The sequence below is a fragment of the Pleurodeles waltl genome, chromosome 5 (assembly GCF_031143425.1).
Source record: "Pleurodeles waltl isolate 20211129_DDA chromosome 5, aPleWal1.hap1.20221129, whole genome shotgun sequence".
Lineage (NCBI taxonomy): Eukaryota > Metazoa > Chordata > Amphibia > Caudata > Salamandridae > Pleurodeles > Pleurodeles waltl.
Window position 1 is genome coordinate 11,800,004 of NC_090444.1, and position 144,179 is coordinate 11,944,182.

At 48.5% G+C, this 144,179-nt stretch overlaps 1 protein-coding gene across 4 annotated transcripts; it reads left to right on the forward strand.

The window, feature by feature from the left end:
• Positions 1–27,073: 27,073 nt before the first annotated feature.
• On the forward strand, positions 27,074–85,313 carry LOC138295261 (zinc finger protein 420-like). Of its 4 annotated transcripts, none has more exons than XM_069233456.1 (2): positions 27,074–27,264; positions 78,381–85,313. In XM_069233456.1, exon 2 carries the CDS (start codon positions 78,797–78,799, stop codon positions 80,345–80,347), a length of 1,551 nt encoding a protein of 516 aa, XP_069089557.1. In that variant the 5' UTR covers positions 27,074–27,264; positions 78,381–78,796; the 3' UTR covers positions 80,348–85,313. The 4 variants fall into 4 exon arrangements, with proteins under 4 accessions (XP_069089557.1, XP_069089556.1, XP_069089555.1 ...); XM_069233455.1 differs by lacking the exon at positions 27,074–27,264 and adding an exon at positions 27,568–27,953; XM_069233454.1 differs by lacking the exon at positions 27,074–27,264 and adding an exon at positions 27,616–27,637 and having other exon boundaries at positions 78,381–85,312.
• Positions 85,314–144,179: the final 58,866 nt, after the last annotated feature.

Genomic DNA, 144,179 nt, shown 5'->3' on the forward strand with positions numbered 1-144,179 from the left:
CCAAAAGTGGGGGCCGTGGCCGGAGGGGGCGGGCAACTCCACTAAGCTGGAGTGCCCTGCTGGGCTGTGACAAAGGGGTGAGCCTTTGAGGCTCACCGCCAGGTGTCACAGCTCCTGCCTGGGGGAGGTGTTAGCATCTCCACCCAGTGCAGGCTTTGTTACTGGCCTCAGAGTGACAAAGGCACTCTCCCCATGGGGCCAGCAACATGTCTCTAGTGTGGCAGGCTGCTGGAACTAGTCAGCCTACACAGACAGTCGGTTAAGTTTCAGGGGGCACCTCTAAGGTGCCCTCTGGGGTGTATTTTGCAATAAAATGTACACTGGCATCAGTGTGCATTTATTGTGCTGAGAAGTTTGATACCAAACTTCCCAGTTTTCAGTGTAGCCATTATGGTGCTGTGGAGTTCGTGTTTGACAGACTCCCAGACCATATACTCTTATGGCTACCCTGCACTTACAATGTCTAAGGTTTTGTTTAGACACTGTAGGGGTACCATGCTCATGCACTGGTACCCTCACCTATGGTATAGTGCACCCTGCCTTAGGGCTGTAAGGCCTGCTAGAGGGGTGTCTTACCTATACTGCATAGGCAGTGAGAGGCTGGCATGGCACCCTGAGGGGAGTGCCATGTCGACTTACTCGTTTTGTCCTCACTAGCACACACAAGCTGGCAAGCAGTGTGTCTGTGCTGAGTGAGAGGTCTCCAGGGTGGCATAAGACATGCTGCAGCCCTTAGAGACCTTCCTTGGCATCAGGGCCCTTGGTACTAGAAGTACCAGTTACAAGGGACTTATCTGGATGCCAGGGTCTGCCAATTGTGGATACAAAAGTACAGGTTAGGGAAAGAACACTGGTGCTGGGGCCTGGTTAGCAGGCCTCAGCACACTTTCAATTGTAAACATAGCATCAGCAAAGGCAAAAAGTCAGGGGGCAACCATGCCAAGGAGGCATTTCCTTACACAACCCCCCCCCAAACGAAAGAGGATGAGACTAACCTTTCCCAAGAGAGTCTTCATTTTCTAAGTGGAAGAACCTGGAAAGGCCATCTGCATTGGCATGGGCAGTCCCAGGTCTGTGTTCCACTATAAAGTCCATTCCCTGTAGGGAGATGGACCACCTCAACAGTTTAGGATTTTCACCTTTCATTTGCATCAGCCATTTGAGAGGTCTGTGGTCAGTTTGAACTAGGAAGTGAGTCCCAAAGAGGTATGGTCTCAGCTTCTTCAGGGACCAAACCACAGCAAAGGCCTCCCTCTCAATGGCACTCCAACGCTGCTCCCTGGGGAGTAACCTCCTGCTAATGAAAGCAACAGGCTGGTCAAGGCCATCATCATTTGTTTGGGACAAAACTGCCCCTATCCCATGTTCAGAGGCATCTGTCTGCACAATGAACTGCTTAGAATAATCTGGAGCTTTTAGAACTGGTGCTGAGCACATTGCTTGTTTCAGGGTGTCAAAGGCCTGTTGGCATTCCACAGTCCAGTTCACTTTCTTGGGCATTTTCTTGGAGGTGAGTTCAGTGAGGGCTGTCACAATGGATCCATATCCCTTCACAAACCTCCTGTAATACCCAGTCAAGCCAAGGAATGCCCTGACTTGAGTCTGGGTTTTTGGAGCTACCCAGTCCAGAATAGTCTGGATCTTGGGTTGGAGTGGCTGAACTTGGCCTCCACCTACAAGGTGGCCCAAGTAAACCACAGTTCCCTGCCCTATCTGGCATTTGGATGCCTTGATAGAGAGGCCTGCAGATTGCAGAGCCTTCAAAACCTTCTTCAGGTGGACCAGGTGATCCTGCCAGGTGGAGCTAAAGACAGCAATATCATCAAGATAAGCTGTGCTAAAGGACTCCAAGCCAGCAAGGACTTGATTCACCAACCTTTGGAAGGTGGCAGGGGCATTCTTTAAACCAAAGGGCATAACAGTAAACTGATAATGCCCATCAGGTGTGGAGAATGCTGTTTTCTCTTTTGCTCCAGGTGCCATTTTTATTTGCCAGTACCCTGCTGTCAAGTCAAAGGTACTTAAGAATTTGGCAGCACCTAATTTATCTATGAGCTCATCAGCTCTAGGAATTGGATGAGCATCTGTCTTGGTGACAGAATTGAGCCCTCTGTAGTCCACACAAAACCTCATCTCTTTCTTTCCATCTTTGGTGTGAGGTTTGGGGACTAAGACCACTGGGCTAGCCCAGGGGCTGTCAGAGCGCTCAATTACTCCCAATTCCAGCATCTTGTGGACTTCCACCTTGATGCTTTCCTTAACATGGTCAGACTGTCTAAAAATTTTGTTTTTGACAGGCATGCTGTCTCCTGTGTCCACATCATGGGTACACAGGTGTGTCTGACCAGGGGTTAGGGAGAAGAGTTCAGGAAACTGTTGTAGGACTCTCCTACAATCAGCTTGCTGTTGGCCAGAGAGGGTGTCTGAGTAGATCACTCCATCTACTGAGCCATCTTTTGGGTCTGATGACAGAAGATCAGGGAGAGGTTCACTCTCTGCCTCCTGATCCTCATCTGTTACCATCAACAGATTTACATCAGCCCTGTCATGGAAGAGCTTAAGGCGGTTCACATGGATCACCCTCTTGGGGCTCCTGCTTGTGCCCAGGTCCACCAAGTAGGTGACCTGACTCTTCCTTTCTAGCACTGGGTAAGGGCCACTCCATTTGTCCTGGAGTGCCCTGGGAGCCACGGGCTCCAGAACCCAGACTTTCTGCCCTGGTTGGAACTCAACCATTGCAGCCTTTTGGTCATACCAAAACTTCTGGAGCTGTTGGCTGGCCTCAAGGTTTTTGGTTGCCTTTTCCATGTACTCTGCCATTCTAGAGCGAAGGCCAAGTACATAGTCCACTATGTCTTGTTTAGGCTCATGAAGAGGTCTCTCCCAGCCTTCTTTAACAAGAGCAAGTGGTCCCCTTACAGGGTGGCCAAACAGAAGTTCAAAGGGTGAGAATCCTACTCCCTTCTGTGGCACCTCTCTGTAAGCAAAAAGCAGACATGGCAAGAGGACATCCCATCTCCTTTTGAGTTTTTCTGGGAGCCCCATGATCATGCCTTTTAATGTCTTGTTGAATCTCTCAACTAAGCCCTTAGTTTGTGGATGGTATGGTGTAGTGAATTTGTAAGTCACTCCACACTCATTCCACATGTGTTTTAGGTATGCTGACATGAAGTTGGTACCTCTGTCAGACACCACCTCCTTAGGGAAACCCACTCTGGTAAAGATACCAATGAGGGCCTTGGCTACTGCAGGGGCAGTAGTCGACCTAAGGGGAATAGCTTCAGGATACCTAGTAGCATGATCCACTACTACTAGGATGTTCATATTTCCTGAGGCTGTGGGAGGTTCTAGTGGACTAACTATGTCCACTCCCACTCTTTCAAAGGGGACCCCCACCACTGGAAGTGGAATGAGGGGGGCCTTTGGGTGCCCACCTGTCTTACCACTGGATTGACAGGTGGGGCAGGAGAGGCAAAACTCCTTAACCTTCTGGGACATATTGGGCCAGTAGAAGTGGTTGACTAACCTCTCCCACGTCTTGGTTTGTCCCAAATGCCCAGCAAGGGGAATATCATGGGCTAAGGTCAGAATAAACTCTCTGAACGACTGAGGCACTACCACTCTCCTAGTGGCACCAGGTTTGGGGTCTCTGGCCTCAGTGTACAGGAGTCCATCTTCCCAATAGACCCTATGTGTTCCATTTTTCTTGCCCTTGGACTCTTCAGCAGCTTGCTGCCTAAGGCCTTCAAGAGAGGGACAGGTTTCTTGTCCCTTACACAGCTCCTCCCTTGAGGGTCCCCCTGGGCCTAAGAGCTCAACCTGATAAGGTTCAAGTTCCAAAGGCTCAGTTCCCTCAGAGGGCAGAACTTCTTCCTGAGAAGAGAGGTTCCCTTTTTCTGACTGTGTTGCAGTTGGTTTCCCAACTGACTTTCCTTTTCTCTTGGTAGGCTGGGCCATTTTTCCAGACTCCAGCTCTACTTTTTCACCCTGTGCCTTGCATTGTGCTCTTGTTTTTACACACACCAGTTCAGGGATACCCAGCATGGCTGCATGGGTCTTTAGCTCTACCTCAGCCCATGCTGAGGACTCCAGGTCATTTCCAAGCAGACAGTCTACTGGGATGTTTGAGGAGACCACCACCTGTTTCAGGCCATTGACCCCTCCCCATTCTAAAGTTACCATTGCCATGGGATGTGCTTTAGTTTGATTGTCAGCATTGGTGACTGTATAAGTTTTCCCAGTCAGGTATTGGCCAGGGGAAACCAGTTTCTCTGTCACCATGGTGACACTGGCACCTGTATCCCTCAGGCCCTCTACACTTGTCCCATTAATAAAGAGCTGCTGCCTGTATTTTTGCATGTTAGGGGGCCAGGCAGCTAGTGTGGCTAAATCCACCCCACCCTCAGAGACTAGAGTATCTTCAGTGTGGACCCTGATTTGCTCTGGGCACACTGTTGATCCCACTTGGAGACTAGCCATTCCAGTGTTACCTGGATTGGAGTTTGGAGTGGAACTTTTCTTGGGACAGGCCTTGTCTCCAGTTTGGTGTCCAGACTGACTACAGTTTCGACACCAGGCCTTTTTGGGATCAAAGTTTTTACCCTTGTACCCAGGATTGTTTTGTGAAGAGGCTCTGGGCCCACCCTCCTGTGCAGGTTTTTGGGGGCCTGTAGAAGACTCTTGACTATTTTTATTTTTGGCTGTCTCACCACCTTTCCCCTGGGGAGGTTTTGTGACCCCTTTCTTTTGGTCACCCCCAGTGGAAGTTTTGGACACCCTAGTCTTGACCCAATGGTCCGCCTTCTTTCCCAATTCTTGGGGAGAAATTGGTCCTAGGTCTACCAGATGCTGATGCAGTTTATCATTGAAACAATTACTTAACAGGTGTTCTTTCACAAATAAATTGTACAGCCCATCATAATTACTTACACCACTGCCTTGAATCCAACCATCTAGTGTTTTTACTGAGTAGTCTACAAAGTCAACCCAGGTCTGGCTCGAGGATTTTTGAGCCCCCCTGAATCTAATCCTATACTCCTCAGTGGAGAATCCAAAGCCCTCAATCAGGGTACCCTTCATGAGGTCATAAGATTCTGCATCTTTTCCAGAGAGTGTGAGGAGTCTATCCCTACACTTTCCTGTGAACATTTCCCAAAGGAGAGCACCCCAGTGAGATTTGTTCACTTTTCTGGTTACACAAGCCCTCTCAAAAGCTGTGAACCATTTGGTGATGTCATCACCATCTTCATATTTAGTTACAATCCCTTTAGGGATTTTCAACATGTCAGGAGAATCTCTGACCCTATTTATGTTGCTGCCACCATTGATGGGTCCTAGGCCCATCTCTTGTCTTTCCCTCTCTATGGCTAGGATCTGTCTTTCCAAAGCCAATCTTTTGGCCATCCTAGCTAACTGGATGTCCTCTTCACTGGAGTTATCCTCAGTGATTTCAGAGGTGTTGGTCTCTCCTGTGAGGGAACCAGCATCTCTGACTATTATTTTTGGAGTCAGGGTTTGAGAGACCCTGTTCTCCCTAGATAGGACTGGTAGGGGGGAATTGTCCTCCAAGTCACTATCCTCTTCCTCTGAGTTGCCACCCTCAGAGGGGTTGGCCTTTTCAAACTCTGCCAAAAGCTCCTGGAGCTGTATTTTGGTAGGTTTGGGGCCCATTGTTATTTTCTTTATTTTACAGAGTGACCTTAGCTCCCTCATCTTAAGATGGAGGTAAGGTGTGGTGTCGAGTTCCACCACAGTCACATCTGTGCTAGACATTTGCTTCTAAAAGTTGGAATACTTTTTAAGAATCTACAACTAGTTCTAGAATCTAATTCAAACTTTTACAAACTTTTAAACTCTAAAAGAAATGCTAACAGGGACTAACACAAGGCCCTAGCAGGACTTTAAAGAATTTAGAAAACTTTTCAAATTGCAAAAATCAATTTCTAATGACAATTTTGGAATTTGTCGTGTGATCAGGTATTGGCTGAGTAGTCCAGCAAATGCAAAGTCTTGTACCCCACCGCTGATCCACCAATGTAGGAAGTTGGCCCTGTATGTGCTATTTCAAAGTAAGGAATAGCATGCACAGAGTCCAAGGGTTCCCCTTAGAGGTAAAATAGTGGTAAAAATAGATAATACTAATGCTCTATTTTGTGGTAGTGTGGTCGAGCAGTAGGCTTATCCAAGGAGTAGTGTTAAGCATTTGTTGTACATACACATAGACAATAAATGAGGTACACACACTCAGAGACAAATCCAGCCAATAAGTTTTGTATAGAAAAATATCTTTTCTTAGTTTATTTTAAGAACCACAGGTTCAAATTTAACATGTAATATCTTGTTTGAAAGGTATTGCAGGTAAGTACATTAGGAACTTTGAATCATTTCAATTGCATGTATACTTTTCAAGTTATTCACAAATAGCTACTTTAAAAGTGGACACAGTGCAATTTTCACAGTTCCTGGGGGAGGTAAGTTTTTGTTAGTTTTACCAGGTAAGTAAGACACTTACAGGGTTCAGTTCTTGGTCCAAAGTAGCCCACCGTTGGGGGTTCAGAGCAACCCCAAAATCACCACACCAGCAGCTCAGGGCCGGTCAGGTGTAGAGTTCAAAGTGGTGCCCAAAACGCATAGGCTAGAATGGAGAGAAGGGGGTGCCCCGGTTCCGGTCTGCTTGCAGGTAAGTACCCGCGTCTTCGGAGGGCAGACCAGGGGGGTTTTTGTAGGGCACCGGGGGGGACACAAGCCCACACAGAAATTTCACCCTCAGCAGCGCGGGGCGGCCGGGTGCAGTGTAGAAACAAGCGTCGGGTTCGCAATGTTAGTCTATGAGAGATCAACGGATCTCTTCAGCGCTGCAGGCAGGCAAGGGGGGGCTTCCTCGGGGAAACCTCCACTTGGGCAAGGGAGAGGGACTCCTGGGGGTCACTTCTCCAGTGAAAGTCCGGTCCTTCAGGTCCTGGGGGCTGCGGGTGCAGGGTCCTTTCCAGGCGTCGGGACTTAGGTTTCAGAGAGTCGCGGTCAGGGGAAGCCTCGGGATTCCCTCTGCAGGCGGCGCTGTGGGGGCTCAGGGGGGACAGGTTTTGGTACTCACAGTCGGAGAGTAGTCCGGGGGTCCTCCCTGAGGTGTTGGTTCTCCACCAGCCGAGTCGGGGTCGCCGGGTGCAGTGTTGCAAGTCTCACGCTTCTTGCGGGGAGTTGCAGGGTTCTTTAAAGCTGCTCCTTGAAACAAAGTTGCAGTCTTTTTGGAGCAGGTCCGCTGTCCTCGGGAGTTTCTTGTCGTCGTCGAAGCAGGGCAGTCCTCAGAGGATTCAGAGGTCGCTGGTCCCTTTGGAAGGCGTCGCTGGAGCAGAGTTCTTTGGAAGGCAGGAGACAGGCCGGTGAGTTTCTGGAGCCAAGGCAGTTGTTGTCTTCTGGTCTTCCTCTGCAGGGGTTTTCAGCTGGGCAGTCCTTCTTCTTGTTGTTGCAGGAATCTAATTTTCTAGGGTTCAGGGTAGCCCTTAAATACTAAATTTAAGGGCGTGTTTAGGTCTGGGGGGTTAGTAGCCAATGGCTACTAGCCCTGAGGGTGGGTACACCCTCTTTGTGCCTCCTCCCGAGGGGAGGGGGTCACAATCCTAACCCTATTGGGGGAATCCTCCATCTGCAAGATGGAGGATTTCTAAAAGTTAGAGTCACCTCAGCTCAGGACACCTTAGGGGCTGTCCTGACTGGCCAGTGACTCCTCCTTGTTGCTTTCTTTGTTCCCTCCAGCCTTGCCGCCAAAAGTGGGGGCCGTGGCCGGAGGGGGCGGGCAACTCCACTAAGCTGGAGTGCCCTGCTGGGCTGTGACAAAGGGGTGAGCCTTTGAGGCTCACCGCCAGGTGTCACAGCTCCTGCCTGGGGGAGGTGTTAGCATCTCCACCCAGTGCAGGCTTTGTTACTGGCCTCAGAGTGACAAAGGCACTCTCCCCATGGGGCCAGCAACATGTCTCTAGTGTGGCAGGCTGCTGGAACTAGTCAGCCTACACAGACAGTCGGTTAAGTTTCAGGGGGCACCTCTAAGGTGCCCTCTGGGGTGTATTTTGCAATAAAATGTACACTGGCATCAGTGTGCATTTATTGTGCTGAGAAGTTTGATACCAAACTTCCCAGTTTTCAGTGTAGCCATTATGGTGCTGTGGAGTTCGTGTTTGACAGACTCCCAGACCATATACTCTTATGGCTACCCTGCACTTACAATGTCTAAGGTTTTGTTTAGACACTGTAGGGGTACCATGCTCATGCACTGGTACCCTCACCTATGGTATAGTGCACCCTGCCTTAGGGCTGTAAGGCCTGCTAGAGGGGTGTCTTACCTATACTGCATAGGCAGTGAGAGGCTGGCATGGCACCCTGAGGGGAGTGCCATGTCGACTTACTCGTTTTGTCCTCACTAGCACACACAAGCTGGCAAGCAGTGTGTCTGTGCTGAGTGAGAGGTCTCCAGGGTGGCATAAGACATGCTGCAGCCCTTAGAGACCTTCCTTGGCATCAGGGCCCTTGGTACTAGAAGTACCAGTTACAAGGGACTTATCTGGATGCCAGGGTCTGCCAATTGTGGATACAAAAGTACAGGTTAGGGAAAGAACACTGGTGCTGGGGCCTGGTTAGCAGGCCTCAGCACACTTTCAATTGTAAACATAGCATCAGCAAAGGCAAAAAGTCAGGGGGCAACCATGCCAAGGAGGCATTTCCTTACACAACCCCCCCCCAAACGAAAGAGGATGAGACTAACCTTTCCCAAGAGAGTCTTCATTTTCTAAGTGGAAGAACCTGGAAAGGCCATCTGCATTGGCATGGGCAGTCCCAGGTCTGTGTTCCACTATAAAGTCCATTCCCTGTAGGGAGATGGACCACCTCAACAGTTTAGGATTTTCACCTTTCATTTGCATCAGCCATTTGAGAGGTCTGTGGTCAGTTTGAACTAGGAAGTGAGTCCCAAAGAGGTATGGTCTCAGCTTCTTCAGGGACCAAACCACAGCAAAGGCCTCCCTCTCAATGGCACTCCAACGCTGCTCCCTGGGGAGTAACCTCCTGCTAATGAAAGCAACAGGCTGGTCAAGGCCATCATCATTTGTTTGGGACAAAACTGCCCCTATCCCATGTTCAGAGGCATCTGTCTGCACAATGAACTGCTTAGAATAATCTGGAGCTTTTAGAACTGGTGCTGAGCACATTGCTTGTTTCAGGGTGTCAAAGGCCTGTTGGCATTCCACAGTCCAGTTCACTTTCTTGGGCATTTTCTTGGAGGTGAGTTCAGTGAGGGCTGTCACAATGGATCCATATCCCTTCACAAACCTCCTGTAATACCCAGTCAAGCCAAGGAATGCCCTGACTTGAGTCTGGGTTTTTGGAGCTACCCAGTCCAGAATAGTCTGGATCTTGGGTTGGAGTGGCTGAACTTGGCCTCCACCTACAAGGTGGCCCAAGTAAACCACAGTTCCCTGCCCTATCTGGCATTTGGATGCCTTGATAGAGAGGCCTGCAGATTGCAGAGCCTTCAAAACCTTCTTCAGGTGGACCAGGTGATCCTGCCAGGTGGAGCTAAAGACAGCAATATCATCAAGATAAGCTGTGCTAAAGGACTCCAAGCCAGCAAGGACTTGATTCACCAACCTTTGGAAGGTGGCAGGGGCATTCTTTAAACCAAAGGGCATAACAGTAAACTGATAATGCCCATCAGGTGTGGAGAATGCTGTTTTCTCTTTTGCTCCAGGTGCCATTTTTATTTGCCAGTACCCTGCTGTCAAGTCAAAGGTACTTAAGAATTTGGCAGCACCTAATTTATCTATGAGCTCATCAGCTCTAGGAATTGGATGAGCATCTGTCTTGGTGACAGAATTGAGCCCTCTGTAGTCCACACAAAACCTCATCTCTTTCTTTCCATCTTTGGTGTGAGGTTTGGGGACTAAGACCACTGGGCTAGCCCAGGGGCTGTCAGAGCGCTCAATTACTCCCAATTCCAGCATCTTGTGGACTTCCACCTTGATGCTTTCCTTAACATGGTCAGACTGTCTAAAAATTTTGTTTTTGACAGGCATGCTGTCTCCTGTGTCCACATCATGGGTACACAGGTGTGTCTGACCAGGGGTTAGGGAGAAGAGTTCAGGAAACTGTTGTAGGACTCTCCTACAATCAGCTTGCTGTTGGCCAGAGAGGGTGTCTGAGTAGATCACTCCATCTACTGAGCCATCTTTTGGGACTGATGACAGAAGATCAGGGAGAGGTTCACTCTCTGCCTCCTGATCCTCATCTGTTACCATCAACAGATTTACATCAGCCCTGTCATGGAAGAGCTTAAGGCGGTTCACATGGATCACCCTCTTGGGGCTCCTGCTTGTGCCCAGGTCCACGAAGTAGGTGACCTGACTCTTCCTTTCTAGCACTGGGTAAGGGCCACTCCATTTGTCCTGGAGTGCCCTGGGAGCCACAGGCTCCATAACCCAGACTTTCTGCCCTGGTTGGAACTCAACCATTGCAGCCTTTTGGTCATACCAAAACTTCTGGAGCTGTTGGCTGGCCTCAAGGTTTTTGGTTGCCTTTTCCATGTACTCTGCCATTCTAGAGCGAAGGCCAAGTACATAGTCCACTATGTCTTGTTTAGGCTCATGAAGAGGTCTCTCCCAGCCTTCTTTAACAAGAGCAAGTGGTCCCCTTACAGGGTGGCCAAACAGAAGTTCAAAGGGTGAGAATCCTACTCCCTTCTGTGGCACCTCTCTGTAAGCAAAAAGCAGACATGGCAAGAGGACATCCCATCTCCTTTTGAGTTTTTCTGGGAGCCCCATGATCATGCCTTTTAATGTCTTGTTGAATCTCTCAACTAAGCCATTAGTTTGTGGATGGTATGGTGTAGTGAATTTGTAAGTCACTCCACACTCATTCCACATGTGTTTTAGGTATGCTGACATGAAGTTGGTACCTCTGTCAGACACCACCTCCTTAGGGAAACCCACTCTGGTAAAGATACCAATGAGGGCCTTGGCTACTGCAGGGGCAGTAGTCGACCTAAGGGGAATAGCTTCAGGATACCTAGTAGCATGATCCACTACTACTAGGATGTACATATTTCCTGAGGCTGTGGGAGGTTCTAGTGGACCAACTATGTCCACTCCCACTCTTTCAAAGGGGACCCCCACCACTGGAAGTGGAATGAGGGGGGCCTTTGGGTGCCCACCTGTCTTACCACTGGATTGACAGGTGGGGCAGGAGAGGCAAAACTCCTTAACCTTCTGGGACATATTGGGCCAGTAGAAGTGGTTGACTAACCTCTCCCACGTCTTGGTTTGTCCCAAATGCCCAGCAAGGGGAATATCATGGGCTAAGGTCAGAATAAACTCTCTGAACGACTGAGGCACTACCACTCTCCTAGTGGCACCAGGTTTGGGGTCTCTGGCCTCAGTGTACAGGAGTCCATCTTCCCAATAGACCCTATGTGTTCCATTTTTCTTGCCCTTGGACTCTTCAGCAGCTTGCTGCCTAAGGCCTTCAAGAGAGGGACAGGTTTCTTGTCCCTTACACAGCTCCTCCCTTGAGGGTCCCCCTGGGCCTAAGAGCTCAACCTGATAAGGTTCAAGTTCCAAAGGCTCAGTTCCCTCAGAGGGCAGAACTTCTTCCTGAGAAGAGAGGTTCCCTTTTTCTGACTGTGTTGCAGTTGGTTTCCCAACTGACTTTCCTTTTCTCTTGGTAGGCTGGGCCATTTTTCCAGACTCCAGCTCTACTTTTTCACCCTGTGCCTTGCATTGTGCTCTTGTTTTTACACACACCAGTTCAGGGATACCCAGCATGGCTGCATGGGTCTTTAGCTCTACCTCAGCCCATGCTGAGGACTCCAGGTCATTTCCAAGCAGACAGTCTACTGGGATGTTTGAGGAGACCACCACCTGTTTCAGGCCATTGACCCCTCCCCATTCTAAAGTTACCATTGCCATGGGATGTGCTTTAGTTTGATTGTCAGCATTGGTGACTGTATAAGTTTTCCCAGTCAGGTATTGGCCAGGGGAAACCAGTTTCTCTGTCACCATGGTGACACTGGCACCTGTATCCCTCAGGCCCTCTACACTTGTCCCATTAATAAAGAGCTGCTGCCTGTATTTTTGCATGTTAGGGGGCCAGGCAGCTAGTGTGGCTAAATCCACCCCACCCTCAGAGACTAGAGTAGCTTCAGTGTGGACCCTGATTTGCTCTGGGCACACTGTTGATCCCACTTGGAGACTAGCCATTCCAGTGTTACCTGGATTGGAGTTTGGAGTGGAACTTTTCTTGGGACAGGCCTTGTCTCCAGTTTGGTGTCCAGACTGACTACAGTTTCGACACCAGGCCTTTTTGGGATCAAAGTTTTTACCCTTGTACCCAGGATTGTTTTGTGAAGAGGCTCTGGGCCCACCCTCCTGTGCAGGTTTTTGGGGGCCTGTAGAAGACTCTTGACTATTTTTATTTTTGGCTGTCTCACCACCTTTCCCCTGGGGAGGTTTTGTGACCCCTTTCTTTTGGTCACCCCCAGTGGAAGTTTTGGACACCCTAGTCTTGACCCAATGGTCCGCCTTCTTTCCCAATTCTTGGGGAGAAATTGGTCCTAGGTCTACCAGATGCTGATGCAGTTTATCATTGAAACAATTACTTAACAGGTGTTCTTTCACAAATAAATTGTACAGCCCATCATAATTACTTACACCACTGCCTTGAATCCAACCATCTAGTGTTTTTACTGAGTAGTCTACAAAGTCAACCCAGGTCTGGCTCGAGGATTTTTGAGCCCCCCTGAATCTAATCCTATACTCCTCAGTGGAGAATCCAAAGCCCTCAATCAGGGTACCCTTCATGAGGTCATAAGATTCTGCATCTTTTCCAGAGAGTGTGAGGAGTCTATCCCTACACTTTCCTGTGAACATTTCCCAAAGGAGAGCACCCCAGTGAGATTTGTTCACTTTTCTGGTTACACAAGCCCTCTCAAAAGCTGTGAACCATTTGGTGATGTCATCACCATCTTCATATTTAGTTACAATCCCTTTAGGGATTTTCAACATGTCAGGAGAATCTCTGACCCTATTTATGTTGCTGCCACCATTGATGGGTCCTAGGCCCATCTCTTGTCTTTCCCTCTCTATGGCTAGGATCTGTCTTTCCAAAGCCAATCTTTTGGCCATCCTAGCTAACTGGATGTCCTCTTCACTGGAGTTATCCTCAGTGATTTCAGAGGTGTTGGTCTCTCCTGTGAGGGAACCAGCATCTCTGACTATTATTTTTGGAGTCAGGGTTTGAGAGACCCTGTTCTCCCTAGATAGGACTGGTAGGGGGGAATTGTCCTCCAAGTCACTATCCTCTTCCTCTGAGTTGCCACCCTCAGAGGGGTTGGCCTTTTCAAACTCTGCCAAAAGCTCCTGGAGCTGTATTTTGGTAGGTTTGGGGCCCATTGTTATTTTCTTTATTTTACAGAGTGACCTTAGCTCCCTCATCTTAAGATGGAGATAAGGTGTGGTGTCGAGTTCCACCACAGTCACATCTGTGCTAGACATTTTGCTTCTAAAAGTTGGAATACTTTTTAAGAATCTACAACTAGTTCTAGAATCTAATTCAAACTTTTACAAACTTTTAAACTCTAAAAGAAATGCTAACAGGGACTAACACAAGGCCCTAGCAGGACTTTAAAGAATTTAGAAAACTTTTCAAATTGCAAAAATCAATTTCTAATGACAATTTTGGAATTTGTCGTGTGATCAGGTATTGGCTGAGTAGTCCAGCAAATGCAAAGTCTTGTACCCCACCGCTGATCCACCAATGTAGGAAGTTGGCCCTGTATGTGCTATTTCAAAGTAAGGAATAGCATGCACAGAGTCCAAGGGTTCCCCTTAGAGGTAAAATAGTGGTAAAAATAGATAATACTAATGCTCTATTTTGTGGTAGTGTGGTCGAGCAGTAGGCTTATCCAAGGAGTAGTGTTAAGCATTTGTTGTACATACACATAGACAATAAATGAGGTACACACACTCAGAGACAAATCCAGCCAATAAGTTTTGTATAGAAAAATATCTTTTCTTAGTTTATTTTAAGAACCACAGGTTCAAATTTAACATGTAATATCTTGTTTGAAAGGTATTGCAGGTAAGTACATTAGGAACTTTGAATCATTTCAATTGCATGTATACTTTTCAAGTTATTCACAAATAGCTACTTTAAAAGTGGACACACTGCAATTTTCACAGTTCCTGGGGGAGGTAAGTTTTTGTTAGTTTTACCAGGTAAGTAAGACACTTACAGGGTTCAGTTCTTGGTCCAAAGTAGCCCACCGTTGGGGGTTCAGAGCAACCCCAAAGTCACCACACCAGCAGCTCAGGGCCGGTCAGGTGTAGAGTTCAAAGTGGTGCCCAAAACGCATAGGCTAGAATGGAGAGAAGGGGGTGCCCCGGTTCCGGTCTGCTTGCAGGTAAGTACCCGCGTCTTCGGAGGGCAGACCAGGGGGGTTTTTGTAGGGCACCGGGGGGGACACAAGCCCACACAGAAATTTCACCCTCAGCAGCGCGGGGGCGGCCGGGTGCAGTGTAGAAACAAGCGTCGGGTTCGCAATGTTAGTCTATGAGAGATCAACGGATCTCTTCAGCGCTGCAGGCAGGCAAGGGGGGGCTTCCTCGGGGAAACCTCCACTTGGGCAAGGGAGAGGGACTCCTGGGGGTCACTTCTCCAGTGAAAGTCCGGTCCTTCAGGTCCTGGGGGCTGCGGGTGCAGGGTCCTTTCCAGGCGTCGGGACTTAGGTTTCAGAGAGTTGCGGTCAGGGGAAACCTCGGGATTCCCTCTGCAGGCGGCGCTGTGGGGGCTCAGGGGGGACAGGTTTTGGTACTCACAGTCGGAGAGTAGTCCGGGGGTCCTCCCTGAGGTGTTGGTTCTCCACCAGCCGAGTCGGGGTCGCCGGGTGCAGTGTTGCAAGTCTCACGCTTCTTGCGGGGAGTTGCAGGGTTCTTTAAAGCTGCTCCTTGAAACAAAGTTGCAGTCTTTTTGGAGCAGGTCCGCTGTCCTCGGGAGTTTCTTGTCGTCGTCGAAGCAGGGCAGTCCTCAGAGGATTCAGAGGTCGCTGGTCCCTTTGGAAGGCGTCGCTGGAGCAGAGTTCTTTGGAAGGCAGGAGACAGGCCGGTGAGTTTCTGGAGCCAAGGCAGTTGTTGTCTTCTGGTCTTCCTCTGCAGGGGTTTTCAGCTGGGCAGTCCTTCTTCTTGTTGTTGCAGGAATCTAATTTTCTAGGGTTCAGGGTAGCCCTTAAATACTAAATTTAAGGGCGTGTTTAGGTCTGGGGGGTTAGTAGCCAATGGCTACTAGCCCTGAGGGTGGGTACACCCTCTTTGTGCCTCCTCCCGAGGGGAGGGGGTCACAATCCTAACCCTATTGGGGGAATCCTCCATCTGCAAGATGGAGGATTTCTAAAAGTTAGAGTCACCTCAGCTCAGGACACCTTAGGGGCTGTCCTGACTGGCCAGTGACTCCTCCTTGTTGCTTTCTTTGTTCCCTCCAGCCTTGCCGCCAAAAGTGGGGGCCGTGGCCGGAGGGGGCGGGCAACTCCACTAAGCTGGAGTGCCCTGCTGGGCTGTGACAAAGGGGTGAGCCTTTGAGGCTCACCGCCAGGTGTCACAGCTCCTGCCTGGGGGAGGTGTTAGCATCTCCACCCAGTGCAGGCTTTGTTACTGGCCTCAGAGTGACAAAGGCACTCTCCCCATGGGGCCAGCAACATGTCTCTAGTGTGGCAGGCTGCTGGAACTAGTCAGCCTACACAGACAGTCGGTTAAGTTTCAGGGGGCACCTCTAAGGTGCCCTCTGGGGTGTATTTTGCAATAAAATGTACACTGGCATCAGTGTGCATTTATTGTGCTGAGAAGTTTGATACCAAACTTCCCAGTTTTCAGTGTAGCCATTATGGTGCTGTGGAGTTCGTGTTTGACAGACTCCCAGACCATATACTCTTATGGCTACCCTGCACTTACAATGTCTAAGGTTTTGTTTAGACACTGTAGGGGTACCATGCTCATGCACTGGTACCCTCACCTATGGTATAGTGCACCCTGCCTTAGGGCTGTAAGGCCTGCTAGAGGGGTGTCTTACCTATACTGCATAGGCAGTGAAAGGCTGGCATGGCACCCTGAGGGGAGTGCCATGTCGACTTACTCGTTTTGTCCTCACTAGCACACACAAGCTGGCAAGCAGTGTGTCTGTGCTGAGTGAGAGGTCTCCAGGGTGGCATAAGACATGCTGCAGCCCTTAGAGACCTTCCTTGGCATCAGGGCCCTTGGTACTAGAAGTACCAGTTACAAGGGACTTATCTGGATGTCAGGGTCTGCCAATTGTGGATACAAAAGTACAGGTTAGGGAAAGAACACTGGTGCTGGGGCCTGGTTAGCAGGCCTCAGCACACTTTCAATTGTAAACATAGCATCAGCAAAGGCAAAAAGTCAGGGGGCAACCATGCCAAGGAGGCATTTCCTTACACAACCCCCCCCCAAACGAAAGAGGATGAGACTAACCTTTCCCAAGAGAGTCTTCATTTTCTAAGTGGAAGAACCTGGAAAGGCCATCTGCATTGGCATGGGCAGTCCCAGGTCTGTGTTCCACTATAAAGTCCATTCCCTGTAGGGAGATGGACCACCTCAACAGTTTAGGATTTTCACCTTTCATTTGCATCAGCCATTTGAGAGGTCTGTGGTCAGTTTGAACTAGGAAGTGAGTCCCAAAGAGGTATGGTCTCAGCTTCTTCAGGGACCAAACCACAGCAAAGGCCTCCCTCTCAATGGCACTCCAACGCTGCTCCCTGGGGAGTAACCTCCTGCTAATGAAAGCAACAGGCTGGTCAAGGCCATCATCATTTGTTTGGGACAAAACTGCCCCTATCCCATGTTCAGAGGCATCTGTCTGCACAATGAACTGCTTAGAATAATCTGGAGCTTTTAGAACTGGTGCTGAGCACATTGCTTGTTTCAGGGTGTCAAAGGCCTGTTGGCATTCCACAGTCCAGTTCACTTTCTTGGGCATTTTCTTGGAGGTGAGTTCAGTGAGGGCTGTCACAATGGATCCATATCCCTTCACAAACCTCCTGTAATACCCAGTCAAGCCAAGGAATGCCCTGACTTGAGTCTGGGTTTTTGGAGCTACCCAGTCCAGAATAGTCTGGATCTTGGGTTGGAGTGGCTGAACTTGGCCTCCACCTACAAGGTGGCCCAAGTAAACCACAGTTCCCTGCCCTATCTGGCATTTGGATGCCTTGATAGAGAGGCCTGCAGATTGCAGAGCCTTCAAAACCTTCTTCAGGTGGACCAGGTGATCCTGCCAGGTGGAGCTAAAGACAGCAATATCATCAAGATAAGCTGTGCTAAAGGACTCCAAGCCAGCAAGGACTTGATTCACCAACCTTTGGAAGGTGGCAGGGGCATTCTTTAAACCAAAGGGCATAACAGTAAACTGATAATGCCCATCAGGTGTGGAGAATGCTGTTTTCTCTTTTGCTCCAGGTGCCATTTTTATTTGCCAGTACCCTGCTGTCAAGTCAAAGGTACTTAAGAATTTGGCAGCACCTAATTTATCTATGAGCTCATCAGCTCTAGGAATTGGATGAGCATCTGTCTTGGTGACAGAATTGAGCCCTCTGTAGTCCACACAAAACCTCATCTCTTTCTTTCCATCTTTGGTGTGAGGTTTGGGGACTAAGACCACTGGGCTAGCCCAGGGGCTGTCAGAGCGCTCAATTACTCCCAATTCCAGCATCTTGTGGACTTCCACCTTGATGCTTTCCTTAACATGGTCAGACTGTCTAAAAAATTTGTTTTTGACAGGCATGCTGTCTCCTGTGTCCACATCATGGGTACACAGGTGTGTCTGACCAGGGGTTAGGGAGAAGAGTTCAGGAAACTGTTGTAGGACTCTCCTACAATCAGCTTGCTGTTGGCCAGAGAGGGTGTCTGAGTAGATCACTCCATCTACTGAGCCATCTTTTGGGTCTGATGACAGAAGATCAGGGAGAGGTTCACTCTCTGCCTCCTGATCCTCATCTGTTACCATCAACAGATTTACATCAGCCCTGTCATGGAAGAGCTTAAGGCGGTTCACATGGATCACCCTCTTGGGGCTCCTGCTTGTGCCCAGGTCCACCAAGTAGGTGACCTGACTCTTCCTTTCTAGCACTGGGTAAGGGCCACTCCATTTGTCCTGGAGTGCCCTGGGAGCCACGGGCTCCAGAACCCAGACTTTCTGCCCTGGTTGGAACTCAACCATTGCAGCCTTTTGGTCATACCAAAACTTCTGGAGCTGTTGGCTGGCCTCAAGGTTTTTGGTTGCCTTTTCCATGTACTCTGCCATTCTAGAGCGAAGGCCAAGTACATAGTCCACTATGTCTTGTTTAGGCTCATGAAGAGGTCTCTCCCAGCCTTCTTTAACAAGAGCAAGTGGTCCCCTTACAGGGTGGCCAAACAGAAGTTCAAAGGGTGAGAATCCTACTCCCTTCTGTGGCACCTCTCTGTAAGCAAAAAGCAGACATGGCAAGAGGACATCCCATCTCCTTTTGAGTTTTTCTGGGAGCCCCATGATCATGCCTTTTAATGTCTTGTTGAATCTCTCAACTAAGCCATTAGTTTGTGGATGGTATGGTGTAGTGAATTTGTAAGTCACTCCACACTCATTCCACATGTGTTTTAGGTATGCTGACATGAAGTTGGTACCTCTGTCAGACACCACCTCCTTAGGGAAACCCACTCTGGTAAAGATACCAATGAGGGCCTTGGCTACTGCAGGGGCAGTAGTCGACCTAAGGGGAATAGCTTCAGGATACCTAGTAGCATGATCCACTACTACTAGGATGTACATATTTCCTGAGGCTGTGGGAGGTTCTAGTGGACCAACTATGTCCACTCCCACTCTTTCAAAGGGGACCCCCACCACTGGAAGTGGAATGAGGGGGGCCTTTGGGTGCCCACCTGTCTTACCACTGGATTGACAGGTGGGGCAGGAGAGGCAAAACTCCTTAACCTTCTGGGACATATTGGGCCAGTAGAAGTGGTTGACTAACCTCTCCCACGTCTTGGTTTGTCCCAAATGCCCAGCAAGGGGAATATCATGGGCTAAGGTCAGAATAAACTCTCTGAACGACTGAGGCACTACCACTCTCCTAGTGGCACCAGGTTTGGGGTCTCTGGCCTCAGTGTACAGGAGTCCATCTTCCCAATAGACCCTATGTGTTCCATTTTTCTTGCCCTTGGACTCTTCAGCAGCTTGCTGCCTAAGGCCTTCAAGAGAGGGACAGGTTTCTTGTCCCTTACACAGCTCCTCCCTTGAGGGTCCCCCTGGGCCTAAGAGCTCAACCTGATAAGGTTCAAGTTCCAAAGGCTCAGTTCCCTCAGAGGGCAGAACTTCTTCCTGAGAAGAGAGGTTCCCTTTTTCTGACTGTGTTGCAGTTGGTTTCCCAACTGACTTTCCTTTTCTCTTGGTAGGCTGGGCCATTTTTCCAGACTCCAGCTCTACTTTTTCACCCTGTGCCTTGCATTGTGCTCTTGTTTTTACACACACCAGTTCAGGGATACCCAGCATGGCTGCATGGGTCTTTAGCTCTACCTCAGCCCATGCTGAGGACTCCAGGTCATTTCCAAGCAGACAGTCTACTGGGATGTTTGAGGAGACCACCACCTGTTTCAGGCCATTGACCCCTCCCCATTCTAAAGTTACCATTGCCATGGGATGTGCTTTAGTTTGATTGTCAGCATTGGTGACTGTATAAGTTTTCCCAGTCAGGTATTGGCCAGGGGAAACCAGTTTCTCTGTCACCATGGTGACACTGGCACCTGTATCCCTCAGGCCCTCTACACTTGTCCCATTAATAAAGAGCTGCTGCCTGTATTTTTGCATGTTAGGGGGCCAGGCAGCTAGTGTGGCTAAATCCACCCCACCCTCAGAGACTAGAGTAGCTTCAGTGTGGACCCTGATTTGCTCTGGGCACACTGTTGATCCCACTTGGAGACTAGCCATTCCAGTGTTACCTGGATTGGAGTTTGGAGTGGAACTTTTCTTGGGACAGGCCTTGTCTCCAGTTTGGTGTCCAGACTGACTACAGTTTCGACACCAGGCCTTTTTGGGATCAAAGTTTTTACCCTTGTACCCAGGATTGTTTTGTGAAGAGGCTCTGGGCCCACCCTCCTGTGCAGGTTTTTGGGGGCCTGTAGAAGACTCTTGACTATTTTTATTTTTGGCTGTCTCACCACCTTTCCCCTGGGGAGGTTTTGTGACCCCTTTCTTTTGGTCACCCCCAGTGGAAGTTTTGGACACCCTAGTCTTGACCCAATGGTCCGCCTTCTTTCCCAATTCTTGGGGAGAAATTGGTCCTAGGTCTACCAGATGCTGATGCAGTTTATCATTGAAACAATTACTTAACAGGTGTTTTTTCACAAATAAATTGTACAGCCCATCATAATTACTTACACCACTGCCTTGAATCCAACCATCTAGTGTTTTTACTGAGTAGTCTACAAAGTCAACCCAGGTCTGGCTCGAGGATTTTTGAGCCCCCCTGAATCTAATCCTATACTCCTCAGTGGAGAATCCAAAGCCCTCAATCAGGGTACCCTTCATGAGGTCATAAGATTCTGCATCTTTTCCAGAGAGTGTGAGGAGTCTATCCCTACACTTTCCTGTGAACATTTCCCAAAGGAGAGCACCCCAGTGAGATTTGTTCACTTTTCTGGTTACACAAGCCCTCTCAAAAGCTGTGAACCATTTGGTGATGTCATCACCATCTTCATATTTAGTTACAATCCCTTTAGGGATTTTCAACATGTCAGGAGAATCTCTGACCCTATTTATGTTGCTGCCACCATTGATGGGTCCTAGGCCCATCTCTTGTCTTTCCCTCTCTATGGCTAGGATCTGTCTTTCCAAAGCCAATCTTTTGGCCATCCTAGCTAACTGGATGTCCTCTTCACTGGAGTTATCCTCAGTGATTTCAGAGGTGTTGGTCTCTCCTGTGAGGGAACCAGCATCTCTGACTATTATTTTTGGAGTCAGGGTTTGAGAGACCCTGTTCTCCCTAGATAGGACTGGTAGGGGGGAATTGTCCTCCAAGTCACTATCCTCTTCCTCTGAGTTGCCACCCTCAGAGGGGTTGGCCTTTTCAAACTCTGCCAAAAGCTCCTGGAGCTGTATTTTGGTAGGTTTGGGGCCCATTGTTATTTTCTTTATTTTACAGAGTGACCTTAGCTCCCTCATCTTAAGATGGAGGTAAGGTGTGGTGTCGAGTTCCACCACAGTCACATCTGTGCTAGACATTTTGCTTCTAAAAGTTGGAATACTTTTTAAGAATCTACAACTAGTTCTAGAATCTAATTCAAACTTTTACAAACTTTTAAACTCTAAAAGAAATGCTAACAGGGACTAACACAAGGCCCTAGCAGGACTTTAAAGAATTTAGAAAACTTTTCAAATTGCAAAAATCAATTTCTAATGACAATTTTGGAATTTGTCGTGTGATCAGGTATTGGCTGAGTAGTCCAGCAAATGCAAAGTCTTGTACCCCACCGCTGATCCACCAATGTAGGAAGTTGGCCCTGTATGTGCTATTTCAAAGTAAGGAATAGCATGCACAGAGTCCAAGGGTTCCCCTTAGAGGTAAAATAGTGGTAAAAATAGATAATACTAATGCTCTATTTTGTGGTAGTGTGGTCGAGCAGTAGGCTTATCCAAGGAGTAGTGTTAAGCATTTGTTGTACATACACATAGACAATAAATGAGGTACACACACTCAGAGACAAATCCAGCCAATAAGTTTTGTATAGAAAAATATCTTTTCTTAGTTTATTTTAAGAACCACAGGTTCAAATTTAACATGTAATATCTTGTTTGAAAGGTATTGCAGGTAAGTACATTAGGAACTTTGAATCATTTCAATTGCATGTATACTTTTCAAGTTATTCACAAATAGCTACTTTAAAAGTGGACACAGTGCAATTTTCACAGTTCCTGGGGGAGGTAAGTTTTTGTTAGTTTTACCAGGTAAGTAAGACACTTACAGGGTTCAGTTCTTGGTCCAAAGTAGCCCACCGTTGGGGGTTCAGAGCAACCCCAAAGTCACCACACCAGCAGCTCAGGGCCGGTCAGGTGTAGAGTTCAAAGTGGTGCCCAAAACGCATAGGCTAGAATGGAGAGAAGGGGGTGCCCCGGTTCCGGTCTGCTTGCAGGTAAGTACCCGCGTCTTCGGAGGGCAGACCAGGGGGGTTTTTGTAGGGCACCGGGGGGGACACAAGCCCACACAGAAATTTCACCCTCAGCAGCGCGGGGGCGGCCGGGTGCAGTGTAGATACAAGCGTTGGGTTCGCAATGTTAGTCTATGAGAGATCAACTGATCTCTTCAGCGCTGCAGGCAGGCATGGGGGGTCTTCCTCGGGGAAACCTCCACTTGGGCAAGGGAGAGGGACTCCTGGGGGTCACTTCTCCTGTGAAAGTCCGGTCCTTCAGGTCCTGGGGGCTGCGGGTGCAGGGTCCTTTCCAGGCGTCGGGACTTAGGTTTCAGAGAGTCGCGGTCAGGGGAAACCTCGGGATTCCCTCTGCAGGCGGCGCTGTGGGGGCTCAGGGGGGACAGGTTTTGGTACTCACAGTCGGAGAGTAGTCCGGGGGTCCTCCCTGAGGTGTTGGTTCTCCACCAGCCGAGTCGGGGTCGCCGGGTGCAGTGTTGCAAGTCTCACGCTTCTTGCGGGGAGTTGCAGGGTTCTTTAAAGCTGCTCCTTGAAACAAAGTTGCAGTCTTTTTGGAGCAGGTCCGCTGTCCTCGGGAGTTTCTTGTCGTCGTCGAAGCAGGGCAGTCCTCAGAGGATTCAGAGGTCGCTGGTCCCTTTGGAAGGCGTCGCTGGAGCAGAGTTCTTTGGAAGGCAGGAGACAGGCCGGTGAGTTTCTGGAGCCAAGGCAGTTGTTGTCTTCTGGTCTTCCTCTGCAGGGGTTTTCAGCTGGGCAGTCCTTCTTCTTGTTGTTGCAGGAATCTAATTTTCTAGGGTTCAGGGTAGCCCTTAAATACTAAATTTAAGGGCGTGTTTAGGTCTGGGGGGTTAGTAGCCAATGGCTACTAGCCCTGAGGGTGGGTACACCCTCTTTGTGCCTCCTCCCGAGGGGAGGGGGTCACAATCCTAACCCTATTGGGGGAATCCTCCATCTGCAAGATGGAGGATTTCTAAAAGTTAGAGTCACCTCAGCTCAGGACACCTTAGGGGCTGTCCTGACTGGCCAGTGACTCCTCCTTGTTGCTTTCTTTGTTCCCTCCAGCCTTGCCGCCAAAAGTGGGGGCCGTGGCCGGAGGGGGCGGGCAACTCCACTAAGCTGGAGTGCCCTGCTGGGCTGTGACAAAGGGGTGAGCCTTTGAGGCTCACCGCCAGGTGTCACAGCTCCTGCCTGGGGGAGGTGTTAGCATCTCCACCCAGTGCAGGCTTTGTTACTGGCCTCAGAGTGACAAAGGCACTCTCCCCATGGGGCCAGCAACATGTCTCTAGTGTGGCAGGCTGCTGGAACTAGTCAGCCTACACAGACAGTCGGTTAAGTTTCAGGGGGCACCTCTAAGGTGCCCTCTGGGGTGTATTTTGCAATAAAATGTACACTGGCATCAGTGTGCATTTATTGTGCTGAGAAGTTTGATACCAAACTTCCCAGTTTTCAGTGTAGCCATTATGGTGCTGTGGAGTTCGTGTTTGACAGACTCCCAGACCATATACTCTTATAGCTACCCTGCACTTACAATGTCTAAGGTTTTGTTTAGACACTGTAGGGGTACGATGCTCATGCACTGGTACCCTCACCTATGGTATAGTGCACCCTGCCTTAGGGCTGTAAGGCCTGCTAGAGGGGTGTCTTACCTATACTGCATAGGCAGTGAGAGGCTGGCATGGCACCCTGAGGGGAGTGCCATGTCGACTTACTCGTTTTGTCCTCACTAGCACACACAAGCTGGCAAGCAGTGTGTCTGTGCTGAGTGAGAGGTCTCCAGGGTGGCATAAGACATGCTGCAGCCCTTAGAGACCTTCCTTGGCATCAGGGCCCTTGGTACTAGAAGTACCAGTTACAAGGGACTTATCTGGATGCCAGGGTCTGCCAATTGTGGATACAAAAGTACAGGTTAGGGAAAGAACACTGGTGCTGGGGCCTGGTTAGCAGGCCTCAGCACACTTTCAATTGTAAACATAGCATCAGCAAAGGCAAAAAGTCAGGGGGCAACCATGCCAAGGAGGCATTTCCTTACACTACCTATATGTAGCTTCACAATAGTAACTCTGAATATGGCCATGTAACATGTCTAAGATCATGGAATTGTCCCCCCACGCAAAATCTGGTATTGGGGTGCCAATCCCATGCATCCCCGGGGCTCCACTATGGACCCCGGGTACTGCCAAACCAGCTCTCTGGGGTTTTCACTGCAACTACCGCTGCTGCCACCCAACAGACAGGCTTCTGCCATCCTGAGGTCTGTGCAGCCCAGTCTCAGGAAGGCAGAACAAAGGATTTCCTCTGAGTCCCTTTGGGACTAGGTGTTAAAGGCTGGGGAGGGGTAGCCTCCCCCAGCCTCTGGAAATGCTTTGAAAGGCACAGATGGTGCCCTCCTTGCATAAGCCAGTCTACACCGGTTCAGGGAACCCCCAGTCCCTGCTCTGGTGCGAAACTGGACAAAGGAAAGGGGATTGACCACTCCCCTGTCCATCACCACCCTCTGGGGTGGTGTCCAGAGCTCCTCCAGTGTGTCCCAGACCACTGCTATCTTGAATCCAGAGGTGTGAGGGCACTCGGGAAGCCTCTGAGTGGCCAGTGCCAGCAGGCGACGTCAGAGACCCCTCCTGATAGGTGCTCACCTCACTAGGTGGCCAATCCTCCTCTGAGGGCTATTTAGGTCTCTCCTGTGGGTTCCTCTTCAGATAACGAATGCAAGAGCTCACCAGAGTTCCTCTGCATCTCTCTCTTTGACTTCTGCCAAGGATCGACCGCTGACTGCTCTAGGACACCTGCAAAACCGCAACAAAGTAGCAAGAAGACTACCAGCAACATTGTAGCACCTAATCCTGCCGGCTTTCTCGACTGTTTGCTGGTGGTGCATGCTCTGAGGGCTGTCTCTCTTCACCCTGCAATGGAAGCCGAGAAAAAATCTCCCGTGGGTCGACGGAATCTTCCCCCTGCTAACGCAGGCACCAAACTTATGCATCACCGGTCCTCTGGGTCCCCTCTCATCTTGACAAGCGTAGCCCCTGGAACACAGGAGCTGGATCCAAGTGACCCCGACAGTCGGGTGGTCCTTCTGTCCAAATTTGGGGGAGGTAAGTCCTTGCCACGCCAGACAGTAATCCTGTGTACTGCGTGAACTGCAGCTGCTAGGGCTTCTGTGCACTTTTGCAAGACTTCCTTCCCGCACAGCACAGCCCAGGTCCCCAGCACTCCGTCCTGCATTGCTCAACTCGCTGAGTTGACCACCGGCTTTGTGGGACCCTCTTTTGTTGTGCTGAGACGACTGCTGTGCTCAGATTTCTTGAATGCCTGTTCAAGTGCTTCTGCAGGTGCTGCCTGCTTCTGCGTGGGCTTTCTCTGTTGGTGAGCGCCCCCCACTGTCTCCTCCTCCAAGGGGCGACCTCCTGGTCCTTCCTGGGCCCTGGCAGCGCCCATTATCTTCAACCGCGACTCTTGCAGCTAGCAAGGCTTGTTTGTGGTCTTTCTGCGTGGAAACAACTCTGCATCATCCAGCACGCTGTGGGACATCTTTTGACCAAAGGAGAAGTTCCTGGCACCTTTCGTTGTTGCAGAATCTTCGGTTTCTTACACCCGGAGGCAGCCCTTTTGCACCTTCATCTAGGGTTTAGTGGGCTCTTGCCCCCCCTGGACACTTGCGTTACTCTTAGACTTGGTCCCCTTCGTTTGTAGGTCCTCAGGTCCAGGAAACCGTCTTCAGTGCTTTGCAGTCAGTTGTTGCCTTTGCAGAATCCCCTATATCGGCTTTACTGTCTTTCTGGGGTAGTAGGGTAACTTTACTCCTACTTTCCAGGGTCTTGGGGTGGGGTATCTTGGACACCCTTAGTGTTTTCTTACACTCCCAGGGACCCGCTACACACCACACTAGCCTAGGGGTCCATTCATTGTTCACATTCCACTTTCTTATATGGTTTGTGTTGCCCCTAGGTGTATTGCATTCTATTGTATTCTACAGTGTTTGCACTATTTTCTGACTGTTTTACTTACCTGATTTTGGTTTATGTGTATATTTTGCGTATTTTACTTACTTCCTAAGTGAGGGTATCCTCTGAGATAGTTTTGGCACATTTTCACTAAAATAAAGTACCTTTATTTTTAGCAGCTCTGAGTATTGTGATTCTTATGATATAATGCTATATGATGTAAGTGGTATAGTAGGAGCTTTGCATGTCTCCTAGTTCAGCCTAAGCTGCTCTTCTATAGCTACCTCTATCAGCCTAAGCTGCTAGAACACTACTAATCTACTAATAAGGGATAACTGGACCTGGCACAAGGTGTAAGGACCATTAGGTACCCACTATAAGCCAGGCCAGCCTCCTACAGTATTACTATTCATTTTCAGTTTATGTGGCATGAAATGTCCTAATAGCTCTAACTCGAGCAAACGCGAGACCCATTGCATTGCCAATGCTTGTTTGTCTCTTGTAATGAAGTCAATAAAAAACTGCCCATCACATGAACACTCACAGAACACGTGATTACAAACCCAGTGCAGGGCAAGCCAGGAGTTTTGTCTCCACTGTTTTTTACTTGCGGCTGTGTTAGTTTGCTCACAATATCCACATAGATCTGGTATTAAATAAATGCAGTGCATTGTGCAGTGTGCTCTGGGGTTGGAGGCCACATACTCCCCTCTGCCCCCCCTGTCCAAGGGAGCCCCCACCCACCACTCATCACTCCCCATCTTCAGTCAGCCTTCGCTGTCCGTAGGTCTTCAAAAATACACAGACAACACTGTATGATTTGTAATGCACCATTCACATTTAAAGTTGCATTCTGGGACTTGTAGTTTCATCTACCATTCGTCTATGTGCATACAAATGGCAGAAACGGAGCCGGGGGTGGTTCCAAGAGACCCCCATGCAGACACGGGTAGCCAGGCCTCAGTGGGGGCTCCTGCCCCCTCCCAGGCCCTCTAGATGGCCCCTCCCACAGCAGAGCGCTGCGAAGCACTACATATGAAGAGAGGAGCCCCTGGGGAACGATAACTATAACAGCCCCCATCTGAAGCATTCGTGGAGGGGGCAGGAGGGTGAGTCCGCAGGGGGCACGAATGGGGCGGCCAGAAGAGTTACAGGGAGTTTATCATTTGTACATTTGTGCACAATCATATAGCGCTAACATTACCGAAAGGTGCTGAAGCGCTTTACAAGAGGAATATTTCATCAGAGGAGGAGGGTTTACATGGCCGTGGGGCGAGGCTGTGTCAGGTTTGGGGGTGACGAGGTCCAGATTCTGGACTGTGCTTAGAGGGAGGGAGGGAGGGGGAGAAAAGAATAACAGCCCCTCCCGCAGGAATTTGTGGGAGGGGGGAGGAGTCTGCAGGGAGGGGGTAGGAGTCTGCAGGAGAAGGGAAGTTGTCTGTACTCCGAGGGGTGCAGCCAGGACAGGGGTGCAAGCGCCAGGTGTGGGGGGTACTTCACTCATCTCTACGGGAGGCTGAACCACAGATCTCATGGGGGTGCGGGGGCTGGGCACATTTATTGTGTGAGGAGAGAGAGAGCATCGCGCCCCCTATCCCTCCCTGCTGCATCCTTTCACCATCCCTCGGGTGGGGGTGATTGTGGGGTGCTGACCACCCCCACTAGATGAAGCACTTCCGGAGTCCCTCCTAATGGCAGAGGTGGGGGCGACCACACAAGCCCTGGATGGACACAGACAGTGAATTATTATCACCCAGAAGTGCCGTGTGAAGGGAGCGCGCCGTGTGATCTGCTGCAGGTGAGTGAGTTGTCGCTGTGTGATCTGCTGCAGGTGAGTAAGTTGTGTTCGTGTGATCTGCTGCACGTGAGGTGTAGCCGTGTGATCTGCTGCAGGTGAGTAAGTTGTAGCCGTGTGATCTGCTGCAGGTGAGTAAGTTGTAGCCGTGTGATCTGCTGCAGGTGAGTTGTGGCTGTGTGATCTGTGAGTTGTCGCCGTGTGATCTGCTGCAGGTGAGTTGTGGCTGTGTGATCTGTGAGTTGTCGCCGTGTGATCTGCTGCAGGTGAGTGAGTTGTCGCTGTTTGATCTGCTGCAGGTGAGTAAGTTGTGTTCTTGTGATCTGCTGCACGTGAGGTGTAGCCGTGTGATCTGCTGCAGGTGAGTAAGTTGTAGCCGTGTGATCTGCTGCAGGTGAGTAAGTTGTAGCCGTGTGATCTGCTGCAGGTGAGTTGTGGCTGTGTGATCTGTGAGTTGTCGCCGTGTGATCTGCTGCAGGTGAGTGAGTTGTCGCTGTGTGATCTGCTGCAGGTGAGTAAGTTGTGTTCGTGTGATCTGCTGCACGTGAGGTGTAGCCGTGTGATCTGCTGCAGGTGAGTGAGTTGTCCCCGTGTGATCTGTGGCAGGTGAGTGAGTTGTGGCCGTGTGATCTGCTGCAGGTGAGTGAGTTGTTGCCGTGTGATCTGTGGCAGGTGAGTGAGTTGTGGCCGTGTGATCTGCTGCGGGTGAGTAAGTTGTGTTCGTGTGATCTGCTGCACGTGAGGTGTAGCCGTGTGATCTGCTGCAGGTGAGTAAGTTGTAGCCGTGTGATCTGCTGCAGGTGAGTTGTGGCTGTGTGATCTGTGAGTTGTCGCCGTGTGATCTGCTGCAGGTGAGTGAGTTGTCGCTGTGTGAAATGCTGCAGGTGAGTAAGTTGTGTTCGTGTGATCTGCTGCACGTGAGGTGTAGCCGTGTGATCTGCTGCAGGTGAGTAAGTTGTAGCCGTGTGATCTGCTGCAGGTGAGTTGTGGCTGTGTGATCTGTGAGTTGTCGCCGTGTGATCTGCTGCAGGTGAGTGAGTTGTCGCTGTGTGAAATGCTGCAGGTGAGTAAGTTGTGTTCGTGTGATCTGCTGCACGTGAGGTGTAGCCGTGTGATCTGCTGCAGGCGAGTAAGTTGTGTTCGTGTGATCTGCTGCACGTGAGGTGTAGCCGTGTGATCTGCTGCAGGTGAGTAAGTTGTAGCCGTGTGATCTGCTGCAGGTGAGTTGTGGCTGTGTGATCTGTGAGTTGTCGCCGTGTGATCTGCTGCAGGTGAGTGAGTTGTCGCTGTGTGATCTGCTGCAGGTGAGTAAGTTGTGTTCGTGTGATCTGCTGCACGTGAGGTGTAGCCGTGTGATCTGCTGCAGGTGAGTGAGTTGTCCCCGTGTGATCTGCGGCAGGTGAGTGAGTTGTGGCCGTGTGATCTGCTGCAGGTGAGTGAGTTGTTGCCGTGTGATCTGTGGCAGGTGAGTGAGTTGTGGCCGTGTGATCTGCTGCGGGTGAGTGAGTTGTTGCCGTGTGATCTGCTGCGGGTGAGTGAGTTGTTGCCGAGTGATCTGCTGCGGGTGAGTGAGTTGTAGCCGTGTGATCTGCTGCGGGTGAGTGAGTTGTCGCCGTGTGATCTGCTGCGGGTGAGTGAGTTGTCGCCGTGTGATCTGCGGGTGAGTGAGTTGTAGCCGTGTGATCTGCTGCGGGTGAGTGAGTTGTCGCCGTGTGATCTTCTGCGGGTGAGTGAGTTGTCGCCGTGTGATCTTCTGCGGGTGAGTGAGTTGTGGCCGTGTGATCTGCTGCGGGTGAGTGAGTTGTCGCCGTGTGATCTGCTGCGGGTGAGTTATCGGGGTGGGAGGGTCGGAGCCGGGAAGTCACTGAGTGAGGGGCTTTGCTCCCTCCTCCTGTTTACAGTGTAATTAGTGGAATAAAAACGGTGAATGGTTTCCTTCTCCCCGACCCCTCCCGGGGGTCTCAGGCCGGTGACCCCTGACACTGGTCTATATTGGTATAAAAGTGACCTCTGTCCTGGGAAGGGGCCAGGTTGGTCCACATCACGCACAGTGGGGCCACATTTTTCCCGGTGTTGTGGATTGGTAAATATTGGTCTGTTTTATAAATGACTTTCTGTTATTTTTAGCATATTGGGCTGGAATTTAGAAATGTGTGTGGGTTACAGGATCAGTCTTTTGTGGGTTGTACCCTGAGCTCGGAGCCCCTGCAAGGTGAGAAGTGAAGAAACTTTAGAAGTGCAGCGGGGTCACCTGCATTTCAGCAGCCCCCCCCGCACCCCCCCCCCCCCACACATCTGCACTTCCAGAAGCTTCCCTGAACAATGGGAGTTTAACAACATAAACCTTTATTATACAGCGCGGCAGATAGCGCCTCGACGCCATTTAAATCCACTTTGTGGGCGCAGGACCCTGTGATTTGCCAGCATGAAAGCCCTGCTTGTTTAATCCACAGTTTGTTGGACAGTTTCTCAGGTGGGAGGAAGGTAACCGAGTCCATGGAAAGAAATCTCAGCTCCTCACATTAACAATCTCATTTGACAACTTTGCTTAAAATTCGCAAAAGCTGCTGACTTAGAACTGGGGAGTCAGGATCCAGTCTCGGCGCTGGCTCAACATCCTGTGACCCTGGGCAGATCACTTAATTGCCCTGTGCATAAAATAAATGAATAATGTGTCCTTGTGTAATGTAACTAGTGTCAAGTAAAGCCCCCAGTACCCCCAGGTCGAGCTTCAGCTCCCTGAAAATGCCCCCCATGAGGACTCAGAGAGAAAGTAAGCAGTTAGCAGGAGCAGACATTCCGCGCCCACCCCCTCTGTGGAAGGGTCCGGTCACAAATCTCCATTTACTGCCTCGTTGACTCTGCCCCTGCCCCTCCTTCCTAGAAGTAGCAGCATTGGGCTACATTGAGGTACTGGGTTTTTCAGAACCGGTACTGATCCGGTAACCCAGCGGTGCCAGGGTACACCCAAAGACCTCGGGTACTTTCCTGATTCAGACCACAGAAACTCAGAGTCTTCTAGGTGAAGTCAAAGATCGAATTTATTGGCTGCAGCCAAGTGACAAGTGTCCTAGAAGTACAACAGCAGGTTTGTATGTTCTCAGGAGACTGCGTTTCAATGCGAAGTCGGGTTTCCTTATATACAGTTTTTTAAGCTTCAGGCAAACATTCTTGACATTTTGGTTGGTCATTCACATGTTTTCACTACAAAGGAAAAAACAGTGTCATGATGAAACCTCATATTTCATGTCATCCAACCCATAATAAATTACCCGGCAAGGCCTAGTATTTTACATCAGATAAGTGTGGACCCCCAATAAAAACGGGCACCTCCCCCTCGTAAAGTAAGAAGAAGAAAAGAGCAGGTGCAGGTGTGAGCAAGATTAGGCAGGGTGTGTGAGCGATAATAAGGGTTTTATGGCCTGGTGTGCCTTGATGCTATCTGATTCGGCCACTGGGAGAGGGACTGACCAAACAGGTTTGGCCTGAGGCAATGGTTCCAGCTTGCCCAGGTCAGAGAAAAGTCAATCAAGGTGTACGTGTCCTTGGAATCAAATCTGGCTGTATTATAAGCCTATGTGAGGGCAACTTTTAAAAATGGCTGCCGTGTATAAAATGGGAGCCACGAGTGCAGGACGAAAATGGGGATTTCGAGGTGAAAACGCTGCTGGAATTGAGCGAAAATGCTCATGCTTAGTGTACTAGTCATTATCGGTCTTTTGATACTAAAATCGTACTGCTGTGGCAAAGTAAATTACATGGGTCCAGAATTTTTAGAACCACAAACCCTCCTTTTGCCCTTACATAGGCAATAAACCTATTCTCATGCTAATCTGAGTCCAGGTCTATGTTTATAAGGCCATGGAGATGTTGCTGGAGCAAAATTCTAGTACTTGGTAACTCTCTTTGGACAGGTCTCCTCGAACATGAAGTAGCACAAAAGGCCACATATGGCAGGACAAAATAAGGAATACCTCTATCTGCAGTAGGTGGCATAAGATCACACACCCAACAATTAATTAGTGATGTTCACTACTAACTAATGTTGATGCAGAAGCTGTACAAAAGAATTGCTTACGAATTCTGATCTTCTAACCTGCTCATGTTCAGGAAAAGGGTGAAAAGAGTGCAAAGAAACAATAGTAGGAAAAGACATAGGTTGGGAAGTGGGTGCAGAAGTCAATTGAGTAGAGAAAAACAATCCCACCCATAAATGACAACGTCATGTTTAAAAGACTCTAGAAAACACGTTATTAAGAACATATAGATAACGGGAGAAAGTAGTGACCACTATTACAAATGAAATAATAATTTTTCACAACCCTAACCAAAAAGCAAATCATAAAATTATCTAGTAACATTTTTAGGGCTCCTCTGCATTTCAGTAATTTTTGTATGTTCAGGTGGAACAGTGGTGACTCTCATCAATGCTCTAAGGTGAAAAGGGGGTACTCTTTCCACAGAAAATGGACTTTATTCTGCTTTTACTAAACAGAATAGTACTTTAAAACAATGCCAGCAAAACAATCAGTCTCCTAACACCTAGTCTATACAATCACACGGAAACCTCTTGTGAAACCAACTATGCCCAGAGTCCGCTTCAAAAAGCCTCTCTGGCAGGCTTCTATTGTCCATCAAATTTTCTTTTGTTGTTTTCTTTCACATGGGCCTCTCAATTCAGGCCTCTTCGTGAGAAAAGTACTGCTTAGTTGGAGTGCCCTCCTGGCAAACACCCACAGCTCACTCGAAAGTCTCAATGTCTTAAAGCAATGCACCAGTGTCTCTCCTCTGTGGCAGACACTACAAACAATGTGCTCTTCATTGATCAAGGGCACAAATCATCTTGTGCAGACCCAAACACCATTAATTGGGAAATAGCTCAAGCTCAGCAGCACTTTCAGACTCCAACACTCATTATTTAGCGTCAGAGGACGCTCAAGCTGCTCTTTCATGGGCACCACAATATAGTGCCTTTTTCCAAACTTGAAATCTCCGGTGCACTGCCCTTCTTCCGTTGGAGCAAAGAAAGGGATTGCACACTGTCAGAGGTTACCAGCACATGACAGGTAGAGAAATGAAACCTCAAAACAGCTCTGCTATCAACAACAGGAATCCTTCTCTTTAGCTCTTTTACACTGAAACTTTGGTTTTGTGATGTCCAACGCCGTCTGATGGAGCAAGTACGATACCATGCGCTGGCGATCGCTGTCCAGCTTTGCTACTTTCTGGGTGCTGAGACTGTAGGGCCAAGACGTCCGTCTTTCATCTGTAGCTGTCACTGATGGGAATTAGGCTTAAATCAATGTCCTGCAGGTTATTATGACTTGATACCCGCAGAATCTAGTGACGTAGGAAATGTGCCACAGTTGTTAGTTTCCTTCAATTTAGTACAAAAACAGTTCATGGTTTTTAACAAGGGGACTGCAAGCAGGTGGTCTGCAATCTTCAAAGGAGTAGCCATACACCATGGGCATAAAATACAAAGACAAAGGTAGAAGGGCAAAACAGGGTCTCTAGCATCTTTAATTGGGTTCTCTCCATTATTCTCTGCCATCTATAGCTACATGAGAATTCTATCTGAATGGATTTCCTCACACAGTGGCATTGTCTAATGGGGTAAACACATATTTTCCTCAATGATTAAGTCTAGGTGTTCCTCCTTACCTTAGAACATCTCAATAGAGAAATCACATGATACCGATTATCAGGGACATGTAGAAACCTTCCTTTAAAAACTGTGCATCAGGTGCACTATGCAATACACAGGCTAATAGTCAAATGTGCAAACAAAAAGACAAGAACTAGAGGGTCCTGATATTTGCATGATTAGGACACATCTGATCCCACCAAAAATTAAAGTAGCAGGAACAGAAGGGAACCGAAAACCAAATTAAAATAGACATTGAAAATTTGTCATGTTCAAAAAGGTAAACATAAGATATCTCCTATTGAAATGGAAAACTTGTCTTACTATAATATTGAATCAGTTAACCAGTCTATCGCTATCCTGACAGTCAGGCTGGAAAACATTGAAGCAGGCAAATTCTTGAAAACCAGTCTGGTCATACCAAAGGGAATTATACATAACATGGGGGTCCCTGGTACATCACTGCAGTCTGGAAATGTGAACCTGAACAATACATCAATAATAATAAAAGGGCTGACTGGTGAAAGGAATTCGAAAAAGAGAAATGGGACTAGGACATAGCTAAAATCTCAATAACTAAGCATGATGCGACATTGGTCAGGGGAAGTAACAAAAGAAAAAATCTATATGAAGAACAAAAAAAATGATTTGGGTGATAGTCAGGCATGTGACACAACACCGAGAGTACGGGTGATACACAAAGGCCAAAGTTACACAAATTTTAACTCTACCGTTGGCGACTACACCATATACGGTACTCCTAGCTAATGTTTCAGTTCCTTCTTCAGGAAAAAATGAAAACCTGGTTTTCTTTTAAGGAACGAAAGCCATATGCTACTTAGGAAACAGAACATCATTAACTAATGTAATATAGAAATTAGGCCACCTTGAGTCACAGATCTATAATTTCATCCTTAGGTCCAATCAAGGCTACATAAATGTAGGGCTGCCTGTTCCTTTAAGGGAAGGGGCAGTAACGTGACTAACTGCAGGTGACACACTTTGATCCTGTATATCTCTTTTTATTTTCCTTCAATACCAATATAGCCAAATAGACATGCACTGGTGAAGTGTTGTCTCTTTATGTTCACAGCATGAAATATCATTATCTGTGGAATTTAGTAACCAGAACAAGTTCAACCAACTGTTGCGTAGCGATGGGCATCGTCATGACCATCCCCTAACAACACAGGGGAGCTTGTAATAGTATCAAAAGCAGCAACAAACATGCAAAAAACAAATAAAAAATAATAAAAACGCACAAAACGTCAAGCCATCAGATATACTTGCTGTGTATCAAGCACAAAAAGCATAGACAAAACAATAGCATGTGTGAATAAGCGGTGACACACAACACCATGTCATGTACTTTATGCACTGTAAACCTGCAGCCCAAAACCCAATATTTGGGCCTGTTTAATTTGTCAGGTTTAAAATCCTTACCCTCCTTTTGACAGTAGATCACCAGGCAATGGAAATCTGCTGTCAAATATAACTTTATTGTTTCTCTTCTAACATACAGGACCAGCAAGAACAATTCATGATAGGACCAAATATAGAAAATAAATTTCCATTACTTAACTGTTACCCTCTTGTCAGTTACTTCGCAACATCAAGCCACCTTAGTTTTACCTTTCTAAAAGTGAAAATTGTTACACTGACACTCCATATTAATTTGGCACCTACAATTTCCACTGTGAAAAATAAGTCTTAATTGTCAAATCGTTCTCATTAAGGCATGTAGCCTTCAAAATTTGAGAAAAGGGCTGCATCTTATTTTCTGTCTAAGACTTAATGCAACAATTCATTTTCTGTCAAATAAAAGCAACTAGCAGGCATCATTTTATTTTTTTAGAGCGGAGACACAAATGTATCAGTTCTGCAGAGCATTTAACATGATGTTGGGACTTTCGAAGAAACCCCTTTTTTTATATTTTCCCTTTGGAATTAAGTTATTTAATTGTATTGATGTTCTTCTGGAGAAACCAGAAATCCCACTTTTAGAGGCCCGTAGGGTCATTCTGCATTTCACAGAGACAAGGCCCTAATTTAAAAGGTCACAAGTGTCAACATGACAGCCTCCTCCATTGTTTATGGGAAAACTAAAGATAGCATCTCAGCAGCGTGACTTGAGCCAGCCTCTGTAGCTCTCCTAGCTTCTGCCACTCTGAATCTGTCAAAGGCAGTAGGCCTTCCTATTTTCCTTCTAACCTGCAATAATTCACTCTATTTTAAAAAAAATATTTTTTTCTTTTTTAGGCGCTAAAAAAATTATCTCTATTTCCAGATTATTAAACTACATTTACTGTGAATAATTCACAAACCTTAATAACACACATACCAGTTGTTAGAATAAATGCTTGTTGAAATCCCATGCAATGGTACATATTTCATCAACCTCGAATGAATGAACGTCTCAGTAGGCCCAGCTGACGTTAGAACCTTCAACCTTGATACTAAAACAAGCCTTTGTACTGGCACATTGACTCATTGAATCATAAGAAGGCACAACCTGCAAATATATATCAAACCTAAATGTATGCATTTACTGAAGCCTGAGACACTTTAAAAAGTACTCTGAATGAAAGAAAATGTAGTTTAAACAGTGCTTTTGCCCAAAATCGACATTGATATTTTAGGCATTAAAAAATCAATATCCTACAATTTTCTTGCATAATATGCATTACCAGAATGTCTATTACACAATCCATGAGTCAGCCATTGAAAAATATTAACTTATACTTTATAGAAATGAGCTTGTTTGCTCCTGCGCCAAGGGAAAATTGCACAAACAAATGTCATTTTAGCGGTGCAACATAACTTAAATTAAATTTTAATGTTAGGAGGTCATAGTATAGGTATTAAGCTTTATAAATATTAAAAAACGATTTTGAAAGGCACTTATTTTTAAATAATTTTTCCATAATTAATAATTTTCTTTTTTAAAAATAAAATAAAAACCCAATTATTCTTTTTTTTGTGATAATTCCACATATAAAAGCAAGCTGCATCCCTTGCCTATTATTTGGGATACATTAACTCACAAGGCTAAGCGCATAAGCCTAACTTGAAATGCGTCACATTTTTGCGCCACTTTCATTTAAAAGGAAGGTTATGCAAAATTCCACCCGTGTTTAACTGGGAAAGTGCTGGCTGAATTGAACATTCCTATCAAATATACTGCAGCTGAAAAGTTTGCCTGTGAACATCTAATACAATGCATCTAAGAAAAATGCTGTAAATGTATTTTTTTTTTTTTTGCAAAAATAGATAATTTCGTTTTTTTGGGGCCCTATTTATATCTATTGAATGTGTTTTCTAATTTATTAAGCATTTAACGGCAGTTTTGTATATGTGCACAATTGCTCATTCTGTAAATTAAAGAGCAACATATAGCTATGTTAGCACATCACATGGTTCATTTCTGGATGTTTTCTAAGTTTCTACTTAATATTAATTAACCAACATTTTACTTAACAAACTGTAAACATCAAGAAGACCCACAAACACACATTGAGCTCATTTCAGATATAAACAGAAAACACTCAGTACACACAATACAGCGCGCTTTAGCCATTTTTTTATAAATAGCGCCGTTGCAATTTACTTACAGAACCGTTTGCAGATCCTAGTTGTAAGTCATATTTACAAGAAAAAAAAAGGAAAACTTTTCTCAATTATTTCCAAGAATAGCGGACCCATACTTTATTAAACGTGATGGGGCCTACTCCGTGCTTCACATATAGTTCATAGGTTGGAGTTCCAATCGGAGGAACCGGACATGAGTCCTCCAACCGGGAGTCCCTTTTACAACCAAGACAAAACAAATTTCCAAGTCTGCTAAGACCAGGCATCTTCGCTCACTAGTCTAGCTTCAAACTTCAAAGGATTATCGTTTATGATAGTCTCGTGAATACACGAGTCCTTCGGCTTTGGTACTTGCAAGTTCCAAATCAAAGTGATCCCGAAGGGATACCAAACCAAATGTCCAACTAAGGACCAAACCAAGTGTCCAACTAAGGACTGGGAGACGCTCCACTTATACTTAACTGAAAATATCGATGACGTCACCAGAAGACTCGTCTTATCGTTTCGCTCTACCAAACATCAAGGGTCCAAATCAGGGCGACAGCCAGGGCAGCAGTCCTTCGTAGCCGTCGGGAAGCGGGGAACCTCGCAGCAAAGACTTTCGGACCACGTCGACATGCAGGGGTCGATGAAGTGGAGGCCTTCCTCCAGAATTTTCACACAAAGCTCCCCACGGACCTCAGGCTTGGACCGGTACCGCTGGTATCGCCCCACGTTGGGCGGCAACTGAGGTACTGGGTTTTTCCGAACCGGTACTGATCCGGTAACCCAGCGGTGCCAGGGTACACCCAAAGACCTCGGGTACTTTCCTGATTCAGACCACAGAAACTCAGAGTCTTCTAGGTGAAGTCAAAGATCGAATTTATTGGCTGCAACCAAGTAACAAGCGTCCTAGAAGTACAACAGCATGGTTTGTATGTTCTCAGGAGACTGTGTTTCAATGCAAAGTCAGGTTTCCTTATATACAGTTTTTTAAGCTTCAGGCAAACATTCTTGACATTTTGGTTGGTCATTCACATGTTTTCACTACAAAGGAAAAAACAGTGTCATGATGAAACCTCATATTTCATGTCATCCAACCCATAATAAATTACCCGGCAAGGCCTAGTATTTTACATCAGATAAGTGTGGACCCCCAATAAAAACGGGCACCTCCCCCTCGTAAAGTAAGAAGAAGAAAAGAGCAGGTGCAGGTGTGAGCAAGATTAGGCAGGGTGTGTGAGCGATAATAAGGGTTTTATGGCATGGTGTGCCTTGATGCTATCTGATTCGGCCACTGGGAGAGGGACTGACCAAACAGGTTTGGCCTGAGGCAATGGTTCCAGCTTGCCCAGGTCAGAGAAAAGTCAATCAAGGTGTATGTGTCCTTGGAATCAAATCTGACTGTATTATAAGCCTATGTGAGGGCAACTTTTAAAAATGGCTGCCGTGTATAAAATGGGAGCCACGAGTGCAGGACGAAAATGGCGATTTCGAGGTGAAAACGCTGCTGGAATTGAGCGAAAATGCTCATGCTTAGTGTACTAGTCATTATCGGTCTTTTGATACTAAAATCGTACTGCTGTGGCAAAGTAAATTACATGGGTCCAGAATTTTTAGAACCACAACATAGGCCCCGTCCCTATTCCCCTTCTGCTCCCTCTGCCTCCCACTGCCCCCTCTGTTCGGCTCTGCCCCCTCCCCTCTGTTCTCCTCTGCCTTCCTCTAACACCTCTGCACATTCTGCCCCCTCTCTCCCTCTCTGTTCCCCTCTCTCTCTCTCCCTCTCTGTTCCCCTCTCTCTCTCCCTCTCTGTTCCCCTCTCTCTCCCCCTCTCTGTTCCCCTCTCTCTCCCCCTTTCTGTTCCCCTCTGCCCCCTTCTCTCCCCTTTGTTCCCCTCTGTTCTCTGTTCCCCTCTATCTCCCTCTCTGTTCCCCTCTGTCTCACTCTCTATTCCCCTCTGTATCCCTCTCTGTTCCCCCCTACCCCCTCTCTGCTCCCCTCTGCCCCCCTCTCTGTTCCCCTCTGCCCCCCTCTCTGTTCCCCTCTGCCCCCTCTCTCCCCTCTGTTCCCCTTTGTCTCTCTCTCTGTTCCCCTCTGTCTCCCCCTCCCTCCCCTCTGCCCTCCTCTATTTTCCCCTCTGTTCTCTGTCCCCTCTCTCCCCCTCTGTTCCCCTCTGTCTCCCCCTCTGTTCCCCTCTGCCCCCTCTCTCCCCTCTGCCTTCCTCTACCCCCTCTGTCCCTTCTGCTCCCATTTGCCTCCCACTGCTCCCTCTCCCCCTCTGTTCCTCCTTCCCTTCTCTCTCTTCCCCCCTCCCCCGCACTTCCTCTCATCCATCTCCACGCTTTCCCCCCTCGCTACCCTCTGCCTCCCCCTCTCCCCCTTTGCCCCCTTCCTCCCCCTTCTGTTTCCCCCCTCTCCTTCCCAATAGCCGATACTACAATACTCACTGCACTCGGGGAAACTCTGCCCATAATGCTTTGCAAGGTATTACTTTTAGAAAACATTTTTGCCCATAACTCAGCCAGTGGTGGTCCTAGGACAATGGGACCACCCCCAAACCATTCATCACGACCTGGTCTTTCTGTCTAGGTCATCTCTGGGCCTCCACACTAAGTTAGTGGGGAGTCAAAATAATAACCCCTCCCACCATTCTGTGTGTTTTTAAGCTCTCTCATGGCTGGAAGTTTTGTCTTGCAGCTGAAAGTAGATTCTGTATTAAGGGTCTTATTCGTAGTATCATTGCAGTAGGCTTGCTAGCCCTGAAAATGTGTAATGCACTACGCTCTCTAGGGCTAAATATGTGGCTGCTCTGCATTATTTTCTGCCATTCTGTTTTCATGTGGTAATGCCCTCTAGAGACTAAATATATGGTTACATGAGCATGTTTCTTATACCTGCTATTTTTATTGTGGTGTTCTTTAGGGGCTGTTCTGAGCATTACAGTCAACGTAACTCGCCCCATAATCCTTTGAGGGGGATTCTTTCTTTTTTCAAAACATGTTTCATCATATCTCAGCCTGTGGTGGTTCTGGGATAATGGGACCACCACCAAAACATTCAGCACAACACAGTCTTTCTGTCTAGGTCAACTGTGAGTCCCCACACTAGGTTAGTGGGGACCTCCAAAATAACCCCCCCACATTCAGTGTTTATTTAAGCTCTCTCATGGCTGGAACTTTTGTTTTACATCTGAGGCTCGTTTCTGTTTTAAGAGTCTTGTTTGTAATATCATTGTGGTAGGCCTGCAATCCTTGAAAATGTGCAATGTACTATGCCTTCTAGGGGCTAATTATATGGTTCCACTGCCTTCATTTCTGCCATTCTGTTTTTATGTGGTTATGCTCTCTAGGGGCCACTGTTGGCATGATTATTCCCTAACCTTTTGCCTTTGGTTGATACCAGTTTGATTGGTAGTGTGCTAGGACCCTGCTAACCAGGCCCCAGCACCAGTGTTCTTTCACTTAAACTGTACCTTTGTCTCCACAATTTGCACAGCCCTGACACACAGATAAGTCCCTTGTAACTGGTACCAAGGGCGCTGTGGCAATGGAAGGTCTCTAAGGGCTGCAGCATGTATTATACCACCTTGGGGACCCCTCACTCAGCACATGCACACTGCCTCTCAGAGCGCCATGCCCACAACTCGCAGCCTGTTGCATAGGTAAGTCACCCCTCTAGCAGGCCTTACAGCCCTAAGGCAGGGTGCACTATATCACAGGTGAGGGCATAGCTGCACGAGCACTATGACCCTACAGTGTCTAAGTCGATTCTTAGACATTGTAAGTGCAGGGTAGCCATACTGAGTATATGGTCTGGGAGGTTGTGAAAAACTAACTCCACATTTCCATAATGGCTACACTGAATACTGAGAAGTTTGGTATCAAACTTCTTAGCACAATAAACCCACACTGATGCCAGTGTGGGATTTATTGAAAAACGCACACAGAGGGCATCTTAGAGATGCCCCATGAATGTTAGCCAAACTTCTTGTACTAGGCTGACCAGTTTCTGCCAGCCTGCCACATCCAGACGGGTTTCTGGCCACATGGGGTGAGTGCCTTTGTGCACTCTGTGACCAGAAACGAAGCCTGCACTGGGTGGAGGTGCTTCACACCTCCCCCTGCAGGAACTGTAACACCTGGCGGTGAGCCTCAAAGGCTCAAGCCTGGTGTTACAGTGACCCAGGGAACTCCAGCTAGTGGAGATGCCCCTCCCCCCGGACACAGCCCCCACGTTTGGTGCCAAGTCTGGGTAGATAATGAGAAAAACAAGGAGGAGTCACTCTCTCAGCCAGGTCCACCCCTAAGGTGACCAGAGCTGAAGTGACTCCCTTCTCAGAAAATCCTCCATCTTGTTTTGGAGGATTTAGCCCAATAGGGATGTGCTCCCCTCTCAATAGGGAGTGAGCACAAGGAGGGTGTAGCCACCCTCAAGGACAGTAGCCACTGGCTAATGCTCTGTTGCCCTAACACACCCCTAAATTCAGTATTTAGGGGAGACCCTGAATCCAGGAAATCAGATTCCTGATGACCTACAAAGAAGGACTGCCTAGCTGAAAACCCCGCAGAGAAGAATGAAGACAACTGCGTGGGCCCCAGCCCTACCGGCCTGTCTCCTACTTCAGAGAACCTGCACCTGCGATGCTTCCTGCGGGCCCAGTGACCTCTGCGACTCAGAGGACTACTCTGCACCCAAGAAGGATCAAGAACTCCTGTGGACAGAGGACCTGTCCAACCAAGAAAGAAGAAACCATCTTTAAGGGGACTCTCACCTCACTCCAGAAGCGTGAGTCCCCATCACTATGCACCCGACGTCCATGGTCCGTTTCCAGAGAAACCAACGACCCAGAGAGGACCCCCAGGTGACTCCGATGTGTCCATCCTGGCCTGACCTCTCTGCACCCCCACAACAACGTCTGTACAACGAATCCCGAGGACCCCCCTGACCGCGACTGCCTGGGACGAAGATATCCAACACCTGGAGAAGCACTGCATCTACAGCCCCCAGGCCCATGAGAAACCGACCACTGGTGCTGCAGTGACCAGCAGACAGCCCTCACCCTTGCCCAGTTGGTGGCTGGCCCGAGAAGCCCCACTGTGCAATGTCTGAGTGACACCCGGGTCCCTCTATTAAATCCTAATGCAAACCCGGAGCCCTATTTGCCCACTGCACCCGGCTGCCCTTGTGCGGCTGAGGGTGTGGTTTGTGTGCCTACTTGGGGACCCCTCAGTGCTCTACCAAACCCCCCTGGTCTGCCCCCCAAGGACGCAGGTACTCACCTGCCAGAAGACCAGAACCGGAGCACCTCTCCTGTCTCCATAGGCGCCCATGTTTGACCTCTGCACCTGACCGGCCCTTTGTTGCTGGTGGTGGGTGTTTGGGGTTGACTTGAATCCCCATCGGTGGGCTACCTATTCCCTGGAGACTGAACTTGTAAGTCCTTTACTTACTGTAATAACTAAACTGTACCTACCTCCCCCAGGAACTGTTGAAAATTGCAGTGTCCACTTTTAAAATAGCATATTGCCATTTTATGAAAAACGGTGTACATTACTGTTATAGTTCAAAGTTCTAACTATACCTATATGTAGTACCTTTAATCTAATGTACTTACCTGAAATCTGAATCTTGTGGTTCTAGAAATAAATTAACAAAATATATTATTCTATATAAAAACATATTGGTCTGGAGTTAAGTCTTTGAGTGTGTGTTTTCACTTATTGCTTGTGTGTATGTGTACAACAAATGCTTAACACTATCCTCTGATAAGCCTACTACTTGACCACACTACTGTTTCAGGGTCAGGAATAAAAGAACAGCACAACTCTGTTTGGCAAATTATATGAAGATTTATGAATAACGGCCGGGAGGGCAGCACAGCTCTGTGACTGATACCGCACTCAGCTCTGTCAGTACAAACAGCCTTTTTTATATGTTCATGACACCTTGAAGTCTTATCACTTATCATACATTTTGATTGAAGTTCCTGCTTGGTGCAGGGTGTCTCTACCTACGTTGGCATGAAGCACGTTTATTCTTGAGAAAGCATCTACTTACGCACTTGCAAAAAAGCGAAGGTTACACATCTGCCATGAGCTCGTTTTGTTAATAAACCACACTGTCTTTTATCTTACATTCCGAAGCCTATTGGTACTGTCTCCTTCGACTAATTTCAGACTTGGAAGCATTTCTGTCTTGCCTCCCTTGCACAGCTGCTGCCCTTCAACAGCAAAGCTTATCATGTTCCCTTTCTAGAACCACAATGGTGTATCTTCCCTTGTGAACGTGGATTGGAATGCGTGCCCTCCCTGTGTGTGTGTTATCAGGTTATGACTCAAGCTTTCTATGGCCGTCTACATGCAGCTGCATTCTGAATACATGTTTCTGTTTGTTCTTGGCTTGCCTCAGTGCCTCCTGTCCTGAACTCTATTGGGATGCCATGAGCACTCTGGGCCTGTATTATTCTCTGATCATGTACGACTCTGCACATCTTGCTTCTAATTCATGCATTAGCAAAAGTGGGCCTTCTCCTTTTTCTATATTTTCAGTAACATTCCCCCCTTTAGTTGAACTTTCAACTACTTCTTCACCTTCCCTGCCACATACATTCATTAGTGTATATATATTGTCCTCGTCCTCCTGCACTTTCCTGGCTACCCGAATAGTGAACATCCCACCTAACTTCTGGCTAACCCTCTTGCAGAATCCTACCACTATTTGAAAGATACAAAACATCAATAAGAGCACCACGAATATCGGGAATAACCCCTTAACCAGTCCTGACAACCAGGATGGCATCCATACAAACCACCCTGAAAACCATTCGTCGGGGGCGCCCCCCTTGTCTGCCATTTTCTTCTGTAGGTTATGTAGAGTCTGTATGGCCTCCGTTATTGTTTCATTGGCTGACACGTATGTGCAACAGGTAGTTCCGATCTTGGCACAAACCCGACCCTCCATTACCGTCATCAAATCTAGCACATACCTATGTTGCATCAGCATCACCCTCACAGCCAGCATCTCTTCCTTGACTGCATTGAACCCATCTTCAGTCGCGTTAATGGTCTTCATCAGTTCCCATCAGGTTATTTGCAGCCAGCGGGCAGTTGCCTTTGCTTGGACAAATGGGAAGATGCTTCCGAAGAACAATTGGGCATCTTTGAACAACCTGTACTCTTGTGGAACGTCTTCCCAGGTTGTAGGACCAATATCATCTGCATACCTCTTCTTCTGATGATGTAGCAATGTTGTTGGACGGCTCATGGGGTGTGTAGGAGGCTGGCCTGGCTTGTAGTGGGTATCAAGAGGTACTTACACTCTGTACCAGGTCCAGTTATCCCTTATTAGTGTAGAAGAGGTGTTTCTAGCAGCTTAGGCTGATAGAAGGTATCTATAGCAGAGAAGCTTAGGCTGAGCTAGGAGACATGCAAAGCTCCTACTATACCACTGGTGTCATATGCACAATATCATAAGAAAACACAATACACAGATATACTAACAATAAAGGTACTTTATTTTTATGACAATATGCCAAAAGTATCTCAGTGAGTACCCTCAGTATGAGGATGCCAAATATACACAAGATATATGTACACAATACTAACAATATGCAGTAATAGCAAAAGGAAGTAATGCAAGCAATGTAAAGCTACAGTAGATTGCAATAGGGGCACATAGGTATAGGGGCAACACAAACCATATACTCCAAAAGTGGAATGCGAACCACGAATGGACCCCACACCTATGTGACCTTGTAGAGGGTCGCTGGGACTGTAAGAAAACAGTGAGGGTTAGAAAAATAGCCCACCCCAAGACCCTGAAAAGTGAGTGCAAAGTGCACTAAAGTTCCCCAAAGAGCACAGAAGTTGTGATAGGGGAATTCTGCAGGAAAGACCAACACCAGCAATGCAACAACAATGGATTTCCAGACTAGAGTACCTGTGGAACAAGGGGACCAAGTCCAAGAGTCACGATCAAGTCGAGGGTGGTCAGATGCCCAGGAAATGCCAGCTGTGGGTGCAAAGAAGCTGCTACTAGGCAGTAGAAGCTGAGGATTCTGCAGGAACGACAAGGGCTAGAAACGTCCCCTTTGGAGGATGGATGTCCCACGTCGTGAAGAGTCGTGCAGAAGTGTTTTCCTGAAGAAAGACTGCAAACAAGCCTTGCTAGCTGCAAATCATGCGGTTAGGGTTTTTGGATGCTGCTGTGGCCCAGGAGGGACCAGGATGTCGCCAATTGCGTCTGGGGACAGAGGGGGCGTCGAGCAAGACAAAAAGCCCTCTCAGAAGCAGGCAGCACCCGCAGAAGTGCCAGAACAGGCACTACGAAGAGGAGTGAAACAGTGCTCACCCGAAGTTGCACAAAGGAGTCCTACGTCGCCGGAGGACAACTTAGGAGGTCGTGCAATGCAGGTTAGAGTGCCGTGGACCCAGGCTTGGCTGTTCACAAAGGATTTCCGCCGGAAGTGCACAGAGGCCGGAGTAGCTGCAAAAGACACGGTTCCCAGCAATGCAGTCTGGCGTGGGGAGGCAAGGACTTACCTCCACCAAACTTGGACTGAAGAGTCACTGGACTGTGGGAGTCACTTGGACAGAGTTGCTGGATTCAAGGGACCTCGCTCGTCGTGCTGAGAGGAGACCCAGGGGACCGGTGATGCAGTTCTTTGGTGCCTGCGGTTTGCAGGGGGACGATTCCGTTGACCCACGGGAGATTTCTTCGCAGCTTCTAGTGCAGAGAGGAGGCAGACTACCCCAACAGCATGCACCACCAGTAAAACAGTCGAGAAGGCGGCAGGATCAGCGTTAGAGTTGCAGTAGTCGTCTTTGCTACTTTGTTGCAGTTTTGCAGGCTTCCAGCGCGGTCAGCAGTCGATTCCTTGGCAGAAGGTGAAGAGAGAGATGCAGAGGAACTCTGATGAGCTCTTGCATTCGTTATCTAAGGAATTCCCCAAAGCAGAGACCCTAAATAGCCAGAAAAGAGGGTTTGGCTACTTAGGAGAGAGGATAGGCTAGCAACACCTGAAGGAGCCTATCAGAAGGAGTCTCTGATGTCACCTGCTGGCCCTGGCCACTCAGAGCAGTCCAGTGTGCCAGCAGCACCTCTGTTTCCAAGATGGCAGAGGTCTGGAGCACACTGGAGGAGCTCTGGGCACCTCCCAGGGGAGGTGCAGGTCAGGGGAGTGGTCACTCCCCTTTCCTTTGTCCAGTTTCGCGCCAGATTAGGGCTGAGGGGTCCCTGAACCGGTGTAGACTGGCTTATGCAGAAATGGGCACCATCTGTGCCCATGAAAGCATTTCCAGAGGCTGGGGGAGGCTACTCCTCCCCTGCCTTAACACCTTTTTCCAAAGGGAGAGGGTGTAACACCCTCTCTCTGAGGAAGTCCTTTGTTCTGCCTTCCTGGGCCAAGCCTGGCTGGACCCCAGGAGGGCAGAAACCTGTCTGAGGGTTGGCAGCAGCAGCAGCTGCAGTGAAACCCCTGAAAAGGCAGTTTGGCAGTACCCGGGTCTCTGCTAGAGACCCGTGGGATCATGGGATTGTGCCAACAATGCCAGGATGGCATAGAGGGGGCAATTCCATGATCTTAGACATGTTACATGGCCATATTCGGAGTTACCATTGTGAAGCTACACATAGGTAGTGACCTATGTGTAGTGCACGCGTGTAATGGTGTCCCCGCACTCACAAAGTCCAGGGAATTTGCCCTGAACTATGTGGGGGCACCTTGGCTAGTGCCAGGGTGCCCACACACTAAGTAACTTTGCACCTAACCTTTACCAGGTAAAGGTTAGACATATAGGTGACTTATAAGTTACTTAAGTGCAGTGAAAATGGCTGTGAAATAATGTGTGCATTATTTCACTCAGGCTGCAGTGGCAGGCCTGTGTAAGAATTGTCAGAGCTCCCTATGGGTGGCGAAAGAAATGCTGCAGCCCATAGGGCTCTCCTGTAACCCCAATACCCTGGGTACCTTAGTACCATATACTAGGGAATTATAAGGGTGTTCCAATATGCCAATGTGAATTGGTGAAATTGGTCACTAGCCTGTTAGTGACAATTTGGAAAAAAATGAGAGAGCATAACCACTGAGGTTCTGGATAGCAGAGCCTCAGTGAGACAGTTACACAGGTAATACATTCAGGGCACACTTATGCGCACTGGGGCCCTGGCTGGCAGGGTCCCAGTGACACATACAACTAAAACAACATATATACAGTAGAAAATGGGGGTAACATGACAGGCAAGATGGTACTTTCCTACACAACCCCCCCCCCCAAACCAAGGACAATAAGACTAGTCATTACCTGATGGGTCTTCATTGTCTAAGTGGCAATATCTGGAGAGTCCATCTGCATTGGAGTGGGTACTCCCAGGTCTATGTTCCACTGTATAGTCCATTCCCTGTAGGGATATGGACCACCTCAACAATTTTGGATTTTCACCTTTCATTTGTTTTAGCCAAAGTAGAGGTTTGTGGTCTGTCTGAACAATGAAGTGAGTGCCAAACAGGTATGGCCTCAACTTCTTCAGTGCCCAGACCACAGCAAAGGCCTCCCTCTCTATGGCAGACCAACACTTTTCTCTAGGGGTCAACCTCCTGCTGATAAAAGCAACAGGTTGATCCTGGCCCTCAGAATTAAGTTGTGATAAGACTGCCCCTACCCCTAATTCAGATGCATCAGTTTGGACAATTAATTTCTTGGAGTAACAGGGGCTTTTCAGGACAGGTGCAGAGCACATGGCTTGCTTCAGCTCCTCAAAAGCTTTCTGACAGTTTGCTGTCCATAATACCTTCTTAGGCATTTTCTTTTAGATGTGAGGTCATTAAGAGGGGCTGCAATGGAGCCATAGTTCTTTATGAACCTCCTATAGTACCCAGTGAGGCCTAAAAAGGCTCTCACCTGAGTCTGAGTAGTAGGGGGAACCCAATCTATAATAGTTTGGATTTTCCCCTGCAGTGGTGCAATCTGTTCTCCACCTACCAGGTGTCCCAGATAAACCACCTTCCCCTGCCCTATCTGGCACTTTGAAGCCTTGATAGTGAGGCCTGCCTTTTGCAGGGCCTCCAAAACTTTCCATAGGTGGACCAGGTGATCATCCCAGCTGGAGCTAAAGACAGCTATATCATCTAGATATGCTGCACTAAAAGCTTCCAGCCCTTGCAGGACTGTGTTCACCAACCTCTGAAAAGTGGCAGGTGCATTTTTCAATCCAAAAGGCATTACTGTGAATTGGTAATGGCCTCCAATGGTTGAAAATGCAGTTTTTGCTTTTGCATCTTCTGATAATTTGATCTGCCAATACCCTGCAGTCAAATCAAAAGTGCTTAGATACTTGGCAGATGCCAGTGTATCTATTAGCTCATCTGCCCTGAGTATAGGGTGAGCATCAGTTTTGGTTACCTGGTTGAGACCTCTGTAGTCTACACAAAACTGCATTTCCTTCTTTCCATCCTTGGAATGAGGTTTTGGTACAAGTACCACAGGAGAGGCCCATGGACTTTCAGAGTGCTCAACCACTCCCAGTTCAAGCAATTTCTGCACCTCTTGCTTTATGCAGTCTCTGACATGGTCAGGCTGCCTATAGATCTTACTTTTGACAGGCAAGCTGTCTCCAGTATCTATAGTGTGCTCACACCAAGAAGTGGTACCTGGCACAGTAGAGAAGAGTTCAGAAAACTGACCCAGGAGATTTATGCAGTGGTCTTTCTGCTCAGCAGTAAGACAATCTGCCAGTACTACACCTTCCACCAGAGCATCTTGTTCTGTGGAAGAGAAGAGATCAGGGAGAGGGTCACTCTCTTCTTCCTGTCCCTCATCAGTTGCCATGAGCAGGGTGAGATCAGCCCTGTCATTGTAGGGTTTCAGGCGATTGACATGGAGCACCCTGAGGGGACTCCTGGCAGTGCCTAAGTCAACTAAGTAGGTGACTTCACCCTTTTTCTCAACAATTATGTGGGGTCCACTCCATTTATCTTGGAGTGCTCTTCGGGCCACAGGCTCCAAGACCCACACTTTCTGCCCTGGTTGGTACTGAACCAGAACAGCCTTCTGGTCATGCCATTGCTTTTGGAGCTCTTGGCTGGCCTGAAGTTTTTTACTGGCCTTTTTCATGTACTCAGCAATCCTTGATCTTAGGCCAAGTACATAGTCCACTATGTCTTGCTTTGGAGCTTTTAAAGGTTGTTCCCAACCCTCCTTAACAAGTGTTAGAGGACCTCTCACAGGGTGACCAAATAGGAGTTCAAAGGGGCTGAAGCCCACTCCTTTCTGGGGTACCTCCCTGTAAGCAAAAACGAGGCAAGGTAACAGGATATCCCATCTCCTGCGGAGTTTTTCAGGGAGTCTCATAATCATGCCTTTGAGAGTTTTGTTAAATCTCTCCACCAGTCCATTTGGTTGTGGATGATAGGGTGTGGTGAACTTGTATGTAACACCACACTCCTTCCACATGGCCTTTAAGTAAGCAGACATGAAATTGCTTCCCCTGTCTGATACCACCTCTTTTGGGAAGCCCACCCTGGAAAAGATTCCCAGGAGGGCCTTTGCCACTGCAGGAGCTGTAATGGTCCTTAGAGGAATTGCTTCAGGATACCTGGTGGCATGGTCCACTACCACCAAGATAAACCTATTGCCTGAAGCAGTAGGATGGTCAAGGGGGCCAACTATGTCAACCCCTACCCTTTCAAAGGGAACCCCAACCACAGGCCGTGGAATAAGGGGTGCCTTTGGAGTGCCACCTGTCTTGCCACTGGCTTGACAGGTTTCAGAGGACTTACAAAATTATTTTGTGTCCTCTGACATTCTAGGCCAATGAAACAAGGGAACAAGCCTGTCCCAAGTTTTCATTTGCCCCAAATGTCCAGCTAAGGGAATGTTGTGGGCTAGAGTTAGGAGGAACTTTCTGTACTCCTGAGGAATCACCAATCTCCTGGCAGCTCCAGGTTTTGAATCCCTTGCTTCAGTGTACAAGAGGTTGTCCTCCCAGTAAACTCTGTGAGAGTCACTGACATCCCCATTTGCTTGTTTGACAGCTTGCTGCCTTAGACCCTCTAGTGTGGGACAGGTATGCTGTGCCAAACTCAGTTCCTCCCTGGCAGGCCCCCCTTCACCCAAAAGCTCAGCAGTGTCTGCTTCCAGCTCCTCTGGTGTAGGTTCTGCACAGGGTGGAAATTCTTCTTCCTCAGAAGTTGAATCCCCTGTAGAGGGAGGGATAGTAGGTAGTGCTTTACTTCTACTAGCCCTAGCTTTAGGGAGCACTTGGTCCATTCTTCCAGGATCCAAGTCATCCTGCCCTTTTTGCTTTTTGGCCTGAGCCCTGGTTAAAGCAAAAATATGCCCTGGAATGCCCAGCATTGCTGCATGATCCTCCAACTCCACTTCTGACCAAGCTGATGTCTCTAAATCATTTCCTAATAGACAGTCTACAGGTAAATCTGAGGTAACCACAACTTTCTTTTGGCCAGTATCCCCCCCCCCCACCAGTTGAGATTCACAACAGCCATGGGGTGGCTAAGGGTGTTGTTATGAGCATCGGTTACTTGGTACTGGTGACCAAGTAGGTGTTGTTCAGGGTGGACCAGTTTCTCTATTACCATTGTAACACTGGCACCTGTGTCCCTGTAGGCCTGAACCTCAACACCATTTATTAGGGGCAGTTGCTTGTACTTATCCATGTTAAGGGGACCAGCAACCAAGGTGGCTAAATAAATAGCCCCCTCAGAGACTAACACAGCCTCTGTGGTCTCCCTAATCAGACCAACCCCAACTAAGTTACCAATAGTGAGCCCAGCTACTCCCTTGGATTGGCTATTAGTAGATTTGCTCCCACCACCACTGCTATTAGTAGGGACACTAGGTATAGCAGTAGGGGTTTTAGTGGTAGGAGGCTTGGTGCTTTTCTTTGGACAACTGGGATCTGTTGTCCAATGGCCTTTTATTTTACATAAATAGCACCATGGTTTCTTTTCTTTGTTTTGATTGGAAGAGGATTTGGGCCCACCACCCCCACCAGAGTGTTTTTGTGGGCCTGATGAAGACTCATTTTTAGATTTGTCCCCACCCTTGTCAGAAGACTTACCATCCTTCTTCTTGCCATCCTTGTCACCCCCTGTATGAACTTTTCTGTTCATCCTTGTACTGACCCATTTGTCTGCCTTCTTTCCCAATTCTTGGGGAGAGGTCAGATCAGAGTCCACCAGGTCCTGGTGCAACAAATCCGACACACAATTATTAAGAATATGCTCTCTCAAGATTAAGTTATACAGGCTTTCATAATCAGTAACTTTACTGCCATGTAACCACCCCTCCAAGGCCTTCACTGAATGGTCAACAAAGTCTACCCAGTCTTGTGAAGACTCCTTTTTGGTCTCTCTGAACTTCATCCTGTACTGTTCAGTGGTTAAGCCATAACCATCCAGGAGTGCATTCTTAAGAACTGTAAAATTATTGGCATCACTTTCTTTTACAGTAAGGAGCCTATCCCTACCCTTTCCACTAAATGATAGCCATAGGATAGCAGCCCACTGCCTTTGAGGGACATCCTGTACAACACAGGCCCTCTCAAGTGCAGCAAACCACTTGTTAATGTCATCCCCCCCTTATAAGGGGGAACTATCTTACACAGATTCCTATAATCATGCTCTCTTGCAGGATGACTATGGGGAATACTGCTGCTGCCACCATGGGTTTCCAACCCAATTTTCTGTCTTTCTCTTTCTATCTCTAAGGACTGCCTATCTAAATCCAGCTGTTGCTTCTTGAGCTTCAGCCTGGATTCCTCCACTCTCAATCTATTGAGCTCCCTTTCTAACACTCTGTCATCAGGGTGGGTGGGAGGGACATGCCTTGAAACAGAAGTATGGTGAGAATGAACAGAAGGAGACCTGTCCCTAACAGATGGCACCCTAACAGCTTGGCTAACAGAAACAGCACTTCTACTATGATGAGAAGGAATACTCTTACTGTGATGAGAGACCACACTATCTGTATGATGTGACTCTACATCAGTACCAGCTATGCTAGGTTGTCTGCTAATGGGCAGGCTAGGAAGTTTCCTTTCTAAATCTTTTGCTAGGGGTGCCCCAGGATCAGATTGGGAACCATCAGCTAACTTTTCAACAGAAGTGCCACCTCTGGCTTTATCCTGTTCAGCAAGCATGTTAACCAACAGTTCTCTAGGGGGATTCTTCCCTACACTTAAACCTCTTTCTATGCATAGACTCCTTGCTCCTTTCCAGCTAAGGTGATCATAAGCAAGTTTGGAGAGATCAACAGTTTGGCCTGTGCCAGACATTTTAGAAAGTGTTTAAGTGACAGAAAAAGTGAAAAAAAAAGTTTTTCAGAACTTTTTGAAAGACAGAAAAAAAAAACTTTAAAAAAAATTTTTTAGAAACTTTTTAGAAGTACTTTTCAGCACTTTAGAAAAGAAGTGAAAGGAGAAAAGCAAAACTTTTTGGTTAGATGTACATACACTGAACTTGTTTTGTATATTTTTCTCTTATGAAAAGTACAGTGACAAAAGTGGTAAGTAGTTGCAAAGTACTTATCCCACTGCTGCACAACCAATGTAGGAGGGTGGACTGGCTTGTAGTGAGTAAAAAGGGGTACTTGCACCTTGCACCAGGCCCAGGTATCCCTTATTAGGGAGTATAGGGTGTCTAGCAGCTTAGGCTGATAGATAATGGTAGCTTAGCAGAGCAGCTTAGGCTGAACTAGGAGACGAGTGAAGCTCCTACAGTACCACTAGTGTCACTTGCACAATATCATAAGAAAACACTTTATTTTTATGACAATATGCCAAAGTATCTCAGTGAGTACCCTCAGTATGAGGATAGCAAATATACACAAGATATATGTACACAATACCAAAAATATGCAGTATAGTATTAGAAAACAGTGCAAACAATGTATAGTTACAATAGGATGCAATGGGGACACATAGGGATAGGGGCAACACAAACCATATACTCCAAAAGTGGAATGCGAACCACGAATGGACCCCAAACCTATGTGACCTTGTAGAGGGTCGCTGGGACTGTAAGAAAACAGTGAGGGTTAGAAAAATAGCCCACCCCAAGACCCTGAAAAGCGAGTGCAAAGTGCACTAAAGTTCCCCAAAGAGCACAGAAGTCGTGATAGGGGAATTCTGCAGGAAAGACCAACACCAGCAATGCAACAATGATGGATTTCCAGACTAGAGTACCTGTGGAACAAGGGGACCAAGTCCAAGAGTCACGATCAAGTCGAGAGTGGGCAGATGCCCAGGAAATGCCAGCTGTGGGTGCAAAGAAGCTGCTACTAGGCAGTAGAAGCTGAGGATTCTGTAGGAACGACAAGGGCTAGAAACTTCCCCTTTGGAGGATGGATGGCCCACGTCGTGAAGAGTCGTGCAGAAGTGTTTTCCTGAAGAAAGACTGCAAACAAGCCTTGCTAGCTGCAAATCATGCGGTTAGGGTTTTTGGATGCTGCTGTGGCTCAGGAGGGACCAGGATGTCGCCAATTGCGTCAGGCGACAGAGGGGGCGCCCAGCAGGACAAGGAACCCTCTCAGAAGCAAGCAGCATCCGGAGAAGTGCTGGAACTGGCACTACGAAGAGGAGTTAAACGGTGCTCACCCGAAGTTGCACAAAGGAGTCCCCCGGAGGACAACTTAGGAGGTCGTGCAATGCAGGTTAGAGTGCCGTGGAACCAGGCTGTGCACAAAGGATTTCTGCCGGAAGTGCACAGAGGCCGGAGTAGCTGCAAAAGACGCGGTTCCCAGCAATGCAGTCTGGCGTGGGGAGGCAAGGACTTACCTCCACCAAACTTGGACTGACGAGACACTGGACTGTGGGAGTCACTTGGACAGAGTTGCTGGATTCAAGGGACCTCGCTCGTCGTGCTGAGAGGAGACCCAGGGGACCGGTGATGCAGTTCTTTAGTGCCTGCGGTTTGCAGGGGGACGATTCCGTTGACCCACGGGAGATTTCTTCGCAGCTTCTAGTGCAGAGAGGAGGCAGACTACCCCAACAGCATGCACCACCAGGAAAACAGTCGAGAAGGCGGCAGGATCAGCGTTACAGAGTTGCAGTAGTCGTCTTTGCTACTTTGTTGCAGTTTTGCAGGCTTCCAGCGCGGTCAGCAGTCGATTCCTTGGCAGAAGGTGAAGAGAGAGATGCAGAGGAACTCTGATGAGCTCTTGCATTCGTTATCTAAGAAATTCCCCACAACAGAGACCCTAAATAGCCCGAAAAGAGGGTTTTGCTACTTAGGAGAGAGGATAGGTTAGCAACACCTGAAGAAGCCTATCAGAAGGAGTCTCTAACGTCACCTGCTGGCCCTGGCCACTCAGAGCAGTCCAGTGTGCCAGCAGCACCTCTGGTTCCAAGATGGCAGAGGTCTGGAGCACACTGGAGGAGCTCTGGGCACCTCCCAGGGGAGGTGCAGGTCAGGGGAGTGGTCACTCCCCTTTCCTTTGTCCAGTTTCGCGCCAGAGCAGGGCTGAGGGGTCCCTGAACCGGTGTAGACTGGCTTATGCAGAAATGGGCACCATCTGTGCCCATGAAAGCATTTCCAGAGGCTGGGGGAGGCTACTCCTCCCCTGCCTTAACACCTTTTTCCAAAGGGAGAGGGTGTAACCCCCTCTCTCTGAGGAAGTCCTTTGTTCTGCCCTCCTGGGCCAAGCCTGGCTGGACCCCAGGAGGGCAGAAACCTGTCTGAGGGGTTGGCAGCAGCAGCAGCTGCAGTGAAACCCCTGAAAAGGCAGTTTGGCAGTACCCGGGTCTGTGCTAGAGACCCGTGGGATCATGGGATTGTGCCAACAATGCCAGGATGGCATAGAGGGGGCAATTCCATGATCTTAGACATGTTACATGGCCATATTCGGAGTTACCATTGTGAAGCTACACATAGGTAGTGACCTATGTGTAGTGCACGCGTGTAATGGTGTCCCCGCACTCACAAAGTCCGGGGAATTTGCCCTGAACTATGTGGGGGCACCTTGGCTAGTGCCAGGGTGCCCACACACTAAGTAACTTTGCACCTAACCTTTACCAGGTAAAGGTTAGACATATAGGTGACTTATAAGTTACTCAAGTGCAGTGAAAATGGCTGTGAAATAATGTGTGCATTATTTCACTCAGGCTGTAGTGGCAGGCCTGTGTAAGAATTGTCAGAGCTCCCTATGGGTGGCAAAAGAAATGCTGCAGCCCATAGGGATCTCCTGGAACCCCAATTCCCTGGGTACCTTAGTACCATATACTAGGGAATTATAAGGGTGTTCCAATATGCCAATGTGAATTGGTGAAATTGGTCACTAGCCTGTTAGTGACAATTTGGAAAAAAATGAGAGAGCATAACCACTGAGGTTCTGGATAGCACAGCCTCAGTCAGACAGTTACACAGGTAATACATTCAGGGCACACTTATGCGCACTGGGGCCCTGGCTGGCAGGGTCCCAGTGACACATACAACTAAAACAACATATATACAGTAGAAAATGGGGGTAACATATACTAGGAAATTATAAGGGTGTTCGAGTATGCCAATGTGAATTGGTGAAGTTGGTCACTAGCCTGTTAGTGACAATTTGGAAAGAAATGAGAGAGCATAACCCCTGAGGTTCTGGATAGCAGAGCCTCAGTGAGACAGTTAGTCATAACACAGGTAACACATTCAGGGCACACTTATGAGCACTGGGGCCCTGGCTGGCAGGGTCCCAGTGACACATATCTATCAATCAATCAATCAATCAATCACATTATTTATAAAGCGCGCTATGTACCCGTCAGGGTTTCGAGGCGCTGGGGGGGGGGGTGCGCGGCTGTTAGCGGTCGAAGAGCCAGGTTTTGAGGAGTCTCCTGAATGCGAGGAGGTCCTGGGTCTGGCGTAGAGATGTGGGGAGGGAGTTCCAGGTCTTGGCGGCGAGGAAGGAGAAAGATCTGCCGCCGGAGGTCTTGCGCTGGATTCGGGGGACGACGGCGAGGGCGAGGTTGGCGGATCGGAGTTGACGTGTGGGAGCGTAGAAGTTTAGTCTGGAGTTGAGGTAGGTAGGTCCGGTGTTGTGAAGCGCCTTGTGAGCGTGGGTGAGGAGTTTAAAGGTGATCCTCTTGTCCACCGGGAGCCAGTGGAGTTCCTTCAGGTGAGGGGAGATGTGACATCGGCGGGGTATGTCGAGGATCAGTCGGGCGGAAGCATTTTGGATGCGCTGGAGACGTTTGATGTCTTTGGTTGGGATGCCTGTGTAGAGTGCGTTGCCGTAGTCAAGTCTGCTGCTGACGAGGGCCTGGGTCACCGTCTTTCTGGTTTCTGTTGGAATCCACTTGAAGATTCTGCGGAGCATTCGAAGGGTGTTGAAACAAGAGGAGGAGACGGCGCTGACCTGTTTGGACATGGTGAGGGCGGAGTCCAGTATGAAACCGAGGTTTCTTGCGTGGCTGGCAGGGGTGGGTGGGGGTCCGAGGTCGGAGGGCCACCATGAGTCGTTCCAGGCCGAGGGAGTGCGCCCGAGGATGAGGACTTCCGTCTTGTCGGAGGTGAGTTTCAGGCGACTGTTGTTCATCCATTCGGCGATGGATTTTAGTCCCTCGTGGAGGTTTGTTTTGGCGGTGAGTGGGTCTTTGGTCAGGGAGAGGACGAGCTGGGTGTCGTCGGCGTAGGAGATGATGCTGAGGTGATGTTGGCGGGCCAGTTTAGCGAGGGGGGCCATGTAGACGTTGAACAACGTAGGGCTGAGGGAGGATCCTTGGGGGACGCCGCAGATGAGGTTGGTGGCTTTGGAGCGAAAAGGGGAGAGTCGGACTCTCTGGGTTCTGTCGGAGAGGAAGGATGAGATCCAGTGGAGGGCTTTATCTTGGATGCCGGCTTCCTGGAGGCGGGTCAGTAGGGTGCGGTGGCAGACTGTGTCAAAAGCGGCTGATAGGTCGAGGAGGATGAGGGCTGAGGTTTCGCCGTTGTCCATTTGATGTCTGATGTCATCTGTGGCGGCGAGGAGAGCAGTCTCGGTGCTGTGGTTTCGTCTGAATCCGGATTGTGAGGGGTCCAGGATGGAGTTGTCTTTGAGGAAGTGGGGGAGCTGTGTGTTGACGATCTTCTCGATGACTTTAGCTGGAAAAGGGAGGAGAGAGATTGGTCGGAAGTTTTTGAGATCGTTGGGGTCGGCCTTGGGTTTCTTGAGGAGGGGTTGGATTTCTGCGTGTTTCCAGCTGTCCGGGAAGGTGGCGGAAGTGAAGGAGAGGTTGATGATCTTGCGGAGTTTGGGGGCGATGGTGGCGTTGGCTGAGTTGAATACATGATGAGGGCATGGGTCCGTAGGGGAGCCTGAGTGGATGGTGTTCATGGTTGTTATGGTTTCTGCATCGTCCACGTGGGTCCAGGCGGTGAGGCGACAGGCGTGGGTGGAGACGTCGGGGGTGGGGTCTGGCGGTGGACCGGTGTTGAAGCTGTCGTGGATGGTAGCGATTTTCTGGTGGAAGAAGGTGGAAAGGTCGTCGCAGAGTTTCTGGGAGGGCGGGATGTCGTTGGAGTTGGCTTTTGGATTTGAGAGTTCCTTCACAATGCCGAAGAGTTCTTTGCAGTCGTGGGCGTTGTTGTTGATGCGTTTGGTGAAGTGGGCCCGCTTGGCGACTCGGATCCGTTGGTGGTGTTCACGGTTGGCGTCTTTGAGGGAGGCGAGGTTGTCGGGTGTGCGTTCTAGGATCCATTTCTTTTTGAGCTTCTGGCAGAGGCTTTTGGAGGCGGTAAGTTCGTCTGTGAACCAGGCTGGTTTTTTCTTTCCTTGGTTGGCGGTGGGTTTCTTGAGTGGGGCTAAGGAGTTGGCGCAGTCGAGGATCCATTGATGGAGGTTGATAGCGGCTGTGCTCGGGTCGGTTGCGTCGGGTGGAGGGTTTTTGACGAGGGTGCTGGTCAGTTGGTCTTGGGTGACTTTGCCCCAGCGGCGGTGAGGAGGTAGATGGATGCGGTGTTGCTCGGTGATTTTCTTATGGGCGAAATGGACGCAGTGATGGTCGGTCCAGTGGAGTTTGGAGGTGTGGCTGAAAGAGATGTGGTTGCTTGAGGTGAAGAGGGGGTCAAGGGTGTGTCCGGCGATGTGGGTGGGAGTGTTGACCAGCTGGCGGAGTCCGAGGTTGAGGAGGTTGGAGGTCAGTGATGCTGTGTTGCCGTCGTTGTTATTTTCCAGATGGTAGTTTAGATCTCCCAGGAGGATGTAATCAGTGGAAGTGAGGGCGTGGGTGCTTGCGAGGTCGGCGATGGTGTCGCTGAAGGGGGCTCTTGGTCCTGGAGGGCGGTATATGAGGGTTCCTCTGAGGGTCGTGTTGGGGTCTGTGTGGATCTGGAAGTGGAGGTGTTCGGCTGTCTTGAGGGTGTCGTCCGTGTGGGTGTGGATTTTGAGGGTAGCTTTGTGAGCGATGGCTATTCCACCGCTGATTCCGTTGGTTCGATCTCTTCTGGTGATTTTGTAGCCGTCCGGTATGGCGATGGCGATGTCCGGAGCCGAGGAATCGTTCCACCAGGTTTCGGTCAGGAAGGCCACGTCAGGTGCAGTGGTGTCGAGCAAATCCCAGAGCTCGATGGCGTGTTTGCGTGCGGAGCGGGTGTTGATGAGGATGCAGTTCAGGTGGTTGGGGTTGAATGTTTTTGTTGTTGGTTTTGTCGTTCTGATGCAGGAGAAGTTGCAGGTGCGGCAGGAAAAAGGTCCTTTAGTGTGCTTCGGGGACACCAGGAAGCATTCAGTGGAGGGGCCGGGGTTGAAAGCGTGGAGTTCGTTGGCAGAGTAGTGGACGCAGGGGATGCGGGGGGCGCGAGGACCAGGGGGGGTGGCGCTGGGCGCGGTCCAGGCGCGGACGGGCGCAGACGGGCTTGCCTCTGGCGCGCCTCCGGCGCGCCAGCCATTAAGAAGGGAAGGGGGAGGGAGGAGCAGCTGGGAGGCGGGAGGCGGGAGGGAGCGGCAAATGGGGCACGAGGGGGGCGGGGCCGCAGGGAGGCAGCGGCAGGGATCGGAGAGCTTGGGGGAGCGCACAAGGGGCAAAAAAGCACAGAAATCGAGCAAAATAAAAGGCAGTCACAATAAGAAAAACACACAATATGAAATACAATAATGGCACAATACACGATCGGGGAGACAGCAATCAGGCGGGCACAACGGGGGCAGAAGCGCCGGCGGCGAGGCGCAGAAAAAAGCGAAAAACAACTTACAGGACGGCGGAAGCGGCACACGGGTCAAGTGAGCCCACTAGACACCAGGGATGAGGCGCAGGAGGATGCCTGCGGGTGGAGGAGGGCCTCGAACACGCAAACAGCAGCGTGGTCGGGGGACAGAGGCAGGAGGCAGCAGGTTGGTGCTGCGGTCGTGGGGGGCGAGCTCAGGACCTGAAACAGGTCAGAGGTCGCTCACTCGCGACGCACAGCGCCAGCCATTAAGAAGGGAGGGGGGAGGGAGGAGCAGCCGGGAGGCGGGAGGGAGCGGCGAATGGGGGCGCGAGGGGGGCGAGCTCAGGACCTGAAACAGGTCAGAGGTCGCTCACTCGCGACGCGCAGCGCCAGCCATTAAGAAGGGAGGGGGGAGGGAGGAGCAGCTGGGAGGCGGGAGGGAGCGGCGAATGGGGGCGCGAGGGGGGCGGGGCCGCAGGGAGGCAGCGGCAGGGATCGGAGAGCTTGGGGGAGCGCACAAGGGGCAAAAAAGCACAGAAATCAAGCAAAATTAAAGGCAGTCACAATAAGAAAAACACACAATATGAAATACAATAATGGCACAATACACGATCGGGGAGACAGCAATCAGGGGGGCACAACGGGGGCAGAAGCGCCGGCGGCGAGGCGCAGAAAAAAGCGAAAAACAACTTACAGGACGGCGGAAGCGGCACACGGGTCAAGTGAGCCCACTAGACAAGAGGGATGAGGCGCAGGAGGATGCCTGCGGGTGGAGGAGGGCCTCGAACACGCAAACAGCAGCGTGGTCGGGGGACAGAGGCAGGAGGCAGCAGGTTGGTGTTGGGGTCGTGGGGGGCGAGCTCAGGACCTGAAACAGGTCAGAGGTCGCTCACTCGCGACGCGCAGCGCCAGCCATTAAGAAGGGAGGGGGGAGGGAGGAGCAGCTGGGAGGCGGGAGGCAGGAGGGAGCGGCGAATGGGGGCGCGAGGGGGGCGGGGCCGCAGGGAGGCAGCGGCAGGGATCGGAGAGCTTGGGGGAGCGCACAAGGGGCAAAAAAGCACAGAAATCGAGCAAAATTAAAGGCAGTCACAATAAGAAAAACACACAATATGAAATACAATAATGGCACAATACACGATCGGGGAGACAGCAATCAGGGGGGCACAACGGGGGCAGAAGCGCCGGTGGCGAGGCGCAGAAAAAAGCGAAAAACAACTTACAGGACAGCGGAAGCAGCACACGGGTCAAGTGAGCCCACTAGACACCAGGGATGAGGCGCAGGAGGATGCCTGTGGGTGGAGGAGGGCCTCGAACACGCAAACAGCAGCGTGGTCGGGGGACAGAGGCAGGAGGCAGCAGGTTGGTGCTGCGGTCGTGGGGGGCGAGCTCAGGACCTGAAACAGGTCAGAGGTCGCTCCTGAAATACAACTAAAACAACATATATACAGTGAAAAATGGGGGTAACATGCCAGGCAAGATGGTACTTTCCTACAGTAACATGCCAGGCAAGATGGTACTTTCCTACAGGGTGGTCATGTAACTTTGAGATATCCACCCCTGGAATCACCAGGAAAGGGGTGTGCACAGTAACTAAGGAACAGAGACCTCTCCATCTGGAAGGAAGTTGCGAGTACAGCCATTCTCCGCATTTCCAATAGTAGTCCATCAGACTGGAGGTGCCCCATTGCATGTCAACATTGTACTTTGTGGTGATGCAATTGATGTTTCTCCCTACCGGGACTGTTCCATTCCCTCTGAAACATAAAAAGAAACCAATTGGTGTTCTACCTGCTCGAAGAGTGGATGGCGTTTCTACCCAAGGTAATTTAGATATGTTTTCATCCCATATAGCCTGACACTTCTGCTGTGTGCTATTGTCACTCTGATTTCCCATCCATAAAGAGAGAGCTCTACACCCAAATGTTGCACCATGGTACAACTGACCATGGACGTATACTGATCCATTTACTCAAAAATATGGCCTTTCCTGATAGTGTGGGGGCATAGGTGTGGCTGAATAGTTTGTACGGAAAAGTTTAGGTTGTGATATTCCCAGGAATCCCTGCTCTAATATTCTATTTTTCAATTTTTTACTCCTGTACATCATTATCCCTGTCTCAGCCATTTTCTCTAACTTCACTATTAACTCCTTGCGATCTGTCAGGACATCTGTTATATCAGCTAACTCCTCCTCATATTGTGTGGTGTTTACTAGGAACGCTCCCTGTCTTATCCGTAAGGGTTGCATTCGTGCTCTCATTCTGCAAAGATACAAATGTAAGAAACATTGAGTAATATTTGGAGATACCTCTTTTGACGAGTGCAGCCTGTTTGTGTCACTAGCATGCGGAATCCGGTAACAAACAAAACATGATTCATTAGTAGTCTGCATGCCTATCTGTCATGTACTGATACCATATGTTGTCTAGTAACCTAACATGAATATTGTGGGATACATTTTCATACTTATATACTTCTCTCTGCAAGCGCTTAGTATACTGACACATTGCCATGCGTGGGCTAAAATACCATTGAAATGTAATTGCTAACATAACAAAGCATGAACAGAAAAACAAAATCGAAATACATAACTGTCCACTAGCAGTGTCGAATGGGAGCTCCTCTGGCCTCCTTAGGAAGGACACTGTCCTTCATCTTTGTCTGTCTTTGTATTCCTCTAAAACTTCCTGTGAAGATAGTGATGTGTGACATGAAGCCGGGTATAAGCGAACGTCTGACAGGTGTATTTATGGCTTTCTGCCCTCCACCTTCACTGCTGTGGGGGTGCTCTGGGTAACTGAGTAGGGGCCCTTGAATTTGCTGTCTCTCCATCGTCGTACAAAATTGCAGATGTACACTTGCTGGACCACAGAAATTGGACTGGTCTGCTGGGCTGCGGTGGTGCACTTCTCCTGTCCTGCCACCTGTTTAGAGACGAACTTGACAGACTTCAATAACTGAGATAAATAACTTCTCATCTCCTGTCCTAAAACCTCAGCTGTCTTTTGAGCATCTGTCCTCTGTCAAGCTATTTTTAAAGGAGTTGGCATGGGACGCCCTGTTACTATCTGGTGAGGGGTCAAGTGATGGTCACTTCCTGGTTGGTTCCTGAGGGCATATAAGGCTAGGAGAAGGCAATACAGCTAGTTCTTCTGCATTGTGACACATAATTTACTAATTTTGTTCTTCAACAGGCCGTTAAGGCGTTCCACTATAGCATTACTTTGGGGATGATAGACAGATGATAGTTTATGTTTTATGCCTAAAGAGGCGCAGATGTGCTGAAACATTGCATTAACAAAGTGTGTGCCGTTATCTGAGCGGATCTCTTCTGCGATTCACCACCTAGGCATGACCTCTCTTATCAAAAAGTTGGCTGCTGCTTTGGCATCATTATGTACACATGGTCTGCCCTCGATCCACCTTGAAAAGGGGCAGACCACCACGATAAGGTATCTGTAATTATTACATCTCTCAATCATGTCAACAAAATCTATATGTAAATTTTTTAATGGGCCTGTTGGACGTAGTATTGTTGAAGTAATTACTTTTAGTGTGGGCCTAGGGCTGTATTGTTGGCATACTGCGCATTCTGCAATGTACATCGTAATCATTTCAGATAATTGTGGAATGAACCAATCCGTCTGTAAAGTAGCAAGAAGATATTCCTTGGCAGTGTGTGCAGGGAGGTGTAGTTGCTCTAGGGCTGTATACAGCAGGGCTTGTGGCATCACTGGCTTACCTGTGCTTTCTTGCCTATAGATAAAATCTGTTGGTGACTGTATACACCCTCGCTGCTCCCACAGCTCCCTTTCATGAGGTAGTGCTTGTTCTTGCAATTCGTGTAAATGTAATTGTGCTGTCTCTGTGTATGGGGGTGGTAACTCGGTAGCATTCTGTTGTCTGCTTGTCATCATCCCTAACGTGTGTTCATCCTGTTCACCATAATTTGGAGATGTTTTAGCTGCTTCTTTTGCTGCCCAGTCTGCCAAGGCGTTTCCCCTGGAGACAAGGTCTTGCTGATTGGTGTGCGCTGCACATTTTATAACTGCTTCTTTAGAGGAGAGTTAAGGCCTTTATCAGTATCGCCAATAGATCTTTATGCATTACAGGGGATCCATCAGATTTGAGAAATCCCCTCCTTTCCCACCTGTGTATGCTAGAATGCACAGTGGTGGTGACATATGCTGAATCTGAATAAATGGTAACCTCTAGTCCTTCAGCGTGTTGCAGCGCTTCAATAATAGCTACTAATTCTGCAGCTTGTGCTGAAAAATGGGATGGAAGTGGTATTTGACTCACTATCTGTAAGGTGTTAAAGGATCCCTGCTGCTCGGCTTTTACAACAGCTGCTCCTGAGTGCCTAATCCCAGTCTCCTGATCTATGAAAGAGGACCCATCGACAAAGAGCAGCATGCTCCCAGGGATGGGGTCTTCTCCTATCCCACTCTCTTTCTCTGGGGTGTAAGTGGCACAGTCACGTACTTGTTCATCATCAGAAACTGGGTGCTCAAAGAATGTCGCTGGATTAACTGTGTAACACGGTACCACTTGCAATGATGGTATTGACAATATTACTTCATATCCAGATACCCTCTGAGTTGTAAGGGTGCTCTTGCTCTTTTGCAAGATAGCAAATCCCGCATGCTCTACATACAGTGTTAAAGGTGATCCCATCACTATGGAGGTGCTCTTCTGAACTGCAAAAGCTGCTGTAGCCAGAGCTTGCTCACATGGGTAATGCCCTTTCATGACAGGATCTAGCAGCCCCCTGTAGTAGGCGATTGGTTTGTGTCCCATAGATGTCTTTTGAGTTAATACTGCTGTCATCGTTGTTCCACTACAATGACAGAAGAGGTACAAAGTTTTATTATAATCAGGTGTACCTAACACTGGAGCATTTGTTATTGCTCTCTTTAGCTCCAGGAAGGCTGTCTCCCTTTCATCAGTCCAGTCTACTTTGTTTGCGTTTGCATGGGACTCTTTTAAAGCAGTTAGAAGTGGTGCGGTCAGAGTGGCGTAGTCAAATACCCACTGCCTCACATAATTGCAGAGTCCTAAAAACTTCTGCATTTGCTTTGTGGTTGTGGGCTTAGTACCTAAAGAGGGGAGGAGGGTGACACCGGACAGAGTAGAGAGTATTAGGAACATGTCTATCTGTCCCAAGTAGTGGACCTCTGTCCGCACGTACTGCAATTTATTCTTGTCCACTTTGTAACCCTTTTCCTCAAGCATGCAGGGGAGACCAATGGTGTCATCTCTACATATGTCTTCAGTGGCACTGCAAACCAGGATATCATCTACGTATTGTAACCGAGTACTCTTGCAGTTTATGTTTGCTAAATCCTTTTTCACTGTTCTGTTAAAAATGCTTGGGGACTCACAGAAGTCTTGAGGAAGATGCTGGGAGCAGAACTTGGTCTGTCTAAACGTGAATCCAGTCAAATATTGGCTGTCAGAATGCAGTGGAATACTGAAAAACGCATTCTTGAGATCGACCACTGAGAAATAAGTGGCTTCTTTAGGAATGTTTATTAGTATGACTGATGGGTCAGGTACCACTGGAAATTCTGGTATCACTACATCGTTAAGGGGGTGGAAATCTTGAACCATTCTCCAAGTTCCCCCCCTTTGCCTTGCGTATCGGTAAAATTGGAGTGTTGCACGGTGTCGACCTCTCATAAATTACTCCCTGCTCAAGTAATGCTTGTATTGCAGGGAGAATGCCCTCTTCTGCCTCCTTGGACAAGGGTACTGGAGTATCCTGGGCAGAATTGCTCTAGGTTTCATGGTAATCTTCACAGGCTCAGCCCCTTTGATCAGTCCCACATCGTATGGGCCCTTAATCCACAACGCCTCTGGGACTTTTGCCAAAACTCTCTCAAATATTGTTTGGTCTTGTGCGTGTCTGGACACTGTTCTGTATTGTAGCTGCACTCTAATAGCAATGTCCATCTCAAACACAACTGTCTCAGTTAGTGGGCAATCATCAAATATTTCTTCATCTGATATATCTCTTAATTTAACCCCAAGATCTGAGAATATTATTCATGCCCACATCGCCTGTCTTCTGTCAGTTGCCAGCAGCATGGCATATGTTTATCTTATTTCAAGGGCGTATATTTCCAATATCATTTCAGGTTCTTTAATAGGATCCACGGGCTCGTAAGGCCTGAACAGCAGTTCCTTTTGTAACTGCACTGTTTTCCCTTGTAGTGCTGGTGTGTGTGCTATCAAAGCATATACACCGCGCAAAAAAGCCTCTGTGTCGACAGGAACTGCTCTGACCTGTTGTCCTAGCGCCTCATGAGCTATGAGGGACAATATCCTGCTCCGTGTGACACCTGGTGTGTAACATACCATTGACCCATCCTCCAAAAAGGAGATGGTCATGTTCAGTTTACTCATTAAATCTCTCCCAAGAAGATTGACTGGTGACTCTGGGGAGTACAGTAATGGCCCTTCAATTTGTTTATCTCCCACAATCATGTTTACTGATTTGGTGAATAGAACCCTGCTCACAGCTCCAGAAAACCCTTGTGTGTCCATTGAGTTGCAAGAAAGTGGTAGTGTTCCTTCCTTAATACACGATTTGGTGGCCCCAATGTCAATTAAAACCCTATAGGGGCGACCTTCTATGGCTACCGTCACAGTGGGTTCCTCATCTGACCTGCGGGTTACCGATAGTATTGCACACACAGTGGCCATCTGCAGGCTCTGTCATTGGGTATAATTTTGAGTTGGTGTTACCCCGAACATTTGGGGTGATGCATGGAAGGGGTTGCCTCCTTGCACTGTTACCCCTCCTACCTGTACCTGTGCTTGTCCTCCCGTAGGGTTGTTGATGCATTGGGGCCCGCCTTGCGACATTGGCCCTTGGGGTGCAGTCCACTGGGCTTGGGGGCCCTGTGGGGGTCCCTGCATTGCTTGCTTCTGGGGCGCCCATTGCATTTGTTGAGGCCTCATCTGCCCCTGTGGGGTATTCCAACCTTGCACTCTCTCATCATTTTTTCTGGCTCTGCATTCTCTTGCAAAATGGCTCATCTTACCACAATAATAACATTGCTGTCCTGCCCTATAGCTTCCCTGTCTTTTCCCTTGTGTTGTCCCTTGCTCTCCTGTAAAACTCCTCTGTCCCTTCCTTGTATCACTTGCAGGTTGTTCTCCTGATGCCTGTACCTGTACTGGCATTGTGACAGACATTGGTGGTGCAGTCACAAGTGCCCCTTCTGTACTCGGCTTCTTAAGTTTTTGTTGCACCAACTTTGCTGTGGTACTTTCTGCCTGTTCTGTCCTCTCCTTGTCTTTTTCTTGCTTTCGCTTAAAATAATGAATTATGTGGGCCTGTATATCGGGCCATGGTTTAGCCTCTATTCCCACCACTCCATGTAAATTTGCTTGTATACCAGTGGGAAGGCCTCGCTTTAATACATTATAAAACAAAACTGCATTTCCTCCTGTGTTTTCCCAGTTACATCCTACCTCCTGCACCCATATTTCTTTCATTCTAGTTATGAATTCTGCAATATCCTCAGTTGGCTTTATACTTTCTGCCATAAGGGCTCCAATGTCTGGCCTATCTGGATACGTCCGTCTAAGCGCATCCCAAACATGTTGGCGGACATTGTTAAACGTTGACCCATCAAACTGTGTATTTATCAATGTTACTTGAGGGAACCCTGCCTTAACAAAAATTGTGTTTACTTCGTCTCCCACTAAGGAGCTGAGCAGGCTTTTGACATCACCTAGGGCAAGGTTGACCCCGGCAGTGTGTTTTTCAAAACATCCTATCCATTTCCCTACACCTTCAGACAGCAGGGGTAGTGCTCTTTTTAAATTCTCTTTGTCCGTTTGTGGCCATGGTACATATGTTGGCACTTGCCCTCCCTTAAAAATAAGGGGCAGCTGAGTTATTGGCTGAGGGCTTCCTGACCTGAACATTGGATCTGGTCTAGTACTGCGTGTCACTTTAGTTGGTTTGTCTATGGCATATTTTTCTCAAACTGCAAGGCCTTCTTGCATGTAAGGGTAATTCCAACCTTTTGTCACCCCATCCCTGCCGTATGCAATCTTCTGCAGTCTCTAAATCAAAGGGTTGAAAAGACCCTTGTCAGGCCATGGCTTCCTTCCTTCTCTTTTAGTCCACCTGGCCAATTCATCTGAGAAGGGGAAACAATAATAGCTACCCTCCTCTTGCTCTAATATCTCTATAGGTGTTAATTCTGACCTTGTTTTGAGGATTGACCGCCTTTTTGTGTCTGTGCCATCTCTGGTTGTCATTACTAGTTCTCGTGTAGGGTGCAGACGAAAATTGTATAAGCTTCTGTTAACTCCTTGCTCATGCGCACTCCTATTAAACCCATTGTCCCACTCCTCATCATCTTCTGCCCCTGTTACGACCTGTGAGCCATCCGGGGGCTCCTCGTATTGTGGCGTCTCTACACCTCCCTCCCATTCTTCTTCCTCTTCTATCCACTCCTCTGCTGCCTCTCTCAGTGCGTCTGCAGATGTGTCTCCAAGCCTAAGAATGACATGCCCTGTAGTCCATTGTCCCCAGAGGGGGGTAAGACTCCTAGATTGCTCTGCCTGTCTCACCGTGTGTTGCAACTCACTTACTAGCCTGTCTCTCCCGCTCTGTTCTGGGTCAGCTCGAGGAGCTGATGGGACGGGAGCGGGGTTACCTCAGCTCCCTGTGCCTCTAACCCCTCCTCCTTAGGCTCAACCCGCACAGGATCTTGGTACCCTGTAGCTGGCAGGATAGGAAAAAGACCATAAGGTGGGGGGCCCCCCTAATGACTCTCCTGGGGATTCTGTTTGTGCCACTGCCTCTTCAGGCGCAATAGACTTTTCCTTTTGTTTTACATGACAGAATACTCGCCATAGTGCCAAAATAGCTTCCCTCTTCTGTCTTTTCTTTTTCTTATATGTTGAGCGAATGTAAGTCAGTGTATGTTCAGCTATGTCATTATCAAATGTCCCTTCTTTTGGCCATGGTTGGACGTGACCCTTGGTGCATTAATGCCACTGCTTACAATATTTTAGTATTCTTTTCTTATCTGAAGGGAACATTTTTATCATATGGTCCACAGGGGTATCCATGATCCCCACAGGATGGGCGTTTCCTATGCGTATTTATTACAGTCTGGCCACTACACTGTGTATCTCTTTTCCGCTTCTTGTCCCTCGTCTTGTGTGTATTTTAGCTTTACCACTGTTACTGACCTATAGCAGTGTTGTGTAGGGACAGTCCTACTCAGTATTGCCTGACTTCACATATATGGTTGTGAGACCGTATTGGTGAACATCAGCCATACTTCTCGCCAGTCTGTGTAACACCTCTTCTGTGGTGATGTCTGGGGCGGGGGAATTTATGGGGGGTCTGAGTGGATTAGTACCTGACGCAGTGCGTGTTATAACGTTGTGATGTATGTAGATAACTACTTGTGGTGCTCTGGGATGTGTTGAGACATTCATTGTTTAAGGCTGTAAAATTATGAATATCTGTGAGAAATGCATCAAGAAGAGCCTCTAATATAAGGAGTGATTGTGTTATTATTTCAAACTGCGGGGTGTTGCACAGGGATGGGGGTTGCCCGTGAGCCCATTTAAATACTAATTGTAACTCATTGGTATCTGCCTCCTGCCACAGAGAATCATCAACCTCACTCATAGGGATTTATTATCAACCTTTACTTACTTTGGGATGGTTTATTCAGGCCCCCCTGTGTTTTATTCACACTAATTATTTCCCACTTACTGGACGCTTTAAGGGTATCTATTGGGATGTCAAAAATATGGCAGAGATCTCGCACCCTCTCCTCCTCACTTGTATCTGACTACGTGACAACTGGTGGGGGTGCCTGCCATTTCTCTATAACCTGACCCTTATGATTGTAAAACACTGTACTATTTGTGTCCCCTTTTTTGCTCATTACTCATGAAATGCATTCACTTGTCCCTATTGCGCTTTGCAGGTTTGCAACCAAGGGTCTGTCTGTGCTCAGACTCCCACTGATATCTCAGCCTTAGTCGCTCTCCCTCAAAGATGCCTTCCAGATGTTACTAAATCTGGGAATTGGGTGAACCGGGCATCTGACTCAGTCAGGACAAAGTGTGCACACTTGTTACTCGGTCCACCTCACTATTTCTACTCTGATCCTCCGGATCTAACTGGGATACCTGGTAGGCATTCCCAAATTAATGTCTCTTCCAGGGGCTGCCCCCTGGGTAATGCACTGCTGCTTGTCGCACTAGCTAGTCTTCCGGTCTGACCGGGAAATCGCAATTCATTTGTACCATACCATCAAAACATTGCATTAACCCCCTAAGTAGTCTTCCCGTCTAACCGGGAAATCACAGTTCATTTTTAGCATAACAACATAACATTGCATTTAAACCCCACATAAATCATGCATGCATTTTGTCATATTATAGTTGCCAGAAAGAATCATGCAATTAAAATAATAAGGTACGAAGCCCAACCTCTCTCAACCCTTTAGGACAGCAACATCTGGAATCCTTGACTGCCTGTTTGAATAGGCAGGTGTAAGCTCACCTGTTTTTGTTACACGCAGTATTCTATTCTAGCAGTGCAGGCAGTGCTCCCTTCCGCTGCAGTCCGGGGAAGAGATGGATGGCTCCTGGCAGGCTCGCCAGATGTTACAGGCTCAGGAATAATAGAACGACACAACTCTGTTTGGCAAATAATATGAACATTTATTAATAACGGCCGGGAGGGCATCACATCTCTGTGACTGATACCGCACTCAGCTCTGCCAGTACAAACAGCCTTTTTTATATGTTCACGACACCTTGAAGTCTTATCACTTATCATACATTTTGATTGAAGCGCCTGCTTCGTGCAGGGTGTCTCGACCTACGTTGGCATGAAGCACGTTTATTCTTGAGAAACATCTACTTACGCACTTGCAAAAAAGCGAAGGTTACACATCTGCCATGAGCTCATTTTGTTAATAAACCACACATCTTACATTCCGAAGCCTATTGTTACTGTCTCCTTCAACTAATTTCAGACTTGGAAGCATTTCTGTCTTGCCTCCCTTGCACAGCTGCTGCCCTTCATCAGCATAGATTATCATATTCGCTTTCTAGAACCACCATGGTGTATCTTCCCTTGTGAATGTGGATTGGAATGCGTGCCCTCCCTGTGTGTGTGTGTGTGTGTGTGAGTATCATCAGGTTATGACTCAAGCTTTCTATGGCCTTCTACATGCAGCTGCATTCTGAATAAATGTTTGTTTGTCCTTGGCTTGCCTCATGCCTCCTGTCCTGAGCTCTATTGGGATGCCATGAGCATTCTGGGCTTGTTTTCTTCTCTGATCATGTATGACTCTACACATCTTGCTCCTAATTCATGCATTAGCAAAAGTGGGCCTTCTCCTTTTTCTATATTTTCAGTAACACTACCATAAATAGAGCATTAGTATTATCTATTATTGCCACTTTCAACCTCTAAGGGGAACCCTTGAACTCTGTGCACACTATATCTCATTTTGATATGGTATATACAGAGACAGCTTCCTACAAGTATCAACAAAGGGTTTGTGGTGCTAAAACCACCATCTTTCCAGCTTTCTTTTGATCATAGTAACAATCTGGCAGCTTTATTTTAGGAAAAGATCACCGATATCTACTCCTCCTTTCCGGTCATTTCTGGCCACGAAATAGATGGTGACCCGTATATTAGCATCCAGCCTTCACCGGTTCCATTTGCAGTCTTTCAGCCTCTGACAGAGGCGCTTGTTACTAACTATCTCCACAACATAAAATCAGGATCTCCCCTTGACTCTGCTCCTCCCTCTATTCTAGCGCTGGCCTCCAATATAATATCTCCTCCTTTGACAAATATTCTTAACCATTCTTAACGTCAGGATTTATACCCCAATCCCCTAAACATGCCGTGGTCAAATCCTTACTGAAAAAACCTAAGCTCGACCCCACATTGCTAAGCATCTACAGGCCTATTGTTCTTTTCCGATTCTGGCTAAGATTATGGAAAAGCATGTCAATAATCAGTTGACATGTTTTCTTGAAGACCATGAACTTCTGGACTCTTCTCAAATGGGATTCAGGCCTCAGCACAGCACAGAATCAGCGGTACTAGCAGTCTCAGAAAGCCCCCGCCAATTGTTAGATCGCGGTGGACATGCAGCCATCATCCTGTCAGATCTCAGTGCCGCATTTGACACTTTAGACCAGAACATCCTCTTTCAAAGACTTTCTGCTGTAGGATTAGAAGGCACAGTACTGAGCTGGTTTTCCTCAATCCTGAAAGGTAGAACCTTTCAAGTCCTTGACTGCTCGTTTCTGTCTAAAACACTCTCCCTTACATGTGGTGTCCCCCAGGGCTCCTCATTGAGCCCTACACTTTTTAATATCTGTCTCTCTTCTTTAGCCAATGTCGTGGAACTCCACGGCCTTTCTGTGGTCTCATATGCTGATGACTCCCAGTTAGTAGTGTCACTCTCTAATGTCTAGGGTCCTTCTTATACGAACCTTTCACTCTGTTTGGCAGATGTAGCCAAGTGGATGACTGAGTCCAAACTTAAACTTAATGATGGAAAGTCAGAAGTAATGATTGTGGGTAACTGTGCCCCCTCTAACTTCCCAGCACTACTTCCAGAGGATTTTTATAATCTTCCGCTCCCTAAGGATCATAAAAGAGTTTAGGCCTCTGGCTACATCGTGGCCTTACGATGGAGCAGCAATCTCAAAAGATTGCTTCATCATGCTTTTGCCTCTTCAGAACCTTAGGGAAAATTCTTAATCTCCTGCCTCTTCTTTGCCAGAAGAATTCTTATTCAGGCCCTGATATTGTCAAACTGGACTATGGCATTTCCCTCTTTCTTAGCTCCGCTGGCTATGTGATAAGTAGACTGCAGGTTGTACAAAATGCGGCCGCAAGATTACTCATGAACATACCAAGATATCTATCAGCTAAGCCTGCTTTAGTCTATCTTCACTGGCTACCCATAAGACATCGGATTAACTTTAAGGCCCTATGCATGTCACACAAAGCCCTTCATGATAAAGGCCCTACATTTATTAGGCAAAACTCCTCATTTTACGTTCCTACAAGGACTCTGAGATCTTCTACTGTCATGCAGGTAACTCTTTTTGTTAAAGCAGCTCATCTTTGGAATTCCCTTCCCCTAGAACTCCGACAAGAACCTTTTTGGAACTAGCTTTTCGTAATAAAATTGAAGACCTTCTTATTTGCATCATAGTTCTTTTCTTGGGTTTTCTGTTCTGAGCTGTCACTTACCCTTCAGCGCTGGGAGGCCTTCGGGTAGCCATGCGCTTTACAAATTACCCAAACTAAACTAAACTTTCAGGAACAGGCAGAGTTGAATCGGAAAACCTAATTTTTCAACAAGGTTTTGGCATTTTACTGGGATATACTCCATTTTTAGGTCGAGCGTTAGCGTTCGGCCTGCTGCATACTTTTAAGTATACTATAGAGTGAGTTCCAGTGTTCTCATTTGTTAGTTGCAGTGTCCTTCAAAAATCCTTGCTTGCTAGTGGTCAGTTCTGCCTCTTTGTCCTGCCTTTTTTCAGCTCACCCTCGCCCTCTTCCTTTTGTTATTTTCACTCTGTGTGGCAATAAAAGTCCAGTCAGTAATTAACGCAGGTATGTGAAGCGCACGCTCACTTCCCGTTCTCCCCCACGAAGTTCTGGGCTTCCCCGCACTCCCTGGCTAGCTCCGCTGTTTTCATGACACACGTGCTTGCTCTCCATACTTCTGCTTCGGAAACCCATGTTTAGAAGCCTTGTGAGTCAGGATGTGTAAGGGACGGCAGCATGCGAGCGCAGAATAATCAACACTAGGCATAGTAACTGCGTGCCATACCTACAGCCACTGCCATGACTACAGCATTATAAGCCATTCATCGCATATATGCTCCTCACCCTACAAAATAATAAACATGCACAGTGTAAGCCCCGCCCCTGACATGAAACGTTTACTGCACAGCAGATAAAGCCACGGTACAACAAATGGGCTATTATTCAAAGGTAATTAAATAGCTAATTAAGTATCGACACAGGGAGAATCCATGACTGTTAAAGTTGCAATAAGGGTCTTCTCACTTGGAAATGCTGGTCCACCACGAACTCTTTTAACATGCCATGTGGTGTTTGATTGCGGTCATATTTTGGGCACAGGATGTATTTTTTGTTCACGGTAGGGCGAAACCTCAATGTATTTATTTTTGCTAAACAAGAATACATATGTTCACCAAAAAACAGTAATGCTGGTGTTTCCCTTCTTGCACTTTTAGCAGTGTTTTTTACCTTTCCCCAATCTGTTTGCTGACTTTTTTTCTGTCCTTAAAAAGGATTGTGCCTCTTTCAGAAGGATTGTGTGAAATGCCTTGTCTGAGTAATGTACTGACTTTTTATTGGGGCGACTGTGTATCAGCCAGAATAGCGTGACCTGTTTCTAATGCTATGTTTGTTCTAGCGCTTAGTGTTGCTTGGTGCTGCTTCTTGCCACTGGGTCGCGTAGTCTCTCTCCCTCCCTCTCCATGTTGCGATTCCCTCCCCTGCCCCCACAGGCGGACGAAGGTGCGGAGTCACAGGACAGGCCGCCCCACCTCAGCCAATCACTCCTTATAGCTAAACATAGCTTAGATGCGTGACGGGCATACTATCGACCTTTTTAGTCTGTGCCCTTTCCATATTGCATCAGAAGTTATCCGTATCACTTAATGGTCGCATACTTCACGCAGAACTGGGGTTTCCATTCTGTAGAAACGGCCTGGATCTGCCCTTGTACCCTGGCATCTTGTGCACCCACACTGCTGGTTCAGGATTGCTTGTTAGTATCTTGTTGCAAGACTTCATGTCTGTACCCTATGTGTTTGACTTTTTAAGGTTGCGCGCACAAGCGTTCCGTCCCTGTTGTAATGACTCTTTGGGCTTGTAACTACGCCTGTCACTTTCATTGTTTCATGGGCTTGCCTTTTAAAAATCAATTGCTTTCATTAATGTAAGACATGTTTCGGCACTACTTTCTCTATTTTCCATGCAGCGCAATCCCGCTGCATTTTACATAGCGCTGTTGCTTTTTATTTTATTTTTTTTCTCCAATTTCTGTGGCAAGAAATGTCCGGGTAGGAGTTTACAACGCTAATAGCGCTAACTCAAGCAAGTGTAAGACTTATTGCATTGCAAATGCTTGTTACTATTTTTTGTGCTTCAGCCTCCTTCCTTTGAGTACCTTGGGTTCTTGATTAACCTACAAGACCTATATACCCCCCACAACTAGAAGGGTTCAGCAGATGTAACAGTATATTACTTTTGAAAATTTGCCGTGAAGGATCTACACAACTGACCCCTTGCTGAGTTCAGAATTTTGTCTACTTTTTAGAAATTTTTATCTCTCTGGGATCCAGCATTGGTTTCAGACCCATTTCTGTCCCTAACTGGAAGGAGGCTAAAAGCACACAAAAATAGTAAAAATGGAGTATGTTCCAGTAAAATGCCAAAATTGTGTTGAAAAGTTGGGTTTTCTGATTCAAGTATGCCTGTTCCTGAAAGCTCGGAAGGTGGTGATTTTTAGCACCACAAACCCTTCATTGATGCCATTTTCAGGGAAAAAAACACAAGCCTTCTTCTGTGGCCCTTTACCCCCAAACAAGTTTTAGCTGTATGTTGGCCAATTTCTTGGTCTCCTCCAAGGGAACCCACAAACTCTGGGCACCTTTAGAATTCCTAGGATGTCGGGGGGAAAAAAGGACGCAAATTTGGTGTGGATAGCTTATGTGGATAAAAGCTTATGAGGGCCTAAGCGCGAACCGTTCCAAACAGCCAAGAAAAGGCTCAGCACTGAGGGGGGTGGGGGTTGAGGCCTGGCACCTGAGGGAGAAAAGGCCTGGCAGCGAAGGGGTTAAGGTAGTCCCGGTCAAGAAAAAGTAAATAACAATACAACATTAAGGTAGTCAGACAAAAAGTAAATAACAATACAGCATTAAGGTAATGGAGGATTGTGTCGCTGAAGGTTGGATCTTTGGGAAACGTGGATTAGCTTGTGAGCAAGTTGAGTTGTTCAGCAGTAAAAATCTGTTGTCCGGTTTGAAGCAAGAAAAGGGAGGGGTTTCTGCGGAGGTCCTCAGGGAATGAGTTCCAAATCCTCTGAACATTTCCTGAGAGAGAGAACACGCCTGGGAGGATTCCCTCTTCAGATTTGTAGGTATGAGAAGAAGTGAGTTGGAGCTTTTCAGTCCTGGACTCTTCCGGCTCTCGATAGTTTGGTTTCTTGGTATCTGGGGTTCTTTGTATGAAGCTCTTTGTGGGTGATACACGCTGTCTTTGAGATGCATCTTCCTTCATTGGGGAGCCAATTGAGGCTCTTGAGTGCAGGTGAGATGTTGTCGGACCATTTAATTCCTGTGGGGAATCTGGTACTGGCATTAAGAATTTTTCTTGGATGTGCAAAGTGTCTTCGGGGTTCCAGTGATGATGACGTTGCCATAGTCACGTTTTGGGAGGACTAGGGATTGTACTACGGTCTTATGATCATCAAGGGGAATACATTTTTTTTTCCTTCTTTTTTTTTTAGGTATTTGTATCTTTTTTAGTGTGGAATCAAATGCCTGATGTCTCTGGGTGATGTTACTTTGTAGTAGAGTTGTGTGTCATCCACATACCATTGATATTTAAGTCCAGGTGGGTGTTTTGCTTCACTAATGACCGAGCTGAAACACTCATGCACTGACAAAAATCTCTGGAATGTGCTTCTTTGTCTAAAGAAGACATTTATTATATCACTATGCAAGATTCATAAGGGAGATTTGCATGCTGAAAGCGCACATTTAAAAATGGTCACAGAAATGAAATGAAAACATGTACAAATAATTCTCCACTGCAATATACATAGCAAATACATGTATCTATATGTATATATATCACAATGCAAAGCAGATAACAAGAATTAAAAAGTATGCATCACCATGAGGCACGGGCCCATCTGCTTCATCTCCCTCCTATCAGCATCAGATTGCCAGATCCCGGAATCGATCGAGGAGAGAGATCAATTATCCTCACGGGAAGGATGACAGACCTCAGCGTCCTGAGCATGTCTGAGATCTCAATCACTCTCCCCAGTTCATCTGGTCTCGGCCTCTTATGCTTTGAACAAACAAGAGAGTACAATTCCAGAAACTCCCTCCTCATAAGTTTATTATTAAAAAAATGCTGGTTACTTTAGGCCAGCTTTGAAAAGAACATGTCGGGACTTGGCCAAAATCCCAAGGTGTCCTTAATCAAAACAACCATCCTAGCACATTCTTCTCAGCCTAAGCCCGTGGTGGGAAAGAACATGCAAACAAGTAGAATAAAAACATGAGCACGTTGTACAATGTGGAAAATTACTTACAGCTTTTAATGGCTAATGCTGAAATATAAAGTCAATAGGCAAAATTAAGCTGGTGGTCACTAATGTGACGGTGTGCTGCTAGGCTAAGTGCAACGTGGAGTCAGTGGTAAAAACACAAATATCATTACAGTGGGTCGGAATAACTGTGAGGGTCAGCCTAAAGGGGAGATTAAATGGGGCTGGAGAGAGGATTAAACCTTGCGGTACTCCTTGTGGAACTGGTGCAGGCTTCGAGAGACGGCTGTGGATTTATATTTGATGAGATTGATCTCAGGATATTACCATTGATACCGGTGCGGTTATTGAGTGTCTCCAGTAACGCTGGATGGTTGACTGCATTGAATATAATAGTTAAATATCTATATAAGCACGACAAACAAGCAGTGAAAGCAAACTAGCGAGATTTAGCTGGTTTATAAGCACAGCAATAGTCTTCAATTAAAACACATACAGGATTGCAGGTATACATGTACTTCACTGGGTACATTCTAAAAAGTGACTTACTTTATAAAGAATAGATGCAAATGGACACCTTCTGATAAACTCTAATATAGCAGCAATCGAATACACAAAGGGAGCTCCAAAAGGAATTTACAGCATCATTGTCAGGAGGCAGAAACTGATAAATGTGGAATGTGCCCTGTGCTGTGAAGAGCTGGTAGAAAGCGTCCTGCTATCACACGAACCTCTAAACACAAAGGCAGCACTAACGTAATTATTAAGTACAAACCAAAACACTGGCACTGAAGGGACTACCTCCTTTTGGAAGAGTAAAATGCAGTCACACAAAGTGAAGTTAGTCAGTGGCTGAAGTAGGCGGACTCAGAACCCCGTGCCGTATTCTGTAGTGGGTGGAAGCAAAATGTAAATGGCACAACAGCAGACCAATGGATGGAGAGCTGAAAGCCCATTTGCGTATGTTGTACATGTAATTTTTACAAAATAAAAGGGCTTGCCTAACTTCAGACAAAAAACGGAAAGTGGTGCATTCGTCATTCTGCAGGTGTGCACATTTGTGGATAAACATCTGCATGCCTACTGGATGATTCAACAGTATCCACATCAATGCACCTTTTGTTTTACTTTTATCTGATGTTATGTACTTTCCCAATGTGTGCTTAAAATGGTTGTAAACCTCCTTTTCTTTGTGTAGCTCTGCTCTGAGCCTCAGATCTCTGGAGTTACACTATGTAGAAGATGCTCAGATTACCTGCCCGGGTCCTATCCCAGGCTCTCTGATAGTATAAAGGGCTCCCTTGCAGCAGTTGCTTATGTTTCCTGCCATTATTGCTCTCTGTTGCATGGTCCATTCACTGAAAAGGCTCCATCTTGTATTATGTGTTAGGCCGTGTGATAATAGGAAGCATTCCATTGATAAGAAGGGAGACATCTTGTCGCTATGGATTTAACATTGTAGTGTGTTGGGGAGAGGGTCTTACTCACTGAACGTTGAACCTTCTCTGGTATCTTGGTTACTCCTTGAGTCCACACTCCTCGCTAGAAGGAGATCACGAAAGGATCATATGCCCTTACTCTCTGCCTTTTGCATCTTTACATTGAAAGTGTAATCTAGAATTTCTTCAGCGTACTTGTCTATATGGACAATTAAATGTCTCATTAAATGCCAATAGATTTTTGTGGTGGATTCTGCATTTAAGCTTATTCAGTGTTTCTTTTTCTTATTTTAACAGGTGAAATAAATTGATTAATAAATGAAAATTTAAAGACATTAAGCTTTACTTATGTAGGAAGTGATGTACAAACAGAATACCTCAAAATCTCTTCCCTTCAAGGCTAATGCCTCGCCAAAGTCGTCTTCCACAGAAAACCCAACCTGCCCAATGAGGCCTGCACTTGGCTCTTAGGCATCAGATGATAGTCATTGAAGACATAGCACACTGACATACTGAAGCAAGTCTGATGAGGTGCTCATCACGAAGGAAGAGCTAACCTGGTATCAGAAAGAACACACAGGAGAGAAACCGTATGAATATCTAGAATGTGACAACACATTTATTAGTCGGAGAAAGAGCAAGTGCGACATCAGAAACTTCATACTGGAGAAACACCATATCGATGGACTGAGTGTGGAAAGGTGTTCTTTGTAATGAAAGACCTAATGCAGCATCAGAGTGTCCACGTAGAGGAGAAACCACATAAATGTACAGAATGTAATAAAGTGTTCGGAAGGAAGCCAATGCTAAAGCTTCATCAACAAATCCACACTGGGGAGAACCCGTACAAATGTACAGAATGCAACAAGGCTTTTACTACCAATCGACAAGTATTGCGACACCAGAAGATCCACACTGGGGAGAAACCCTACGAAGGTACTGAGTGTGACAAAGCATTTATCACAAATAAAGAGCTAAAGCAACATCGGAAAATCCACACTGGGGAGAGACCATATAAATGTACTGAGTGTGACAAAGCATTTATAACAAATGGAGATCTAAAGCGACATCAGAAAGTCCACACTGGGGAGAAACCATATAAGTGTAAAGAGTGTGTTAAAGCATTTATCACAAATAAAGAGCTAAAGCAACATCGCAAAATCCACACTGGGGAGAGACCATATAAATGCTCTGAATGTGACAAGGCATTTATAACAAATGGAGCGCTAAAGCGACATGAGAAAATTCACACTGGTGAAAAACCATATCAGTGTACAGAATGTGGCAAAGCATTTATTACAAATGAAGCACTAAAGCCACATCAGGAAATCCACACTGGGGAGAAACCCTATGAATGCTCTGAATGTGACAAAGCATTTGTAACTAATGGAGATCTAAAGAAACATCAGAAAATCCACACTGGGGAGAAACCATATCAATGTACAGAATGTGACAAAGCATTTATAACAAATAGAGACCTAAAGCAACATGAGAAAATTCACACTGGTGAAAAACCATATCAATGCACAGAATGTGACAAAGCATTTATTACAAATGGAGGTCTAAAGCTACATCAGAAATTCCACTCTGAGGAGAAACCATATCAATGTACAGAATGTGAGAAAGCATTTATTTGTAATGGAAAGCTAAAACAACATCAGAAAATCCACACTGGGGAGAAACCCTATGAATGCTCTGAATGTGACAAAGCATTTATTTGTAATGGAAAGCTAAAACGACATCAGAAAATCCACACTGGGGAGAAACCCTATGAATGCTCTGAATGTGACAAAGCATTTATTTGTAATGGAAAGCTAAAACAACATCAGAAAATCCACACTGGGAAGAAACCATATCAATGTACAGAATGTGACAAAGCATTTACTGTAAATAGAAATCTAAAGCGACATCTGAAAATCCACACTGGGGAGAAACCATATCAATGTACAGAATGTGACAAAGCATTTATAACAAAATGGGAGCTAAAGAAACATCAGAAAATCCACACTGGAGAGAAACCCTATGAATGTACAGAATGTGAGAAAGCATTTTTAACTAATGAAAATCAAAAGCGACATCAGAAAACCCACACTGGAGAGAAACCATATAAGTGTACAGAATGTGACAAACTATTTATTACAAATGGAGGTCTAAAGCAACATCAGAAAATTCACACTGGGAAGAGACCATATCAAGAAGGGATTTATAACAAATGGAATGCTAAAGCAACATCAGAAAGTCCACACTATACAGAGACCATTTAACTGCTCTGAATGTGACAAGGCATTTAGAATAAATGAGAACCTAAAACAACATCAGAAAGTCCACACCGGGGAGAGACCATATCAATGTATTGAATCTCACAAAGCAACATCAGAAAATCCACATGGAGAGAAATCCTAAGTACGCACAGAATGTTATAAAGTCTGCAGGAAATATAAGCTAATGTAGCATCAAAAAATCCACACTGGGGAGAAACCATTTTAATGTACAGAATGTGACTAGGGATTTTATACAAAACAAAATTTTAAATGACATAATGTTTACATGGAGGAGAAACTATATAAATGTTCTGAATGTGACAATGCAATCATAAGAAATAGAGTTAATGCAACATCAAAAGTCCACCCTGAAGACTCCACTGACCGTGGCGAGGCATTTATTAGAAAGGGGGAGTTAAAACAACATCAGAAAGTCCACATTAGGGAAAATCTATATGAATGTGCAGAATCAGTCAATAGGTATTTATTAAGCATGGCAAGTCACCCGCAAGGGTCTCAAGGCACTGGGGGAGGAGCTGGTGTCCGGAAGGACTAATGAATTGAACATCCAAGTTTTGAGTCCTTTCCTGAACAGGTGCAATGATGAGGTGGATCCAAGGTGCAGGGGAAGTTTGTTACAGATCTTTGTGACCAGGTGGGAGAAGAAGAAGCCACTTGTTATGCCATTAATTGTGTTTGACCACTGACTTTGTGTTTCACCACTGCGCATATTAGTTGCTCAATGTTCATCAGTAGCACATTACATGTTGTATTCAGTTTAGCTGCCTATTGACATTAACGTGGCATTAGACATTACATTTGGTATTTAGGTTAGCTGCCTATTAGCTTTAACGTGGCATTAGACATTACATTCTGTATTCAGTTTAGCTGCCTATTGGCTTTATCATGGAGTTCGACATTGCAGTTGAGACATTGCAGATGGGCTGTGTTTTTCCACATGGTAGACCAAGCTGTGTTTTTCATATTGTGTTCACACCAAACCCTAGCGTGATAATAGGGCATATATTTTGTGTTTTCCTTGCTGCTCAGCCTTGGGAAGGAGCGAGGTTTAGGAGATCTGGCCAATCTCTGATGGCTTGTTTTCTTCCCAATTCTGCATGTTTTGACTATTAGAGGAAAGGGCCTGTTAGCAGGCTTTTTTAATTATAAAACGGTGTCCCTGGGCAACAGCAAGGGGGAAGTTTCCAAGACTTCAGTCAGCAGCGGACGTCAGCTGCCTGACCTCCCGTTTGGGTGGAAAATCTCTTTCTCGTAGTTGAACAGGAGTCATCAACTTGCAGGCATGAGAAAGATGACGAGCAGTGATAGGCCCTACGGTGAAGAATTTTGACTTTTATTTTTTGCTTAGAAGTTATGCTATAATTTACATTGCAATTGAGAAGTACTTTGATATATTTTCCTTTCATTGCTGTGTCTACTTTTAAACGTGTGCTTCCAACTTACTAATCGCGTCTCTCAGAAACCTTGTGCTGAAGTAATAATAAATGTCTTCTTTAAACTAAGAAGTGCATTCCAGAGAAGTTTTGTCAGCTCGGTCATAAGATAAGGAAAGCAAAACACCACTGTGCTTACTGTGTCTGACTCTAGGAGTGTAAGTGAGGAAGAAGGAGGCGCAATGCAGGTGTCTGGTGAAAGAATAAGCATTTGTTGATATAGGCCAGTCCTTCCTTGTGGAGTGCCTTGTAACCGTGGGTAGTATCCTGAACTTGCATCTCTTCTGGACTGGGAGACAGTGGAGTTTCCTGAGGTGAGGCGTGATGTAGGTCTGCTTCGGGAGGTCGAGGACTAGCCTTGTTGCTGAGTTCTGTTTTGTCTGCAGTCGTCACTGGAGGTGAGCGGTTAACCCTACGTACAGAGTATTCTTGTAGTCAAACCCGCTGATCACAAGGGCCTGGGTGATTATTTGTCTGGTGCTGGCGGGGAGCCATCTGACGATCTTGTGGAGCATGTGCAGTATGAGGAAGCAGGTGGTGGAGATTGTGTTGATTTGCTTCTTAATGGGGAGCTTGGTGTCCAGGACAATGCTGAGGTTACAGGTGTGGTTGATAGGGGTGAGGGAGGGTCCAATTTCTGCCATGTGTCGCTTCAAGGAGAGACATAGTTACCGAAGATGAAGACTTCCGTCTTGTCTGTGTTCAGTTTGAGGCAGTTGCGCTTAAGCTAATCGGCGACATTGGCCATGCACCTATAGAAGTTGCCTCTGGAGGTGGTGAGGTTTCTGACAAAGAATGAATGAGGTGGGTGTTGTCGGCATAGGAGATGATCTTCAGCCCGGGTGATTTGATGATGTTGGCTGGGGCTGGGGGGTCATGCAAGTGTTGAAGAGGGTGGAGCTGAGGGAGGATCTTTGTGGGATGCCACAGATGATGTTCTTGGGCTTCAAGGAGTAGGGAGGAAATCAGATTTTCTGAATTCTTCCGGTAAGGTTGGAGGTGATCCATTTGAGGGCATCTCCTTTGATTCTGATGTGGTGGGGTCTGTTGATCAGGATTTGGTGGGAGACCGCGTCGAAGGTGGCCGAGAAGTCGAGGAGGATGAGGGCAGCAGTCTCACCAAGGTCCAAGAGGGCTCGGATGTTGTCATCAGCTGCTATCAGGACAGTATCAGTGCTGTGATTGGTTTGAAAGCTGGACTGGGAGGAGTTCAGGAGGTTGTTGTGCTCCAGGTGTCTAGTCAACTGACTGTTGATCGTCGTCTTGAGGACTTTGGCCGGGAACGAGAGCAGATATTGGTCGGTAGTTCCTAAGTTGTTCTGGGTCTGCCAAAGGGTTTTTCAGGAAGAGTTTCACTTCTTTGTGTTTCCACTGTTCCACGAAGGAGCCCATGGTGATGGATGTGGTCAGGAAGTTTGTGATCTAGCTGATCGTCTTGCTCCTGAGATTGAAGATAAGGTGGGGGCATGGTTCGGTGGGTGCTGCAGAGTGCATGGAGTTCATGATGGGGTGGTATCTTTCATGGAGAGGAGGTTCCAGGTAGTGAGTCTGAGATCAGGGTTAGTGTCAGAGTGTGTGAGGCTGTTGAGGCTGTCATTGGCAGAGAGCTGAGGTTCGAAGCCCCTGTAGATGACTATGATCTTGTTGTGAAAGTAGTCTGTGAGTGTGTAGTACATATCCTGGGAGGGATTGATGATATTCTCAGTGGTTGCTAAATTCCATAATGATGGCAAAAAGAGTTCCTTGCTGTGATTTGAGCTGGTTCCCTATTTGGCGTGTGAGTGCGCTTTTCTTTGCTTCTTTAAGGAGGAGGGGGTTCTGGTTGATCGATGTCCTGAAAGAGGTGTACTGCTCTGGATCCTTACTGGTGCACCATCTTCTTTCTAGCCAATGACATTCTCATTTAGAGTTCTGAAGTTACAGGGTAAACCAGTTGACAGTCTTTGAGGATCTTCTGATCTTGGTCGACTTGGTGGGGTGACCGTCAACGCAGTCTGTGATCCAGTCCGAGGAATTCCTGATGTCCTGTTTCAGGTTGGGAACTATGTTCAGCCGGTTGGCATGGAGTGTGTTGTTTCCGTTATCCTCTGAGACAGTCTTCTAGTTGTGCTGAGGTGCCTTGTGTGGTTTGGCTTTGGTTTCCGTGGCGTTGTGCCCTGTGATGATGAAGTGGACGATGGAGTGGTCAGTCCAGGTGAGTTCTGTGACGTGGTGTTAATTAATTATTTCACTGGAGGTGAAGATGGGGGTCAAACGTGTGCCTTGTGATGTGTGTTGGGTCAGTAACTAGTTTGTGGAGGCTGATGTTGCTCATGCCTTCTATAAGGTTGTCAGTGCTGTCATCTTTAAGGTTGTCCATGTGGAAGTTGAGATCTGCTAAGAATATGTCGTGTTCAGAGGCTGTGGCGAGCTGGGCGATGAAGTCCGAGGTGGCATGGCAGAACCTGGGGTGAGCTCCTGTAGAATGGCAAAGTGTATTTAATGAAGTAACCATATGAATGTACAGAAAGTGACAAGGCATTTATAAGAAGGGCACAGCCAATGTACCATCAGACACTCCACCCTGGGGAAGAACCATATAAATGTACTGAATGTGACAATTTATTTATCTGCAAGGCCCTGCTGATACAACAGTAAGTCAAGATAAAGGAGAAAGTCATGATGATGGAGAATGCATATCACTGCACTCAATGTAGCAAGGCATCCTTTGCAACGTTAATACAAACATGGAAAGTCATTACGAATATACTGAATGTGACAAAGCAATCATTACAAAGGGACTATTAATGCAAAATCGAAAAATCCATGCTGGGAAGTAACTGATGCAATCAATGTGACCAGGTGCTGATCAGATAGTCATATTGGCAGATACAACCTTTTCCTGCAAAGCATTTTTTTTACAGGAGGAACCTAATGTGTCTACATGCATTCCAGGGAGAAACTGTATCTGTCTTCAGTGTGACAAGTCATCCTTTACAAAGAAATAGCTTACTATTGATCAGAAAGAATACACTAGGGAGAAGCCATTTCAATATTATAAATGTGAAAGAGCATTTCCTACCAGACACTCTGAGGCATGAAAAGACTACCAGGGTTTAAGAAGTACTGATTGGAAAGTCTTTCATTTGACAAAGTCATCAGTTGCTACGTCAACAAAAATCCACACCTGCACACAGAAATAGGGGGAATGAAATACCTGAACAAAATGTGAAACAAAGGAACAGAAAGGTCCCAGGACAACTTTTCCCTTTCCCACAGAGGTGACAATGTGCAAACTCCAGAGAGCATGAAACTTCGACAGAATGCAGATGTTACACAAAGCAACAGCCAGATTTCTTTGCCTGTTCCCAGTCTACTGTGGTATATGGACTATTTTGGCTTCTTAATGATGAGATCTGGCTCTGCCTATTTACTAATTTATGTAGGATTTGTTCTGCAGGGCCCACTAGGGCTCGTATCCACAGTTTTGGGGGCACTAGGGGTCATTACGACCCTGTCGGCCGGTGGTATGTTGGCGGTAACACCGCCAACAGGCTGGAGGTGTTCCGCCAGCAAATATGACCGTGGCGGAATTGCCATTGCCACGGCCCCTCCACTTTCCCGCCAGGATTCCGCCTGGCGGTCATAATCCCCAGGGCAGCGGTGCAAGCACCGCTGCCCTGGGGATTATGAGTCCCCGACCGCCGGCCTGTCCATGGCGATACACACCGCCATGGAAAGGCTGGCGGTAAGGGGACTGGGGGTGCCCCTGGGGGCCCCTGCACTGCCCATGCACTTGGCATGGGCAGTGCAGGGGACCCCAGGCATAGCCCCGTCGCGCATTTCACTTCCCGAATTTCGGGCAGTGAAATGCACGACGGGTGCTACTGCACCCGCTGCACATCAGCATTGCCGCGGGCTCTATTACGAGCCGGCTGCAATGTTGATGTGACATTTCTGCTGGGCCAGTGGACGGTAACACTGTTACCGTCCGCTGGCCCAGCGGAAATGTCATAACAGGGAGACAGAAATAACGCCAGCAATGGCGGTATTCTGTCACCCGTGGCCTCAGCGGTCTTTTGAAAAGACCGCTGAGGTCGTAATGACCCCCATTGTGTGTTGTCTACTATCTTATGTTCTTACTGTTTATCGTTGACATTTTGGGGGTCATTACAACCCTGGCGGATGGTGTTAAAGCTGCGGTAATACCGCAAACAGGCTGGCGGAAAAAAAGGGAATTGTGACCGTGGCGGAAACCGCCAACATAGACAGCCACTTTAACACTTCGACCGCCATGGCGGTACAGACAAGCAGCGCGGCGGTCACCGCCAACAGACAGGCGGAAGACAAAGTACCGCCCACAGTATTACAACAGGCCAATCCGCCACCTTTTCCGGGGCGGATTCACCGTGGATAAAAACACGGCGGAAACAGCCATTTCAATGGGAAAACGCTCACCTTAACACACTCCACGAGGAAGGAGGGGACCATGGAGCCGGAACCCAAATACTCCCTGCAATAGTGTTCCTGGTCCTCTACGAACATCAGCAACGCCAGCGCCGAAGACAACGGTGAGTACTGCACCTAAGACATAGGGGAGGGGGAGAGGCAAAAGTCAGGGACACACACAAGCAACACCCCCACCACGACCCTCGCACACTACAACACACACACCAATGAATCTCCAAACATATACACATTCCAAAAATATACATCATGATTAGTAGTGCAGGTATGCACCATTCAATGTCCATGGACCACTTTGCCCAAAATGCATGGGCGAGGCCCACACACGATACCTGTCCAGAAACAGAGAGAACACTGCAGGGGCATCAGATAGAAATACAACAGGCACCTCAGGGGGAAAGGAAGGGGGGGCACCTCAGCCGGATGACAGCACCACACCAGATCCACGACGGGGCTCCATGCCCACTGTACCATCCTGGGGAGTGCAAAGCCACAGTCTCTCAAGTCTCTGCAGTGGGTGGGTTGCCCACTGTACCATCCTGGGGAGTGCGAAGCCACAGACTCTCAAGTGGATAACAGTCTCCACTGGTTCTGGAGGGGGCTTTGTGTCCAGAGTGCTTCATCCTGTTAAGGACTCAGGTAGTGGATGCTGTTCTCTACTGGTTCCGGAGGGGGATTTGTGCCCAGAGTGCTTCATCCTGTTAAGGACTCAGGTAGTGTATGCTGTTCTCCACTGGTTCCGGAGGGGGACTGGTGCCCAGAGAGCTTCATCCTGTTAAGGACTCAGGTAGTGGATGCTGTTCTCCACTGGTTCTGGAGGGGGACTGGTGCCCAGAGTGCTTCATCCTGTTAAGGACTCAGGTAGTGGATGCTGTTCTCCACTGGTTCTGGAGGGGGACTGGTGCCCAGAGTGCATCACGCTCCCTGTGACGGTCCCAATTCCGTCAATGCCCCTGCCGCACATGGGCTAACGATTCATGAGTTGGCGGTGCTTGCCCTGTTTAGCGGTGCTTGCCATGGCGGTCTTTGCCCTGTTCAGCGGTGCTTGACTTTGCAGTTTCTGACCTGTTCAGCGGTGCTTGCCATGGTGGTCTTTGCCCTGTTCAGTGGTGCTTGCACTGTTCAGCAGCGCTTGCCATGGCGGTCTTTGCCCTGTTCAGCGGTGCTTGCCCTGTTCAGCAGTGCTTGACTTTGCTGTCTCTGACCTGTGCAGCGGTGTGTGCCATGGTGGTCCCTCATTGCCCAGCGGGGCTGTGGCTGCTGGGGCCCTCCTGGGCACTGACTCTGGCGGTGGTCTCCGGACCAGTGACGATTGTGCTGCCCTCCTGGGCACTGACTCTGGCAGTGGTCTCCGGACCAGTGACGATTGTGCTGCCAACCTGGGCACTGACTCTGGTGGTGGTCTCCTGACCAGTGACGATTGTGCTGCCCTCCTGGGCACTGACTCTGGCGGTGGTCTCCGGACCAGTGACGATTGTGCTGCCCTCCTGGGCACTGACTCTGGCGGTGGTCTCCGGACCAGTGACGATGGGGCCGGCGGTGGCGTCCTGGGCAGCGGGGATGATGGCGGCCTTCTCCGCCATGCTGCTCTTCCCAGACTTTGGCGACTTCTTCTGCCCCTTCCCCACATTGGGAGGAGTCACAGCTGACTCGACACTCCCCCCGGGACCCTTGTGAGCGGCTTTGCCGGCAGGAGTCTTCACCCTCTCCTGTCGGGCAATGTCCAACTTCTGGTGCGTCACAGGGGGGGGGCTGGCTGTGTTTGGCTCCGTGTCACACTGGCTGCCCTGGTGCCCGGTACACTCCACATACCTCTAACAGGCACCACTGGTACCGGACTTTTTTTGGCTGAGGAGCTACTACGGGACCTATGAATTGGAGGGGGGGGTGGGAAAGAGGTCAACGTTGCTCAGGAAAAGTTTCTGACGAACACTGGGACGGGTTGCTGGAGGGGGTCTGGGAGTGGAGGAAGAGGAGGTGGTTGTAGGAGGTGTAACTTTTGATGATTTGGGTGCAGGTGCATGTTCTGGAGGCTGCCGTGAGGTGGATAGATGTTGGGTGTGTGTGTGTGCCTGCGTTTGTGTACTTTGGGAGGGGGCGTCACAGACACACTGGGAGAGGACACAGGGGACATGTAAAAGGTAGTGGGGGTGGTGAGTGCAGGTGAGCGGGGTGTGGTGCTGGGTGTTCTGGTGCGAGTCCTAGTGGCTGTAGTGGTAGTGCATGCAGGTGAGAGTGTAGACGACACTGGGAGGGAGGAGGGAGACGACGAGGAGGGGGACACAGTGGAGGCAGTGGATGTTGCTGTGTCTGTATGTGGGTGATGCTTGTGTGAGTGCCTGTGGGATGTGTGGTGCCTATGTTTGCCTGAGCTGCCCTTGTGTGTTGGGCATGTTTACCTGTACTTGGCACTCTACAGGGGTGGGGTGGAGTGGCACATGGCCTGCATTACGGAGGGGCCTAGCCTACGGAACTCGCCCTGGCCTAGGGAAACCCACAGCCCTCCTCCCCCACTCAGACCCCTCCACTGCGCGCAAAGGCAGCAGAATGTGAGTGTACTCACCCCTTGTGTCTGCTGTGATGCCCTCATGCGCCCATCCAACTCAGGGTAGGCCACCGCCAGGATCCGGAACATCAGGGGGGTCATGGTGCGACGGGCATCCCTCCCACTTTGGGAGGCCATCCCCAGCTGAGCCTCCGCCGTCTTCTTGCTCCAGCGGCGAATGATCTCCCATCTTTTATGGCAGTGGGTGCTCCGTCTCTGGTGGACCCCCACGGTCCGGACATCCTTGGCGATGGCAGGCCAAATATCCTTTTTCTGGTACGCGCTGACCTACATGACATGTACAGGGGAAGAAGAGAAGCCATTACCAACTGCACCGTCGAAGTGAGTGGCCCACATCCCTGCCCTTGCCATGTGGCACATGCATTTACACTCCTTCATGCTCGCAGAACTCTGCCCCCTTCCTTCTTACATCCAGCCCTCTCCACCCAGGCATAGCCCATACAACTTGCACCCTATGTACTCACCTGTTGGTCTGGAGCACCGTAGAGTAGGGTGTACTGGGGGAGGACCCAGTCCATGAGCTTCTCCAACTCCTGTGCAGTGAAGGCAGAGGCCCTTTCCCCAGACGCACGTGCCATTGTCTCTTCCAGAACGAGGTCACAGCAGCACTTGCAGTGTAGGTCCTCTCCTGTTGAAGATCAGGTATCGAGTGATTGAGCAGATAGAAAATGGCGGTCACGTCCGCGGCGGTGCGTATCATCACCGCCGGCGCACTTCGTCATTGGCTCCTGGGACTCATAGGGTCCAATGTTAACCAATGCAGCATTGCGCCGCGGTCTATGACCGCCTACCGCGACGGTGTACAACGCCAGCGCAGTTACCTCACATCCCATTGTCCCACTTTAGAGGTCAGGCATCCGCCATTTCAGGGGCCCACATGGCTTCATTTTCAACTGCGTCACACATACCTAGGCCTGGACTCAACACACATACAGACAACCTTTTGTATTTTGTTTCGTGTTCTGTGTAGCTGTGGGTACATACCTCTGAATTGCTTGACTCTGTGGTCGCTGTTGTCCTTCCTAGGCACCGTCAGCTGGGACATATCAGGAGATGGCGGAATCCTCCGGTGTACCGACCGCTGGTGGACCTGTTGACAATGGAGGAGCGATATTTAATCATCACCTACAGGTTTGACCGTGCCACAATCCAGGAACTGTGTACCCAGTTGGAGCCAGACCTTATGTCACCAATCCGCCATCCCACAGGAATCCCCCCTCAAGTGCAGGTGCTATCAGTGCTCCATTTCCTAGCAAGAAGGTCATTTCAAACAACAGTGGCCATGGCATCAGGGATGTCCCAGCCTATGTTTTCCAACGTGTTGTCCAGAGTGTTGTCTGCCCTGCTGAGACACATGACGAGCTACATCGTTTTCCCTCAGGTGGAGGATTTGGCTACAGTTAAAGGTGACTTCTGTGCCCTGGGACATATCCTTAACATCATAGGTGCCATTGATGGGACCCATATAGCTCTGTTCCCCCCCCCCACAGGAGTGAACAGGTGTACAGGAACTGGAAGAGTTATCATTCCATGAATGTACAGATGGTATGTTTGGCAGACCAGTACATCTCGCAGGTAAATGCTATGTTCCCTGGCTCAGTGCATGACGCCTACATCCTGCGGAATAGCAGCATCCCTTAGGTGATGGGTCAACTCCAGAGGCACCGGGTGTGGCTATTAGGGAACTCTGGTTACCCCAACCTATCATGGCTATTGACACCAGTGAGGAATCCCAGGACCAGGGCAGAGGAACGCTACAATGAGTCCCATGGGCGGACTAGGAGGGTGATCAAACGCACCTTCGGCCTCCTGAAGGCCAGGTTCAGGTGCTTCCATATGACAGGTGGTTCCCTATTCTACTCACCAATGAAGGTGTGCCAGATCATCATCGCCTGCTCTATGCTTCACAATCTTGCTTTGCAACGCCAGGTGCCTTTTCTGCAGGAGGATGGTCCAGATCACAGTGTTGTGGCAGCTGTGGAGCCTGTGGACAGTGATGAGGAGGAAGCTGAGGAAGAAGACATTGACAACACGGACTCAGTCATACAGCAATATTTCCAGTGACACACAGGTGAGAACACTTTCTTTACTAGTACATTTACTTTCACACTTCTACCTCTATCCTGTCTGTCAATTCGAAGCAGTATTTGGTAACTGAGTTAAACATTTCCATTACGGTTTCACAGGTGTGGTTACTAACGTGTGTCATCTGCTTCCATCCTTCATGAACTTGTGATGTGTGACATAGGTATGTTGACATTACATTTTCGAACGGATTTTGTCATGGTCCTAGATAATACACATTTTTAAAATCACAGACTGACTCCAGATTGTTTTGTGATTCAAGGGTGTTTATTGAAGTGCTAATTATTGGAGGGGGTGGCAAAATGGTGATGGTGGAGGAATGTCCATGGCAGAGTCCAGTCTATTAGTCTCACAGGTGCACTGCCCATATGGGCATAGGAAGTGGAGCTGGGGCAGTTCCAATATGGACAGGGTTACAAAGTGGGACAGTGGGATGACAATCAGGGTGGTCTCATTTCTTGGCGGGGGTCTTGCCATCGTGCTCTGTCCTGTTCCTGGATCTCACGGACCGCTTGCGTGGTGGTTCTCCATCTGCAGGGGGTGGGGTGCTGGTGTGGTAATCCTGTGGCGGGGCGTCCTGTCCACTAGCGCCGGCGGAGGTGGTGGGTAGTTCATCATCCAGGCTAGTGTCAGGGGCCCTTTGGAGTGCCACGGTGTCCCTCATGGTGTTCTGTATGTCCTTCAGCACCCCTACGATGGTGCCCAGGGTGGAGCTGATGGTTCTGAGTTCCTCCCTGAAGCCCAAATACTGTTCCTCCTGCAGGCACTGGGTCTCCTGAAACTTGGCCAGGACCGTAGCCATCGTCTCCTGGGAGTGGTGGTATGCTCCCATGATGGAGGAGAGGGCCTCGCGGAGAGTGGGTTCCCTTGGCCTGTCCACCCCCTGTCCCACAGCAGCCCTCCCAGTTCCCCTGTGTTCCTGGGCCTCCATCCCCTGGACCGTGTGCCAACTACCACTGCCCCCAGGTCCCTGTTGTTGTTGGGGTGGTGGGTTATCCTGGGTTCCCTGTAGTGGTGGACACACAGCTGATTGACGTGTCCCAGGGACGGAGGTATGGGCCCGCTGGGTGGGTGCTGTGCTGGTGTTACCAGAGGGTGGAAGGTCAGTATTGGGCTGTGCCTGTGCGAGGGGAACCGACTGTCCCGAGGCCCACGATGGTCCGGGCTGGTCATCTGGATCCAGTTGGCCAGAGCTGCTGTCATCACTGTGGGCCTCTTCTGTGGGTGGGGTAGAGATGTCTGGACCCTCCTGTCTGGTGACGTTACATAGTGGTCCTGCAGGGGTATAAAAGCATGATTATTGCATCTGTGTGTGTCATGGTGTGCAATGGGTGGGTGAACGTGTATCCCAGTGCTAGCATTACTGTGTGGGGGCTTGTGTGGTGATGGTTAGGGGTTGTTATGGGTATGTGCAGTGGGCATGCTTTAGTGATGGGTGTCCATGCTTTGTTGTGTCATGCAGGGCTTGGTGTTGGGATGGGTGGTTTGTGTTATTAGTACATTACAGGATTTGGAGTGATAGGGGAGGGGGTGAGGGTGGGGGTGTGTGATAGCATGCAGGTAGGGTGGGGGATATGATAGTTAAGATTTGACTTACCAGTGTCCATTCCTCCACCAATTCCTCCGAGGCCCTCAGGGTGCATAATGGTCAAGACCTGCTCCTCCCATGTTGTTAGTTGTGGGGGAGGAAGTGGGGGTCCGCCGGCAGTCCGCTGAACCGTGATGTTGTGCCTGGAGACCACAGAACGCACCTTCCCCCGTAGGTCGTTCCACCTCTTCCTTATGCCCTCCCGATTTCTTGGGTGCTGTCCCACTGTGTTGACCCTGTCCACGATTCTTCACCATAGTTCCATCTTCCTAGCTATAGAGGTGTGCTACGCCTGTGATCCAAATAGCTGTGGCTCTACCTGTGCGATTTCCTCCACCATTACCCTGAGCTCCTCCTCGGAAAACCTGGGGTGTCTTTGGCGTGCCATGGGGTGGTGTAGGTGATGTGTGGGGTGGTGTTTGTGGTGATGAGTGTGGTGATGTGTAGTGGTGTGGGGTGTTTTGTGCGTGGATGTTGTGTGGGTGATGGTGTTGTGTGTCTCTGTGTGGTGGGGTTGTCTATTGCTGTGCTCTCTCTGTCGCCTTCGTCTCAAATGTTTGGTCGTAGGGGTTTGTGGGTGATGTGGGTGTGTGTTTTATATTGTGTTGGGTGTGTGGGAGTGGTGTTTGTATATGTATCAGGTGTGTGTATTTTGAATTGTCCAATGTGGCGGTGTTTTTGAGATGTGTGTGTATTTTGAGCGCGGCGGTGTGTACCGCAAATGGAATACCGCGGTTGAAAGACCGCCGCGTGGATTCGTGGCTTGTAATAGCATGGGCTTGTTTCTGTTGGCGTGACAGTGGAGGATTTGTTTTTGCCAGTTTATCACTGACCTTTGGTGTGGCGGAATTGTGTGGGTGTCGGAATTTCGGCGGATTCCGAGATGTGGGTCATAATAGCTGTGGCGGATTTCCGCAGCCGCGGCGGTGTATTGGCGGTCTTCTGCATGGCGGTAAGTGGCTTTTACCGCCAATGTTGTAATGACCCCCTTTATTTCTTTCATTAACAACACTGTCTGGGGGAGGACAAGTGGAGTTTTGGGGTTGGTTGGAAATCGGATGCCACTGGCCTTAGAGTAGTGGTTCCCAACCTTTTGATTTCTGTGGACCCCCATTTTATCATTACTGGAACCCGGGGATCCCCACTGAATCATTATTGGAATCTGGGGACCCCCCCAATGAGTCATTGGGGACCTAAACTGTTAATATTATTTCATTTTCGGTGCAGTCGCGGACCCCCTGAGAAGGCTTCGCGGACCTCCAGGGGTCCCCGGACCACAGGTTGGGAACCACTGCCTTAGAGGATTGTAGCCCCCGAAGTATGTGTGCATCAGGTTTATGGTTTCATGCGGGACAGGAGCTGCCACCATTTATACAGACTTTGCAGGACAGTTTTCTGGACAACCTGTGAATAAGAGGCCTCTACTTTGAGCAGTGATTACAATCTCCTATATCACGTGTAGGCAACAATTGTACTATTCCTGCTTCTGTACAGTATATTTTCTTAGCGTGCTGATCAGTAATATAATGAATATCTGCTGAAAGTACTGACTGCAATCTTAGTTGTTTGAACACTGTAACCTTTTTTTATACCATACAATGTAAATAGTTTCTTAAGTTTTTAATGCTCTCTAATGTCCATTCAGGCTATGCCCGCACAGTAGAAACAAAACAAATAAATAAATCTGTTTTCCTGAATGGGGAAAGACAATGCAAAGGTTTTATCTCTCCACGAGCCTTGCTCCAAAATGTTAAACTCTGTGGCCACCATTGGGGAAAAATTGGAGGGGGGGTTAATGAGATGGCTCCAACAGCAAATGTAAGTTACTAGTAGTATCTTATGTCTGCACTCAGGACAGAATCTCCACTACGAGTGCAGAGATGCCATTCCGTACCCGGATTGTACTCTCCTCATCCAGAGTAGAATCTCTGCTCTCAGGACTGAATCTCCCCACTTGGGGCTGACATCCATTCTGAGTGTGGCTGTAGTGAAACGTACCTTTGTGAATACCTAAAGTTGTAAACTTAGACTTCTGGTCTAAACTTGGACCAAAAGTGCAAGTTTACCTTTGTGAATCAGGCCCAGTGAGAGAGAGACACTATATCAATGTTATCAACTCTATGCCCACGTACTTAGATTGAAGTGGTCCACGATGTCACTGCTGGGTATGGTGATAGGATAACATATCCAGTGATTTCTCATTTTTACAAAACTGACTCATGGTCACTATGCAGCTTGACAAAGCCCTTTTCCTGTTTCCTGTTCCAGAGCCAACTATAGTAAACTGTCAAGACAAACAGCACTGTACCACACTCCTGTCCGACCTGGTGTCCAACTGGGCTCCTTCCTAGTAATAATGATAAAAAACATAATATTACGGAACTGAATGGGCCCATCTGGTGACCGGAGAGCCACACTGGGAAGAATAAGAAGATGAATCCTCAGGCCATGAATGGACAGAAGAGGCAATTGATAATTCATTGTTTAACATTCCTGAAGACATTGATACTTGGATAGAGACTGTTAAAAACTGGAAGCTTCTCTTCACTTGTTTATGAAAGGCGAACTGTTATTAATTCTGCAGTGAACAAGGTGTACTCTTGTGCTTTAAAGATTGTAAAAAAGGGGGGCACTCAATGTGTTAGAAAAGGCCCCCCCACCATTCACTAATCCTTAAAACTGTCCACAGTCCAAAGACAAGTTTCATCTCTCATCGATATGGAAGAAGGACAGACGTCTAACACTGCTGTTATATCTAACACTGCGGAGCATCACAGGAGTCTGGGCAACAATGTGATTGATGCCAATTTATCCATCCTGAGGCTAGACTGTAATGCTCTGCTAAGGTTACTCATGTGGATAGGGGTTTGTTGGAAGGGCTGTTTGGGCGACTGTTACTAGAACACAGGTGGCACAGGTTTTGATGTCAGAAATACTTCTGATCTGACAGGTCAGCTTAGTGGAGAGGGTCAAAACTGCAAATACAGCACATATGGCTGGGGGCCAGCCCTGGACGTACGAAGAGACTGCTTGCCTGGAACCTGAGAGGGGTGAATGACCACCACAAGGCCCAACTGGTGATTGCATACCTCAATAGATTTAAGATGGATTTTACATTAATTCAGGAGATGGATGCTGTTCTGTGGGAGCTAATCATTTTTCAAAAATCTGGAGCTCGTACCTATGAGGGAGAGGCCTCTTTTTGCATGGTGAGCCCCCAACTTTTTGCCTGGAAAATGATGTGGTTTCAAAATTGTAAGTATCCTGGGCCCCTGCCATACAGGTTCCAGGACCAGATCTCTTTCCCCAAAGCTGTTATATGTATTTGCACTTCAGTTCTCCTTGTAAGTCTCCAATAAATTGTACCCCTGGTGCTCCTGCAAAACTTACACCACCCTGACATGGTTGCTGGCTAGTCCAAACTGGCCTGCCACGACCAGACACGATTCTGGATCCCTGACGTGAGGGCATCTGCCCTCTGGTACCAGAACACAAAGCCTTTCCTGGGTGGAGATGTCACACCTCCTCCCCCAGGAATGTGCCCTGCTCTTGCAGGAAGCTTCAAAGTCCATGCTGCCTTTGAAGCACCATTCCACCCATTTGCTGCTAGCAGCAGATGGCCATCCCCTATCCCAAACCCCACTTTTTACGGGAGGAATGGCAAGAAAACACACAAAGATTAAGGGGAGTGACCACCTTCAGATGAGGTGGCCACTCCATTTCATTTTCCTCCATCTTGGATGGCAGGAAAATAGCCAACCAGGGTTAGGGATGTGACTCCTTCCCACAGTAAGTGGTCATATAGTGGGTGTAGCCACTCAGAGGTAAGTGGCTCATTGGCCATTACCAGAAACTCTCCCGAACACCCACTAAATATATTAATTTAGTAGGCATCGCTAGACTTGGAAATCAGATTCCATGGACACAAGAAGGCCAGCGACAAAGAAGACCAAGACTTCTCAAGAACAGATGTCCTGTTGCCAGAAGGAAAAGGCACCAAACCCTGCCTGCTGCAACCAGGACTCAACCATTGTTGTTGAGGGGTCGACTGGACATTGGACAGACTCTAAGAAACCCCAGAGGACCTCCACCGTTCTAATAATTGCCAAGAACATCCCTTCAAGTGAAGGCATCACTCCCTGCAACCTGCAGGAAAGAAACCAGTGAAGTCAAGTTCACTGACCGGCACCTGACCAATGAACTCACCATAGCAGCCTGACCAACTTCCACCTGACGGACTCTGAGGACAAACCCTGCAATGTGCCAAGTTTGGTGCCACTGCGACCTCCAATGGCAGAGATGTTTCATACCCTTGGGGTACTGGAACCTCAATGCCAGATACCCAGAAGAAAAGTCCACTCTGGACTATCTGGGGACCAGAAGCAAGCACCAGTCAAAGGACTTCAGACACCCAAGAACTACCCATATAGTGGTCCTGCTGACCTACAATACAACCTCAAAGTGACCTACACCTGGCTCCAAAAATTCCTTGATTCATGACCCTTGACTGACCTATCCGCTCTGCACCCGGCCTCCCTGGTCCCTGCATCGGAGAACCAGTTGTGCTGAGGTCCCTAACCCCTTGTGACCTCGACCCTCCAAGGGGACCCACTGGACTTACCTCTAAATCCCCCTGTGGAGTCTGTTTCCACATGGTTCCCTTTCCTGTGGCTCACCCACTCCAATACATTCAGCCGCTGCTCCTGCCAGAACCGGGAACCACCTTAACTTCTCCGGCTGGCCCACAGGACATCTCAATGACCTCGACTGAGAAACAAAAGGTGGCACTTGTGAGAGTATTGCCTGATTTTATATATAATTTTAAAGTTTTCTCTCATTGATTCCTACGGTGCGTAATTACACACAGCAAAAGAACATTTTCTAAACTTTGAAAAATCATAACATAAGAAGTACTTACCTGATTTTGATGATCTTGGTCTTAAAATGTTATAAAAATCTGAAGTATTTTTCTAAATTGGTCTTGATTTATCTCTTCTGAGTTTGTGTCCACATTAATTGATGCTGTGAGTTAAACAATTGCTTATCAAATCTCCTGGATTAGCCTAACTGCTTGTCCGAGCTGCCACAAAAATAGAGCATTAGGTGATCTGTTTTTGCCTCTGGATACAAGGGAGTGGTTGCTCTGACTCTCTGCCAGTGTACAATGTTTTTGTATGGTGACTGCACATTTACACGCTGAACCCCTCAGCTGTGCTAACTCTGGAAAGGTGCAACCTCAAAGTTGATTCTCCAAGGTATCAAACAATCATTACATTAATCTCAACTTGATACTCAAGTTGAAATTAATGTAACCAGTTGTGGTGTGCTTTTACCAAGTTGCCATTGTGTTGTTTTTAATCCCATGTGCTTTTTACAGTTGCACATGGGGTCTTGTTGCTGAGATAGCTGTCTCCTCTCCCGGGGAAATGCACTAACACATCCCAGGAAAGAATACAACAGGGGCCTTCACTGGAAGGAGACATTATCTCCCTCCTGCAGGAAGCCACACAGGTGTTGGTCCAAAAGGTGAGCTTCAAAGGAAAATCCACCTTTGAAGGGCAAATGGGAAACACTTAGGAGAGGGGCTGCTGTATTGTCTTTGTAGACAGGCTGGCACCATGCACAGAAAAGGGGAAACCAGTTGGATGGTGATCGCTTCCTTTTTGATTTGCGTATATCGCTGTTCAGTTAATGTGAGAGACCTGCTGGCGTAGGCGACAGGAGCTCATTCTTCTTCATTCTTTTGTTGGAGCAGCCATTCTCCAAGTTCTTTAGCACCAGCTTAGACAGCAATAGTAGACTATTTTTTAGGGTCAAAATATCTAAGAGTGGTGTTGGCCGACAGGGCCTTTTTTGTTTCTTGAAACACTGTTTCCAGTTTGGGGCCCCACTCCCATGGAATTGTGATTTTCGTGAGGTCTCTCAGCAGTTGAGTCAGTAGCATGAGGTCTTTGATAAACCACCTGCAGTAGTTTACCATTCCCAGGAAACTGTGGACTTCGGTTACCATTGTTCGTGGTGGAGCATTGTGTTTGTCCCTGACTTTTGAGGAGTCAGAAGCGACACCGGCTGCGGAGAACACATGCCCAAAAAAGTTCAATTTGTCCTTTAAGAATTCACACTTGCCTCAATGCAAAGTCAGGCCTGAGTCTTGTAACCAGTGGAGAGCTCTTTTCAATTGAGCACGGTGTTCTGCCGGTAAGGGGACATAGGCAAGGATGTCATCACTGACATTGATAACACCTGGAAGATCAGCAAGTAGTTCGTAGATGACATTTTAAAATACCTCTGCAGCACTTCCAAAGCTCAGCCTCCGGTAGCGTCACAGCCCCAAATTTGTCGAGAATGTGGCAATATATCTCAATTGCTCGTGAAGTACCAGGTGATGGAATCCAGATCGGAGGTCTAACTTGGAAAATCAGCAGGCTTCACTCAGCTCCCATATTACATAATCTATAGTGGGTGTGAGGTGTCTTTCCCATTTTATTGTTGCGTTGGGCAGCCTCATGTCCACACAAATCCTCATGTCCACACAAATCCTCATGTCCACACAAATCCTCACCTCCCCAGGCTGCTTGGGTTACTTGGTGACCACAATTGGGGAGACCCATGGTGTGGGCCCCGTCACCTTCTCGATGATGCTGGATGCCTCCAGTTTCTCAAGCTCTCGCTCTACTTGCGGTTTTAGATGAAAAGCGATTTGGCAATGGCGTAGTGCCACTGGTTGGATAGTCTTGTCAATGTATAGCTTGACCTCTCAGCCCTTTAGGCAGAAAATGCCATTCAATACTTCTGGAAATTCTTCTAATGTTTAGGCAATCAATTCCTCATGCACCCTGAATGCAGGTGCCGCTATGCCAAGAGATTCAGCCCCTCCACACCTCAGTAACATGTCATGGCCTGTTTCAGCCACATACACAATGGATCGCGATTCATGGGTGATCTTTGACTTGAACTTGCCCCTCATCTTCAACAGGGTTGATTGACCGTAGGCGAACACTTTGACAGCTGTGGGGTTTAAGGTAGACCTTGGCTCCATCTCTTGGTAAACGTCTGCAGACATAGGGGGTCATTCTGACCCTGGCGGTCATTGACCGCCAGGGCCAACGACCACGGAAGCACCGCCAACAGGCTGGCGGTGCTTCCTGGCCAATTCTGACCGCAGCGGTAAAGCCGCGAACAGAAAAGGGAAACCAGCGGTTTCCCGCCGGTTTTCCCCTAGCCAAAGGAATCCTCCATGGCGGCGCTGCAAGCAGCGCCGCCATGGGGATTCCGACCTCCTTCCCGCCAGCCTCTTCCTGGCGGTTTACACCGCCAGGAAGAGGCTGGCGGGAACGGGTGTCGTGGGGCCCCCCAACAGGGCCCCATTGAGATTTTCAGTGTCTGCTTGGCAGACACTGAAAATCGCGACGGGTGCAACTGCACCCGTCACACCCCAGCAAATCCGCCGGCTCCATTCGGAGCCGGCTTCATCTTTGCTGGGGCTTTCCCGCTGGGCCGGCGGGCGATCTTTTGAAGATCGCCCGCCGGCCCAGCTGGAAAGTTAGAATGGGCCCGCGGTGATTTGACCGCGGGGCGGTGTTTGGGCGGTTTCCGCCCGGCAGGCAGTGCCCAGCGGGGTCGGAATGACCCCCATAATGTTGATTGAGGGACCTGTTTCAACCACTTTTAACCAGTATTAGGCATTTCAGCAATCGGCATGTTATGCAGGCCACCGTGCCTATCGTGAAGATCGACTGTATTGAGTGCTCACCCCCTTTGTCGTCATCCATGTCGCTGGTGGAGACTTGCGCCCCACCAACCATGTTGACTGCTGATCTTGAAGTAGGTCCTCTTGAAAATTGGCATATTTGAGGAAATTATTGAACTTCTTTCCTTTCACTGGGCATTCTGTATGGCGAGGCATTGGCCCTACACAGTTTCCACAAACTTTGGACATGGTAACAGGTCTCTTCAATCTTGTTTTGCTAGGCGCCGCTTGTAGGAAAGTAGCCTCTTTCTAGCATGGTTACCCCCACTTTTGGCCTGTTTAGTCAGTGTGTTTGTGTCTACTGGGATCCTGCTAATCAGGACCCCAGTAGTTATGCTCTCTCCCTTAAATTATGGTTGTAGGATACTGGCAATCCAGTATTTCACCCACAATTGAAATGCTGGTGCCCCCTTATAAGTCCCTAGTACATGGTACCTAGGTACCCAGGGCATTGAGGTTCCAGGGGATCCCTATGGGTTGCAGCATTTCTTTTGCTACCTGTAGGGAGCCCATGCAAAGGCTTCTACGGGACTGCCATTGCAGCCTGTGTGAAAAGGTGCATGCACCCTTTCACTGCCATTTACACTGCAGCAGGTAATTTATAAGTCACCCCATAGCAGGCCCTTCAGCCCTGAGGGCAGGGTGCAGAGTACCTGTGTGTGAGGGCACCCCTGCACTAGCAGAGGTGCCCCCATGACTTCCAGGACGATTTTCCCAGACTTTCTGAGTGCGGGGACGCCGATTTTTACCCATGTCTGGACATGGGTCACTACCTATGTCTAGCTACATAATGTTAACTCCGAACATAGGCATGGTTGGTATCAAACATGTAGGAATCATACTACCATGCTTTTGCAAGCGTTGGTTGTATGATCCCATGCACTCTGGGGACTCCTTAGAGGACCAACAGTACTGCCATTACAGCCTTCCGAGGTTTTCCAGGCAGCTCCAGCTGCTGCCACCTCACAGACGGGTTTCTGCCCTCCTGTTGCTTGAAAAGCTTGAGCCCAGGAAGGCAGAACAAAGGATTTCCCTTGGGAGAAGGGTGTTATACCCTCTGGAAATAGGTGTTAGAGGCTTGGGAGGGGTGGCCTCCCCAAGCCACTGGAAATGCTTTCAAGTGCACATTTGGTGCCCTCTTGCATAATCCAGTCTACACTGGTTCAGGGACCCTCAGACCCTGCTTTGGTGCGATACTGGACAAAGGAAAGGTGAGTGACCACTCCCCTGTCCATCACCACCCCAGGGGTGGTGCTCAGAGCTCCTCCTGAGGGTTCCTGGGTTTTGCCATCTTGGATTCCAAGTTGACAGGGACCTACTGGGAGCATCTGAGTGGCCAGTGCCAGCAGCTGACATCAGAGCCCCCCCTGATAGGTGCTTACCTGGTTAGCTGACCAATCCCCCTTCCAGGGCTATTTAGGGTCTCTCCTTTGGTGGTTCTTCGGATATGGATTGCAAGACTACAGCAGGAATCCTCTGCATCCTTTACTTCACCGTCTCACTGAAGGAACATGCATCTGGACCCTCCAGGAACTCTACAACTGCAACAGAGAAGCAGGGATGACTTCTGAAACATTGTATCTTCAGCTCTTGCCAGCAACTGCAACTGTTTCCCGGTTGTGCATCCTCAGAGGACAGCCTGTCTTCAGCCTTCACCAGAAGAGTGAAGGCATCACCCTTGGGGTAAAGGAGTCACTCCCCTGCTTCTTCAGAAACTGCATCTGCACCCTCCAGGAACTCTACAACTGCAACAGACAAGCAGGGATGACTTCTGCAACATTGTATCTTCAGCACTTGCCAGCAACTGCAACTGTTTCCCGGTTGTGCATCCTCAGAGGACAGCCTGTCTTCAGCCTTCACCAGAAGAGTGAAGGCATCACCCTTGGGGTGAAGGAGTCACTCCCCTGCTTCTGCAGGCACCTACTGCAATTACAACGGCTGAGTGGATCCCCTCTCCTGCTGAGGTGCATGGATCCTGCATCACAGGTGTGCATTGAAGTGGTCCTGACGTCCTACTGTCCAACTTTGGTGGAGGTAAGAGCTTGCCTCCCCACGCAAGACAGTACCCCCATGCACCCCATGCTTTGCAGTTGCCAAGGCTTGTTGGCATCCTTCCACAAAGTTGTTTGTACACCATGCAGCTTCCACCCCAGCACTCTATACTGCAACATACATCTTCCTGAGTGGTTCTCCGGTGGCGTGGGAGCCTTTGTCGTAGTGCTGCATGGGCCTCCTTTTGCTTCTCCTTTGTCCCCGTGCTGTGGGACTCATGTGCATGCTGCCTGGTCTTCTGTGGACTCTCTGAGTTTCTGAGAGCCCATTCTGACTCACCCTCCTGGGTAGAGTCCACCTGGTCCTTCCAGGTCCCAGGCAGTGCTATTTTCCGCTAACTGCGAGCTTTGTGTATGCCAAGGCTTGTTGGCGGACTTCAGTGACACAAACCAGACTGCAATCCTCCATCTGTCGTAAGACATCACTTGCACCAACCTGGAACCTTATGCCTTCTTCTTGGGTGCAACTCTGTTCTTCTTCACCGGGGGTTCTTCTTTTGAACCTTCATCTGGATTAGCAGGGGCTCCTGTTCTCCCTGGACTCTTCTGTGCTTCTTGGACTTGGTCTCCCTCTTTCACAGGTCCTCAGGTCCAGGAATCCACTGTTGGTGTCTTGCAGTCTTTTCTGGTTCTTGCATAATATTTTTTCTTGCGTTTCTGTGTGTACTGGGAAAGTTACTGTGTTTTACGCCTGCTTTCCTGGGCACTCGGTTGGGTTCTAGTACTTACCTTCGATGTTTTCTAGTACTCCCAGTGACCCTCTACACACTACACTTGCCTAGGTTGGAAAACGATATTCACATTCCACTTTCTTAGTATATGGTTTGTGTTCCTCCTAGGCCCATTGCAAAGCATTGTGATTTTCACTCATTGCACTGTTTTCACAGATGTTTTTGCATACTAGTGTACATAATTTGTGTATTACTTACCTCCTAAGGGAGTATAGTCTCTATGATATTTTTGTCATTTGTGTCACCAAAATAAAGTACCTTTCTTTTTGTAACACTGAGTATTTAATTTCATGTGCGTGAGTACTGTGTGACTACAGAGGTATTGAATGAGCTTTGCATGTCTCCTAGATAAGCCTTGACTGCTCACCTACAGCTACCTCTAGAGAGCCTGGCTTCTTGACACTGCCTACACTTCACTAAAGGACGTGGTATAATGTGTAAATACCATAGCTACCCACTACACACCGCAACACTGGACGACTGGCAGTACAATGGCAACTGGACTTCTGCCTGACCCAAGAAGACCTTGAGGGATGTTAACCCCTGTGGGCAGTATCACCTCACCACCCCCGTAACTGTTTCTGAGAGCCTTGCTGGCCCGCTGTCTGGCGCCCTGCCGGAGTTGGTCACCCAAAGTAAATCTAACCAACCGCGTTTCAACTAACCCACCTTTTTGGTGAAAAAGTTTCTAAGTGTCAAATTCATTATATTTGCCAATCCTTGTTTGCGGTTGAGGGAAATGTTCTGATTTATTATATCCTGGAAATTCCAGCTTTTTATTCCTCTGGCTCACTCATGCACAGCATTCATGTGCTACACTGGGTACACATGCAAACACACAACACACTCAGGAGTGTACTTATGAGCCCCTTAGTGTTGCTCTTGCACCATGCAAACGTGGTGCAAGAGCGCTGTAAATGAAAAATGAGGCTTCATAAATCTTGAATAATGTAGCGCAGTGCAAATTCTAGCCCATGTCCCTATCCCCTAACCCTGTGTCCTTATCTCCTGTCCCTGTGTCCCCATCTCATGTCCCTATTGCCTGTCCCTGTGTCCTCATTTCCTGTACCTCCATCTCATGTCCCTCCATCTCCCTCTCCTGTCCCTGTGTCCCCATCTCCTGTCCCTCCATTTCATGTCCCTGTGTCCCCATCTCATTTCCTTTCCTCTCCTGTCCCTGTGTCCCCATTTCATGTCCTTATTGTCTGTGCTTGTGTCCCCATCTCCTGTCCCTGTGTCCCCAGGCATGTCCTGTGCCTGTGTCCCCATCACATGCCTCTGTGTTCTAATCTCCTGTCCCTGTGTTCCCAACTCATGTCCTTATTTCCTGTCCCGATCTCATGTCCATGTGTCCCATTCCCTGTCCATGTGTCCCCATCTCCTGTCCCTGTTTCCCATCTCATGTCCTTATTGCCTGGCCATGTGTCCCCATCTCCTGTCCCTTGTGCCCCTGTCTCATATCCTTATTGCCTGTCCCTGTGTCCCCATTACCTGTCCCAGGTGTCCCAATCTCATGTCTTTATTGACTATCCCTGTGTCCCCATCTCCTGTCCTTATTGGCTGTCTCTGTGTCCCCATCTCCTGTCACTGTGCTCCCATCTCCTGACCCTCCATCTCCTGTCCCCGGGCTCCCATCTTGTGTCACTGTGTCCCCATCGTTATTATTGCCTGTCCCTGTGTCCCCATCTCATGTTATAATTGCCTGTCCCTGTGTCCCCATCTCCTGTCCTTGTGTCCACATCTCGTGTCCCTCCATCTCCTGTCCCTGTGCTCCCATCTCCTGACCCTCCTTCTCCTGTCCCACCATCTCCTGTCCCTGTGTCCCATTCCCTGTCCATGTGTCCCCATCTCCTGTCCCTGTGTCCCATCTCATGTCCTTATTGCCTGGCCCTGTGTCCCCATCTCCTGTCCCTGTGCTTTCATCTCCTGCCCCTCCATCTCCTGTCCCTGTGCCCCTGTCTCATATCCTTATTGCCTGTCCCTGTGTCCCATTCCCTGTCCATGTGTCCCCATCTCCTGTCCCTGTGTCCCATCTCATGTCCTTATTGCCTGGCCCTGTGTCCCCATCTCCTGTCCCTGTGCTTTCATCTCCTGACCCTCCATCTCCTGTCCCTGGGCTCCCATCTTGTGTCCCTGTGTCCCCATCTCATGTTATTATTGCCTGTCCCTGTGTCCCCATCTCATGTTATAATTGCCTGTCCCTGTGTCCCCATCTCCTGTCCCTGTGTCCACATCTCGTGTCCCTCCATCTCCTGTCCCTGTGCTCCCATCTCCTGACCCTCCTTCTCCTGTCCCTCCATCTCCTGTCCCTATGCTCCCATCTCCTGTCCCTCCATCTCATGTACCTGTGTCCCAATCTGATGTCCCCGTGCCCCCATCTCCTGTCCTGTATCCCCATCTCATGCCCCTCTGTCCCCATCTCCTGTCTCTCCATCTCCTTTCCCTGTGCTCCTGTCCCTCCATCCCCATCTCCGTCCATGTGCTCTCATCTCCTGTCCCTACATCTTTTGTCCCTGTGTCCCCATTTCCTGTCCCTCTATCTCCTGCCCCTGTGTCCCCAACTCCTGCCCTTGTGCTCCCATCTCCTGTCCCTCCATCTCCTGTCACTGTGTCCCATCACATGCCCCGGTGTCCCCATCACACTATACACATTATACTTATCGCTTGTCTCTCTGCCTTTATACCTCTCTTTGCATTTTTGGGTGCAGCAGACAGAGCCACCTGGTTCTGCGTCCCCAACTCCTGCCTCTTGCCCTTGTCTCATTTGTTCCCATCTCCTTCCTCATGCCCCTGTGCACTCACTGTAGGAAAGTACCATCTTTCTTGGCATGTTACCCCCATTTTTACATGTCTGTCAGTATGTTTTTGCCTGTTTCACTGGGATCCTGCTAGCCAGGACCCCAGTGCTCATAGTTTGTGGCCTGAATGTGTATGCCTGTGTAGTGTCTAACTGTGTCACTGAGCCTCTACTAATCTGAACTTCAGTGCTCATGCTCTCTCTGCCCTTAAATTTGTCATTATAAACGTGTGAACACTTTTACTAATTTTTAATTGGAATACTGGAACACCCTTATAATTCTCTAGTATATGGTACCTACGTACCCAGGGTATTGGGGTTCCAGGAGATCTCTATGGGCTGCAGCATTTCTTTTGCCACCCATAGGGAGCTCAGACAAACCTTTACACAGGACTGCCATTGCAGCCTGAGTGAAATAATGCACACATTATTTCACTGCCATTTTCACTGCACTTAAGTAACTTATAAGTCACCTGTATATCTAACCTTCACTTGCTGAAGGTTAGGTACAAAATTACTAAGGCCCTCATTAGAACCCTGGCGGTCGGTGTTAAAGCGGTGGTAATACCGCCAACAGGACGGCGGCCCAAAAAATTGAATTACGACCATGGCGGAAAACGCCAACACAGATAGCCACTTTAACACTCCGACCGCCATGGCGGTAGCAACAAACACCGCGGCGGTAACCGCCAACAGAGAGGCGGAAGTCAATGTACCGCCCACACTATTACAAGGCACCAATCCGCCAGCTTTTCTGGGGCAGTACCAACGCCATCAAAAGCACAGCGGAAACAGTGTTTGGAAGGGAAACCACTCACCTTTCGAGATTGAACGAAGAACCAGGACGCCATGGAGCCCGAACCACAGGTCTTACCAATGTTGGTGTATCTTCTCATCTACCAGGAGTGCGAACGGCGACGGCGACGACGACGACGACCACCGTGAGTACTGCACCTAGCACACAGGGGAGGGGGAGGGAAAAGAGAGTGACACACACACGCAAAACACAACAATGCACCCCTCACCCACAACAACACACACACACACATATCCAATAACATCACAGATACACCCCCGTGACCCCCTGGAAGAACGCAAGGACCAAACAAAATTTTAACTAGTGTAATATTCGAACAATCAGCCCAAGAGAACAGCAATTAATCAGTTTACACAAATATTTACAACAAGTACACAAGTCCATACACTGTCCCATGAAATGTCTGTAAACCAGTGGTCCAAAAAAGCATGGGCGAAGCCCACACATGACACCTGCCTCAAAACGAAGAGAACACTGCATGGGCATCAGGTCAAAAAAAAAACAGGCACCTCAGGGGGAAGGGGAGGGGGGGCACCTCAGCCGGATGATGGTACGACACCACTGCTCCTTGAGGGGGCTCCATGCCCACTGCTTGGTCCTGGGGAGTGCAAAGCCACAGTCTCTCAAGTCTCAAGTGGGTGGTTTGCCCACTGTTTGGTCCTGGGGAGTGCAAAGCCACAGTCTCTCAAGTCTCTCAAGTGGGTGGTTTCCCACTGCTTGGTCCTGGGGAGTGCAAAGCCACAGTCTCAAGTCTCTCAAGTGGGTGGGTTGCCCACTGTTTGGTCCTGGGGAGTGCAAAGCCACAGTCTCTCAAGTGGGTGACATGTTCCACTGGTTCTGGAGGGGGCTTTGTGCCCAGAGTGCTTCATCCTGCCAAGGACTGTGTTAGTGGATGCTTTTCTCCACTGGTTCTGGAGGGGGCTTTGTGCCCAGAGTGCTTCTTCCTGCCAAGGACCATGATAGTGGATGGTTTTCTCCACTGGTTCTGGAGGGGGCTTTGTGCCCAGTGATGTTGCTCCTGGGGTGTGGCATGTTGAATTCATCTCACCTGTGTGTCACAGCCACGCGATGTACCCGGAACAGGTAGCATGATACTCCATGGAGGCAGACCCACACTCCATCCTGCGGCGATTTAGGCTGCTAATTGCTGGTTCGTGTCAGTGCTGGAGGTGGTGTCTCAAGTGGCGTGTCCAGGGTCCAGAATGTCACCTGCAGACTCTGACAGCTGCACACTGGGGTTGGGGCTGACGTCTGACAGAGTGGCATCGGCTGTGCACGTGGTGGTGCTGATGGTGGTGCAGGCGGCGGTGGCTGAGGCGGAGATGCTGCCAGTGAAGGCCGTGGTGCAAGTGACTGATGGGGTGGATGGAGACACCATACCGTCTCCAGCAGCCTCAGATGGCTGATCTTTGGGGAGAATGCTGCAGACTGACGTTGTGGCAGCGGCAGTGCAGGTGGCGGTCTGAGTGGCAGTGGTGACTGGGGTGCATATGGCTGCCATCCGTGATGATTTGTTGGTCACCAGCCACTCCCCAGGTGACATCCTGCCCAGAGGTGATGTTCCCTTTGGCTTGTGGCCCTTCCCCATCTTGACAGCTGCTGCAGGGACCTTGGCACTGTCCACTCAGTGTTTGTGCAAGGCCTTGATGGGTGGGTGGTGTGACTGTCCCCTGCTTGAAGCCAGTCAATTTTTGAGCTTTGCAGGTGGTGGAATAGGGTGGTCCTTCTTTTCCGTAGGTGGCACACTGGCATCTCTGACGGGTGCCCCCTTTGACTGTACTGCAGAAGCAGGGACCACAGCGGATGCAGATTTGGTGGCTGAGGTGCTGGGCTGGGATCTAGATATCCTGGCCCTAGGAGAAGGACGGGGGGAGTGTAGGGAAGAGCTCCAGCTTAGCTAGGTAAATTTCTTTGGGCACACTGGGACGGGAAGATGGAGGGGGTTTGGGAGCAGAGGAAGAGGTAGTGGTTGTAGGAGGTGTATGTCTGCTGAGTTTGGGTGAAGGCGCATGGATTGGAGGCTGTTGTGAGGTGGATGGCTGTTGAGTGGGTGTGTGCCGGCGTTTGTGCACTTTGGGAGGAGGGCTCACAGACACACTGGGAGAGGACACAGGGGACGTGTGAATGGTATTGAGGGTGGTAATTGCACGTGAGCGGTGTGTAGTGATGGGCGTTCTGGTGATGGAGGTAGTGGCTGAAGATGTAGTGCATGCAGGTGTGAGTGGAGATGACACAGGGAGGGAGGTGGAGGACGTGGGGGAGGGGGACGCAGTGGATGTTGGTGTGTCTGCATGGGTATGGTGCTTGTGTGAGTGCCTGTGGGATGTGTGGGGATTATGTTTTCCTGGGCCACCTTTGTCTGTTGATGTGTGCGCATGCTGGTCTGATGGTGTGCTTGGGATAGGCTGAGGTAGAGGGGATTGGGTCTGGGTAGTGGAAGTTGGAGGGGAGAGGCTGAACACAGGGACAATGGCTGCCATCAGTGCTGAGGCCAGAGCCTGAAATGCTCTCTGTTGGGCAGCCACGCCAGAATGAATGCCCTCCAGGTATGCATTTGTTTGCTGCAAATGCCTCTCAACACCCTGGATAGCATTCAAAATGGTTGACTGCCCAACAGTGAGGGATCTCAGGAGGTCCATAACCTCCTCATTGAGGACAGGAGGGCTGACTTGGGCAGGGCCTGAGGTGCCTGGGGAAAAGGAGATGCCCACCCTCCTGGGTAAGCGGGCATGGGAAACATGCAGAGGGGCTGCTGGGAAGGCGGTGCTGGTAGGGGACGTGGCGGCTGTACCTGTTGTTGCAGTGGGCACAGAGGTGCCCGCCACCGCAAGGGAGCTACCATCAGAGGAGGAGTCGTTGACGCTGGTGTCCCCTCCTGTCCCAGTCGTGGAGCTCCCCTCGCCCTCCGTCCCACTGGTGCCCTCACCGTTGGTGGATTCACCCTCCTAGACCATGTGGGTTGCAGCTCCCTCCATCTCTGGTGCCTCTGCTCCTCTGCCAGATGGTGCTAATGCACACAAGGACAGGGTGACAAAACAAGAAGGGTGGGAAAGACAGAGGAGACACATGGTCAATGCCAGCAACAACACTACCGCTGGCGGACACAACACACCGGGACCAGCCCTATGCACTAGGCCATGCACTAGCTGTTAGTAGGAAATTCACCTTCCCATGGGGGACTATGCCTAACACCAGTTGCTGCACACCTGGAACCCACAGGAGGCTGACTATTTGTAGATGCTCACTACCACTATTGGAGTTGGAGTGCCTCAGAGCCTGCCTAACAAGGGACTTATCCTACCATGTTCGCCCTGGCCTAGGGGAACCCACAGCCCACATCCCCCACCCGACACCTCGTTAAGTGTGCAGAGTCAGCTGAATGAGACTGTACTCACCCCCTTGTGGCTGCTGTGATGCCCTCAAGCACCCATCGAACTCTGGATATGCCACAGCCAGGATCCGGAACATCAGGGGAGTCATGGTGCAACGGGCACCCCTTCCACGTTGGGAGGCCAGCCCCAGCTGGGCCTCCACCGTATTCTTGCTCCAGCGGCGCAGGTCCTCCTATCTCTTGCGGCAGTGGGTGCTCCGTCTATGATAAACCCCCAGGGTACGCACTTCCTTGGTGATGGCACGCCAAATACCCTTCTTCTGGTGGGCGCTGACCTAGAGTAAAGGTATAGGATGAAAGGAAATTACTCTCTCGTCCGGTTCGTCATACACATTTCCCACCCGTGCCCTGACACACATACACTCACAATCCTCACATGCAGGCCTTGGCCCCCACCCCCACATGTATCTTCCATCCACACCACTCCATACATTCTTCCCTTCTTTCTGATTTGACCGGTGGCGCTGGTCCTCGACTGAGATCCTTTTTGTTCATTCGTCATGCAGTGACCATTTGGTCGATTTTTGAACTTGGCAGTTGGAACCTGGACGCCCTGTGATTGGTAAGAGCCGTTTTACAGCACTTGCTGTGGGTTTTGATGCCTTTGTTTGGTAATGAAGTTCAGCACCACTTACTGTGGCTCTCGTGTTTTGGGTGACTAGTCAATTTGTATCCTTTGAATTGATATATAAATTGCAATTTATATAGGCAGGTAATGAGGAGATTTTTCTCCAATTTAATTTTGATTTGAACGGCACCTTAAGTGCTACTTTGATTATAATATTGCATATTCTGCACTATTTTTGACATGCCTGTTTTTAGCGCACTTCGTAGGATGTGTTGCTTTTGTAATGGTACAAATTTGAAACTGGAAGAATCGTAACCGGCACCCCCAGAGGGGACGCCCAATAGAGATATGTATGTTAAACATGGTCTTTCTTCTATAATGTACAGCACATTATGGAATAAATACACTCGTGCGGATCCTGAGTTACGTTGGCCTATGCATGGGTCATTTGATTTGCGAAAGATTGAGTATGTGGAACAATGTATGTGTAAGCGAAGGTCTAGGCAAGGTATGTTTGACTGTGTACGAATGTGGGAGAAAGAAGTGCATGGACGAGTGAAGCGTGAGCAACCCTTGCTTGAGAAAGAGCAGCGGAAGAATGTATATGTGAAAGCATTGGAAATGACAAAGAAATAAATAAATGACTTAAAGGAGCTAGAAGAGAAAGAATGTAAATTACAGGTAACTGGCCAATACACTATTAGGCAACCTCTCTATCCTATCCTTAATAAACCACACAATGATTTTTTGTCACTAGATCACCCTCCACCTCCGTATGCCGTTCCTTATGCCCCTCATGAGTTAGCTGAGGTCTCCGGTTCGGAGCAACAGAAGATACGAGACAGTCGCTCTATGTTGCCTGCTGACCGTGTATCTGAGCTTAGATCTATTGCTCGTAAAACAATTCGTAGCGTTGTCTCTGCTTCTGAACTTTTAGATAACATGAAAGGGTGGAGGAAAAGGAGCAGCTATATTTTACTGAGGCATTTGGCACAGAAGTTATTGAACTATTTCGGAAATAATCTGATGAGTTAGAGCCCGATGATGTAGCAGCTGATGATAAGCAAATGCGTGATGGTCTTTTTGCTTTCTCCCAGGTGGCTGATGCAATCAGGCGTTTGGTGAAATTATGTGTTGTGGCAGTCCGTTTGCAAGAGGAGAAAAGGCCCGTGGACGTAGTTGCACGTACATCTCAGACCGGCGGGGTGCAAGCTTCCATCTTCGGAACAGATAAGACTATGATAGTTCACGCGCAACCAATGCGGGAGGCCGCGCCTTTGTATGTTCCTCCTAAAGGTTTGGGTACAAGTGATGATAAAACTTCTGTTGATGCTAAGGGTTATTTTATTTATAATTGGGCGTATACTCCTTGGAATAGGGCAGATGTAATGGCACTTAAAACAGCATTACCTGACCCGCGGAAAAATCCAGCCGCGTTTTATGAGGAAGTTGAGGGAGCAATTAGTTCTTGTACTATGACTTTGGCTGACATTGATTTATTTTTCGGATTGATATTACCGCCAGATATGTGGAGAACTGTTCGTAAAGTTGATGATCCTGTAGTTTTTGGTGCGTCATGGAAAGAATTAGAACAGATGGACCGGGATGGGGAACCTGCGAAAAAGCCATATCAGTTGATTCTAGATCTTCCCGCAGCCATATTAGTTAAGTTAAAAACGATTATTCCCCCTAAAGAGATAGATTGGACTGTTTTAGCGTCTTGTAAGAAAAAGGCGGATGAATCGGTCTCTGATTTCTTTACACGGTTTGAAGAAGCATTTCATGATTTTAGCAGCCAGTTATTGTCAGATGATCCGGGCAGACATTTGTTTGTCGATACCCATGTCGCAAATCTGTTACCAGGAATAGCTAGTCGTCTAAAAGCTAGTGAAAGTTCATGGACTACCTCTACTCCTGTTTATCTTTTGACTATGGCTCAGTATTATGAACGTCAGGAATTAGAAGCAAAAGGTAGCGAGGATAAAAAGATTAAAGAATTAAAGACGAAGGTTATGTTGGCTCAAGCTTATGGTCCGCCTTTTAGAGGTAGTGATAGAGGTGGACGTGGATCTTATGGTTCTTCTTACACTTGTTCAAATTTTTCTGTTGATCAGTGTGCGTATTGTAAGAAATTTGGGCATTGGGCTGCCGATTGTCCAGCACTACGTGTTCAGCAGTGTTCACGTGGTCGGGGACAAATGAGAAATCGCTCAGGATATTCAGGGCCTAGAAGAAGCACAAATGATCATGCTAGGGTTGATGCTAATGTACGAGGGCAGAATGGGTTTCACACTTTTGATAGACAGAACCAATACCAGATGTCTAACTATGTGCAGCCTGATTTCCAAGATTCTGCTTATGCATAGGATTGCCTAGGATGGGGTAAGGAATCAGTTGAAGTTCCAGTAGATCAGAGGGGTCCCTATGTTACAGCACATGTTTTGGGTTCTACAGATCAGTTTCTGGTTGATACAGGAGCTACTTGTAGCGCCTTGTCTAAACAATTGATTCCAAGGGCTCCCCTGTCTGGCTTAACCATTACATTGATAGGTTTCAATGGAACACCTTACCCTAGTCCATTGTCACAACCACTTACATTCCATGTTGATAAATTTACTGCTCTATGTCCATTTTTGCTTTCTCCAAATACACCAGACAATATTGTGGGTCTTGATATACTCAAGTATTTCAGGGCTACAATACGATGCTCTCCTGAAGGGGTGCGTGTTATTTTGAATGATAATCATCCTGTGATGGAAAGAGTTTGTCTTGTTAAAGAGGATATTGCATTAGCTTCACTCCCTAGTACTTTGTGGGCTACTTCAGATACTGATGTGAGACAAATGATTATTCCACCGGTACATATTAGTGTCAAGGAGAGAGCTGTATTGCCATGTTTGCCTCAATACAAAATTTCACAGGAGGGCGAAGAAGCACTCACACGAATTGTGTATGATCTTATTCCAGTTGGAGTTGTTGTGGAAGTTCCGTATAATGTTTGTAACACTCCGATTCTTTCTATTCTGAAAAAGGATACTGATACTAGGATTTACCGATTCATTATTGATTTACGAGAAGTCTATAAGATTGTGGTACCACAATACCCTGTGGTATCTGACATCACAACACTTCTTACTTTGGTTCCCCTGACAGCAACTACGTTCTCTGTGATACACTTGAAGAATGCTTTCTTTCCAATCCCTATTCATCCTGACAGCCGATATTTGTTTGGTTTTACTTTGAATAAATGATCATTTAGATTTTGCAGAGTTCCTCAAGGCTATACTGAGAGTCCTATTATTTATAGTCAAGCGTTAAAACGACAACTTGATTCTTTTGTTTTGCCTTAAGGTGTGGCTCTCATACAATATGTTGATGATATTTTGTTGCCAGCTGATACCTCTGAGCAATGTGAAAAGTGCTCTTTGTCCTTACTTTCTTTTCTTGCTTCACACCATCATAAAGTGTCACAAAAGAAATTGCAATATTGTAGACCAAAGGTAACCTATTTAGGTCACCTTTTGTCTAAGGAGGGCCGTGCACTTACATCAGATCTTATTCAAGCAATTTTAGACACACCAGTACCCTCTACTCAGAAAGATGTTCTTGCATTCCTTGGTCTTACTTCTTTTGGTAGGCAATGGATATTAGGGTTTTCACACATTGTCAAACCTTTGCTAGCACTTTTGATTAAAGATACTCCAATGCCCCTCCCATGGACAGGTGAATGTGAGACTGCTTTCCGGCAGCTACGACAAGCCCTTTGTTCAGCACCAGTGTTAGGTACTCCTAACGAAGCCTTTTGCACTTTACGTACATGAGAAAGATGGATGTGCATTGTCAGTTTTAGTACAGACACATGGCGATAAGCAGCGTCCCTGTGCATATTTTTCAGCAGTACTTGATCCTGTCGCTCGAGCGTTGCCTGGGTGTTTTCGTTCAGTTGCAGCAACAGCTGTGTCAAAACGTCAGAGTGAAGGGATAGTTTTTTCACATAAGCTATTGGTGTTAGTACCCCATGCGGTTGATGCTCTTTTAAATCAAACAAAGACGCAACATTTAACTAGCGCTCGCCTGACAGGATATGAATTGACATTGCTGGCTCCTCACATTACACTGAAGAGATGTGCAACACTAAATCCAGCCACTTTTTTGCCATATCCGGTGACTCAGCCCCAGTCACAAGAAACACATTATTGTATATTCCTTACCGAAGAACAAAGGGTCGTATTGATTTACAAGATACGCCCCTTCCAGATGTAGACGGGGAGTTGTGGGTTGATGGGTCTTGTTTGAAGTTGCCAGACGGTACGACCTCAGCTGCATATGCAATCACCATAATACACACGGTAGTGGAGACAGCTCGTATACCACAGAAGTCAACTCAAGCAGCTGAACTAATAGCTTTGACACAAGCATGTGAGCTTAGTACTGACTTATGTGTGAACATTTATACAGACAGCCGCTATGCTTTTGGAGTGGTTCATGATTTTGGTTTGCTTTGGAAGGAGTGAGGCTTTCTCACATCCCAGGGGATGCAGATAATGCACGGAGAATTAGTGCATAACCTCTTGACTGCATTGACATATCCAAAGAAACTAGCTATTGTGAAATGTAGTGCACACAAGAAAGTGACCGATAAGATAGGGCAAGATAATGCCCTTGCGAACCGCGTAGCACGTGAGACTGCGATGCAGCAAAGTACTACTTCTATGTATGTAGTGAAGTCACAAGCTGAACGTTGGCATAATGTTAGACAAGATGTATTAGATATACAGAAATCTGCTTCTGTGAAAGAACCTGAGCAATGGTCTGAAGAAGGAGAATTGGATGATGAGGGCTATTGGTGGAATAAGCAGATGGAAAAATGGAAATTGCCTATAGCTTTTGTACAACCTATGGTTCAGATGGCACATGGGCTGGCACATGTTGGAGCTTCAACAATAACGAAGTTGCTTACGCAAGTTTGGGAGCATCCAGAAATTTCCAGTACAGCTAAGAGAGTAGTACAGTCTTGTTTGATCTGTTTACAATACAATCCTGGAAAAGGGACACAAACTCCTGCGGGAGGGTTTGCTACACCAACTGCACCTTTTGAAGTTCTACAAATGGATTCTATTCAGCTTGAACGCTGCAACAATTTAAAGTATGTCTTGGTGGTGGTATGTGCCTTCAGTAAATAGATAGAGGCATTCCCCACAAAGTATAATACTGCCATTACCACAGCGAAGGTGCTTTTGAGAGAATTTTTCCCTAGGTTTGGTGTTTGCAGACTTTTATGGAATGATAACGGACCTCATTTTGTTGGGGAAGTTATTAAGTATATCCTGAAAGGATTAGGGATCAAACAGAAGTTCCATGCGGTTTTCCACCCACAATCAGCAGGGTTGGTGGAAAGGTATAATGCTACTTTGAAGCTGAAGTTAGCGAAGATACAGGCTTCCACATCCTTAACTTGGCCGGATGCATTACCATTGGCATTATTGTCTATTAGGTCAGTGCCACACTCTCGAATAGGCCTTACCCCCTATGAAATAGTATTTGGAAGGCCAATGAACATTTGGGGAGTTCCTAAGCCAAATTCTGTATATGATGTACCTTGTGTCCTGATGAATGATTATTTGGCACAGTTAACCGACAATTTGGTTTCTATTCATCAACAGGTTCGAGAAGCACTTCCTGACAGATCTACAGGTGAAGGCCATGAACTCCGACCTGGTGACCAGGTGATGATTAAGTCCTTTGAAAGATGAAGCAGCTTGGAACCAAGGTGGAGAGGCCCAGAGCAGGTGCTCCTTGCGACAAGGACAGCAGTTCGAGTGACGAACCGAAAGAACTGGGTCCATTGTACTCACTGCAAGAGAGTACTACCTACCTTGGTGGAACCTGCTGTGCTGACCGATCATCAAGAGATTTTGACTACGGAGAAAGGCCGTGCTATATCACCTGACGAATCTGCGGAGTTCTTCCCGGACCATACGATTTCTGGAGTGTCGCAATATAATTTGAGACTGAGGAAGGACCCTGTAGTGCTGGAGAAAACTGGTTGAGCTACCGCCCTGGGTTAGTGAAACGGAGAGCCAATGTGGCAAGGGGGGGGATCAGTCATGCATTAGAGTAGTGACACCCGTCTTGGCCCGTGGTGAAGAAATCAGGTTCTCCCCAGGGATAAGAGCTCCAACGATTGTTTGTTTTTAATTAATTTCTGAAAGGGTCGATTATCACTGTTGCTAAAATGAATAACACACTGATCATTAGTACTATGAGGTTTGTTGCTGTTTTGGTGGTTATAGCAATAATCACCTGGTTTGTTGAAAAGAAGGCTCCTGCTCGTGAGTTTTTTGTTGCCACTACTCCAGTAGGATCACTATTACTTTACGCTTCCCTATCAGGAGCAGAAGCACCGTCAATCTACCGGACAATGTTTCAATACCATATGTCTTCACAAACATAAGAGACTCTGGGGGTCATTACAACCCTGGCGGACGGTGGGAAAGGTGAGGTAATACGGCAAACAGGCCAGCGGACAAAAAAAGGGAATTATGACCGTGGCGGAAACCGCCAACATAGATAGCCACTTTAACACTCCGACCGCCACGGCGGTACAGACAAGCAGCGCGGCGGTCACCGCCAACAGACAGGCGGAAGACAATGTACCGCCCACAGTATCACAACCCGCCAATCCGCCACCTTTTCCGGGGCGGATTCACCGTGGATAAAAACACATCGGAAACAGCTTTTGCAATGGGAAAACGCTCACCTTAACACACTCCATGAGGAAGGAGGACACCATGGAGCCGGACCTACAAATACTCCCTGCCCTTGTCTTCCTGCTCGTCTACGAACACCAGCAACGGCGGCGCCGAAGACAACGGTGAGTACTGCACCTACGACATAGGGGAGGGGGAGGCAAAAGTCAGGGACACACACACGCAACACCCCCACCCCCACCCTCGCACATTACAACACACACACCAATGCATTTCCAAACATCACAGTAACAACCCACTACCCCCCCCGGAAGAATGCAAAGACAAAAGGAAATCAGTTCAAACATTGTAATGCATCAAAATACAGTTACCAAATATATACAGATATATATACACATTCCAAATTTTATACATTACGAGAAGTAGTGCAGGTATGCACATATCAATGTCCGTGCACCACTGGGCCCAAAATGCATGGGCGAGGCCCACACTCGATACCTGTCCACAAATGGAAAGAACACTGCAGGGGCATCAGATAGAAATACAACAGGCACCTGAGGGGGAATGGAAGGGGGGGCACCTCAGCCAGGTTACAGCACCACGCCAGATTCACGACGGGGCTCCATGCCCATTGATGTATCCTGGGGAGTGCAAAGCCACAGTCTCTCAAGTCTCTACAGTGGGTGGGTTGCCCACTGTTCAATCCTGGGGAGTGCAAAGCCACAGTCTCTCAAGTCTCTACAGTGGGTGGGTTGCCCACTGTACCATCCTGGGGAGTCCAAAGCCACAGTCTTTCAAGTCTCTACAGTGGGTGGGTTGCCCACTGTACCATCCTGGGGAGTGCAAAGCCACAGTTTCTCAAGTGGATAACAGTCTCCACTGGTTCTGGAGGGGGACTGGTGCCCAGAGTGCTTCATCCTGTTAAGGACAGACGGAGTGGATGCATGTCTCCACTGGTTCTGGAGGGGGACTGGTGCCCAGAGTGTTTCATCCTGTTAAGGACAGACGGAGTGGATGCATGTCTCCACTGGTTCTGGAGGGGGAATGGTGCCCAGACTGCATCAGGCTCCCAGTGACGGTTCCTGTTCCGTCACTGTCCCAGCTGCACATGGGATAACGATGCTTGATGTGGCCGTTTTTTCCCTGTCCAGTTGTGCTTTGGCATGTCCGTCTTTGTCCTGTTGAGCGGTGCTTTGCCCTGTTCAGCGGTGCTTTGCCATGGCGGTCTCTGACCTGTTCAGCAGTGCTTTGCCCTCTTCAGCGGTGCTTTGCCCTGTTCAGCGGTCTTCACCATGGCGGTGTTTTCCCTGTCCAGCGGTGCTATGCCATGGCGGTCTCTGACCTGTTCAGCGGTGCTTTGCCCTGTTCAGCTGTGCTTTGCCCTGTTCAGCGGTCTTCACCATGGCGGTGTTTTCCTTGTCCAGCAGTGCTTTGCCATGGCGGTCTCTGACCTGTTCAGCGGTGCTTTGCCCTGTTCATCGGTGCTTTGCCCTGTTCAGCGGGCTTCACCATGGCGGTGTTTTCCCTGTTGAGCAGTACTTGCCATGGCGGTCTCTGACCTGTGCATTGGTGTGTGGCATGACAGTCCCTCATTGCCCAGCGGCGGTGGTCTCCTGACCAGTGACGATACTGCTGCCCTCCTGGGCACTGACTCTGGCGGTGGTCTCCTGACCAGTGACGATACTGCTGCCCTCCTGGGCACTGACACTGGCGGTGGTCTCCTGACCAGTGACGATACTGCTGCCCTCCTGGGCACTGACTCCGGCGGTGGTCTCAGGACCAGTGACGACAGTGCTGGCGGTGGCGTCCCGGACGCTGGGGAGGATGGCGCCCTTCTCCGCCGTGCTGCTCTTCCCAGACTGTGCAGACTTCCTCTGGCCCTTCACCACCTTTGGAGGAGTCACAGCTGACTCAGCACTCCCCCTGGGAACCTTGTGAGCAGGCTTTCCACCAGGAGTCTTCACCCTGTCCCATCGGCCACTTTTCAACTTGAGGTGCTTTACAGGGGGTGGACTGGCAGTGCTTTGGCTCCGTGACACACTGGCTGCCCTGGTGGCTGGTGCACTCCACACACCTTTGACACGCACCACAGGTACTGGACTTTTTTTGGCTGAGGTGCTACTACGGGACCTATCAATTGGAGGGGTGGGGGTGGGGGCAAAGAGGTCAAGTTGCTGAGGCAGAGTTGCTGACGAAGACTGGGATGGGTAGCTGGAGGGGGTCTGGGAGTGGAGGAAGAGAAGGTGGTTGTAGGAGGTGTAACTTTAGGTGATTTGGGTGCAGGTGCAGGTACTGGAGGCTGTCGTGAGGTGGATGGATGTTGGGTGTGTGAGTGGCCGCGTTTGTGTACTTTGGGAGGGGGCGTCACAGACACACTGGGAGTCGACACAGGGGACGTGTAAATGGTAGTGGGGGTGGTGAGTGCAGGTGAGCGGGGTGTGGTTCTGGGTGTTCTGGTGCGAGTCCTAGTGCCTGTAGATGTAGTGCATGCAGGTGAGAGTGTAGACGACACTGGGAGGTTGGAGGGAGACGACGAGGAGGGGGACACAGTGGAGGCAGTGGATGTTGCTGTGTCTGTATGTGGGTGATGCTTGTGTGAGTGCCTGTGGGTTGTGCGGTGCTTATGTTTGCCTGAGCTACTTGTGTGTGTTGAGGTGTATGCATCCGTGTCTGATGGTGTGCTTGGGATAGGCTGGAGTACACGGGATTGGGTCTGGGTGGAGGAAGTTGGAGGGGGGAGGCTAGACACAGGGACAATGGCTGCCATCAGTGCTGAGGCCAGAGATTGCAGGGTTCGCTGAAGGGCAGCCTAACCAGAATGAATGCCCTCCAGGAATGCATTACCGTGTTTCAACTCCCTTTCTACACCCTGGATGGCATTTACAATGGTAGACTCCCCAACAGTGGGTGACCTGAGGAGGTCAATGGCCACCTCACTGAGGGCAGCAGGGGTGACAGGGGCAGGGGCTGAGGTGCCTAGGGGAAGGTGATGCCCACCCTCCTGGGTGAGCGGGCACGGGGTGAACGCTGAGGGGCTGCTGGGAGGGTGGTGCTGATAGGGGAGGTGGTGGCTGTACCTGTAGAAGTGGGGGGAACAGATGGTGCCGCCACCACAAGGGAGCTCCCATCGGCGGACGAGTCCGTGTCGCTGTTTGGTGATCCGGTGACCGACGTGAAGCTCCCCTCGCCCTCCGTCCCACTGGTGTATTCAGAGTCTGTGGTGTGGCCCTCCATGGCCATGTGGGATGCAGCTCCCTCATGCTCCGGTGCCACTGTACCTCCGCCTGATGATGCTGATGCACAAAAGAACAGGGAGAGCGGAAAAGGGGGGGACGACAGAAGAAAGGCAGGTTGAGTGCATGGCTTACCGCTACCGTTGGTGGACAATACAGACACAGCAGCCCCCTGCACTACGCCGTGCTCTTGGCCTCTACAGATGCAATTCCTGGGATCTGGCCTACATGGCTATGGTGGACATCTGCACACATAGATGCCACAGGGGCATGTATACCTGTACTTGGCACTCTACTGAGGTGGGGTGGAGTGACACATGGCCTGCATTACGGAGGGGCCTAGCCTACGTAACTCGCCCTGGCCTAGGGAAACCCACAGCCCTCCTCCCCACCCAGACCCCTCCACTGCGCGCAAAGTCCCCAGAATGAGAGTGTACTCACCCCCTTGTGTCTGGTGTGATGCCCTCAAGTGCCCATCCAACTCCGGGTAGGCCACCGCCAGGATCCAGAACATCAAGGGGGTCATGGTGCGACGGGCACCCCCCCCCCCCCCACATTGGGAGGCCATCCCTAGCTGAGCCTCCGCCGTCTTCTGGCTCCAGCGGCGAATGTCCTCCCATCTTTTTCGACAGTGGGTGCCCCGTCTCTGTTGGACCCCCAGGGTCCGGACGTCCTTGGCGATGGCACGCCAAATGTCCTTCTTCTGGTGGGCGCTGACCTACATGACATGCACAGGGGAAGAAGAGAAGTCATTACCAACTGCACCGTCGATGTGAGTGGCCCCCATCCCTACCCTTGCCATGTGGCACATGCATTCACACTCCTTCATGTTCCCTGAACTCTGCCCCCTTCCAACTCACATCCAGCCCTCTCCACCCAGGCATAGCCCATACAACGTTCTCCCTGTGTACTTACCTGTTGGTCTGGAGGACCGTAGAGTAGCATGTACTGGGGGAGGACCCCATCGACTAGCTTCTCCAACTCCTGAGCAGTGAAGGCAGGGGCCCTTTCCCCAGACGCAGCATCCATTGTCTCTTCCAGACTGAGGTCACAGCAGCACTTGCAATGTAGGTCCTCTCCTGTCGAAGATCAGGTATCGAGTGATTGAACAGATAGAAAATGGCATTTACGTCCGCGGCTGGTGGACCTGTTGACAATGGAGGAGCGACATTTGATCATCACCTACAGGTTTGACCGCGCCACTATCCAGGAACTATGTACCCAGTTGGAGCCAGACCTGATGTCACCAATCCGCCATCCCACTGGAATCCCCCCTGACGTGCAGGTGCTGTCAGTGCTCCATTTCCTTGCAAGTGGCTCTTTTCAGACAACAGTGGCCATGGCATCAGGGATGTCCCAGCCTATGTTTTCCAACGTGTTGTCCAGAGTGTTGTCTGCCCTGCTGAAACACGTACGGAGCTACATCGTTTTCCCTCAGGTGGAGGATTTGGCTACAGTTAAAGGTGACTTCTATGCCCTTGAACATATCCCCAACGTCATAGGTGCTATTGATGGGACCCATGTATTTCTGGTGTCCCCCCCACAGGAGTGAACAGGTGTACAGGAACCGGAAGAGTTATAATTCTATGAATGTACAATGGTATGTTTGGCAGACCAGTACATCTCACAGGTAAATGCTATGCTCCCTGGCTCTGTGCATGACGCCTACATCCTGCGGAATAGCAGTATCCCGTATGTGATGGGTCAACTCCAGAGGCACCGTGTGTGGCTATTAGGGGACTCTGGTTACCCTAACCTGTCATGGCTATTGACCCCAGTGAGGAATCCCAGGACCAGGGAAGAGGAACGCTACAATGAGGCCCATGGGCGGACTAGGAGGGTGATCAAACGCACCTTCGGCCTCCTGAAGGCCAGGTTCAGGTGCCTCCACATGACAGGTGGTTTCCTATTCTACTCACCGAGGAAGGTGTGCCAGATCGTCATCGCCTGCTCGATGCTTCACAATCTTGCTTTGCGACGCCAGGTGCCTTTTCTGCAGGAGGATGGTCCAGATGGCGGTGTTGTGGCAGCTGTGGAGCCTGTGGAGCCTGTGGACAGTGATGAGGAGGAAGCTGAGGAAGAAGACATAGACAACAGGGAGTCAGTCATACAGCAATATTTCCAGTGACACACAGGTGAGAACATTTTATTTTACTATTACATTCACTTTCACACTTCTACCTCTATCCTGTCTGTCATTTAGTAGCAGTATTTGGTAACTGAGTTGTACCTTTCCATTACAGTTTCACAGGTGTGGTTACCAACGTGTGTCATCTGCTTGCATCCTTCATGGACTTGTGATGTGTGACATAGGTATGTTGGCTCTACAATTGAAAACGCATTTTGACACTGTCCTTGATAATACAAATTTACCAAATCACAGACAGACTCCAGATTGTTTTGTGCTTCAAGGGTGTTTATTTAAGTGCTCAAAAATGGAGGGGAGTTGTAAAATGGTGATGGGGGATGGTGGAGGAATGTCCATGGCAGAGTCCAGTCTATTGGTGAGACAGGTGCACTGCCCATATGGGCATAGGAAGTGGAGCTGGGGCAGTTTCAGTATGGACAAGTTAACAAAGTGGGACAGTGGGAGGACAATCAGGGTGGTCTCATTTCCTGGCGGGGGTTCTTGCCCTCTTGCTCTGTCCTGTTCCTGGATCTCAGGGACCACTTGTGGGGTGGTTCTGCATCTGCAGGGGTGGGGTGCTGGTGTGGTGGTCCTGTGGCGGGGCGTCCTGTCCACTTGCGCCGGCGGAGGTGGTGGGCAGTTCATCGTCCATGCTAGTGTCAGGGGCCCCTTGGAGTGCCACGGTGTCCCTCATGGTCTTTTGTATGTCCTTCAGCACCCCTACGATGGTGCCCAGGGTGGAGCTGATGGTTCTGAGCTCCTCCCTGAACCCCAAATACTGTTCGTCCTGCAGGCGCTGAGTCTCCTGAAACTTGGTCAGTACCGTAGCCATCTTCTCCTGGGAGTGGTGGTATGCTCCCATGATGGAGGAGAGGGCCTCGTGGAGGGTGGGTTCCCTTGGCCTGTCCGCCCCCTGTCGCACAGCAGCCCTCCCAGTTCCCCTGTGTTCCTGTGCCTCCGTCCCCTGGACTGTGTGCCCACTACCACTTCCCCCAGGTCCCTGTTGTTGTTGGGGTGGGTTATCCTGGGTTCCCTGTAGTGGTGGACACACCGCTGATTGACCGCTGGGTGGGTGCTGTGCTTGTGTTACCAGAGGGTGGAAGGTCAGTGTTGGCCTGTGCCTGTGCGAGGGGAACCTACTGTCCCAAGGCCCACGATGGTCCGGGCTGGTCATCAGGATCCAGTAGGGCAGATCTGCTGTCGTCACTGTGGGCCTCTTCTGAGGGTGGAGTGGAGATGTCTGGACCCTCCTGTGTGGTGACGTTCCATAGTGGTCCTGCAGGGATATAAGAGCATGATTATTGCATGTGTGTGTAATGGTGTGCAATGGGTGGGTGTGCGTGTACCCCAGTGCAAGCATTCCTGTTTGTGCGTTTGTGTGATGATGGTTAGGGGGTTGTTATGGGTATGTACAGTGAGCATGCTTTGGTGAGGGGTGAGCATGCTTAGTTGTGTCATGCAGGGCTTGGTGTTGGGATGAGTGGTTTGTGTTATTAGTACATTAGTGAGGAGTTGTAGTGATAGGGGAGGGGTGAGGGTGGGGGTGTGTGATAGCATGCAGGTAGGGTGGGGGATATGATAGTTAAGATTTGACATACCAGTGTCCATTCCTCCACCGACTCCTCTGAGGCCCTCAGGATGCATGATGGTCAAGACTTGCTCCTCCCATGTTGTTAGTTGTGGGGGAGGAGGTGGGGGTCCGCTGCCAGTCCGCTGTACCGCGATGTTGTGCCTGGAGACCACAGGACGCACCTTCCCACGTAGGTCGTTCCACCTCTTCCTGATGTCCTCCCGATTTCTTGGATGCTGTCCCACAGCGTTGACCCTGTCCACAATTCTGCGCCATAGCTCCATCTTCCTGGCTATGGAGGTGTGCTGCACCTGTGAGCCAAATAGCTGTGGCTCTACCCGTAGGATTTCCTCCACCATGACCCTGAGCTCCTCCTCGGAAAACCTGGGGTGTCTTTGGCATGACATGGGGTGGTATGGGTGATGTGTGGGGTGGTGTAAGTGTTGATGTGTGTGGTGATGTGTAGTGGTGTGTGGTGTTTTGTGCATGGAATGTTGTATGGGTGATAGTGTTGTGTGCCTCTGTGTGGTGGGGTTCTGAATTGCTGTGCTCTCTGTCTCTCGGCTTCCTCAAAATTTCTGGTCTTAGGGGTTTGTGGGTGATGTGGGTATCTGTTTTATATTGAATTGGGTGTGTGGGAGTGGTGTTTGTATGTGTATCAGGTGTGTGTTTTTTGAATTGTCCAATGTGGCGGTGTTTTGGAGATGTGTGTGTATTTTGAGCGCGGCGGTGTGTACAGCCAATGGAATACCGCGGTTGAAAGACCGCTGCGTGGATTCGTGGGTCGTAATAGCATGGGCGTGTTTGTGTTGGCGTGACGGGGGAAGAATTGTTTTCGCCAGTTTAACACTGACCTTTGGTGTGGCGGACTTGTGTGGGTGTCTGAATTTCAGCGGATTCCGAGATGTGGGTCATAATAGCTGTGGCGGAATTCCGCAGCCGCGGCGGTGTATTGGCGGTCTTCTGCACGGCGGTAAGCGGCTTTTACCACCAATGTTGTAATGACCCCCTCTGACAAGAAAGAACAATTTGTGATTTCTGTTACAAAAACTAAAGCAGATTTATGTATACGTAGCATTGGGCGAATTCCAGTGGGGATAAGCGATTGTATCTTGATTTTAACTATTGAGGGTGTAAATAATAGTAGTTTTACAGCTTCACATAATACATATTTTGTTTGTGGTAACTATGGATATTACCAACTACCTTTTGGGTGGTCAGGTGTGTGTTATGTATCTTTTCTATTACCCCCTGTGTTTTTGGCCCCTGCATCATATCACCGAGATTTTAAACTGTTCAATGACATCATTAAAAATAGATATAAAAGGACAATAAGTACAGCATTAGGTAGAGCAAACGGACACTAGGCTGCAACAATATGTTGATTTTAATTTAGGGTTGTTCTCCTTTGTGGGTGCTGCGTTAAACAGTAGGAAAGTGAGACGATTGACTAGGGTTGTGGAAGCTGTTACCAATCAGGCAGCTCTGGCACGTGGGAATATTACTGAGAAGCTCCAAATTGCGAGGATTGTAGCGCTCCAAAATCGTATGGTACTAGATGTGATATTAGCTGATCGAGGTGGTGCATGTCGCATCATCGGTAGTAGTTGCTGTGTTTTTGTTCCAGATCACTCACCTTCAGTATATGATGCAATATCTAAATTGCATAAAATTGCTGCAGAAATCCACACAGAGACTGGTACTTGGACTTTTTCTGGATGGTTTTGGGCTCTTGTTTCCACTTGGGGCTGGAAACTACGGACTATCCTGTGTGTAATGATTGCAATATTTTTCACATGCTGTATCTGTATTCAATGTGGTCCAATGTTCTGCTCCATGTGTATTACTGCTTGTATGCCTACCAAAATAAATATTACAGAAATGAAAGCACAACACATGTTAGATAAGGAAATAGCTGAAATGATGAGCATAAATATACAAAATGAATATTTAGATTATCCCAGATATACGAATGTCTTCAGCTAATGCTGAAAGGGTCGTCTGTTGTAAGTCAGTAGCGATTAGATTAAGCATTAGCAGAAGACATTTTGTATTTAGCAACTATTGTGAACATTTCACGGACTCCATTTTGTATTCGTGGCAGCCATTTTCTCTGCCATGTGCTCTCCATGTGCTCTGTCCTACCTTTCTGTTAACTACTCTTGAAAATCTGTCTAGTGACAAGTTATATTTAGCATCTCCCACTTTCGCACATGCCCAGTAAGATTTGCAGCTGTTAGTAATCAGTAACAGACAGTAATGTGTCAACTAGTCCTTGAAAACTGTTAGCCCCTCCTACCTGTCAACTGTGCATTTCCATATGACCTTGTATGTATGTAAGTCTTGCTTCTATAACTGTACCACCTTCTTTTAGCCCCTGCGTGGCTATAAAAGGACCATGTTCTCTTAGTTCAGTGTGCTACTTCAAACATTACTGAAGGGTGCTGTTTGAACTGTAGTACCACCTCATGAGGTTTAATAAACTTTGTCTTGTATTTCAGTTTCTGTGCCAACTTCTGAGGACTTTGTGCAGAGAAGGGCGAACCCCTTGCACTAGTAGGCCTTGCTGAGGCTTACTTCGACAATGTGAATGCCAAGTATCCTGGCTCCGTGCATGACGCTTACATTTTGAGGAATAGCAGCATCCCTTATGTGATGGACCAACTCCAGAGGGACTGTGTGTGGCTAATAGGTGAGCCCAAGGTCCCCACACAGTATAAATAGGTGTCTGGGTATGAGGTAGTCCCTAAGGGTTAGTGTGTGTCTAACAGATTTCCCTCGACATTTGCAGGTGACTCTAGTTACCCCAGCCTCTCATGGCTACTGACCCCAGTGAGGAATGCCAGGACAAGGGCAGAGGACCGCTACAATGAAGCACATGGGCAAACTAGGCGTATTATTGAGCGGACATTCGGCTTCCCAAAGTCCAGATTCCAGTGCCTCCATCTAACAGGTGGCTCCCTATACTACTCACAGAAGAAGGTGTGCAAGATAATCGTGGCATGCTGCATGTTGCACAACCTGGCTTTGCAACGCCAGGTGCCTTTTCTGTAGGAGGATGGGCTTGATGATGGGTTTGTGCAGCTGTGGAGCCTGTGGACAGTGAGGAAGAGGAGGCATAGGAAGAAGATATTGACAACCGAAACAACATCATCATGCAGTACTTCCAGTGAGACACAGGTAAGAGACTGGCAATGCTCATCTCATATCTGACTACTGTAGGACATTGTATAAGTCAGCCTCTTAACCTCTGTGTATGGACCCTGACAGTTCACTTTGGCTTTCAGTTTCACAGATCTGGGTAACTCAATCTGCCTTCCGCTATGTTTACTGCTGCCCAACAACTGTCATACATTGGTATGTGCAAATGAACATTTACATTGATATTTGTTGAATTAGTTGTAATTATACATTTATGAAAGTATAGGCTGACTCCAGATTGTTTTGTGATTCAAGGGTGTTTATTTATGGGCTAATGTGTATAGGGGTATGTGGAAGGGGCTGGGGTGATGGTGGAGGAATGTCCAGGATAGAGTCCAGTCTCTTGGTATCACAGGTGCATTGTCCAAGGGGGGATAGGAAGTGAAGCAATGGCAGTTCAAGGTGGACAGGGTGACATTGTGGGACAGAAGGGTGACAATCAGGAGTGTCTTATTTCCTGGTGGGGGTCTTGGCAATGTTCTCTGTCTTCTGCCTGGATCGCAGGGACCGTTTGCGGGGTGGTTCTCCTTCTACTGGGGGGTGGGGGTGCTGATGGCCTGTTGGTCCTGTGGTGGGACCTCCTGTCCACTAGCACCGGCGGACGTGGAAGGCTGTTCATTGTTTGGGCTGGTGTCAGGGGCCTGCCTGGTGGTATGCTGCTGTCTCTCTCATGGTGTTGGCCATGTCTGCCAGCACCCCTGCAATGGTGACCAGGTGGGTGTTAATGGACTTCAAGTCCTCCCTGATCCCCAGGTACTGTCACTCCTGCAGCCACTGGGTCTCCTGAAACTTTTCCAGTACCGTGCCCATGGTCTCCTGGGAATGGTGGTATGCTCCCATTATGTGCCTTGTGGAGGGTGGGTTCCCTGGGCCTGTCCTCCCCCTGTCGCACAGCAGCCCTCCCAGTTCCCCTGTTTCCCTCGGCCTCTGTCTCCTGAACGGTGTGCCCACTGCCACTGTCCCCAGGTCCCTGTTGTTGTTGAGGTGGTGGGTTAGCCTGGGTTCCCTGTAGTGGTGGACACACTTCTGCTTGACGTGTCCTGGTGACAGAGGTATGGGCCCGCTGGGTAGGTGCTGTGCTGGTATTTCCAGAGGGTGGAGGCTCTGTGGTGGCCTGTGACTGTGTGAGGGGAACCGACTGTCCTGAGGTCCCAGATGGGCAGGGCTGGTCATCTAGATCGAGTTGGACAGAGCTGCTGTCATCACTGTGGAACTCTTCTGTTGGTGGTGTGGACATGTGTGGACCCTCCTGTAAGGTGACGGGTAGGGGTCCTGCAGGGGTGTAAAAGCATGATTATTGCATCTGAGTGTACCATGGTGTGCAATGGGTGGGTGACCGTGTACCCCAGTGCTTGCATTCCTGTGTGGGACCTTGTGTGATGATGGTTTAGGGGGGTGTATGGGTATGTGCCGTGGCCATGCATTGGTGATGGGTGTCCATGCTATGGTGTTGCATGCAGGGCTTGGTGTTGGGATGGGTGGTTTGTGATACTGGGACATTTGTGAGGAGTAGGAGTGATGGGGTGAGGGCTAGGGTGGGGGTATGTATTGGCATGCAGGTAGGGTGGGGGATGTAATAGTTAAGATTTGACTTACCAGAGTCCATTCCTCCAGCTACTCCTTTGAGGCCCTCAGGATGCAGAATCGGCAAGACCTGCTCCTCCCTTGTTAGTTGTGGGGGAGGAGGTGGGGGTCCGCCGCCAGTCCACTGAACCCCAAGGTGGTGTCTGGATACCACGGAAAGCACCTTCCCCCGTAGGTCGTTCCACCTCTTCCTGATGTCATCCCTATTTCTTGGGTGCTGTCCCACTGCGTTGACCCTTTCCACTATTCTGCGCCATAGCTCCATCTTCCTAGCTATGGAGGTGTGCTGCACCTGTGATCCCAATAGCTGTGGCTCTACCTGGATGATTTCCTCCACCATGACCCTGAGCTCCTCCTCAGAGAACCTGGGGTGTCTTTGCCGTGCCATGGGGTGGTGTGGGTGATGTGTGGGGTGGTGTGTGTTGTGATATGTGGGGTAATATTTAGTGGTGTGTTGTGTGGGATGCGTGGATGTTATGTGGGTGATGGTGTTGTGTGCCTGTGGATGCTTGGTTATAGATTGTAGTGTCTCTCTCTGGCCTTCTTTCGGGATTTTTGTCATAGGGGTTTGTGGGTGATGTGGGTGTGTGTTTTTTATTGTATTGGATGTGTGGGAGTGGTGTGTGTATGTGTATCAGGTGTGTGTATTTCGGATTGTCCAATGTGGATGTGTTATGTATGTGTGAGTGTATTTTGAGCGCGGCGGTGTGTACCGCCAATGGAATACAGCGGTTGAAAGATCACCGTGTGGATTCGTGGGTCATGATAGTGTGGGCTTATTCCTGTTGGCGTGATGGTGGAGGTTTTGTTTTCGCCAGTTTATCATTGACCTTTGGTGTGGCGGACTTCTGTGGGTGCCTCAATTTTTGCGGATTCCAAGCTGTACGTCATAATGGCTGTGGCGGATTTCCTCAGCTGCGGCGGTGTGTTGGCGGTCTTCTGCACGGCGGTAAGTTTTTACCGCCAATGTTGTAATGACCCCATGGTGTCAACTTCTTCAGTGCCCAGACCACAGCAAAGGCCTCCCTCTCTGTTCTGCTTTCCTTCTCTTATCTTATGACCGAGCTTACAAAACCTCTCTGGAATGCACTTCTTAGTTTAAAGAAGACATTTATTGTTATTATTACTTCACCACGAGGTTCCTGAAAGACGAGATTAGTAGGTTGGAAGCACATGTTCAAAAGTATTCGCAGCAATGAAAGCAAAATATATCAAAGTACTTCTCAGTTGCAATGCACACAGCAAATACATGTGATTGTATTATAGCACAACTTCAAAGCAAAGCATAAATGTCAAAATTGCATCACCATAGGGCCTATTACTCCGCTTCATCCTTCTGGGGCCTGCAAGTTGATGACTCCGGTTCAACTGCGAGAAAGAGATTTTCTACCCAAACTGGGAAAGGCAACTGACGTCCGTTCCTGTCTGAAGTCAAGATATTTCCCTCTTGCTGTTGCCCAGGGCTATCGTTAAAAGCAAACTCAGTGTGAGAACCGAATAAACTTGGAGAGTGGCCAATTCTCCAAACTTCACTCGTTCCCAGACTGGATTGAGAGGTAAACACAAAATCTACGCTCTCTTATCAGCTAGGGTTTGGTGTGAAAACCACAGCTTGGAAAAACACAGCTCAACTGCAATGTCTAACTCCACATTAAAGCCAATAGTCAGCTAACCTAAATACCAAATGTAATGTCTAATGCCATGTTAAAGCCAATAGGCAGCTAAACTGAATACAGAATGTAATGTCTAACTCCATGTTAAATCCCATAGGCAGCTAACCCATATACCAAATGTAATGTCTAATGTCACGTTAAAGCCAATAGCCAGCTAAACTGAATACAACATATAGGGGCTCATTCTGAGCCCGGCGGGCGGCGGGAGCCGCCCGCCTGGAGGGAGCCGCCAAATGACCGCACCGCGGTCAAAAGACCGCGGCGGCCATTCAGACATTTCCTCTGGGCCGGCGGGCGCTCTCCAAAAGAGCGCCCGCCGGCCCAGAGGAAATGCCCCTGCAACGAGGACGCCGGCTCAGAATTGAGCCGGCGTAGTTGCAGGGGTGCGACGGGTGCAGTTTGCACCCGTCGCGTATTTCAGTGTCTGCATTGCAGACACTGAAATACACAGTGGGGCCCTCTTACGGGGGCCCCTGCAGTGCCCATGCCATTGGCATGAGCACTGCAGGGGCCCCCAGGGGCCCCGCGGCACCCTCTACCGCCATCCTTTTCCTGGCGGGCGAACCGCCAGGAACAAGTTGGCGGTAGGGGGTGTCAGAATCCCCCATGGCGGCGCAGCAAGCTGCGCCGCCATGGGGGATTCCAAGGGCAGCGGAAAACCGGCGGGAGACCGCCGGTTTTCCTTGTCTGACCGCAGCCGAATCGCCGCGGTCAGAATGCCCTGCGGGGCACCGCCGGTCTGTCGGCGGTGCTCCCGCCGACCCTGGCCCCGGCAGTCTGAGACCGCCGGGGTCAGAATGACCCCCATAATGTGCTACTGGTGAACATTGAGCAACTAATATTGTGCAGTCGTGAAACAGAAAGTCATTGGTCAAACACAATTAATAGCATCACACACCACCCTATGACCAATGATTTTTTGTTTACATACCTCGTATATCAAACAAAAACATCAACAAAAAAAAAACGTTATAAGCAAATCAGATTTGAATGATAAAAGCAATCACTGTAAAGCAATGGAAGTGGATTAACATATTGATCTCATAACCTTCTAAATCAGATACATCTACAATGAAAATACTGAAACGTATATACTCTGATTGGGATAATAGTGTCTCTAAAACAGCAAGTTGATGTAGCATGAGTGTAGGAAAGTACCATCTTGCCTGGCATGTTACCCCCATATTTCACTGTATATATGTTGTTTTAGTGTATGTGTCACTGGGACCCTGCCAGCCAGGGCCCCAGTGCTCATAAGTGTACCCTGTATGTGTTCCCTGTGTGATAGCTAACTGTCTCACTGAGGCTCTGCTAACCAGAACCTCAGTGGTTATGCTCTCTCTGCTTTCCAAATTTTCACTAACAGGCTAGTGACCAATTTCACCAATTCACATTGGCATACTGGAACACCCTTCTTATTCCCTAGTATATGGTACTGAGGTACCCAGGGTATTGGGGTTTCAGAAGATCCCTATGGGCTGCAGCATTTCTTTTGCCACCCATAGGGAGCTCTGACAATTCTTACACAGGCCTGCCACTGCAGCCTGAGTGAAATAACTTCCACGTTATTTCACAGCCATTTACCACTGCACTTAAGTAACTTATAAGTCACCTATATGTCTAACCTTTACCTGGTAAAGGTTGGCTGCTAAGTTACTTAATGTGTGGGCACCCTGGCACTAGCCAAGGTGCCCCCACATCATTCAGGGCAAATTCCCCGGAATTTGTGAGTGCGGGGACACCATTACACACGGGCACTGTACATAGGTCACTACCTATATACAGCGTCACAATGGTAACTCCGAACATGGCCATGTAACATGTCTAAGATCATGGAATTGTTATCCCAATGCCATTCTGGCATTGGGGAGACAATTCCATGATCCCCCGAGTCTCTAGCACAGACCTGGATACTGCCAAACTACCTTTCCCGGGGTTTCACTGCAGCTGCTGCTGCTGCCAACCCCTCAGACAGGTTTCTGCCCTCCTGGGGTCCAGCCAGGCTTGGCCCAGGAAGGCAGAACAAAGGACTTCCTCAGAGTGTTACACCCTCTCCCTTTGGAAAAAGGTGTCAGGGCTGGGGAGGAGTAGCCTCCCCCACCCTCTGGAAATGCTTTGATGGGCACAGATGGTGCCCATCTCTGCATGAGCCAGTCTACACCGGTTCAGGGATCCCCCAGCCCTGCTCTGGCGCAAAAATTGACAAAGGAAAGGGGAGTGACCACTCCCCTGACCTGCACCTCCCAGGAGAGGTGCCCAGAGCTCCTCCAGTGTGCTCCAGACTTCTGCCATCTTGGAAACAGAGGTGCTGCTGGCACTCTGGACTGCTCTGAGTGGCCAGTGCCAGCAGGTGACGTCAGAGACTCCTTCTCATAGGCTCTTACCTGTGTTGCTAGCCTAACCTCCTTCCTAGGTAGCCAAACCTCCTTTTCTGGCTATTTAGGGTCTCTGCTTTGGGGAATTCTTTAGATAACGAATGCAAGAGCTCATCAGAGTTCCTCTGCATCTCTCTCTTCACTTTCTGCCAAAGGATCGACTGCTGACCGCGCTGGAAGCCTGCAAAACTGCAACAAAGTAGCAAAGACGACTACTGCAACTCTGTAACGCTGATCCTGCCGCCTTCTCGACTGTTTTCCTGGTGGTGCATGCTGTGGGGGTAGTCTGCCTCCTCTCTGCACTACAAGCTCTGAAGAAATCTCCTGTGGGCTGACGGAATCACCCCCCTGCAACCGCAGGCACCAAAGAACTGCATTACCGGTACCCTGGGTCTTCTCTCAGCACGACGAGCGAGGTCCCTTGAATCCAGCAACTCTGTCCAAGTGACTCCCACAGTCCAGTGACTCTTCAGTCCAAGTTTGGTGGAGGTAAGTCCTTGCCTCCCCACGCCAGACTGCATTGCTGGGAACCGCGACTTTTGCAGCTACTCCGGCCTCTATGCACTTCCGGCGGAAATCCTTTGTGCACAGCCAAGCCTGGGTCCACAGCACTCTAACCTGCATTGCACGACTTTCTAAGTTGTCCTCCGGCGACGTGGGACTCCTTTGTGCGACTATGGGTGTACTGCCATTTGATAAAGTTTGTTTTGACCAATGACTTTGTGTTTCACCACTGCGCATATTAGTTGCTCAATGTTCACCAGTAGCACATGGTATGTGTTGTTCAGTTTAGCCGCCTATGGGCTTTGACATGGCATTAGCCATTACTTTCTGTATTCAGTTGAGCCGCCTATGGGCTTTGACATTGCATTAGTCATTACATTCTGTATTCTACCTATTGGCTTTGACATGCTGTATCCAGTCTAGCCGCCTATTGGCTTTGACATTGCATGCCTATTGACTTTGACATGATGTATTCAGTTTAACTGCCTATTGACTTTGACATGCTATTAGATATTCTGCCTATTGGCTTTGACATGATATCATATATTACATTTTGTATTCAGCTCCGCTGCCTATTGGCTTTGACATGATATTAGACATTGCATTTTGTATTCAGCTCAGCTGCCTATTGGCTTTGACATGATATTATATATTGCATTTTGTATTCAGCTCAGCTGCCTATGGGCTTTGACATGATATTATATATTGCATTTTGTATTCAGCTCAGCTGCGTATTGGCTTTGACATGACACTAGACATTGCATTTGATATTTAGGTTAGCTGCCTATTGCCTTTAACATGACATTGCATTTGATATTTAGGTTAGCTGCCTATTGCCTTTAACGTGGAGTTAGACATTGCAGTTGAGAATCCAAGCTGTATTTTTCCAAGCTGTGTTTTTGCACAAGATGAACCAAGATGTTTTGTTCTCACAGTAGACTAGACATGATAAGAGAGAGAGTACATGGGTGTTGTTCTCTCTGCTTGAGCTTGGGAACAGGAGTAGTCTTGGAGACCTGGCCAGTCTCCAAAAGGCTTGCTCAGTTTCCCAGGTCTGAGAGGAGGGGGCACACCTTTGTAACGAATGTAACAGGCTGCAGAGAGTCAGATTCGAATCTGCCGGACCTCGTGCTGGAGCTTGGCGCCAGCTGCCAGCAATCCCGTGTGGGTAGAGAAATCTCTTTCTCGCGGCTGACAGGGGTCATCAGCTTGCAGACCTTAGAAAGATGAAGCTGTAGATAGTTCCCACACGGTGAAGTATTTGTTTTGCTTTGCATTCAATATCTTATAAATATAACCTGCTGTGTATATTGCAAACTGATATATTTTGTTTGATTAACGCGGACTTGAAAGCTACTAATTCGTCATACATAAAATATTGTGGTTGGGGAAGAATTAACAACAATAAAAGTCTTCTTTGACCTCAGAAGTGCATTTCTGTTGTGTTATGTTAGTGCTTAGAAACTAGATAAGAGGAAAGCACTACAATGGGTGAGCACAATTTCACGCTTCTTCGTAGTGCCTGTTCTGGCACTTCTGCGGGTGCTGCCTGCTTTTGAGGGGGCTCCTTGTCTTGCTCTATGCCCCCTCTGTCCTCAGACGCAATTGGCAACATCCTGGTCCCTCCTGGGCCACAGCAGCATCCAAAAACCCTAACCGCACAATTTGCAGCTAGCAAGGCTTGTTGGCAGTCTTTCAGCGGGAAAACACTTCTACACAACTCTCCACGGCGTAGGGGATCCATCCTCCAAAGGGGAAGTCTCTAGCCCTTGTCGTTCCTGCAGAATCCTCAGCTTCTACTGTCCAGTAGCAGCTTCTGTGCACCCACAGCTGGCATTTCCTGGGCATCTGCCCATCTCCGACTTGCTTGTGACTTTTGGACTTGGTCCCCTTGTTCCACAGGTACCCTCGACTGGAAATCCATTGTTGTTGCATTGCTGGTTTGTGTCTTTCCTGCAGAATTCCCCTATCACGACTTCTATGTCCTTTGGGGAACTTTAGTGCACTCTGCACTCACTTTTCAGGGTCTTGGGGTGGGCTATTTTTCTAACCCTTACTATTTTCTAATAGTCCCAGTGACCCTCTAAAAGGTAAGGCAAGGACTTAAGAGTCACTGGACTGTGGGAGTCACTTGGACAGAGTTGCTGGATTCAAGGGACCTCGCTCGTCGTGCTGAGAGGAGACCCAGGGTACCGGTAATGCAGTTCTTTGGTGCCTGCGGTTGCAGGGGGACGATTCAGTCGGCCCACGGGAGATTTCTTCGGAGCTTCTAGTGCAGAGAGGAGGCAGACTACTCCCACAGCATGCAACACCAGGAAAACAGTAGAGAAGGCGGCAGGATCAGCGTTACAGAGTTGCAGTAGTCGTCTTAGCTACTTTGTTGCAGTTTCGCAGGCTTCCAGCGCGGTCAGCAGTCGATTCCTTGGCAGAAGGTGAAGAGAGAGATGCAGAGGAACTCCGATGGGCTCTTGCATTCGTTATCTAAGGAAATCCCCAAAGCAGAGACCCTAAATAGCCAGAAAAGAGGGTTTGGCTACTTAGGAGAGAAGATAGGCTAGCAACACCTGAAGGAGCCTATCAGAAGGAGTCTCTGACATCACATGCTGGCCCTGGCCACTCAGAGCAGTCCAGTGTGCCAGCAGCACCTCTGTTTTCAAGATGGCAGAGTTCTGGAGCACACTGGAGGAGCTCTGGGCACCTCCCAAGGGAGGTGCAGGTCAGGGGAGTGGTCACTCCCCTTTCCTTTGTCCAGTTTCGCGCCAGAGCAGGGCTAAGGGGTCCCTGAACCGGTGCAGACTGGCTTATGCAGAAATGGGCACCATCTGTGCCCATGAAAGCATTTCCAGAGGCTGGGGGAGGCTACTCCTCCCCTGCCTTCACACCATTTTCCAAAGGGAGAGGGTGTAACACCCTCTCTCAGAGGAAGTCCTTTGTTCTGCCATCCTGGGACAAGCCTGGCTGGACCCCAGGAGGGGAGAAACCTGTCTGAGGGGTTGGCAGCAGCAGCAGCTGCAGTGAAACCCCTGAAAAGGCAGTTTGGCAGTACCAGGGTCTGTGCTACAGACCACTGGGATCATGGGATTGTGCCAATTATGCCAGAATGGCATAGAGGGGGCAATTCCATGATCATAGACATGTTACATGGCCATATTCGGAGTTACCATTGTGAAGCTACACATAGGTAGTGACCTATGTGTAGTGCACGCGTGTAATGGTGTCCCCGCACTCACAAAGTCTGGGGAATTTGCCCTGAACAATGTGGGGGCCCCTTGGCTAGTGCCAGGGTGCCCTCACACTAAGTAACTTTGCACCTAACCTTTACCAGGTAAAGGTTAGACATATAGGTGGCTTATAAGTTACTTAAGTGCAGTGGTAAATGGCTGTGAAATAACGTGGACGTTATTTCACTCAGGCTGCAGTGGCAGGCCTGTGTAAGAATTGTCAGAGCTCCCTATGGGTGGCAAAATAAATGCTACAGCCCATAGGGCTCTCCTGGAACCCCAATACCCTGGGTACCTCAGTACCATATACTAGGGAATTATAAGGGTGTTCCAGTAAGCCAATGTAAATTGGTAAAATTGGTCACTAGACTGTTAGTGACAATTTGAAAGAAATGAGAGAGCATAACCACTGAGGTTCTGGATAGCAGAGCCTCAGTGAGACAGTTAGTCACTACACAGGTAACACATTCAGGCACACTTATGAGCACTGGGGCCCTGGCTGGCAGGGTCCCAGTGACACATACAACCAAAACAACATATATACAGTGAAAAATGGGGGTAGCATGCCAGGCAAGATGGTACTTTCCTACAGTTATGCTCTCTCTGCTTTCCAAATTGTCACTAACAGGCTAGTGACCAATTTCACCAATTCACATTGGCATACTGGAACAACCTTATAATTTCCTAGTATATGGTACTGAGGTACCCAGGGTTTTGGGGTTCCAGGAGATCCCTATGGGCTGCAGCATTTCTTTTGCCACCCATAGGGAGCTCTGACAATTCTTACACAGGCCTGCCACTGCAGCCTGCGTGAAATAACATCCACGTTATTTGAAAGCCATTTACCACTGCACTTAAGTAACTTATAAGTCACCTATATGTCTAACCTTTACCTGGTAAAGGTTGGGTGCTAAGTTACTTAGTGTGTGGGCACCCTGGTACTAGCCAAGGTGCCCTCACATCGTTCAGGGCAAATTCCCCAGACTTTGTGAGTGCGGGGACACCATTACACGCGTGCACTGTACATAGGTCACTATCTATGTACAGCGTCACAATGGTAACTCCGAACATGGCCATGTAACATGTCTAAGATCATGGAATTGACACCCCAATGCCATTCTGGCATTGGGGTGACAATTCCATGATCCCCCGAGTCTGTAGCACAGACCCCGATACTGCCAAACTACCTTTCCCGGGGTTTCACTGCAGCTGCTGCTGCTGCCAACCCCTCAGACAGGTTTCTGCCCCCCTGGGGTCCAGCCAGGCTTGGCCCAGGAAGGCAGAACAAAGGACTTCCTCAGAGAGAGGGTGTTACACCCTCTCCCTTTGGAAAAAGGTGTCAGGGCTGGGGAGGAGTAGGCTCCCCCAGCCTCTGGAAATGCTTTGATGGGCACAGATGGTGCCCATCTCTGCATAAGCCAGTCTACACCGGTTCAGGGATCCCCCAGCCCTGCTCTGGCGCGAAACTGGACAAAGGAAAGGGGAGTGACCACTCCCCTGACCTGCACTTCCCAGGGGAGGTGCCCAGAGCTCCTCCAGTGTGCTCCAGACCTCTGCCATCTTGGAAACAGAGGCGCTGCTGGCACACTGGACTGCTCTGAGTGGCCAGTGCCAGCAGGTGACGTCAGAGACTCCTTCTGATAGGCTCTTACCTGTGTTGCTAGCCTATCCTCCTTCCTAGGTAGCCAAACCTCCTTTTCTGGCTATTTAGGGTCTCTGCTTTGGGGAATTCTTTAGATAACGAATGCAAGAGCTCATCAGAGTTCCTCTGCATCTCTCTCTTCACCTTCTGCCAAAGGATCGACCGCTGACTGCTCAGGATGCCTGCAAAACCGCAACAAAGTAGCAAAGACGACTACTGCAACCTTGTATCGCTGATCCTGCCGCCTTCTCGACTGTTTCCTGGTGGTGCATGCTCTGGGGGTAGCCTGCCTCCTTCTTGCACCAGGAGCTCTGAAGAAATCTCCAGTGGGTCGACGGAATCTTCCCCCTGCAACCGCAGGCAACAAAAGACTGCATCACCTGTCCTCTGGGTCCCCTCTCAGCACAACGAGCGTGGTCCCTGGAACTCAGCAACTCTGTCCAAGTGACTCCCATAGTCCAGTGACTCTTCAGTCCAAGTTTGGTGGAGGTAAGTCCTTGCCTTCCCACGCTAGACTGCATTGCTGGGTACCGCGTGATTTGTAGCTGCTCCGGCTCCTGTGCACTCTTCCAGGATTTCCTTCGTGCACAGCCAAGCCTGGTTCCCCGACACTCTAACCTGCAGTGCACAACCTCCTGAGTTGTCCTCCGGCGTCGTGGGACTCCCTTTTGTGTCTTCAGGTGAGCTCCGGTTCACTCCTCTTCTAAGTGCCTGTTCTGGTACTTCTGCGGGTGCTGCCTGCATCTGTGAGGGCTTCCTGACTTTCTAACACCCCCTCTGTCTCCTCATCCAAGTGGTGACATCCTGGGCCACAGCAGCATCCAAAAACCCTAACCGCCACCCTTGCAGATAGCAAGGCTTGTTTGTGGTCTTTCTGCGTGGGAACACCTCTGCAAGCTTCTTCACGAAGTGGGACATCCATCCTCCAAAGGGGAAGTTCCTAGTCCTCTTCGTTCTTGCAGAATCCACAGCTTCTACCATCCGGTGGCAGCTTCTTTGCACCCTCAGCTGGCATTTCCTGGGCATCTGCCCACTCTCGACTTTGTCGTGACTCTTGGACTTGGTCCTCTTGTTCCACAGGTACTCTCGTCTGGAAATCCACTGTGGTTGCATTGCTGGTGTTGGTCTTCCTTGCAGAATTCCCCTATCACGACATCTGTGCTCTCTCTGGAATATAGGTGCACTTTACACCTACTTTTCAGGGTCTTGGGGTGGGCAATTTTTCTAACCCTCACTGTTTTCTTACAGTCCCAGCGACCCTCTACAAGCTCACATAGGCTTGGGGTCCATTCGTGGTTCGCATTCCACTTTTGGAGTATATGGTTTGTGTTGCCCCTATACCTATGTGCCCCTATTGTAATCTACTGTAACTTTACATTGCTTGCATTACTTCCTTTTGCTATTACTGCATATTTTTGGTATTGTGTACATATATCTTGTGTATATTTGGCATCCTCATACTGAGGGTACTCACTGAGATACTTTTGGCATATTGTCATAAAAATAAAGTACCTTTATTTTTATTATATCTGTGTATTGTGTTTTTCTATGATATTGTGCATATGACACCAGTGGTATAGTAGGAGCTTTGCATGTCTCCTAGTTCAGCCTAAGCTGCTCTGCTATAGCTACCTTCTATCAGCCTAAGCTGCTAGAAACACCTCTTCTACACCAATAAGGGATAACTGGACCTGGTACAGAGTGTAAGTACCCCTTGGTTCCCACTACAAGCCAGGCCAGCCTCCTACAATGAGTTCTACTCATGTAAGGGTACACAGTCCACCTGAAAGGTTTGCTGGAATGTAAGCGACAGTCAGAGTTCCACACGAAAAAACACAGACAGTTAACTGGTAAGGTTGCTTAGTTTCAGTGGAAGAATGAAATCAAACAAGTTGACAAACTTTGTATTGATCACATGTAGAACTTGAACTGAAGGCGCCAGTTGCACAAAATGGATCCATGGGGTTTGTACTTTAATCACTCAGGTTCAGGTTGGGGGTTTGGTCCCTCCCCCGACCCCACACGCACACACCCGAAGGGAGACCACACAGCACACTCATGGTCAGTGGCGAGTCGTGGTAGGATCTGCAAAAGAAAAAGTATGACTTTTCTTGCAAATAACATTTGTCATCTGAAATGTGCCCTCCTTCTTCCTTTCCATGTTGTATAATCAGCAGGACATTTTTGGGACCCTTTGTGATAATTTCTGCAGGCTCTGGAGGGTCATTTGGGGATTCAACCCACACCTTAGCTCTGAGGTTTTTATCTGCTTCACCACAGCTTCCCTTTCCTTGCACTGTCAGAAGGGCTGGGGCAGACTCCTTCTTTACCAAACCTCCATTCACTGCACTCATGACAAGTTGGGCAATTCTTTCTCCAATCTGTATGAATAAATCAGATTCTCTTCTAGTTATCAGCATAATTGTGATTTCTCCTTGGTAATCTGAAGCAATCACTCCCCCTAAAACCTGATCAATTTGCCATTATCTGTCCTGGTAGCTTTCCTCTCCCCAACTGATCTTTGACTGTTTGTGGGACAGATTGCTGTTGTGCGTGCTGACAAATAGGACATTGCAAAATCACAGTTTTTATCAAATCTAGGGGAACGTGCATCTCTCTAATCTCTGCCCACCTGTAACTGGCTTTTTCTCCCAGATGTCCACATTTCTGGTGCACCCACTTAGCCATCCCCACTAAGTCAGAATTCTGGGTGGACACTTCTGTTTCTGAATTTTTCTCTTTAACATCTGCAAGGGAATTGAACCAGTTATGTACAAGCCATGTGGAAAACCAAACGGCTAAACCATTGGCAGTGAACCAAGAATCAGTGTAAAAACGACACATCTCAAGCAGCTCTTGCTTTAAAGTCTGACACACATTGTACAACTCTGTTTCTTCGCCTGTGGTAGACAACAACTTTTCAGTCAATTAATCATTAGTCAAACAAACATGCATTTTATCCTCAGGGGACACGTATTCAAATGGTGCACTCAATTTCACTGGTGACTCTTTTAACTGTGGTACTCCCTGCACCCTCTCCTCATCCTGAAAAGGGGCTTGTGGCACCTGTTCACGTAGGGCTGCAGTGACTCTATCCCTGTCTTGCATGTACCAGATCCTGTGTATGATACTAGCCTCCTGTGCCTGTCCTAAACTATGAGATTCAGGAAAACTCATAACCCACTGCATGCTTGATATTTCAGGTTTCAGAATTACATTGTCATTTAATGTCATTTGCTCAGTATTCACTAGAGCCCAATAACAAGTCAAAAGCTTACTCCAAAGTTCCTGGGGCACTTTTGTCTTCCCCTGATTCTGATTTACATCTAAATCAGTGTTTCTCTCTTGCACTGCACAGAAACCTAAAGTCTGAATTATTTCATTTGCCACATCAAAAGCGCGCAGCTGCTCATGTTGTTTCCTAGTTAGTTTGTACCAAAGTGTCAAGATTTCACTCAGATGAGGGCTATACTGTTTCCAAAAATCAAACAAGCTCATGAAACTCAGTGTCTCTTGCTTAGTGCAAATAGTATGAAACTCTAAAATCTTTGGTTTTACTTGTGACAAAATCTGTCTATTTTCTGGATTCCACTGAATTCCCAGTAACTGCACATTTTGCGACAGTACTTCTGCCTTGTCTGAATTAATTTTAAACATCGTACTTTGCAAAAGCGGTCTGAAAATAACATTCCTAACTCTGTTCTCAGTGTTATCTGTTAAGGAATGCACTTCAGCTGCCAAAAAACATGGGCTGTTCTGCACATCTCAAGAGGCTCGTTTTTTTTAACCTTCTCATTAGTGGAATGGGAAAAGCCAGATTCTTCTAAAACAGCAGTTTTATAGATTTCAGCATAATTTTGCAATAATGTGTTCTGGCTAGTTTGCTCACGTAAATTATTATTTTCATGTTCTAACTGCCTACATCTCTCCTGCATTTTTCTGTAAGCAGACAAAAGTATCCAAACCCTTCTGTCAAGAACAAAAGGAACATCATTTCTTTCAAAAGGCACATTTTCTAAATATGCTTCCAAGCACTCATCCCAAGACTCACACAGTCCTGATAAACAAGAAAACACGTTTCTCACAGCACCATAAGGCAGTTTAACTTCACATGCATTTTCAAACGTGGTCTGCCGTGCTTCTTTAATTCTCTAAACAACAAAAAACAATTACACTTTTAAATCGTGCACCTCCAATCTCTAACTCGGACTCCCAGACTGCCGATTCACGCCAAAATGTTCTGCTTTCCTTCTCTTATCTTATGACCGAGCTTACAAAACCTCTCTGGAATGCACTTAGTTTAAAGAAGACATTTATTGTTATTATTACTTCACCACGAGGTTCCTGAAAGACGAGATTAGTAGGTTGGAAGCCCACATTCAAAAGTAGTCACAGCAATGAAGGCAAAATATATCAAAGTACTTCTCAGTTGCAATGCACACAGCAAATACATGTGATTATATTATAGCATAACTTCAAAGCAAAGCATAAAAGTCAAAATTGCATCACCGTAGGGCCTATCACTCCACTTCATCTTTCTGTGGCCTACAAGTTGATGACTCTGGTTCAACTGCGAGAAAGAGATTTTCTACCCAAACGGTGACAGGCAACTGACGTCCGTTCCTGTCTGAAGTCATGATATTTCTCTCTCGCTGTTGCCCAGGGCCATCGTTAAAAGCAAACTCAGTGTGAGAAACGAATAAACTTGGAGAGTGGCCAATTCTCCAAACTTCACTCGTTCCCAGACTGGATTGAGAGGTAAACACAAAATCTATGCTCTCTTATTAGCTAGGGTTTGGTGTGAAAAACACAGCTGGGTCTATCATGTGGAAAAACACAGCTTGGAAAAACACAGCTCATCTGCAATGTCTCAACTGCAATGTCTAACTCCACGTTAAAGCCAATAGTCAGCTAACCTAAATACCAAATGTAATGTCTAATGCCATGTTAAAGCCAATAGGCAGCTAAACTGAATACAGAATGTAATGTCTAACTCCATGTTAAAGCCAATAGGCAGCTAACCCAAATACCAAATGTAATGTCTAATGTCATGGTAAAGCCAATAGGCAGCTAAACTGAATACAACATATGTGCTACTGGTGAACATTGAGCAACTAATATGCGCAGTGGTGAAACACAAAGGGGGTCATTACAACCCTGGCGGACGGTGTTAAAGGTGCGGTAATACCGCAAACAGGCCGGCGGACAAAAAAAGGGAATCATGACCCTGGCGGAAACCGCCAACAAAGACAGCCACTTTAACACACCACCCGCCACGGCGGTACAGACAAGCAGCACGGCGGTCACCGCCAACAGACAGGCGGAAGACAATGTACCGCCCATATTATCACAATCCGCCAATCCGCCACCTTTTCCGGGGCGGAATCACCGTGGATAAAAACACGGCGGAAACAGTTTCTGCAATGGGAAAACGCTCACCTGAACACATCCCACGAGGAAGGAGGACTCCATGGATCTGGAATTACAAATCCTACCGGCCCTTGTATTCCTACTCATCTACGAAGCGCAACGCCGGCGCCGGCGAAGACAACGGTGAGTACTGCACCTACGACATAGGGGAGGTAAAAGTCAGGGGGACACACACGCAACACCCCCACCCCAACCCCCACCCTCGCATATTACAACACACACACCAATGCATTCACAAACATCACAGTAACAACCCACAACCCCCCCCGGAAGAATGCAAAGACAAAACGAAATCAGTTCAAACATTGTAATGTTTCAAT

Excerpts from the sequence above, each read along its gene's own strand:
- LOC138295261 (XM_069233456.1), top strand. The coding sequence starts at position 78,797 with ATGAAAGACCTAATGCAGCATCAGAGTGTCCACGTAGAGGAGAAACCA.